The 144,179-nt window shown below is 40.0% G+C and overlaps 2 protein-coding genes across 3 annotated transcripts; one reads left to right on the top strand and one right to left on the bottom strand.

Moving 5' to 3' along the window:
* Positions 1-28,810: 28,810 nt before the first annotated feature.
* TBPL1 (TATA-box binding protein like 1) lies at positions 28,811-66,752 on the top strand. Of its 2 annotated transcripts, XM_033235406.1 has the most exons (8): positions 28,811-29,511; positions 29,971-30,211; positions 58,049-58,227; positions 60,547-60,629; positions 60,796-60,859; positions 62,371-62,474; positions 62,572-62,666; positions 64,989-66,752. In XM_033235406.1, the coding sequence occupies exons 3-8, from the start codon at positions 58,093-58,095 to the stop codon at positions 65,066-65,068; spliced, it is 561 nt and encodes a 186-aa protein (XP_033091297.1). In that variant the 5' UTR covers positions 28,811-29,511; positions 29,971-30,211; positions 58,049-58,092; the 3' UTR covers positions 65,069-66,752. The 2 variants fall into 2 exon arrangements, with proteins under 2 accessions (XP_033091297.1, XP_033091298.1); XM_033235407.1 differs by lacking the exon at positions 29,971-30,211.
* SLC2A12 (solute carrier family 2 member 12) lies at positions 65,161-130,982 on the bottom strand. Its single transcript, XM_033235405.1, has 5 exons — positions 130,680-130,982; positions 107,521-108,861; positions 85,406-85,528; positions 80,604-80,736; positions 65,161-69,320 (listed from the first exon to the last, which is right to left on the bottom strand). The coding sequence occupies exons 1-5, from the start codon at positions 130,792-130,794 to the stop codon at positions 69,170-69,172; spliced, it is 1,863 nt and encodes a 620-aa protein (XP_033091296.1). The 5' UTR covers positions 130,795-130,982; the 3' UTR covers positions 65,161-69,169.
* Positions 130,983-144,179: the final 13,197 nt, after the last annotated feature.

Genomic DNA, 144,179 nt, shown 5'->3' with positions numbered 1-144,179 from the left:
AGCATCACATCTACAGAGTAGCCTTTAGGTTCCCTTTTATGTTTAACAAAAATATATCTCAGTGCCCATTTCTGTGACACTCAAACTAGAATACAACTTATGTAACTACAGAAAGCAAAACCTATTTAAATATTGACTTCTTAAATATTTGCTTCGCTCAGCATTTTTAAATTCGATTTAATTAAATTATCTCATGTATAGAACATGACTATCGTGCCAAAGCTATCTGATGGTAAAAAAGACTGGAACACGGCTGGGCGCAGTGGCTCACGCCTGTAATCCCAGCACTTTGGGAGGCCAAGGAGGGCGGATCACGAGGTGAGGAGGTCGAGACCATCCTGGCTAACATGGTGAAAACCTGTCTCTACTAAAAATACAAAAAATTAGCCAGGCGTGATGGTGGGTGCCTGTAGTCCCAGCTACTTGGGAGGCTGAGGCAGGAGAATGGTGTCAACCTGGGAGGCGAAGGGGTTGCTGCAGTGAGCCGAGATCACGCCACTGCACTCCAGCCTGGGTGACAGTGCGAGACTCAAAAAAAAAAAAAAAAGATTGGAACACAAAAATAGAAGGTTAATAAGGTAATAACCTATAATATTGTTTTACTTAATTTAATTTTATAAACTAAAATTATCCATATGTAAGTCTATTTTCAGATTAAAAAAAATTCCTAAGGGCCTTCTATAGGCCTCTCAATCCATGGACATCTATAGACGTCTCAATCCATGGGCATCTGTCAATTATAAATTCTTCCTAAGTTTTAAGGTACCTCCATGGTTAGATCTAACGGCTGTCCAGGAGTTCCTGATATACCATAAGGAGGATTTCAGAAACCTGTAGATCTCGCCGAGTCATGACAGCAATTACAAACTGTTCTAACGAATGGACATTCACCTTTCCTTTTTTTTTTTTTTTTTTTTTTGAGACAGAGCCTTGCTCTGTCGCCGAGGTTGGAGTGCAGTGGCGCGATCTCAGTTCACTGCAAGCTCCGCCTCCCGGGTTCACGCCATTCTCCTGGCTCAGCCTCCCAAGTAGCTGGGACTACAGGCACTCACCACTACACCCGGCTACCGTATTAACCAGGATAGTCTCGATCTCCTGACCTCGTGATCCGCCCGCCTTGGCCTCCCAGAGTGCTGGGATTACAGACGTGAGCCACTGCGCCTGGTCTTGGACATTCACCTTTCCTAAGCTTCCCAATTCTCACGCTTCTCTGTATAAACCTCTCCTTCCTGTTCACCTGTTACACCACACGGTGGCAGCCTTGTCTCTCATTTCCTCTTCTGTGTGTTCACAACAGGGATCTTGACTGCTGCTGAGTAGGTATCTAGTTAGGAAAGAAAGGAAAGGAAAATCCTCAGAAACCAAGTAAGGCAGAACCACGCCCTGGAGGAAACTAGTAGAAGTGGGCAGGCTTTCGTTTCCTTATTTGTAAAACTGAATTAGATGATTTCTAAAGTTCCATCTAGCTTTAATTCATGATTCAAAGCTGAATTGATAGTAAACTTGAACCTGCTAAGATTGGGCTAACACGTAAGAAGTTGGTGGGTCAAAAACTTCATGGGCAAGCTCAGCAGGCACACTCCACAGAGTGGTAAAATAGTAAGAGAAAGTGCAGGCTGAGGATGCTTCCAGCATTTTCCAAATGAAAGGTATGAAAATAACGACCTCCTCAAAACTCTTTCAAAGTATGAAGGTCTCCAGGACAAAAAGAATTAAGAAAGATTATGATGGAATTTATGAATGAGCTAGAAAATACTGATTGTGTTTAATTTCCATACCCTAGAAAATGTGCTAAAACCAACTCTTTTGCATAAAACTGCCATCTCAGAAGAAAATTAGCATCAACTCCTAGTGTAAGCAACTCTGCTTAGAGGAGAAATACATTACCACCCCCATCCAACTAAGGCATAGTTTCAGGGGGAAAAAATACTGATAACAATATTGTTAACTCCCCTAGAGAAAAAATAAGTTAAAAGAAAGGTAGCCGTCTGCATAATGTCTAAAAAAGAGGAGATCGAGAAGAATTTTGTCTTCTGCAGTATTGTTCAGGAGAGAACGTCATGTTCACTTTGCATATAGATTTTGTCCATTTGAGATGTGTGTATTTTTAAATAAGATACTATCCTTGTTTGATAATGCTTGCCACAGAAAATATTCAAGTATTTTTCCATGGATGAATTTCCTGATCACTGATGATTTTTGTGATGGAAAAAATATCTTAGCTTCAGTATTTATTTGGAGACAATGTAACCAAATGTCTTAGAGCACAAGTTTTAGAATCAGACAAAGCAACTTCAAATTGTTGTCCTGACACTTGCCCAAGTTACTCAACCGAAAACTTTTCCTCATCTTTGTGGGGATACAAATATAACCCATAGGGTAGCTTCTGAGACAATGAATATGAAGTGCTGAGTCCAGTTTCTGGCACATGGTAGATATAGGACAAATGGCAGATAGTGATCCCGATGACCAATTGTTTCATTGAAGTTTTATTAGTTTTGATGGATATTTTTAATTGATTTCATTGGGTTTTTCAGACAATATCATCACATACTAATAAAAATCACTTGACTCTGCTTTTATTAGTTAGTAATCTATCAGGTTTTTTGTTTTTTTTCTTACTGTATTGGCTAGAACTTCTAGAACAAACAAGGAGAAATAATGGTGATCAGAGAAATCTTTGTCATAGCTTTACTTTAACTAATGTGCTGCACTGACAAATAATACAACAGGAAAGACAGCACAAATGACACAAAGTCTCACTTTTCACCTATCCCATCCCTCTGCATCACATCAAAAGAAAGCGCTATCCTGAGTTTGGTGTTTATATCTTACTTTCTGAAAATTTATTTTTCTGAGAGTTTTTATGCAATCCTTCAAAAGAGCTTTTGCATATATGTTCAGTTTTGCTTGTCTTTGAGCTAGTATCATACTCTAGTTTTTCCCAGTTACTCATGACTCTCAATATTAAATTGCTAATATTAATCCATGTAATTGCTTCCAGCCATCTGTTTATTAACTTTTACTGCTATATTATATTCCTTTGTATAAACACACCACAATTTATTCATTCTTTCAAGAGACTTTTGGATTGCTTATATTTTTTGCTGCTAACAATGTGGCTGTGAACATTTCTGTATATTGTCTCCTGGAACACGAGTTATTCTGATTATTTCGAACGACATGAAATTGAGCATGTTTCCTTACTTTTTCTTTATATGTTTGTCATATTATTGTGTTTCTCCTGTGTAATGCTTCTTAATGTTTTTTGCCCATTTTTCTACTGGGTCTTCTACCTTTTTCTTATTCATTTTTGGAAGTTTTTCATAGAAACTGGACACTACACCAACCCTTTGGCATTTATGTAAGTTACAAATACATTCTTCCAGTGTGTGGCTTGTCTGTTCACTTTATCTAAGGCGGATTTTTTTTTTCATGGATTAAGAATACTAATGTTGTATAACTGTTTTATGATTGATGCTTTTTGTATCTTATATAAGAAATAATTCCCAATCCTGAGATCATATTCTTTCATATTTTCTCTAAAAAGTTTTAAATTTTTTCACTTCTTAAGTCTTTAATTCACCTGAAATTAATTTTTCTATATGATGTGAAGTAGGTGTCCTACTTTACTTTCTATATAGATAACCAATTTTCCTAGCACTTTGTGGAATAATCTACCCTCTCTCCACTGAAATCACCATATAACCTCTGACATACATCAAGTTTTTATATGTAAGTGAGTCTGATTTTTAGCTCTTGATTCTGTTTTACTAGTCAATTTATCTAACCCTACACCCATGGCTCCTCCTGCGGTCATATAGCTTTTAATGAATTCTGCTTATTGAAAGGGCAAGTCTTACCCTTTTTTCCCAACCTTGATCTTGTTTGGGAGTGTTTGTCAAGTTCCTCTAAAAATCTTGTTGGGATCTAGACTGGAATTTGTACTGAATGTATAGATCAATTTGAGAAGAAATTACTTTTCTTTAAATATTGAGTTTTCCTATCTATTGAAATAGTATATCTCTGAATTTATCTAAATCTCCTTTAATGTAACATAATTATCTTATTACATGTGTTCCTAAGTACTTTATTTTGTGCATTCTGTCAATATCATCCATTTTGGTATTATATTCTCTCAACTATTTGTTGCTAGTTGAAGTGGACACGGTTAATTGACCCTCAGTTTTATTACCAGGCTTTTCTAGAGTCACCAGCTGATTGCCACTGTCATTCCCAGCAGAGGATGGACAGCTAAAATCTACATCTTGCAGATTCTCCTGAAGTTGGTTTTATTTTTATGAACAGTTCCACCAATTATATACATTTATGGGAGATTTAGAAGGCAAAAGTAAGACAGAGATCGGGTGGGCACAGTGGCTCACGCTTGTAATCCCAGCACTTTGGGAGGCAGAAGTGGGAGGATCATTTGAGGCCAGGAGTTCAAGACCAGCCTGGCCAACATAGTGAAACCTGTCTCTACTAAAAATAGAAGAAAATTAGCTGGGCATGGTGGTGCACACCTGTAATCCCAACTACTTGAGAGACTGAAGCATGAGAATCGCTTGAACCCAGGAGGTGGAGGTTGCAGTGAGCCAAGATTGCCACTGCACTCCAGCCTGGGCAACAGAGTGAGAGTCTGTTTAAAAAAAAAAAAAAAAGTAAGGCAGAAATCACCTTTTTGTTGCTTTGGTGGTTTTGGCAAATAGACAAGGTCACTGAGGCATGAAATTTGTCTGCAGCTCTGTTGTAGGATCCAGTCATATTTCACAGGTGCTGAGTTTGAAAGGAAACTGAAGAAGTGGTTTTCTGATTTCAGAGTCCTGAACTGCAGCTTTAGTGATTGCTAGGGTCTGAATGTTTGTGTCCTCCCTACATTAGTAAGTTGAAACCTAATCAGCAATGTGATGGTATTAGGAGATGCGGTCTTTGGGAGATGATTAGTTAATGAGGGCGGAGCCCTCACAAGTGGGATTAATGTCATTATAAAAGAGCCACCAGAGAGTTTTCCTGCCTTTTCCACCACGTGAGAATGCAGGGCCCTCACCAGGCACCAGATCTGCTGGAGCCTTGATCTTGGACTTCCCAGCCTGTGAGACAGACATTTCTGTTGTTTATAAGCAGTTTGTAGTATTTTTTTTATGGCAGCCTGAGCAGACTAAGACAGTGTTATATTCCTAAATGACAGTGGCAGTCTTCTGATTCTCTGAGTTACTTATTGTGGTCTTCTTTGAAGGGTCATTTCTGTTTTCCTGAGATTCACGCTGAAAAGCCCAGATCTCCTAATGATTTCATAAGCATCTAATCTCCTCTATTAAATCTTTTTCTATTTAAATAACTTAGAGTGGTTTCTATTTCCTGGTTGTTAACTAATATATAGGAATACAGCTGATTTTTATATTTATATATTCATTTTTTAAAATGTAACAACCTTGCTGGACTCCTTTTTTTTTTAAGTGCTAAAATTACAGGCATGTGTTACCACAACCAGCCCTCTTTTTTAAAATTTTAATTGTTTACCTATAATTCTTTTGAATTTTCTATGTACATGACCACAGCATCTGCTAGCATTGACTATTTTTTAAAATCTTTGTATCTTTAATCTATTTTTCTTGCCATACTGAACTAGCTAGTACTCCATAGAGAGCTGGTTAAAATAAAATAGAAGTTTATTTGCAAGTGTCTGTTTTAATCTCATACTTAAAAGGAAAGTTTTTGGTATTTCACCATTAGGTATGATATTTGCAGTAAAGTTTTTATTGTTATTTGAGAATAATCTTTATCAGTTTATGAAAGTTTGGTTTTATTCCTGATTTTATAAGAGTTATGTTTTAAATTATAGATGCATATTAAAATTCATTAAATGCTTTCTGTGTATCTATTGAAATATTCATCTGATTTTCTTCTTTAATCTATTCATTTAGTAGATTACAATTATTTATTTCTTATGTGAAAGCAACCTTACATTCCTGGGATAAACTCACTCAGTCATGGTGTATTAACTTGTTATATATTGGCTAATATGTTAGGAGCTTTTTTGAGGTATAATTAACATAATAAACTGCACGTTTATTATTTAAATGTGCAATTTGATAAATTTTGATGTGTGTCTACACTCATGAAACCATCATCACAAGCAAGATAATGAACACATTCATCACTCCAAAAAGCTTCCTTATGCCCCTTTATAATCTCTTTCTCCCACCCTTCTCTTTTATCCCTAGGGATGCACTAATCTGCTTTCTGTCACTATATATGGGTTTGAATTTCCTGGAATTTCCTATAAATGAAATGATACAATATGTGCTCAGTTTTGCCTTCCTTCTTTCGCTCAGCATAATTATAATTATTTACAGATTCATCTATGTTTTTACTGCCTGCATCAATAGTGCATTCCTTCTTATTTTTGAGTAGTATTCCATTTTATGGTGATACCACCATTTGTTTAGCAATTCACCTGTTGATGGATATTTGTATTGTTTCTTCATTTTGGCTGTTACAAATAAAGCTTCTTGAACATTTGTGTACAGTCTTTGAATAAACATGTTTTCTTGCATTTTCTTTTTTATGGGATATCCAGATAACATATGTATTTATTTCTAGAAGTAGAATGACTGAATCATATGGTTGGTATAGATTTAACTATTTAACATACTGCCAAATAGATTTCTTTTTATTTAATTAATTTATTTATTTATTCATTTTTTGAGACAGAGTTTCACTCTTGTTGCCCAGGCTGGAGAACAATGGCCTGATCTTGGCTCACGGCAACCTCCGCCTCCCGGGTTCAAGCAATTCTCCCGCCTCAGCCTCTCGAATAGCTGGGATTACAGGTGTGAGCCATCATGCCCGGCTAATTTTGTATTTTTAGTAGAGACGGGGGTTTCACCATGTTGGTCAGGCTGGTCTCGAACTCCTGACCTCAGGTGATCCAACCACCTTGGCCTTCCAAAGTGCTGGGATTACAGGCGTGAGCCACTGCGCCCGGCCTGCCAAACAGATTTCTAAAGTGATTTTCCTGTCACATATTCCCAACATCATTGTATAAGAGATCCAGTTCTTCCTTATCCTTGTCAACACTTGATATGATCCGTTAAAAAATTTTATCTATTCGAATAGCTATGTAGCAGTATCTCATTGTGGTTGTATTTGCATTTCTCTAATGACTAATGACAGTATCTTTTCATGTGTTTATTTGCTTTCTGTGTATCTTCTTTGGCAAAATGTGTATTAATATCTTTTGCTCGTTATATTATTGAGTCTTTCCTTATATTTGAGTTTTTAGAATTCTTTCTAAGACATATGATTTGCAAATATTTTTTCACAGTCTGTGACTCACCTTTTCATTCTCTTCACAATGCCTTCTGAAGAATAGAACATTTTAATTTTGAATAAGCTCAGTGTATTAGTCTATTCTTTAATGGATATACTTTTGATGCCATATATAAGAAATAGTTGTCTAACCAGAGGCCATAAAAGTTTTTCCCTATCCTGTCTTCTAGAAATGTCATAGTTTTCGGTGTAGGATCCGTTTTGAATTAATTTTACATATGGTACAAGGTACGGATTGGATTGAAGTTTTGTTTGTTTTTTTGCATGTGGCTACCAAATGATTCCAGTGCTATTATTGAGAAGATTATCATTTTTCCACTGTTTTATTCAAGAATTTTGCATTATGATAAAAACTAGCTGGTGGCTGGGCTCGGTGGCTCATACCTGTAATCCCCGCACTTTGGGAGGCGGAAGCGGGTGGATTACCTGAAGTCAGGAGTTAGAAACCAGCCTGGCCAGCATGGCGAAACCCCGTCTCCACTAAAAATGCAAAAATTAGCCAGTCGTAGTGGTGGGCGCCTGTAATCCCAGCTACTCCGGAGGCTGAGGCTGGAGAATCAATCAGAATTGATTCTGGCAGGCGGAGCTTGCAGTGAGCCGAGATCGCGCCAGGGCACTCCAACCTGGGCGACACAGGCAGACTCTGCCTCAAAAAAAAAAAAAAAAAAAAAAGATTGGCTGGTAACTTTGGTATCTCACATTCTCTTTGTCATGTTCTAGTAGCAAGTTGTTCTACTTTCATAAAATAAACATGGGAGCATTTCCTATTTTTATATTATTTAGAACACTTTATATAAGATTGGAACTACTTTTCTTCCTTGAATGTTTGATAGAGCTATCCACAAAAGTCATCTGAAACAGGTTTTCCTTGTGGGAAATTGTTTTCACTACTGATTTGAGTTCTTAGTTGTGGAAAAATATGTTTTCCTAGGAATTTGTCCTTATCTATTATACTTTCAAATTCATTGGTATGTAGGAATGTTTATAATATCCCTTACTGGTTTTTGGTTTGTTTTTGAGAGGGAGTTTCTCTCTTATCGCCCAAGCTAGAATGCAGTGGCTGGATCTCGGCTCACTGCAACCTCTGCCTCCCGGGTTCAAGCTATTCTCCTGCCTCAGACTCCCGCGTAGCTGCGATTAGAGGTGCCTGCCACCACGCCCAGCTAATTTTTGTATTTTTTTTAGTAGTTATGGGATTTCCCCATGTTAGCCAGGCTGGTCTCAAACTCCTGATGTCAGGTGGATCACCTGATGTCTCGGCCTCCCAAAATCCCTTACTGTTTTTTAATCACTGTAGCATCTATAATATTTCCTTTTGTATTTCTGTAGTAATTATTTTTACCTGCTCTTTTTCTCAGTTACACAGATACTCATAATTTATAATAGTTATTTCAGAGAACTAACTTTTGACCCTATTAATTTTCCCTATTTATAACTGTTTTATTTTATTAATTTACACTCCAATAGTTAATATTCTTTCTCTTTAAATTGTCTGAACTTATTTTAACTTCTTGTCGATGATTAATTAACTTCAGCCTTCCTTTTTTACTGACATATATGCATGTAAGACTAATTTTCTTTGAAGCACTGCTTGAGCTGGATCACAAAAGTTAACCAATAGCATATTTAATGAAATTCAGTTTAAAATATTTCCAAACTTCTATTATAATTTCCTTATTGATCTATGTATTACTTAAAGGGAAATTTTTAAATTTTGAAATATATACAAATTTTCATATTATATTTGTGTTATTGGGTTATAACTTTATTGGGTTGTGTTCAGGGGACATGTTTGTATGGTTTCAATACGTTTATATTTCTTGAGATTGGTTTCATGGCCCAGTGTTTTTGCATATGTTCTATGTGTGCTCCAAAAATGTTGAGTGGATTATTTCCAACTGTGTGTGTATGAGTGTGAGCGTATGTGTGCATGGTTGAAATTTTCCTTTGCACTATGTTAATCTTTCATTTATTGATTTGTTTTAAATGCTTGTTTAACCGAGCTCCAAGAGAGGTTAGTAAACATCCCCATTAGTATTATGGGTTGTAATTTTCTCATTTTGGCTTTATACATTTTGAGGCTATATTGATAGGTACATACAAATGTAAAATTGTTAAATGTTCTTGGTGAACTGATCTTTTACCATTATGAAGTGACTTTCATTGTTTTTGGTAATGTCTTCCCTTTTAAAAACTATCTTTTCTAGGTACATTAACGTTCTTTTGGTTAGTTTTTGCATGTCATATTGTTTACTTTTGCTTCGATCTTTTTATGTCTTCATATGTTAGATGTGTCTCTTTTTTATATTTTTTTATTTTATTTTTCCCTAAGTTATTAGGGTACAGGTGGTATTTGGTTACATGAGTAAGTTCTTTAGTGGTGATTTGTGAGATTTTGGTGCATCCATCACCCAAGTAGTATACACTGCACCATATTTGTTGTCTTTTATCCCTCACCCCTCTCCCACTCTTCCCCCCAAGTCCCCAAAGTCCCTTGTATCATTATTTTGCCTTTGCATCTTCATAACTTAGCTCCCACATATCAGTGAGAACATACGATGTTTGGTTTTCCATCCCTGAGTTACTTCACTTAAAATAATAGTCTCCAGTCTCATCCAGATCACTGCAAATGCTGTTAATTCTTTCCTTTTTATGGCTAAGTAGTATTCCATCATATATATATATAACTCCAGCAGACCTGCAGCAGAGGGGCCTGACTGTTAGAAGGAAAACTAACAAACAGAAAGGAATAGCATCAACATCAGCCAAAAGGATGTCCACACAGAAACTCCATCTGAAATTCACCAACATCAAAGACCAAAGGTAGATAAATCCACGAAGATGAGGAGAAACCAGTGCCAAAAGGCTGAAAATTCCAAAATCCAGAGTGTCTCTTCTCTTTCAAAGGAACCCAGGTCCTCAAGAGCAAGGGAACAAAACTGGACAGAGAATGAGTTTGATGAATTGACAGAAGTAGGCTTCAGAAGGTGGGTAATAACAAATTCCTATGAGCTAAAGAAACACATTCTAACCCAATGCAAGGAAGCTAAGAACCTTGAAAAAAAGTTATAGGAATTGCTAACTGGAATAACCAGTTCAGAGAAGAACATAAATGACCTGATGAAGCTGAAAAACACAGCATGAGAACTTCATGAAGCATACACAAGCATCAATAGCCGAATCAATCAAGTGGAAGAAAGGATATCAGAGATTGAAGATCAACTTAATGAAATAAAGCGAGAAGAAAAGACTAGAGAAAAAAGATGAAAAGGAACAAACAAAGCCTCCAAGAAATATGGGATTATGTAGAAAGACCAAACCTGTCGTTGATTGGTGTACCTGAAAGTGACGGGGAGAATGGAAACAAGTTGGAAAACACACTTCAGGCTATTATCCAAGAGAACTTCCCCAATCTAGCAAGACAGGCCAACAATCAGATTCAGGAAATACAGAGAACACTACAAAGATACTCCTTGAGAAGAGCAACCCCAAGACACATAATCATCAGATTCACCAAGGTTGAAATGAAGGAAAAAATGTTAAGGGCAGCCAGAAAGAAAGGTCGGGTTACCCACAAAGGGAAGCCCATCAGATAACAGTGGATCTCTCTGGAGAAACCCCACAAGCCAGAAAAGAGTGGGAGTCAAAATTCAACATTCTTAAAGAAAATAATTTTCAACCCAGAATTTAATATCCAGCCAAACTAAGCTTCATAAGCAAAGGAGAAATAAAATCCTTTACAGACAAGCAAATGCTGAGATATTTTGTCACCACCAGGCCTGCCTTATAAGAGCTCCTGAAGGAAGCACTAAACATGGAAAGGAACAACCGGTACCAGCTACTGCAAAAACTTACCAAATTGTAAAGACCATCAACACTATGAACAAACTGCATCAACTAACAGGCAAAATAACCAGCTAGCATCATAATGACAGGATCAAATTCACATATAACAATATTAACGTGAAATGTAAACAGGCTAAATTCCCCCAGTTAAAACACACAGACTGGCAAATTGGATAAGATTCAAGAGCCATCGCTGTGCCGTATTCAGAAGACCCATCTCATGTGCAAAGACACAAGAGGGCTCAAAATAAGCAGATGGAGGAATATTTACCAAGCAAATGGAAAGCAAGAAAAAGCAGGGTTTGCAATCCTAGTCTCTGATAAAACAGACTTTAAACCAACAAAGATCAAAAAAGACAAAGAAGGGCATTGCATAATGGTAAAGGGATCAATGCAACAAGAAGCGTTAAGTATCCTAAATATATATGCACCCAATAAAGGAGCACCCAGATTCATAAAGCAAGTTCTTAGAGACCTACAAAGAGACTTAGACCCCCACACAATAATAGTGGGAGACTTTAACACCCCACTGTCAATATTAAACAGATGAATGAGAAAAAAATTAACAAGGATATTCAGGACTTGATCTCAGCTCTGAACCAAGCAAAACTAATAGACATCTACAGAACTCTCCACCCCAAATAAACAGAACATACATTCTTCTCAGCACCACATGACATTTATTCTAAAACTGACCACATAATTAGAAGTAAAACACTCCCCAGTAAATGCAAAACAACAGAAATCATCGCAGTCTCTCAGTCCACAGTGCAATCAAATTAGAACTCAGGATTAAGAAACTCACTCAAAACCACACAACTACATGGAAACTGAACAACCTGTTCCTGAATGACTACTGGGTAAATAATGAAATTAAGGCAGAAACAGATAAGTTCTTTGAAACGAATAAGGACAAAGACACAACATACCAGAATCTCCGGGACACAACCAAAGCAGTGTTTAGAGGGAAATTTATAGCACTAAATGCCCACAGGAGAAAGCAGTAAAGATCTAAAATCAACACCCTAACATCACAATTAAAAGAATTAGAGAAGCAAGAGTAAACAAATTCAAAAGCTAGCAGAAGACAAGAAATAACTAAGATAAGAGCAGAACTGAAGGAGATAGAGACACAAAAGACCCTTTAAAAAATCAATGAGTCCAGGAGCTGGTTTTTTTGAAAGATCAACAAAATAGATAGACTGCTAGCCATACTACTAAAGAAGAAAAGAGAGAAGAATCAAATAGACACAGTAAAAAATAGTAAAGGGGATATCACCACTGACCCCACAGAAATACACACTAGTATCTGAGAATACTATAAACACCTCTATGCAAATAAACTTGAAAATCTAGAAGAAATGAGTAAATCCCTGGACACATACATCCTCCCAAGACTAAATCGGGAAGAAGTCGAATCCCTGAATAGACCAATAACAAGTTCTGAAATTGAGGCAGTAATTAATAGCCTACCAACCAAAAAAAGCCCAAGTCCAGACAGAGTCACAGCTGAATTCTACCAGAGGTACAAAGAGGTGCTGGTACCATTCCTTCTGAAACTATACCAAACAATAGAAAAAGAGGAACTCCTCCCTAACTCATTTTATGAGGCCAGCATCATCCTGATACCAAAACCTGGCAGAGACACAACAAAAAAAGAAAATTGCAGGCCAATATCCCTGATGAACATCGATGCGAAAATCTTCAATAAAATACTGGAAAACCGAATCCAGCAGCACATCAAAAAGCTTATTAAGCACGATCAAGTCGGCTTCATCTCTTGGATGCAAGACTGGTTCAACATATGCAAATCAATAAGTGTAATTCATCACATAAACAGATCCAGTGACAAAAGCCACATGATTATCTCAATAGATGCAGAAAAGACCTTTGATAAAATTCAACACCCCTTCAGGCTAAAAACTCTCAATAAACTAGGTATTGATGGAATGTATCTCAAAACAATAACAGCTATTCATGACAAACCCACAGACAATATCATACTAAATGGGCAAAACCTGGAAGCATTATCTTTGAAAACCAGCACAAGGATGCCCTCTCTCACCACTCCTATTCAGCATAATATTGGAAGTTCTGGCCAGGGCAATCAGGCAGGAAAAATAAATAAAGGATATTCAGATAGGAGGAAAGGAAGCCAAATTGTCTCTGTTTCCAGATGACATAATTGTCTATTAGAAATCCCCATCATCTCAGCCCCAAATCTCCTTAACCTGATAAGCAACTTCAGCAAAGTCTCAGGATACAAAAATCAATGTGCACAAATCACAGGCATTACTATATACCAATAATAGACAAACAGAAAGCCAAATCATGAGTGAACTCCCATTCACAATTGCTACAAAGAGAATAAAATGCCTAGGAATCCAACTTACAAAGGATGTGGAGCTTGCAGTGAGCTGAGATCCGGCCACTGCACTCCAGCCCGGGCAACAGAGCGAGACTCCGCCTCAAAAAAAAAAAAAAAAAAAAAAAAAAAAAAAAAACAACAAACAAACAAAAAAAAAAACAAAGGATGTGAAGGACTTCTTCAAGGAGAACTACAAACCACTGCTCAAGGAAATAACAGAGGACACAAACAAATGGATAAACATGCCATCCTCATGGATAGGAAGAATCAATATCATGACAATGGCCATTCTGCCCAAAGTAACTTATAGATTCAATGCTATCCCCACCAAGCTACCATTGACTTTCTTCACAGAATTAGAAAAAACTACTTTAAATTCCATATGGAACCAAGAAAGAGCCCATATAGCCAAGGCAATCCTAAGCAAAAAGAACAAAGCTGGAGGCATCACACTACCTGACTTCAAACTATACTACAAAGCTACAGTAACCAAAACAGCATGGTACTGGTACCAAAACAGATATATAGACCAATGAGACAGAACAGAGGCCTCAGAAATAACAGTACACATCTACAACCATCTGATCTTTGACAAACTTGACAAAAACAAGCAGTGAGAAAAGGATTCCCTATTTAATAAATGGTGTTGGGAAAACTGCATAGCTATATGCAGAAAACTGAAACTGAACCCCTTCCTTATACCTTATACAAAAATTAACTCAAGATGGATTAAAGACTTAAATGGAAAATCTAAAACCATAAAAACTCTAGAAGAAAACCTAAACAATACCATTCAGGACATAGGCATGAGCAAAGACTTCATGACTAAAATACCAAAAGCAATGGCAACAAAAGCCAAAATTGACAAATGGACCTAATTGAACTAAATAGCTTCTGCACAGCAAAAGAAAATGTCATCTGCATGAACAGGCAACATACAGAATGGGAGAAAAATTTTGCAATCTATCCATCCGACAAAGGGCTAATATCTAGAATCTACAAAGAACTTAAATCTACAAAGAAAAAACAACCCCATAAAAAAGTGGGCAAAGGATATGAACAGACACTTCTTAAAAGAAGACATTTATGTGGCTAACACACACAGGAAAAAAAACTCATCATCACTGGTTGTTAGAGAAATGCAAATCAAAACCACAATGAGATGCCATCTCATGCCAGTTAGAATCACCATCATTAAAAAGTCAGGAAACAACAGATACTAGAGATGATGTGGAGAAATAGGAACACTTTTACACTGTTGGTGGGAGTGTAAATTAGTTCAACCATTGTGGAAGACAGTGTGGCAACTCCCCAAGGATCTAGAACCAGAAATACCATTTGACCCAGCAATCCCATTACTGGGTATATACCCAAAGGATTATAAATCATTCTACACATATATCATTGCACATTATATGTCATTATAAATCATCATAAATCATTGCACACATATGTTTATTGCAGCACTGTTCACAATAGCAAAGACTTGGAAACCAGCCAAATGCCCATCAATGTTAGACTGGATAAAGAAAATGTGGCACATATACACCATAGAATACTATGTAGCCACAAAAAAAGGACGAGTTCTTGTCCTTTGCAGGGACATGGATGAAGCTGGAAACCATCATTCTCAGCAAACTAGCACAGGAACAGAAAACCAAGCACTGCATGTTCTCACTCATAAGTGGGAGTTGAACAAGGAGAACACATGGACGCAGGGAGGGGATCATCACACACCTCGGCCTGTCAGGGAGTGTGGGGTTAGGGGAAGGATAGCATTAGGAGAAATACCTAATGTAGATGATGGGTTGATGGGTGCAGCAAACCACCATGGCACATGTATACCTGTGTAACAAACCTGCACGTTCTGCACATGTGTCTCAGAACTAAAAGTATAGTAATTAAAAAAAAAAAAAAAAAAAGGGAAACAAAGGGCTTTAGTTCTTTCCCCATCTGTGAAGTCTGCAAGCCAGATTCTTGCTCTCTCTGAGTTCTGGCCAGGAGGCGTCTCACCTCATTCAAATTGTTACAAAGTTCAGCTAGAGAATTCCTTTTCCCTCTGGAGTTTTACCCCCTGTTCTTCTAGCCACCCTCCTGATGGATCCCTGTGGTGCCAGGCAGGAATGGGCTGCTTAGGGACCCAGCGAGCTCCCAGGGCCTTTCTGCTGCTACCTCTACCCCTGTATTTCACTCTGCTCGGCTCTATAACTTGCATCAGCTCAGGTAAAGCTGGAAACTTCTCCCGCAAACAGACCATCAGCTTCTCCAGTAGGGGTGTGTGTTTAGGAGAGGAGGGTCTCCCTTTCCCATTTCTGCAGTTGAGGCACTCACAGTATTTGGGGTATCTCCTGGGTCCTGCAGGAGCAGTCTACTTCCTTCAGACGGTCTGTGGGTCCTCTCAGGATTGCTGGTTTGTTCTTGCAGTCAGTCTGGAGCTAAAATCCATAATGCAAGCCTCTGCATGCTGTTCTGACCAGAGCTGCAATCTAGTCCTGCCTTGTGTCCACCATGATCCCAAAATGCCCTAGATGTGTCTCTCTTGTAAGCTGCCTATAGTTAGATTTTCGGTTTTTGTTTGTTTGTTTGTTTTTCTTTTTCTTTTTTTGAAATGGAATCTCACTCTGTCACCCAAGCTGGAGTGCTCTGGCATGATCTGGGCTCACTGCAACCTCCACCTCCCAGGTTCAAGTGATTCTTCTGCCTCAGCCTCCCAAGTAGCTGGGATTACAGATATGTGCCATCACATCTGGCTAATTTTTGTATTTCTAGTAGAGATGGGGTTTCACCATGTTGGCCAAGCTGGTCTTGACCTCCTGACCTCAAGTGATCCACCCACCTCGGCCTCCCAAAGTGCTGGGATTACAGGCCTGAGCCACTGTGCCTGGCCTGTTTTGTTTTTCTTAATCAGTTTTGATAAGCTTGACTTTTAACAAAGTGTTTAGTTCATATACATTTAATGTAATTGTCTACATATTTGGGTTTTAATTTACCATCTTATGGTGTGCTATTTGTCTTACCTATTCAGTATATACTTTTCTCTCTTTTCTTGCTTCTTTCAACAAATTGTTTCTTATCATCACATTTTTTCCCTTTACTGCTGGGAGATTGTGTAATTTGTTTCTATTCTTTTAGTAATTATCCTAGAATTACAACATGCATACTTAACCTTTACCCTTCATACAAGCTGCTCGATTGCATTTGACCCTCTTCAACACATGATACTTTTAATTGCATTTTTTCTATTTTTTTAGTGCTATATTGTTATTCTTTTTACTCTTTCAGTGTATATTAACTTATTTATTCACCACTTTCTTTGCTCTTTATTCCTTTTTATAGCGTACTTTTTTTTTTATCTGTCTAAAGCACTTTTTAAATAAATTTCTTTAGTATGATTCTGCTTAGGAAAAACTCCTCAGTCTTCATTAGCCTGAAACTCTGCATTTCAGCCTCACTATTAAAATATTTTTCACTAGACATTAAGACCAGATAATAATTTTCTCTCAGTAAGTGGAAGATCCCCTTCCATTGTCTTCTGATGTCTCTTGCTGCTGCTGAGCAGTCATGTCAGTTTAATATTCACTCCTTTGAAAGCAATTCATCACTTTTCACTGAATGTTTTCACTATTTTCTTTTCTTTTTCTATTTTTTTTTTTTTTAGCTTTACTCCTCTGCTATTTCATTATGACAATTTTAGATAAGTTTCTTCTTATTTATTTTCCTTGAGACTCACTGGGTTGTCTTAATCTGTACATTAGTGTCTTTCATCACTTCCGCAAAATTCTCAGCCATTATCTCTTCAGATATTACCTTTGCCCCATTTCTCTCTCCTCTCCTTCCTAGATTCTGATGAGATGTATATTAATCCATTCTCATCTGTTGTTTATTTCTCTTAATTCTTATTCTGTATTTTCTTTTTGTCTCTGTTTCACTTTTAAATTATTGTTTTTCTGACCTAGCTCCTAGTTCATCAATTCTCTTTTCAACTGTATTTAGTCTGCTGTCAAAGTCATCAACTGGCTTTCAAGGTAACGTAAAAATGCATATTTACCTCCTTACCCTTTCAAAATGCAATTAAATTGAAGAAATGTAAAAATAAAAATTATGTAAAAACATAAAAATTAATTCAGGCCAGGCATGGTGGCTTATACCTAGAATCCCAGCACTTTGGGAGGCCAAGGTGGATGGATCACCTGAGGTCAGGAGTTCGAGACCAGCCTAGCCAATATGGTGAAACTCCATCTCTACTAAAAATACAAAAAAAAAAGAAAAGAAAAGAAAAATTAGCCAGATGTGGTGGCCCGTGCCTGTAATCTCAGCTACTTGGGAGGCTGAGGCAGGAGAATTGCTTGAACCCGGGAGGTGGAGGTTGCAGTGAGCCAAAATTGTGCCATTTCACTCCAGCCTGGTGACAGAGTGAGACTCCTTTTCAAAAAAAATTAATTCTTAGCAGCACTAAAAACCAGTATGGAGTGCCACCAGAAGACTAAAACAGTGGAGAATTTCTGAACCATATAAATTCAGTTTATTCTTTGGTCCTTTTTGCAATATTTATAATGTAATTTTTCCCAAAGATATTTCAAATTTATCTTTTATTTCATTAAATAATAACTATAGTTGTTTTATTACCTGTTTTATAACCTGCTAAATCCAAATATTAAGTATTCTTGGTTCCATGCCCTTTGTTATTTCTGTTTGTTCTTGCTTATGTTGTCTTCTTTCCTCATGTGCCTGTTTAAACTTGACTACACATGTTCTGGTAATAGTGCTTTAAAATGTATTTGTGGGAACTATCCTAGCCTAACAGGAATCTACCTTCCTACAGAGAGATCTCTTTGTTTCTGCTAGGTACCTAAGGACACCATCAGTCTGAGACTACCTTAATCTAAGTTCAAAGCTTGAAATTCCCCGGACCATCACCATGAGGGAAACAACCACAAGAGGATTTGTTTATTTCAGGTATATTCTTGCCCTCAGGACACAGCCCTTTCATTCCCTACCTCACTGCCAGGAGGACTTCCTTCCTGTTCAGCTTCCTGCTTTGTGAAATCCCTGGGCAATTGCCCTACCTTTCACTCAGTGGGGACATCAAAATGAAAGTTCAAGTTGTCATTACCCCCACAAAGCATAAACACCTTCTACTGCTTATTTATCTCTCTTGGTTCTTTATTGTTCCTAATTTTGGTCTTATAGTTTCTTATTCTCTGTTCATATTTGCCTTTAAAAAAGGTTTTTAGATTTTTTTCCCCCAGCATTTTTAATAGTTTTCTTCAGGATGATTGGTCAATTACCAAAATCCAGAGGTTCATTTAGTTCTTCCTGAGTTATATTTGCTAAGCTTTTTTTTTTTTTTAAAGAAGTTATCCATTTCTTCAAAATGTTCAAATGTATTGGTATAAAGTTGTTCATAGAGTTCTCCCATTTATTGTTTTAGGCTTCACTATATCTGAAGTTAGGAATCCCTTTTTCATTCTTAATTGTTTTTATTTGGGCTTTATCTCATTTTTCTTGGCCAGACTCACCCGATGGTTATTTTATGTGTGTGTGTGTGTTTTTTTAATCAATAGAATCATCTCTGTTTTCTGTTTTTCTATTTCATGAGTTTCTGTCTTTATCTTCATCATTAATTTTTTCTTTCTTGCAGATTCTTCTGCCTTTCTTTCTAGACTCTTAGGTTGATAGCTTTCAGGCTTTCTTCCTTAAAGCAAATAACAAGCTTATTCATTGTATTAGTTAAATCTTCTATATCTCTACTTTCATCTGCCTTATTCAGAAAGGTATATTATTGGCATATTCATTGCAATATGAATTTGTCAATTTCTCATTGTGAAATCAACCCAATAGTTACATAGATAGATTTTTTGTTTTTGTGTTTATATAAACATAGAAATTGATCCTCCTGATCTTCTTAAAGCTTGAAACTTAAATTTGTATTATCTGAGTTCCTTCCTCTAGAAAGGACCCTCAGGCCTCTCAAAGAGTATCAAAGAACTGAAACTCAGCAATTGTTTGCTTCCAGACAATGACACATGAGGCCCTTCAATCATCATGTTTGATTTCTTAGGCTTCCTGAGTTCCTGTTTTTCTAGACATTGTTACATTTCTTCCCTGCTATATTAACCCCTAATTTTAGTCTGTCAGGGAGATGAATTTGAGATGGAGCTCCCATCTTCTTGACTGCACCACCCAATTAAAGCCTTCTTCATTGGGAACACTTGTCCTCTCAGTGATTGGCTTTCTGTGCAGTAAGCAGCAGGACCTAGATGAACCCCTTGGCGCTTTGGTAACAATTGTGTATTATTAATTTTTGCTTATCTCCTGGTAGATGTGATTTTTGTATAAGCAAAATATCAGCAAAACATTTGTCTGATGTTAATATGGCTACTAGATTTTCTGGTTAGTATTTTTCCGGAATCCTTTTTAGTTTTTAGCTTTCCATTCTTTAAATATAAAGAATCTTGTGGAGACAATAGAGGGGTTTTTTTGTTTACTTTTTTTAGCCCACCAGAACAATCTCTGTCTTTATTTTAGCTCAATGTATTTGTACAAAAAGTATACTTGAATTATTTTAATCCATTATTATATTGTTCCATTGTTATTATATTTCTGTCTTTTTGAGGGCAAATTTAATTCATTTACACATATTGTGGTTCCTACATTTAGAACTTGCTTCTACTCTCTTACTTTGTGCTTTCTATTTGTTCTACTTTTTCTGTTTCTTTTTTCTCCTCTCTTGAGTTTCTTTACACAGTATTTGTTTACTCACTTGTTTTCTTATTTCATTTTTGCCTTTTACTAGATGAAAATGTATATACTCTTTTTTATGCTCTATTTTGATTCTCTTGTGATAGCAATAGTCTTAGTACTCTTACTTAACACCAAGATCTGAAATTTAATCATATATTAACTCCTCTTTCAAACAATACAAGTTTTAAGGGCATTCCTCTTGCATTGACCTCCACTTTCTTCCACCAACTTAATAGAGTTGTTAAGTATGCATGATAAAGTTTCTAGAGTAGAAATAAAGTGGGTAACTTTCTCACCACTACATAGTGGAATGCATTTTATTTTGTTTTATTTTTTGAGACATGTATTTTTTAAAATGTATTTGTGGGAATCCTTGCCTAACAGGAATCTACCTTCCTATAGAGAGATCTCTTTGTTTCTGCTAGGCACCTAAGGACACTATCAGTCTGAGATTACCTAAATTTAAGCTCAAAGCTTGAAATTCCCCGGACCATCACCATGATGGAAACAATAACAAGAGGATTTGTTTATTTCAGGTATATTCTTGTCCTCAGGACACAGTTACTCTGTCACCCAGGCTGCAGTGCACTGGCATCAACAGAGTTCACTGCAGCCTTGAATTCCTGGGCTCAAGGAATCTTCCTGCCTCAGTCTCCAAGTAGCTAGGACTACTCATATTTTATAGAGATGAAGTCTTGCTATGTTGCCCAGGCTTTTCTCAAACTTCTGGCCTCAAGTGATTCTACCATCTTGACCTCCCAAAGTGCTGGGATTACAGGCATAAGCCACTGGGCCTGGTCCCTGGCAGTCTTAATGTATTTTTTTTCCAAAATTTTCTGTTCTGTTCTTGCACTTTCTTTTCCAGATGAAATTTAGAATCTGATTAATTTTATAAAAATTATCATTGGCTGTGGATTGGGATAACATTAAATTTGTAGCACTAAAAACATTAAATTTGAGGAGAACTGATATCTTCATACTACTGAGTTTTTTCATTAAGTCAGGAGGTATCCAATCTTTTGGCTTCCCTGGGCCACACTGGAATAATTGTTTTGAGCCTCATGTAAAATACACTACCACTAGTGATAGCTGATGAGCAAACAAACACAAAAAATCACAAAAAAAGTCTCATAGTGTTTTAAGAAAGTTTACAAATTATTGTTGGGCCACATTCAAAGCTGTCCTGGGCCACATGCGAACTGCAGGCCTCAAGTTGGACAAGCTTGGTGCAAGTAGTATTACACTTGCTTTTCTTTTCTCTTCACCTTTTGTCTCTGCTTCTCTCTGCATGTCAGCTTTGTTATCTGCTAGTGCGTATCATCCTCATATTCACAAAAGATATGTCAGCCCATTGCTTTCAGTTCACATCCTCCCAGTTTTACTACCAGAAAATGAAATTGCTCTTCTTCCTAGCTGCACTTCAATAAATCCTGGGTAGGACACTCTTTGGTCTGGATTGGTCATATACCTTCTTCCCACCAATCACAGTGGCCAGGAAGGTGGGGTAATGAGTCCAGTCAGGGGAGATAAACCATACCATAATTTGAATGGAGACAATAATATAAAGAATTTTAAACTATAGCGGGGGATTGGAGTATTGAGCAAATATCTAGGAAGAAGGCAAGAAAACTCTAAATGTATAAATAGTATGTATAAGGTGCACGTACTACTCCTAGGGCTGAGATGGGGCACCCAAAGAGCTTCCCGTCATGTCCTCCCACCCCTTCAACTTCCCCCCACTCCCCTTCCCCCTCGTCATGGCTGAGCTCCAGCCCTTATTGGAGAGGGCATGGCCAGGGCTCACTGAATGCCTTGGAATCTATGATGCTACACAGACCGGAAATCCACCCTCTGAGTGCTGGAAAGAAAGCAGTTCACTGGAGGCAACTGACAGGGCAGAGGTAGGGGTGTTGTTGCAGGAATTAGGCACTGGAGGAGCTGCATGTGTTGCAAGAATCAGATGCCAGAGAAGCTGCTCACTTTGCAGCAGCCACATGCACTTCAGAAACCCGCCTGACTACTCAGCTTCCTTATGCACCTTTCCCCAACAAACAATACTATCTTCTTACAAGTGAAGTTTATGCTTTCCCCAAAATGAGGAAAGATAGTCCTGGGAGTAATTGTATCCATCACTGGCTATATTAATTAATCCTTGTAATCAATTCCACCAAATATTGTTGCCTAAAGACAAATAGTGAAGTTAACTTCTGTGGAAAGTTGCATTGTGGCCTCAAAAAGATCTGAGACTACCTTAATCTAAGCTCAAAGTTTGAAATTCCCCGGACCATCACCATGATTGGTGATGGTACCTGGGACTGGAACTTTATTTGGAAACAGTCTTGGAAGATGCTATTCAATCTTGAGATCAGCCAGGCACAGTGGCTCATGTCTGTAATCCCAGAACTTTGGAAGGCTGAGGCAATGGGTGGATCACTTGAGCTCACTAGTTCGAGACCAGCCTGGGCAATATAGTGAGACTCCCATCTTTACAAAAAATACAAAAGTTAGCCAGGTATGATGGTGTGCACTTGTGGTCCCAGCTACTGTGGAGGCTGAGGTGAGAAGATAGCTTGAGCACTGGAGGCAGAGGTTGCAGTGAGCCAAGATCGTGCCATTGCACTCTAGCCCGGGCGATAGAGCCAGACATTGTCTTAAAAAAAAACAAACAAAAAAAACTTTTGAGATCATCCTGGATTTGGAGTGGGTTCTGAATTAAAATATTGGTGTCCTCATTAAAGAAAGAAGAGAGGAATATGAGACACAGAGACACTCAGAGGAGAAAATGACGTGAAAATAAGGCAGAGATCAGAGTGATGCATGAAAATCCCAAGGATGCCAAAGATTGCCAGGCAGCCACCAGGAACTAGGAAAAAAGCCTGGAACGCATTCTCCCTCGGAGCTCCCGAAAGAAACCAACCCTGCTAACGCCTTGATTTCAGACGTCTAGCCTCTAGAACTGTAAGAAAATAGATTTCTGTTTTAAGCTACAAGTTTTTGGTAACTATTGTAGCAGCTCTAGGAAAATAACACAAGTGCCAACAGTTTGTATAAAAAATTAAAACAGGGAAGCAGTAAAAAGAAAATGGTTAGAAAATACAAATCAACACATGCATATAATAAGCCAATAGAAAATATGTAAAGTTACTGTAGTCCTCATTTCTATAATTGTTCACAAGGCTGTAATTGATATCTACAACTTTCCCCCCACCTCTATTCATTCTGTATTTCCTCTGCCCTCAGCCAGAAACTCAGCTGGTCAGAATTCTTGATGGAGTGATCCAAACCTTCATTTCCAAAAAGTCTAAGTCCTCAAACACCCTACCTTTTATTTTCAGTTGCCGTGTTTTTCATTTATCTTAATATTGGACTGAGAGGATCCCTAGAGGATCCCCTGGGTTCTAGACCATACTCCTTGCTCCCATTGTCTAGAAGCTAGCCAATTTCCACTTAGTTATCAGGATCCATCACTCCAGCCAGTGGATTACCTCCTGTTTTTGCCTTTTGCTTCAGTGGTATAAGGAAATGGTCAAGTGGTAGTCTCATAGTCTATCATGGCAAAACCATTGTTGCATCTCCTGATGGAAGCACTCTCCTCTTGGAGGCTGAGGTCTCTAAACCAGCAGAAGACAAGAGTTTCCAGGTAAGGAAGGAAAAATTCTGAGACTAGGTGGTAATATAAAAAGACCTACTCTTACTGCCATAACTAGATTCAAATTATCTCGGCTATGAGAAAGACAGCAACATATAATGGTCTCTGACCCAAAACATATCATTTAAGACAGAATCTCATTTTCCAGGGTATTGTCTTCCAGCTAAGATCATAATTGAGTCTTCAGTAAGCCATTTCAACCATTCAGTTATGCCAGCTGCTTCCAGGTGATTGTATATGTGGTAAGCCTCGTTAATTCTATTGGCATGGTCCATTGCTGCACTTCCTTTGCTGTGAAATGAGTTCCCTAATCAAACGCAATGATGAGTAGAATGCACTGATGGGAGATAGGGCATTTTGTGAGTTCACAGATAGTAGTTTTGGCAGAAGCATTATAAGCAGTAAAGGCAAATTCATTTCCAAAATATGTGATTATTCCAATTAAGATGAATCTTTGCTCCCTGTACGATGGAAGAAGTCCAATGTAATCAACCTGCCACCAGATGGCTGGTTCATTACCCCTGGGAATGGTGCCATATCAGGTACTCAGTGTTGTTCTCTGTTCTTGAAAGATTAACCAGTTGGCAGTAGTGCTAGCAAGGTAAACTTTGGATAGGGGAATTCCAAGTTGTTGAGCACATGCATAGTCTCCATCCCTACCACTGTGGCTACTTTGTGCATAAGCCCACTGAGCAAGCACCTGCTGGCTGGACAAATAGATGCTGACTGACATCCACAGAGTGTGCCATTTTGTCCACCTGATTATTAGGAGTCTCCTCAGCAACGGATACATTTAATGTAGCAGATATACTTCATAGTTTGTATACATTCAGTTAAGTCCTTGCAGATATCTGTTTCCCACACTTCCTTGTTGCCTATTTTTCAATGTCATTCTTTCCAAGTCACAGACTATCTATACAAATCATGAGCCAGTCCCATTCTGGTCATCTCTTGCTCCAGACATGCTGGGTAACAAATGTATTGTTTGAATTATGCCCATCTGGAGGAGTTTCCTTCACCACTGCCCTTCCGGGCACCTAAGTAGGGCTGGGATAGCAACCTGTGCTGCAGAAGATGGATTCTAGAGAGGCCTTCCACGCGGCAGGAGCCTGTCAGGGAAGCACGCTGGAACCAGAAAGTAAACCCTTTCCTATTTCAATGCCTCTCTAGCATTCTCTATGGAGAGAACTTACCATTGTGGTAGGTAGACCTACCTACCACATAGAGAATGCTGAGAGAAGTAGTAGAAGACTATTTTAAGGGGTCAGATCCATCTATACAGAGCAAGAATGAAAAGTGAATTTGGAACTGAGAGGCAATTAATAAATTACAGCACAGGTACTATAGAGCTGGCTAGCTTAGGTCAAAAAACTACCTCTCTGTCAATCGCCATGGCTATTGCAGCTCCCATTTGGTCTCTCATTAGACTGGGGATAGGCAGAGAAGAAAAGTAGTTCTCCCAAATTAAGAGGGAGAAGCACTTTCCCCAAAAGAAGAGAGGAGTTCTGGGCTAACAAAAATGTTCCCTACACTTCACCCTTTGACTGCTCAGTTCATGCATGAACACACACACACACACACACACACACACACACACACACCCTGGTTTCTCCATATCCAATCCCTCCCTAGTGAGAGGAGAAAACTCAGTCACATCCCGATATTGAATCCAGCCTCAAATTCAGGATCTTTGAGTACTGTCAATCTTGATGAGGTCCAGATGTGGCTAAATAATGAATAATGAATTTTTCCCCAGAGCACAAATGTATGTTAAAGATGTGGGGGTTGGAGGGCACTAGATAACAAAAACTGATGAGAAAACAGAAATAGGAAAAGCAACATACAATGGTTGTGAGCATATACTATATCCTGCTGGACAAAGTAAGAAGAGTAAGAAGGACTTCACTTCTACAGCAAAGAATCAAGATCTCTGTCGGCCAAGCAAAGTGTCAAGATTTTCCTTGTCTCAAGGATCCTGCCTTAGAGGTGTAGTGAAAGGAATCCTGGCAGCCATTAGGTAGCCATCTTTCTACCAGGAATGGAGACTGGGACGTTGCCTTTAAGATAGCACAACAGTAGGTACCTTTTGCCAAGCTGAGGAGGAATTTCTGGCAATACCTTAGAACTTCACTTGGCTGCCAGTCAGTACCATTTGGGGAAATCCATTAGCTTGTTATCAGAAATTTCACTAAGACTTGAAGTTCAAATATGGACCCTGCCCTTCCTGTTTTAATCTCTTGAAAACTAGCCTGGCAGATCCATGAAGACTCCCTGGATAATGGCTTTTGTCATAGGCTCTCCAAGGGTGAGAAAGAGAACAGGCTGGGATTATGAAGCTAGGTTATTGTATTGGATGCCAGCCCTTAAGTTGTATACCACTCAACTGGTATAATGGGAGGAATTACCTTTTTCTATTGATAAGGAAGCATAGCAGAAGATATTTGGGAAGAATTCTGAGGAATGAGGCATCCATGACTCCATTGCTAATTCCTACTTAGTGTATTGACTTATGGACGGCAGAAAATTTCGTTATTTCACTTGGCAGAGTAGATATTATCTGATCCTTAGGAATATATTCCTAAGGATAACTAAACCTCTAGTGAAAGAGCTCCTCAACAATGCTTTGTAATTTACATCTCACTATTGATGGTTTCTTTCAGAAAGGCCATGCTGAGCTAGTTTATCTAACGGCACTGAAGCAAAATGTAGCCAACATATTTCAATAGCCTATTTGTTTTGTTTTTGCCAATTTCCCTAAAGTTAGAGCCTTACTGGGCATAACAAATAATCTACCAGTGTCTTTCAAAGTGTCTAGGGTGAAGAATCAATTTTTGGATGATTTTTGATTATCAACCCATTGCAGACAAATATTTTCATAAATACAAAACTGCATGCTTAGATAGCCCTCTGATGTCAAATTATTAAGTTTCCAAATCCTCCTCTCAATTTCTATATCTATTTCATTGTTGACTAGTAGAGCTTGCAGATTGGCTTTGGTCTGTACATCACATTTTTAGTAGCACCAACAAAACCAATAAAACTTGCTACTTTCCAAGCGTGGGATGGATGACTCCTCACTGTCCCCACCTCCTTTACTAAGCCAATTCTACATTTTAGGGTGTGATGGACATTACTGAGTGTCAACTCGATTGGATTGTGATACAAAGTATCGATCCTGGGTGTGTCTGTGAGGGTGTTGCCAAAGGAGATTAACATTTGAGTCAGTGGGATGGGAAAGGTAGACTCACCTTTAATTTGAGTGGGCACCATCTAATCAGCTGCCAGTATGGCCAGGATATAAAAAGCAGGCAGAAAAACCTAAAAAGGCTAGACTGTCTTATAGTCTGCATCTCCCAGCCTACATCTTTCTCCCATGCTGGATGCTTCTTGAATATCGAACTACAGGTTCTTCAGCTTTGGGACTCAGACTGGCTTCCTTGCTCCTCAGCTTGCAGACAGCCTATTGTAGGACCTTGTGATTATGTGAGTTAACTGCTACTTAATAAACTCCCATATATATTTTATTAAATAGTATATACATATATAACAGGATATATCTATCTATCCTAATAGATATATCCTATTACTTCTGTCCCTCTAGAAAACCTTAATACAAGGGTCAGCAATCACAATTCCCTATTTCTAGGTTATCAATTTCTGTACTGATCAATAGTTTTGGATAAGAACATATACTGCATATTCTAACTTTACAATGCATTGTCTCCTAGATGGCACTGGAATAATGGGTCACATTGTAAGAGTGGTGAAGCCCGTGGCCTTTGGTTAGAAGAATGGTGTACGGGATAATGTGATAGGTCTATTATTTTGTATAAATTTAGAAATACAAGTGCAGTTTTGATGCATGGATATATTGCGTAGCGGTTGAAATCTGGGCTTTTAGTGTTAACCATCACCCGAATAGTTAATAGGTCTATAATTAATAGGGAATAGTGCTTGCAGCAAAACCAAATCCAATTCCAGAATGAGGAACTAGTGTAGGGAAGCAAACTATTGGCTGATCCATGACAAAAGGGAGTCTAAAGTAATTGGCATTCCTGCTTCTAGGTATTTGGCTGGTCCCCTTGAAGGAGAATGCCTCGTAACGACCTTAGAACTGGTCGCCATTGCTGTAACGTTGACTTTTCAGCAGTGGCAGTAGCCGCTGGAATACACAGTTTCCCCTGCCGTTTCCTTGGTAAATCATGTTACTTACCAGCCTAAAACCCCACTTTCCCTAGCACTTGGAAGAAAGTCCAAACTCCTTCCACGGTCTACAGGGCACTGAAAGTTCAAGACCTTGATTTCCCTCCAATTTCAATGGCTATCATTCTTCCGTTGCTCTGTTTCCTGATGCCCTAGCCACACTAATACCCCAGCACAGCAAGTACTCAGCATATCTTGTTCCCTCTGCCTGGAACACTTTATATACATCCTTCCCACTCCCATCCCTTTTAGAAATTGGCAGAGACGTTACCTCCTAAAAGTCCTCTCCCCACCACCACACAGCCATTACTTTCTAACCCAGCCTCTTGTTCACTTTCTTCATTAAACCTGACCCAACTATAATTACTATCCCTTGAAAAATAAAGTAGTACAGAAATGAAAACAAACTCCATCATTCTACAGAGCTTTCAAATGCTCAGATGTTTCTGAACACTCAGAGGGGAAAGCAAAAAATCAAGAGGCATCCTTGGAGATCTTGTAAATAATAAAATACCCAAATGGTTGCCTACTGCCAAAACCCCAAGAATTCAGCCCACGTCTTCTCTTTTAAAAAGGCAGTGGCATTTTCATTTTTTCATCTGATTCCCACCAATCAGAGGCCAGGTACCCATGAACCCGGCTCGGCGTGGTCTTTTAATAATTAAATCAGGGCTGCCATTGACCTCAACTAACGCCAGAGGCTTCTGACTGCAGCCGAGCTCTGGTGGAGAGGCCGATGCCGGCCTGAGAGTGGGAAGCGTGGGGCTGGGAGCCAGAGGCTTCCGCGCGGCGTGCGTGGACCTCTCAGGGCCGTTACGCGATTTTCGCTCCCGCGGACAGCGCCTCTCAGGCCACCCCCGAGGGACCCTGTGGACGCACTCGGGCCCCAGCGCGACGGTTCAAACGGGCCAGTGTGCGCCCCCGGGGTCCCCCGGCCCCTGCAGCGCTACCTGGGCGCACAGCCGCGGAGGGTCTCCGTTCCTAGACGTCCTCCTACCCCGGGCGGCCTGAGTCCTCGCCAGCATCCGCCCTCTCCCACCTCCCATCCTTCCTGGATCCGCCTCTCGGTTCCCGAGGGACAGTCCCGACCGCAAACCCACGTAGAGTAAGGAATGTGGAAGGAACAGGCGACAGAAGTGGCATACGCTTCTGCGTTATCCCTCCGTCTCGCCACACATTGTGCCTCCATCTCTCCCCGTTTCCTTCCCTCTGTCTGTCATCTGTCATCCCCTGTCGCTCTAAGACCAGGATTCCAGTTCGCCTAGTGAGGAATCTCACTAGGGGAATTTATCGCGGCATCATAAATTAACGGGTTCATTTTGACTGAAAAAGCGAAGGACTTTTTTCAGGCAGAAGACAAGTCTCGTCGGTAAGGACTAGCTTTACCAATTATATAACGGGGGGGTGGGGAGAACCTCTTGTATAAATTTAATGAGCTAATGAGAAAGTTCTACGGTTTTGACAAAAAAAGTCCACCTAAATATTCGGTTGTATGCCAGAAATTACTACACATGTTCAGATATCAACTAAAAATATACAAGGGATTCATGGTGTTTTCAGAACCCTTTCAAGCGGTTCTTAAACAAAAAAGTCTAGTCCGATGCCCATTAGCACCGCCCCCATCCCACCTCTCACCCCACGCCGCGCCCAGCGCGGTGGGCAGGAGGGGCCTGATTTGGGGACCAGGAAGGAGGAAAGAAGGGTGGGGGCGGGGGACGGGGAAAGTGACGGGAGCAGTGAGAGCCGGAAATGAGTGGCTAGCGAGGCACCCAGGAGCGCCCTGTCCGGCGGCGCTCTAGCCCACGCGCGCTGTCTCTATGCTACCCAGCGTCTAGTCTATTTATTGTCGCGGGGAAGCGGCGGCCGCCTCGCACCCGGAACAACAAAGCAAGGAAGACGGAGTCCGAGCCTCGGGGGCTCCTAGCAACGGGCCGGGGCGGGAGTTCCATGGAGACTGGGGAGCGCGCCCGTCTCATCCTCATCCTTGTCCTCCAGCTTCTCCTTCGCATCCGACGCAACCGGCAGCAGCGCTGCCGCCGCGTCCTCAGCCACCGCTCCCTCTTCCCACGGTAACCCCCTAGACGACCCTGGACGCGGGGAGCGCGGGCGGCTGAGCGGCCTGAGCACCGGGTGCGGGGCGTCTTGGGCGCGGGGTGGGCATGTGCGGAGCCCGGGCCAGACTTGGGGTGGGATGTGTTGGGGGCGGGCGACTGGAGGGCAGCCGCTGAGGTGGGGGAAACCGGTCCGGTGGCCGAGGGAGGGCTCAGTTCTGAAAAGGACCGGGCGATATTTCGCGATCTTGTTAGGGATAACGGGTTGGGGGTGGGGCGTCCGTACCTGGGAGCGTTATCGAACCTAGTGTAGGATAAAAAAAGAGGGTTTATGTTTCGTTTAAGCCACCACTGGGAAAGACAGGGAGGGGAGATTCCTCATAAGTCTCTGGAGTCATCACCCAGGGGAAGAGGGACCGTGCAAAGATGCTAGGGGTCCGTTGCTTCTCAGAAAACTTCCAGCGGCCTCTCTAGTAGCTCTCCAAAAGCGGCTTCGTGGGTTTCTGGTTCTGGCAATGCCGGCAGCCCCGCTTTATTTTATTATTATTTTTGACCAAAATTAGGATTGATGGAGAAGGATCTAGAACTGAAGAACAGAAAATGAATTGTGGGTAGGGCTAAGCAGGGATGAGAGTCGGGATAAGTGATAAAAATAGCCAATAAAAGCCCTAAAAGTAAATCTAATAGGGCATGAGGGCTTAAAAAGAAAATCTCTCCTGCCGAGATGTGCATCTGCAGGCTCTGTCAATGTGCTCACTGCAATAAGACTCAAACTGCAGTCAGTCCACATCTGTGAGCTCTCTGACTGCATCTGTCACCTGCAGTTCCAAAGCGACACTGGCAGTAAGTGCATGAGCTTCTGTATGTAGGGTTTAGAACAGTGCCTTAAAACTGTGACTCAAGAAAAGGGAGTAAGCTTGGTGGTGTGTGTGTGTGTGTTTGTGCAAGCAATGTGAATTCTCTGGGAAAATTTAAAAGGAGACATATAAGAAGATTCAGCCATCCTGGCATCATTTCGCAGTCTCTTTGAGAAAATGGCAGTTCATTCCAATTGAGAAGTGACTGTTAACACTATCTGGCTGAAAGGCTTATTCACAGTTTGGTATGCCCAGTAAAATACCAGTTTATGTTATCTCTTTAGTCTTACATCACAAGCTGCTTAATGGTTTTATACTTTTCAAAATCATTTTAGGTGAGTAAATGAGGTTTTCCTGTAGCACAATGAAAAGGCCACATATACATATAAAGTTCTTTATGTAAAGTTGAAGATTAAAGATGAAAATAAAATTGATAAATCATAGGAGCAATTAGGTCAACCACAGCTTCTGTTTGTTCCCCACCCCTTTTGTTAAACCTGACTTCTCTTAAGCAAAAAGGTGTCATCCTTTCCCCAGCCTCCTCTTTACGTACCCTCTGCCCTCAAAATCAGTATCAGAAACTAGTGACCTCAAGTATACATATGTAACAAACCTGCACGTTATGCACATGTACCCTAGAACTTAAAGTATAATAATAAAAAATATAAAATATAAAAAAAGAAACTAGTGACCTACTGCTGTGTGCCCTTGATTGGATTGGCTTATTCCTGAATGAGGGCTAGCCAGAATATAGTTTTAACTCAGGCGTTTTCATCTTAAGCTTTTAATATGGAATTGAGGTCCAGTGTCTGTTAAAGGAATTTCATTCATGTGTAAAGAATTGGACAGGATGGAAAGTGTGAACACTGGGAAACTTAAGTTGCATTTTAAGACTCTAAGAAGAAAAAGATAGATTAAGGAATCAAAGACTGTTGCTTAATCTTTGTAGCAGTTCTATGAAAGATACGCTGGGATAACCATACTTGAGGCTGTGGATGTTGAGTCCTGCGATTATCTTTGTGCATATGAGACTTGACAAAGTGTCCCTCAACCTTAGGGCTGCCATCAGACTCACTTGACCTAGACCTTGTTTGCCGTTGTCTGTCTCTTCATTGTTTGAGTGAGGGTCAAGCCCTAGCTTCCACCTTTATGAGCAATCCAGTGTCTGCTTTCCCTGCCCTCCTACGCCCCAATAGTCCCAACTTTGGTGGTGGTTTAGTTACTCTCTTTTCTTAATCATGTCCCAATCAAAAATGATTTTTTATGCTGTATCATTTCTGTTTCTTATGGCATTTTCAACGTGTCTTTCGCCTGCATATGCGTTTCATTAATGGGATTTTATCTGTTGCATTTTCATTCTGTGCCCCTCCTCTTTATTTGGAAAATTGGAGTTGTCATGTTGGATGTTCTGTATTCATTCTGAATAACTGTTGGTTGTGAATACAACAGGTTAAGAGCCTGTGCTGAAACTCAAGAGCTTATATTAAAATAAGGTATATTAATTTTTTTTTTTTTTTTTTTTTTTTTTTTTTTTGAGACGGAGTCTCGCTCTGCCGCCCAGGCTGGAGTACAGTGGCCGGATCTCAGCTCACTGCAAGCTCCGCCTCCTGGGTTCACGCCATTCTCCTGCCTCAGCCTCCTGAGTAGCTGGGACTATAGGCGCCCGCCACCGCGCCCGGCTAATTTTTTGTATTTTTAGTAGAGACGGGGTTTCACTGTGGTCTCGATCTCCTGAGCTTGTGATCCGCCCGCCTCGGCCTCCCAAAGTGCTGGGATTACGGGCGTGAGCCACCGCGCCCGGCCGGTATATTAAAATTTTTGAACTTAGCAGAATGAAAGACATTAGAAGTCCAAATGGTAATACAGTAGACAGTCACTTTTAAAAAAAGTATTGCAGAGCCTGTTGTGTGTTTTAAATTGAACCTTAGATTTTCATGATTCTTATTCTAAAAAAATTATTCTTAAAATCAATCTTGACTGAAATTATATTCTGCCAAATTTGAGGGAACTACTTATACTGATTTCCCCAAGTTATTCTTAACATAGAAAATTGTCACATCAACATTTTTGTGGATGAACATATATAGAATGCAGAATTTGCTATGAAGTAGAACAAATACTTATGAAACGTATAGCTGAATGTTTTTGGAGAGAGTTAGTTCTTCTCGTGGACGTGGCACATTATTTAAAAATCAGAAAATACTGTATAATCTAGTTGAGTGAACATGAGGACTGGTTTTAGATGAAGGGGACCAGTAATAACCTAAGTGATTGATTTCCTTCTGTTTCATCATAGACCATGTGATGAAATTATTGCTATAAAATACAGACGTTGCAGCTGATTTTTAGAGGAATTTATAGTAGAATGTTTCCACATTGTCTCTGAGTTAAAATCTCTGGTGTTTTCAAATTTTAGCTGTATTGTGACATTCGAACTAATAACGATTCCCTGAAACTTACATCCATTTTGTTGCACCTTCTGTATGCCTGGTGTCGTGTCAGGTGTGCAAAGCTGGATGAAAGAGATATTTCCCTTCAGGTGCTTTTTGCGCACTTGTAGATAGCACAGAAATGTCCTATGTGTGTAACAAAACGTGACACACACAGATATGAATTTTAAATTCTTTATTACATACTGCCTGGTACTGTCGTTATTGGTGAATGGACTTCATCATACCTGCTAAATTAGAAGTTTCTTGAGGATCAGGAGTATGAGTTGCCATCATATTGTATGTTCCTGCCCTGTGTGTGTATTTTGAAGATTACCTTGTTAATAGAAGGAGATACATGTTTGTTTATTTCACTTCAAGAGCTTAGCTAGTGGATGAAGGGAACCTTTTTGAAACCTAATTCTTGATGCCTAAAATTTCAACTTTGTATTCTGGCTGTGGGCATGCAAATTATAAGCAATGACACTTTCTCAGGTATGATTAGAGCCTTCTTCTAACCAATTCAAACAATAAAGATAATGATGGACTACCTTCACTTGAGTAGACACGATATTTGCTCTTGTCACGTGGCTACCACTTTGGGAAATTTCAAAAGGATGAGAGACAGTATACATATCTAAGGTTTTTCCCGGCTACGTAGACAGATTTGATTTTTGTATTATTAACCAGTCAGTCTTTTTCTTTAGAAGACAGATGGAGTTTGTGTGTTTGTATAGTTGCAAAAAAGCAAGATTCCGCAAGTATGTCTTTAGTGGAAAGGAATCAGGTCACGTCAGAAATTCTACTCATCTATGACTAAAGGGGGATAAAGTTGAGAATTTGGTTTAAATGGCTGGTTTTGTGGGTTGAAGCATGCTGCTATGGATCCCATTAAATGTTAAAAAAAAAAAAAAAAACAAACTCAATAGGGTGATTTCTGGGGCAGTTCAGATGTGCCTTTATGTGGGAGTCAATAATGAAACTGTTTAAAATTTCACCAAAAAGTACAGCACAGAAGATTGGCTGTTGGTTACTTTTACCATCCATTAATAAAAAAATACTGAAAACCAGATTTTTGAACTGGTTTTAAGGACAGAGTTTTCCTAGGACATACGTAGATGACTTCAGCATTGAATTGCGCTTAGCACAAGATAGACATCTGTGTGTAGACATTGGCCCACGGTATGTTTTTGTTTTTTAACTCACTAGATAGGACTTAAGTCTTAAAAGCAGTAAAAAAATTTGTTACTATTAATAAAATGGTTCCAAAGAATCAGGTGTTAACATTCCGGCTCCTGATAAATTGCAAGTATTTTCATTGTGAGACGAGTTTTGATTAGAATCACTTACTTTTCCTTGAGATTGGGGTTGGTACAACACTTAAAGAGTACGGACTCTGGGTGCAGGCTGCCTGTGTTCAGCATCATGGCTGTGCTTTTAATTAATGGCATGGCCTTAAATATTAAATAGCTTTCTCACTGCCCTGAGGCCCAGTTTCCTCTTCTGTACTAGGGGGTTAGTACTACTACTACTACCTTACAGGGTTGCTGTGAGAATTAAGCGTAAAGCACTTAGAACTTTAGTTAAAAGCTTAAAAAAGTGTTAGCAGGTGCTAGTAGCAGTGGCACTGGATAGTATATTAAAGGTGAACTGTTGGACCACTTGGATGCTTTGTTTCTTTGGTTGAGAGGCTTTCTACTAGAGCATTGAAATTCTTTTTATTTCTGATCACTGACTATTGGACTCATCTCTGCTATTAGGCTTTAGGAGGGGGAAGTACTTTTTTTAAGTTTTGAATTGTCACACAGGCATCTGGTTATCACCGATGGCAGATGGACTAAGTAAAGAGAGGCATCTCTGTTTCTTGGAAAAGGAAGGCCAACAAAGCCTGGGCTGGCACCGTGTTGCAGCTATTGAAATACTGTTTCCCTGTGGACTTGACTTGGTTAGCTGTATGATACTTCTGAATAAAAGGAATAGACCCCAATGGTTTCATTTAACAGAATTAGGCTTTCTTTAGAAGGCACCATTTTTTACTTGTATAATCTTAGTTGGTGGTAAATTTGAAACTTGTTATCAGTGTAAAGCCATGTATTGTGAGCTTTCTGTGCCACTATAAATGTTCTAATAGTAGCTTTTTTTGTAATTTTAGTGGTAGCTAAAATTGCTGCTCTGCTGCAGTAATTCAAGTGGCTCAAGAATGACTTTGTAGGATTGCAAAATTGTTTGCTTATGGTAAGGCTAAAAACAAATACTGAAGCTACCTAATCAGGAAAATAATTTGATAATTATAGTTTTGTTTAGGCTGCTGCTGAAATAACTAACTTTAAAAAGTGAAGACCAAATGTTTTAGTTTAGTTGTGTGGACATTGGAAACTGCTGACTAAAAATAAATGTGTCTGCCTAAACAAAGTGAATTGCAGACTGTTCTTTCCTATTCTGGCTAATATCCAGGTCTTGATTTTTTAGTTGAAATCTATTTTTATAAAATATATACTATAGAGGTTTATATAAAATATATTATTAAAAGCATATTTTGCTTTAAATGTACAGGGTAAAGTGTTATAATTCCTTCTTCCACGTTGTGCTGGTTTTATTTGTTTCAGCTGGTTTTTATAAGCTTCCACACACTAAGGAGGTTGGCAAATATGCTTGTATTTAGAGGTGTGACTTTTGTTTTCCTGTTTAAGAGAGGAAATGATCTTGACTGTTGCACCAAATAGATAGAAATATATATTTCCTTTAGTTTTAGATACCCTGAGGACTGTGCTGGGAAATTTTTTTTTTTTTTTTTTTTTTTTCTGAGACGGAGTCTTGCTCTGCCGCCCAGGCTGGAGTGCAGTGGCCAGATCTCAGCTCACTGCAAGCTCCGCCTCCCGGGTTTTACGCCATTCTCCTGCCTCAGCCTCCCGAGTAGCTGGGACCACAGGCGCCCGCCTCGACGCCCGGCTAGTTTTTTGTATTTTTTTTTTTAAGTAGAGACAGGGTTTCACCGTATTAGCCAGGATGGTCTCGATCTCCTGACCTCATGATCCGCCCGTCTCGGCCTCCCAAAGTGCTGGGATTACAGGCTTGAGCCACCGCGCCCGGCCGCTGGGAAATTTTTTTTCGTTTGAGACAGACTCTCACTCTGTCACCCAGACTGGAGTGCAGTGGTGGCGTCTCAGCTCATTGCAACTTCCACTTCCAAGGTCCAAGTGATTCTTGTGCCTCAGCCACCCAAGTAGCTGGGATTACAGGCATGCGCCACCACGCCTCGCTAATTTTTATATTTTTAGTAGAGGTGGTGTTTCCCCACATTGACCAGGCTGGCCTCGAACTTCTGGCCTCAGTGATCTGCCCGTCTTGGCCTCCCAGAGTACTGGGATTATGGGCAATGGGCACAAGCCACCATGTCTGGCCTGTGTTAGGAAATTTTTAGGAAAACAAGTTGCCAAGGTTATCAGTACTGTAGTCCACAATAAAACTTGCTGTTTTGAGACAAAATTCTGTCTAACACATTGTTAATATTTCTCTAATGTTCTTTCTTTCTTTTGTTTTTGTTTTTGTTGTTGTTTTGTCTATTTTGGAGATGGAGTCTTGTTCTGTTGCCCAGGCTGGAGTGCAGTAGCGTGATCTCGGCTCACTGCAACCTCCATCTTCTGGGTTCAAGCGATTCTCCTGCCTCAGCCTCCTGAGTAGCTGGGATTACAGGCACACACCACCACACCTGGCCTTTTTTTTTTTTTTTTTTTTTTTTTTGTATTTTTTGTAGAGATGGGGTTTTAGCACATTGACCAGGCTGGTCTTGAACTTCTGACCTCACGTGGTCCCTCAGCCTCGCAATGTTGGAATTACAGGCGTGAGCCTCTGCACCCGACCACCTAGTGTTCTTTCTGTCACACTCTTTTTCAGGGACAGATGTTGCTGTCTTTCAGATATGAACATAATAAAAGTCAATGTGTAACCCAAAAGTGCAAATATGAAAATGGAGATTTGATTTATGACTGTGAACAGCATTTATAGAGCCTGTTACTGTTTGAAACTGAGTTAACAAACTTGAAGCTTTTGTGGAACAAGAACCACCCCATCCTTTTTAATTTGTCAGATACTTCTGGTGAGCCGCAAGTGTTTTTCCTCTCACCTACTTATGGCTGCAGTGTGTTCCTTGGGCATTTCCAGTGACTTGTGTGCATGTACAACCTAGGAAAGTTGTAATGAGCATACTTTAATTGCTTGTGGGTTGACCACATTCCAGGATCTTTGCTAGTTACAGATTAGGGTGGTTGCAGGGATCACAAACAACCATATTGAAGGCACAATGACTAATTCATTAGACCTTCCTCAACAGAAATTTGCATGCTAATCTTAAAGGTACTCTATTCTTTTTTTTTTTTTTTTTTTTTTTTGAGACGGAGTCTCGCTCTGTCGCCCAGGCTGGAGTGCAGTGGCCGGATCTCAGCTCATTGCAAGCTCCGCCTCCTGGGTTTACGCCATTCTCTCGCCTCAGCCTCCCGAGTAGCTGGGACTACAGGCGCCCGCCATCTCGCCCGGCTAATTTTTTGTATTTTTTTTTAGTAGAGACGGGGTTTCACAGTGTTAGCCAGGATGGTCTCGATCTCCTGACCTCGTGATCCACCCGTCTCGGCCTCCCAAAGTGCTGGGATTACAGGCTTGAGCCACCGCGCCCGGCCAAAGGTACTCTATTCTTTACTCTTGTTTTGTAGGGAGGTGGTGGGGGGAGGCCTTCAGTAAGGGATGCTGAGTGGCTCAACAGATTAAAAGCTATATTGCTAATGGAATCTGTAGGTCCCAGGATAGCAGAGAAAGCCTTTGGCTGACAGCTTTTTTTTTTTTTTTAATTTTAAGAAATTCAACACTACTCCTTGGCTGTGACCAGTAATCTAGAAACTTCCACTTCAGTGCGCAGTACAAAACAACTTGGATAATTATTTAATTTGTCTGTACATTTAGAATATGTGCCTCTCAATTTATTCTTTCTAGGCCTTTGGTTTTGGCCTCTTAAAATTAGAACTGAGTTTCAAATGCCTGAAACCATATTCCGAATTTGTTTGTCTTGGTTATATACTTTTGCTCTCTCTTTGGGAATAGAGGAAAAATGGCTTTATCATCACACCTTGTTTAACTGAATGGTTGATATCCTGGAAGTGACATTCTCTGATTAGCAGCTGTAGTGGAATTACCTATAGGCTCTAGAACATGGGTGAGTTAGAATCCTTGGGGATATGAAGTAAAGGAGATAGTAACTTTCAGAGGATGAGAAAAGGGAATATAAAAAATGCTGAAGGTCAGTAGGTGTGTTTCAATTAAAATAATTCTTTTCTTACATCTGGAATTTATTTTGTATTTGTAAAAGCTCCTGGAACACAGTTGCTCTTCAGGATTTGGGGGTCTGGCCTAAAATGATTAGTAACTTGTTAAGTGTAGAAGCACTAAGTATAACATACCAGAAAGTGAAATAAGGTAAGAATAGGATACTGTTGGAGAACTTGAGTTGGTTGAGGCTACTCAGATTCTTACTGCTGTAGTGAAAGATACCTACTCTTTACACTTACCTGCCCCCAACCCCAGAAACCATTTTCTCAGTTGTTCTTAAGGTATTCATTTAATTCATCAAGTTTTTATTGAGTTTAGGACCAAATGCCAGCAATTGAGCCAAGTTCTAAAGACACATATTTAAATTAAACGGTTATCTTCAAGGAACTTGGTGTCTGCAAGTTCAGTAAACACTTATAACACCAACAGTACCATTCATTTACTGTGCCCTCTGCAGGGTTGCTCTTCTCCCAGTGTTTCATATGACTGGCTACTTCTTATCCTTCTTATCCTTTAAGATCTCTTTTTAAGATTATTTAATTAATTTATTTATTTTTGAGACGGAGTCACACTGTGTCACCCATGCTAGAATGCTGTGGTGCGATCTCAGCTCACTGCAACCTCCGCCTGCAGAGTTCAAGCCCCAGGAGGGTAGCTGGGATTACAGGTGCACACCACCATGCCCGGCTAATTTTTGTGTTTAGTAGAGATGGGTTTCACCATGTTGGTCGGGCTGGTCTTGAATTCCTGACCTCGTGGTGCGTGCGCCTTGGTCTCCCAAAGTGCTGGGGTTACAGGTGTGAGCCACCGCACTCAGCCAAGAATTATTTCTTATCTCTTAAGAAAGTTGAAAGACCTTCCCTGGATCTTTCCTCCTGAAGTTGCTCTTTCGTTATCTCGTTTCCTTTATAACACAGATCACATTCTCTTGATTATTTTGTCAACCTATTTGTTGTCTTTTTCTTCCACTGAAATACAACTGCCATGAGAGTTCCTTGCCTCACCATTTTGTTCTGAGCTATATTCCCATTGTCTACCCGCAGAGCTTGGTTCACGTGAGTTGCATATGAAATATGCAATTATGCGTAAAAGTTTCCTAGTTGAAGGAGTGCCTAAAGGACAATTTAGGCAGCTATAAAACCAGGAAACGGTGTGTTACTGGAAGAGGAATGGTGTAAAGCTGAGAATGTTAAGGTGTGTTGGAAGTGGAAGGTTAGGTTATATAAGGAAGATCGGGGGTGGGAAGTCCACTGCATTCCAAGGCAAGCAGATGAGATTCTGTTTTTCATTCTAAGAGAGCCAAGAGATGCTTCTTCAGATAGGGAGACAATTAGGAAGATAATCCTGGTAGCTATTTGGTAGATGGATTACAGCATGGAGAATGCAAGCAGAGAGTTCCATTAAAAGCCTGTAGCCATAATGACATGTGAGCTGGCCTAAAGTAAAACATTGTTGCTTTGGATGCAGAAAAGAAGCTAGATTAAGTTAACTGAGCAGAGGAGAGGAATGAGAGATGAAGGATGATTCTGAAATTTCTGGTTCAGGTGAGCGAGTGTTAATTGTGACTCACTCCATTCACAAAATTACAAGGAGATAGAGCAAGATTTTTTAAGGTGCTTAATGAGTTTTGTTTGGATGTGTTGATTTTAATAGATATGCCTAATAGATGATTGGGAATATGGATTCAGATATCTGATAGGTCAGGATTGATGTAGGAGCCAGCCATAAGCTCATAGATAGCAACTGAGGCCTGGAAAGTTTAAAGAGGAAAAGGATTTCAGGCAGTGGTTTATAACCTTTAGCAATCTTAACCCCATTGGTAATATGAAAAAAACAATGGCCTGCTCAGGTACACATACAGGTTAGTGTGTATGCAATTTCAGGGGGTTCCTAACCTCTGGAACCTATTGTTGAGCTTTTCAGGGTCTGGCATGGGTTTCAGTTAAGAACTTCTGATTTGAGGAACAGACAGAGAAGTATTTGAGATGGGGAAAGAATTCAATAAAGCTTCCTCAGAAGCCAGGGATAGGACATAGCAAGGGAGCAGTTGAAGAATCAGAGGTTCCCAGTACTTTATGCTCTAGAGTAGGAGGGAGTTTCAAGTGTGCCATTGAATTCAGCAATGAGCCATTCATTTGTAACATTTTGTACTGTGTAGAGGCAGAAGACAGATTATGCTGGTTTAGAGCATGAAATGGAGTTTGGGAAACAAGGGATGGTAAACAGAGTGTAGAAGTCTTCATGTTCTCTGATAAACAGTACTGATAGAAGAATAGAGCCCTTTTTAAGGACTTACAGAAAGGGAAATTCTTTTATTTTATTTGCCTGTGATGGTGTTTCAACCCAGTGGTTCTCAACCGACTACCCATTAGAAACATCTTGGAAATGTTTTCAAAATTAGGGCCCTGTCAAGGTCAGTTAAATCTGTATCTGTGAAGTTTGAGCATCTTCATGGTTATTATCTTGTTTCTGTTGTTTTGTCTTTTTGTCTTTTTATTTATTTGTTTAAGGCATAGTCTCACTCTGTAGCCCAGACTGGAGTGCAGTGGTGTGATCATAACTCACTGCAGCCTTGACCTCCCAGGCTCAATCCTCTTGCCTCAGCCTCCTGAGTAGCTGGGCCTATAGGCACACACCACCACATCTGGCTAATTTTTGTGGTTTTTTTTGCCGAGACAGAGTATAGCCATGTTGCTCAGTCTGGTCTCTTAACTCCTGGGCTCAAGCAACCTGCCCACCTTGGCTTCCCAAAGTGCTGGGATTACAGGCATGAGTCCACCAGGCCTGGCCTTGTCTTTTTCTTAATAGTTAAGAACTAGCTGGGTGTGGTGGCTCACGCCTGTAATCCCAGCGTTTCGGGAGGCTAAGGCAGGTGGATCACAAGGTCAGGAGATCGAGACCATCCTGGCTAACATGGTGAAACCTCGTCTCTACTAAAAATACAAAAAAAAAAAAAAGCCGGACATGGTGGCGGGCGTCTGTAGTCCCAGCTACTCGGGAGGCTGAGGCAGGAGAATGGCGTGAACCCGGGAGGCGGAGATTGCACTGAGCCGAGATAGCGCCACTGTACTCCAGCCTGGGCGACAGAGCGAGACTCCGTCTCAAGAAAAAAAAAAAAAAAAAAGAACCAATGTTCCAATCAGAAAACTTCCTTATCACTCTTGTGTTCTGTGTAAGAACCCATTCTTTTACTTGTATATACCATTAAATTACTCACCCTCCTGTTGTGCTAGTGTTCTTGACTTCCTCACAGACCATAATTTCAGGTTTTAAAAATGTATAGCTTTCTTCTGATCTCTAGCCAAGTTCTCTGTGTTTATCTTTTTTGAGTGACGTACCCTTCAAGCAGTTACTCAGATCTGACAAGTTCTGAGTAAAATAAGAAATTCCTAATGGTTCTTACATGTGGAAAGAGTGTTCATTATGTAATCATGTTTGTTTTGTTTAAGTATATTTTTTACTGTTTTTTAAACCAGAAATGTTTGAACTCTGGTTTTTTTTTTTTTTTTTTTTGAGACAGAGTCTCACTCTGTCGCCCAGGCTGGAGGGCAGTACCACCATCTCGGCTCACTGCAAGCTCCGTCTCCTGGGTTCATGCCATTCTCCCGCCTCAGCCTCCCAAGTAGCTGGGACTGCAGGCGCCCGCCACCACTCCTGGCTAATTTTTTGTATTTTTAGTAGAGATGGGGTTTCACCGTGTTAGCCAGGATGGTCTCGATCTCCTGACCTCGTGATCCGCCCGCCTTGGCCTCCCAAAGTGCTGGGATTATAGACGTGAGCCACCGCGCCAGGCTGAACTCTGTTTTGTTTTCCCAAGTAGCTAATTTCATAATCTGACCTTCCTTTTCTTAAAATGGCATTTGTGTATGACATAGACCTTAAACAGGTTGTCTATGCTAGAGCATTTTATATAAGGGGTAACCCTGTAAAAACAGTTGAAACTATCAAAAGAGGAAGTTTCACCTGTGTATTTTCCCCATGCAGTGCTTTCTCTTGATTAAATTCTTGATGAGTTATCAGTGCTTCAAGTTTGAGCCCTGCATTCACACCCTTGAAATAAATCAGAATATAGAGAAGCTTGATCTTGATGCCTGCCAATTCTGACGCCAACTTATGAGAAGATTTATTCAGTCGTTTAGCTACCGTAGTGAATTAACATTTACACTTGCAAATTAAAATAATCTTTTAAAAATTAGGCTGTTTTGTTAGCATTAATTTAATGGCTACATTAGTCTTACAGATTTATAGTCACTTATAGGTAGCTTAGGACAAATATCAAACTTCTCTGTAAAGAAATGAAACTTTTTAGCTTTTGAAATTATAGTCCGTAATATGGGAAGTAGGGACACGTAAGACCTGCTGAAGAAAGCAAATACCTTACGATTTAAATTAAATGAACAGCATAAACTTGTATCACAGTTTAATATCCAAACCCATTATGCTTCTCATTTTCCTGCTTTTTTGCAGGTACCTAATGAAGTAAAATTTAGCGTAGTATCTATTTCATAACATGTAGTAGATTTGGTCAATCTTTTCCTGTTTCCTTCACCACCTTCCCTGTCCCCACTCCCCTCAGCACCACCAAAAAAGAACCCCATGATCAACAGCTATTTGCTTTGATTTGATGGTTTTGTTATTGTTGGAGTTTTGTGTGTGTGTGTGTGTGTTTTTATTCACTGTTAAATTTAGTGCTTTTTTTAGTACTCATTTCACTTAACAGATACATCGAAGTTGTATTCTTTATTTTTACCACTTGCTTTTAAACTTGAAGGAATACGATTTGTTTTTCTGTTCCAAAGCTTGAGGACTGCAGTGAGTAGCTAGAAATCCTTCCTATTTGTGAATATTTCTCTGTCCATAGAAGATGAAGAAAGGAGATATAATAATAGTAACAATAAAGCAGCTACATTTGAATGCTTATCATGTGCAAGTACTGTGCCAAGCACTTTATATGAAATTTAATTTTCACAACACTGTGATGGGTTCTGTTTATCTGCCTTATTTTACAGAGGAGGATATTGAGGCACAAAGGTGTTAACTTATCCACAGTCATATGACTAGTAAGTGGTAGAGTCTAGATTTAACCCAGGCATTCTGTTGAGCTCTTCAACTTGAGAGGGAGACAGAAAGAGAATACAGAGAGTGTGTGTGCGCCTGTGTGTGTGTGTGTGTGTGTGATGTGGGTGTGTGAGTAAACATTGCTTTTTAATAACCTCAAGCTTACAATTAAACTCCGCAGACATTTTACTGAATGTGTATGGTGCATTGGGAACTGTGCCTAGGCTGGGGTACAGAAATAAGATTTGATCATGCGTCCGAGGAGCTTATTGTCTACCAAGGAGACTACAAATAGGAAAGATTTCACTGTAGTTTGTAGTGTGGAAAATTGCTGTGATAGAAGTATGTATAGTAACATTACCATTGACCAAATGGGACTCAGAATAGGGACACTCTAGGTTAGTATTGAGGATCAGGTTTCTGAGTTCCTTTGCTTTTTAAATTTCACCAATGATGGTTTTAATTACCTTTTGTACTAGGATTTCCAAATTTTCATTTGCAGTCTTAACCTAGACATGTCCTGAGCAATGGACTTTTAGCTAATTAACTGCTCCTCCGTATCTCCTCTTGGATGTCTCCCAAGTTCCTTCAGTTCAAAATGTCCAAAACAGAATTGTTAACCCCTCCTACTTTTCTCATCTGCCCTGCAAGCCTGCCCTTTCTCCAGTGTTTACTATCTTAGTAAAGAGGCCACAAACCTGCAGTCATTCTCCATCTCCCTATCAATCACAAAATTCTGTTCACTCTATCTCCAAAAACTCTCTCTTCTGTCTACTACTTTGCATTTTTAAACAGTACTACCACTGTGTTCCTGCTGTCATCTTGCCTGGACTGCTGTGCTAGACCCCCTTACCCATTCTTCTCTTTCAGTCCATCTTCCCATTGCAGAGTGGTGGTGATAGATTTTTATAATGCAAATATGTGATGTCAGTCTTGCTTCTCTTTTAGCTAACCATTACTTTTGAGATAAACATGAAAATTCTGAACATGGCATAGAAGGCATGATTTGACCCCTCGCTGCATCTCTACCTAGTCTTATGCCACTTTCCTTTTCGCTTTTCCCACCGTAGCCATGCTGATTCTTTCTTGAGGCCTGAGCAGTTCATACTCTTAACTCAGCTGAGAACATCTGCTGTTTCCTGAACCAAGTCTATTCACTACCAGGTCCCTATCCCCTAGTATGGGTCTTAATGCTTAGATTTCCAGTTCATTGTTATAGAATTGATTGAATGAAGGTGATGCTGAGCTATCGAACAAGTGGGAGTGTATCACATGTAGAAGTGGGCATAAATTGTTTTCAGCAGAATGAATTAGATTAAGCAGGCAAAAGGTGAATATTCTTTACATATTAGAGCTTCCATAAATCCACAAGAAATCTTAGAAGGAAAATGAACAGAAGACAGGAGGCAGCTAACAAAGAAATACAAATGGTTAGTAATATAGTCATGCATCACTTAATGACAAGGATGTGTTCTGAGAAGTGAGTTTTTTGTCGTCACATGAACATCATAGAGTATGCTTATATAAACCCAGATGGTAGAATCTACACACCTAGGCAATATGGTATAGCCTATTGCTTGTAGGCAGTGAACCTATATAGCATGTTTCTTTACTGAGTACTGTAGGCAGTTGTAATATAATGGTAAGTATTGGGGTATCTAAACATAGAAAAGGTGTAGTAGAATACAATATTATAATATTATGGACCACGGTTGTATATGGGTCTGTTATTGACCAAAACATTGTTAGGCAGCACATGACTGACAGTATTTGAAAAGTTCACCCTCATTAGTATTCAGGGAAAATCAGTTAATTCAGTATTGCCGCTTTTCATATCTCAAGTTGTCCAAGATTTTTATAGAATCCTTTGGTGACTAGGTAAGACAGCGTGTGCATATGATCCCAATCATGTTGCATATGCACAGATAAATATATGGATTTAGAGCTTAGAACCATGTGCTTATATGAGCATAGGAAAAATCGGTTATCACTGTTAGGATTATGGGTGACTATTTTCTTTTTCTTTTTCTTTTTTTTTTTTTTGAGACAGAGTCTAGCTTTGTCACCAGGCTGGAGTGTAGTGACTCAATCTCAGCTCACTGCAGCCTCCGTCTCCTGGGTTCAAGTGATTCTCCTGCCTCAGCCTCCCAAGTAGTTGGCACTACAGGCGCTTGCCACCACGCCCAGCTAATTTTTGTATTTTTAGTAGAGACGGGATTTCACTGTGTTAACCAGGATGGTCTCGATCTCTTGACCTCATGATCCTCCTGGCCAGGTGACTATTTGAGTATTTCTTATGTAATCAGAAAATGACATGCTGTCTTCCTTAAATCTTGTATATTTAGACAATTTATCTGAAATATTAAGAAGTCTATCCAAAATAAAACTTGCTTTTGTATAATAAGGAATCAAATGCCAAATTTCTTATCTTTGAGTTTAAATTTCCAAATGTAAGGTCATAGTCAGTAAAATACACTTTTTTCCTTTATCCACAATAGTATATTAGTTAATATTATTGTTAGCATTGACTAATACATTACTTTAATAGAGCATATCAAAATTTGTGAGTTTTTTTTCTTCAAAACAATCATGAGAGGTAAATGGTATTGTGTTTTACAAATGAGAACAGGAGCAGTTCAGAACTAGTCCACTGTCGTGTAGCTTCCATTATAATTCATGTCTACTGTCTTAGCATCCAAGTGTTTTTTTTTGTTTTGTTTTGTTACTGTTGAGGCAGAATCTCACTCTGTCACCCAGGCTGGAGTGCAGTGGCACAATCTCTGCTCACTGCAACCTCCACCTCTTGGGTTCAAGCAATTCTCTTCCCTCAGCCTTCCCAGTAGCTGGGAGTACAGGCGCCCACCACCACGCCTGGCTAATTTTTGTATTTTTAGTAAGGTTTCACCAGGTCGGTCTCAAACTCCTGACCTCAAATGATCCACCCACTTTGACCTCCCAGAATGCTGAGATTACAGGCGTGAGCCACCGTGCCCAGCCAGCATCTAAGTTTTCTTACTTCATAGATATATTTCGGTATTCGTCGAAACAGTGAAAATATTAAGTAGGCTACTGTTTAAACATTATTAAGATGAGCTAGGTTTTCAATTATATCTTCTTATATTGCAAAATATTTCATTTTTTCGGCCAGAACTTTTGCATGAGAGTGTAAACCATTGAACTTATCTTTTCTTAAGCAGTCATTCAGAAAATCAGTATCATTTAAATCTTTCCCCATCACCTTTTAAACACCATTACAAATAATTTCATGGACTGAAGCAAAAAAATACCCATTTTATTTTTTTTTTAGTAAGTAGATGCCGGCAACCTCAGAGTTGTTGACTAATTTCCATTAAAAAAACAGTACCTTGTAGCTTTCTTAATGTAGATTTTTTTAACCATAATTCACTTTGATAAAAAATTATTCACATGAATGCTACCTGCTTAACAGTCTTCAGACTGAGTATCTTGATTGAGTCTCATAGATGGTAGGTAGACGTATGTAATGAAGATACTTTCACTTTCTGTTTAACTTAATGTAATGATGGTTTTTGTACATCAAATACTTTTGCTTTCACTTAAGCATTTGTTAATGTTTTACGGGTGGTATAGTATACAGTCTTTTTCTTTGGAAGATACAAGGTTTTTTTATGGCCAGGCAAACTGTTGGTAAAATTTTCTTCATGTGGCTAGACTACAAAAATGCCAACCCTGTGGACTGACTCCTAAAGTATAAGCTCTTGGGCCAGACACAAAAATGTCCTCATGATAGAATGTCATCCTGCCCAACAAGTTCAAGGTTTTCAACTGTTAGACCTTAGTGCATCTAACTCTCTCCCATTACTGTCCCTTTGAACACAAATGCATGCTGAAGGGAAAGTGGGGAGTTCGGAATTGATGATAATTTATCTAAACTAACAGAATAATTCTAGAATTAAAATGGAAATTTACTGTGTAATTCCTACGTTTGTCTAGAATGTATGTTCATCTAATATGTTAGACTCCTGGGATTTTAGGATTAGATGGGAATCTTAAAAACCATCAGTCTAGTCTCATCTTTCATCTAATGGAAGACTTGTTTTGTGCCACTCCTAACTGTTGGTTAATTATCTAGCTCTACCTTCCCTTTTTGGACACGTATCTTCTGGAGAGCCCAACACTTTGCAGTGTAAGTGTGTGGTTTTTTTGTGTGGCTTCATGAGATCTTTCTTGTGACCTCAATTGACTCTGTCAATTTTCTTTTTTCTTCAGTTATTTGAGAACAACTACTCTTTTTCCATTCTTATGCTAAATGTCCTAAGATTTTCTTCACACAGCTCACTGTTTTTATATCTCACACCATCATACTTTCCTTTGGATATTTGGAAATAGTATCTTTAATAATTTGATAAATTCTGGATATTGCAGATATTTTAATAGCAAAGGCTATTACTTCCTTTGGTCTGGACACTCTTATCTAACCTAGGTTTATGTGAGTATGTGTTTGTTTAAATAATACAGTACATTTTGAACCCCATGTTGTCTTAACCTTTTATTAAATAAAGTCCTAATCTTAAACAGCTGTTAGAAATTATTGTGGAAACTTGTAGGCAGAAATGTGGAGAGACTAGTGTAATAAACACTCATATATCTGTCACCAAGGTTCTTTTTTAATTATTGTTATTATTTTGCTGTATTTTTTTGAGACAGCGTCTCCCTCTGTCACCCAGGCTGGAATGCCATGGTGCCATCATAGCTTATTGCAGCCTCAACCTCCCAGATTCAATCCACCTCAGTCTCCCAAGTAGCTGGAACCACAGGCGTACACCACTATACCTGGCTAATTTTAAAATTTGTTTTAGAAATTGAGTCTCTCTGTGTTGCCCAGGCTGGTTTTTTATTTTTTAATTGACACATGATTATACATATTGTACATATTTATGAGGTACAAATTTGTTGTATAGTGATCAAATCAGGGTAGGACATCTATCACCTCATGCATTTATCATTTCTTTGTGTCAAGAACAGTCAAAAGTCTCTCTTCCAGCTATTTTATGATATACAAGACTTATTGTTCACCATAGTCACCCTACTGTGCAATAGAACAACATATCTTATTCCTCCTATCCAATTGTAAATTTATATCCATTGACCAGCCGCCCTTTATTCTCATCCTCTTCTCCTCAGTCTCTGTTAATCACTCTTCTACTTTCTGCTTCTATTAACACCTTCTTTTTTTTTTTTAAAAAAAGATTCCACATATGAGTGAGATCATGAGGAATTTGTCTTTCTGTGTCTGGCTTGGTTTATTTAACATCATGTCCTCCAGGTTCACTAATGTCACAAATGACAAGATTTCATTATTTCTTACAGCTGATTATTCACATTTTCTTTATCCATTCTTCCATTGTTGGACACTTAGATTGATTCCGTATCTTGGCTGTTAATAAGTAGTGCTGCAGTAAATAGCAAAGTGCAGAGATCTCTTCAACATCCTGATTTCATTTTCTTTGGATATGTATTCAGTAGTGGGATTGCTGGATCATGTGGTAGTTCTATTTTTAATTTTCTGAGGAACCTCTATACTGTTTTCTATAGTGGCTGTATGAGTTTACTATCCTTCCAACAGTGTGTAAAGTATTCCCTTTTCTTCACATCCTCATCAATACATAGGTGTTTTTGTTGTTGTTGTTGTTGTTGTTGTTGTTTTTTATAATAGCCATTCTACCTGGAGTGAGGTGGTATCATTGTGGTTTTGATTTGCGTTTTCCTTACGATAAGTGATGTTGAACATTTTTTCATATACCTGTTGGCCATTGGTGTATCTTCTTTTGAGAAATGTCTGTTAAGGTGTTTTGCTTATTTTTTAATCAGATTATTTGTTTCTTTTGCTGAGTTGGTTGAATTTCTTACATATATTCTGGATATAATCTCTTACCAGATATATAATTTGCACATATTTTCTCCTGTTCTGTGGGTTGGCTTTTCACCCTGCTAATAGTTTCCTGTGCTGTGCAAAAGCTTTTTAATTTGATGTAATCTCTGTCATCTTGATCTAATCATCGTTAAGAGGTGAAGCGGTAATACAGTATTTTTTGGTCCTAAAATACTATGATAACTACTATCCAAGTCTGTGCTGTATCTTAGAATAGATTATCCAAATTTGTTTGATGGCAAGATTCCAGACATCAAGAGTCTTCTGAAATTGTATCTCATTGTATTTGTTACTGAGTTCAAACAGTGAAAGATTTTAAAGTTAAATTGCAGATATGACGTTCCCCCAAGTATTTGAGTGTACATCTCTAAAAAAAAGTCTGTCTACGTAACCACTCTGTTTTCTCTTCTAAAAAATTAACAGTAATTTCATAATCTCATGTCACTCAAATCTATTCAGATCCACTCAAATCATTCAAATTTCTCTCAAATATCTTTTATACTGATTTGTTAAAACCAGGATCCAATCAAGGACCATGTTATACAGACATTTTGTCATTTTAATTAAAAATGTGAGTCTTACATTTATCAGTGATAAACTTTATTTTCTTGGTAGTACCTCTTTGGGCTTGTCCGGTAATCAGCAAACTTTTTCCTAAAGGGCCAGAGAGTAAATATTTTAGGCTTGTGGTTCATTTGGTTCTTGTCACAACTACTCAGTTGTGCTGCATAGTCATTATGGAAACACATGGGCATGGCTGTGTTCCAATAAAACTTTTGCAAAACAGGGAAAACAGGCACTGGCCCATTGGCTGTAGTGTGCTGACCCTTGCCTAACCCATTATGATCTTGGTGTTTCCCCCCACCCCCCGTAACTGTTCTCAAGTTTTGTATCAATTCATTAAATAATACAATTAATATTCAATTATTGGTGAATCTGTCTGTCAGTAATAGCCACCATTTAATGAACACATACTGTATGCTATATACTTGGAATAGATAATAATATTTAATCCTTAAAAGCACCCTGGGAGGTACAGGTGATATTTGCACCAATTTATAGGATGAGACAATGAAGATTTAGAGAGCAGTTAAGTAAGTGGCCCAGTGTCACATAACTAAATGGGAACACTAGATCAGAGCCCCCTGTTATAAGGCTTATTTTATACTATCAAACAGATACAACAGAACATCGTTCTAAAAGGCAAATGTTAGCTTTTCTTCATCTTGATCCTAGGTATGTGTTGAGAGACTGTCAAGTAATGTATTGGGATTGGGACACAAAATGTCTATTTCCTAATCTGCTATTTTGGGAGCTTTATAAAGGATATGAGGTTACTTTGTATGGTGTGTCTTTCTTTTAGAAAAGAGCTATCTCTAGGAGACCATGTGGGTTCATATTGTGTTTGCAAATTGGTCTATTATCAGTCCTTCCCTGCTTCTGCCATTTCTCAGATCATAGATGGTAATTTTGTGGTTAGAACCTTGAGGCGCATTCCTCTGTATCCTCAGCTTCAACTTGAGTCCACTTTAAGTAGCTAGATTCTTCATTTCTGTATTCTCAGGTTTATTTATTCTCTTGTCTTTCAATTAGATTTTAGATTTATTTTTGCTTTGTGTTTATGACAGGGTTTATTGTGGCCTTTCAGTTTAAATATCTTTCCTGGTGTGGAAACTTAAATGTAGTAGTCTTTGATGCAATTTGTTGTAAAAGCCAGAAGGTGGCGATGTCTTCCGGTTAAGGTTTCAATTCCTTATAGTTGCTGGAGTAATGTTTTTGAATACCACTAGAAAGAGGACCAAAAATACAGATGATGTGTTCTTGTACACAGAATCATTGAGTGGGGAAGAATGTGCTTTAAATTCTATGATGCATTTTAATAGAAGGCTAGAAATATGCCACTTCCTGAAGGGAAGACAGCTACAGTTTTGAAGTTTGCCTTTTTTATAAGAAAATATTTGATAAATCACACTAAGCCATTTCCTTAAGAAACAGGACAAAACACCTGATCAAGCTATGTCTTAATATTAGGCCTTGGGCAGTGGGCAAACAATTGGTATTTGTATTTAAATCAAAATGGGAACAACTATTTTTTTATATTAAACTATATATAATATTTATTTGTTTTTTTTTATTTTAAAAGATCCAGACCTTACCAAAAAAGAAAAAAAAAAAAAGCCACCCTGCTGTGCCAGTTCTCTGAATAGAACAGTTGTTAACATTTTGGCAGATATAACTATGTAAGTGCATATGTAGATTCATAAGCCAAAATGAACTCATAATTAGACATATAATTTTTTCTACTCTCACAAACATTATGGACCTCTGTCTACATCTCTACATCTATCTATTTTTATAATTTATAAATTCCATTTAGTAGTCTATTATATAAGACTGTACTGTACTTTATTTAACTAGTTCCTTTTCATTGGATATGCAGGTTGTTTCAGTCATAAATGAAATTGCAGTATGTCATCTTATTATACTTTGGTCAGTTCAGTTATTTCTTTTTTCTTTTTCCTTTTTTTTTTTTTTGAGATGGAGTCTCGCTCTGTCACCCAGGTTGGAGTGCAGTGGCGTGATCTCAGCTCACTGCAACCTCCGCCTCCTGGGTTCAAACAATTCTCCTTCCTCAGCCTCCTGAGCAGCTGGGATTACAGGCATGCACCACCACACCCGGCTGATTTTTGTATTTTTAGACAGAGTGTCACCATGTTGGTCAGGCTGGTCTTAAACTCCTGACCTTGTGATCCGCCCACCTTGGCCTCCCAAAGGGCCAGGATTACAGGCGTAAGCCACCGTGCCCAGCCAAGTTCAGTTATTTCTTATCGTTACTCGTTGACTGTAGTTCCACATGTATTCACATTTTAAATTATCTGAATACACACGGCCAGAGTATCTCCTATAGAAAGTCTTTGTACCAGACTATAAGAGAACACTGATTTACTCACACTTTCAACACCGTTTGATATTTGCCAATATAAGTGGTGTCTTATTCTTTTAAGTTAGCATTTCTTCAATTACTAGTAAATGCAGAGAACTGCTAAATAAATTATTCGTCTAAGAAAAAATGAATTTTAATATCATTAGAATTAAGGGATAATGAAAACACATATCCAACTTCAGTCACACCTAAGGCACTGGGTTATAATTGTCTTAAATGTTTATACAAGAAAAGACAGTTAAAAACTAAAGTGTTCGGTATTCAACTTAAATACTTTCATGTAAGAAATTAGAAAAAGAATATATTAAATTTGTAGAAGGAAGGAAACAATGGACATGGGCAAAAAATTCAATGGAGAGGATCAGCTACTGATAGTTTGTTCTGGGAAGAAACCAAAGTGGAAAAGTAAGATTGACAAGAGCAATAAAAAACAGGAATTAATGATACCGCAATGAAAAAAGGGTAAGTGGCTACAACAGAGACTTTAAAAGATTATTAAGACAACCATGAAGAATTGTATGCCCAGTAAATTTTAAAATATAGAAGGAATGGAAAATTTAATTTAGCAAAATAGACTTGAAGAAAATAGACATTAATTATTTTAACACTCTTAAAAATTTAAATTCAATCTAATTTAAAAATTAGAAATTGTCTTTAAAACTTTATCAAACAACAAACAGTTCCAGTTAATTTTCAGGTGACATCTGCTAACCTGTCTTCCAGAGAATTAAAAAAGAAAGAAAAAGGAAACCACCTTAAATTGTGTAATGAGTCTAGTATAATAACCTTGATGCTCAAACCAGATAAGGACAATACAAGAAAGGAAGAGTATAAGCTAATTCTACCCAATAACTAAATGAAGTATTAGCAAACCAGATTCATCAATAATCTTTTAAAAATCAAGAATTAGTTGGATTTAGGGATTTAACACTGTGTATGTATAATAGGTTTAAGAGAAACATGAGAATGATAAGACTGCAATTGAAAATAGAGGCTTTCTCTGGAGGGAAAGGTGAGGAGGATGTGATTTGGAAGAACTGCATGGGGAGGCATCAGTTGTATTGTAATGTTTACTTTTTAAGCGGAATGATGGGTACATAGAAGTTCATTGTGTTCTTTTTGCCTTTTTGTGTATCTTAAATATATGGTACGGCCATGGTTATCAGGCTTAATAGCCTTGTGAGTTTAAATGTTGCTTTCAAATGCTGTATTTTTGGTGGAGTTGCTTAAACACATTCCCCTTGGAATCTATACAACCAGTTAAAAAAAATCATTTGTAAACCACCATGAAATATAATGAAGTATACTGTATATGCATTTTCATGAATGTTGTGTCAAAGGGCTTGTAGGAAAAAAAAAAGATCGTTAACTCTTTTGCATTCAGTGAAAATAGGTGGCTTTGGAAATAGTTTCAGCCTTGCTAACAGTTTTTTTTTTTTTTTTCCATGCTTAGAATTAAAAGAAATAATTTGGAATTGTAGGTAGATGAGAAATTTAATATAGTTAGGAGTTTGAAATGTTGGATTTCATAGCATTCATACGTCAAATAATTGAACATTTACAATGTGTTAGATACGATGTTGAGCCATGGGAATATATAGACCGATAAAACAGTCTTTCACCTCAGGAAGCTTAGAATTTAGTAGGGGAAATAGGTGATTCTGATGTTTAAGTGTAGGTACCATCATAGTCATAAACAATTTGGAATATTTATTCCCTTCTGGGAATTAGTTTCCATCTTTCCTTTAGCTGTTTTGTTTTTCTTGTTTTAATTTAAACAAAGTGGTGTGTGTGTGTGTTTTCAAGAATAACCTAAGCCTCTGAACTACTAATATTTAGTCAGATAGACCTGTTTAACTCATCGATAAATTATGTCACTACACTTAAAGAAATACAAGGGACCTGTTAGGCAGTCAGATGCTTTGTAGAAATTGAGATTTGTCGGCCTGGTGTGGTGACTCACTCCTGTAATCCCAGCGCTTTGGGAGACCGAGACGGGTGGCTCACGAGGTCAAGAGTTCAAGAGCAACCTGGCCAAGATGGTGAAACCCTGTCTCTACTAAAAGTACAAAAATTAGCTGGGCATGGTGGAGGGCGCCTGAGGCTGAGGCAGAGAATTGCTTGAACCTGGGAGGCGGAGTTTGCAGTGAGCCAAGATTGTGTCACAGCACTCCAGCCTGGGCGACAGAATGAGACTTGGTCTCAAAAAAAAAAAAAAAAGAAAGAAATTGAGATTTGTCTGTTTCATTGGGCTGTCATTCTGATTATTCTATTGAAAAGGGATATAATATGTTTAGCTTTAAAAACTAAATCTTTATTAATATCCAGTTCTGTTCTCTTGTTCTGCAAGGCAGATGAACTGATTGCAAGTGGGCCTTTTTTCATGCTTCGAAAAATGTGGTCTCTCATGTGGGTTGACTCTTTTAAAAAAGTGTTGACTTTTTATATTGCATCTTTAATTGAAAACTTCTTATTAAAGCAGTCTTTTCTGAGCCTGCTTGTCAGGTTACTCATATTATAAAATAAGAATACTTAGTAACTTATGATGAACTATTCCCATGACCTTATTTTTAAAATTCGAGTTGCTGAAATGCTGAAAAATCATCAATTTTGAATTAATTTCAAGGCTCCTTTTTTGCATTCACACAGATTTGCTTTACCCTTTTTTTCTTGACTTAGTTTTACTTATATCGTCCTTAGTGTTGTCCCCTCAGGCAGAACTCAAAAGAGTCAATTCAGAGTAGAGTAGAACTCAAAGTAGTAAATCTGAGTCCATTTGTTTTCTCCTGTTTATATAAAAACAAGTAAAATAGTAAATTTGATAGTTGATTCGCATGAGGTTTCTTCTTAAGTAGTTGCCTTGTGGTAGCTTATCCTCAAGGGATGTGCAACAGTTAGGATTAGGTTTGGCTGTGTATCACAGAAATCCAACATGAGGGAAACTGATTTCTCTCTCATCCTCATGAGGTCTAGAATTAAGAAGAACAGGGATAATAAGGAGATTCACAGCATCAGGGGCCCAGGCTGCTTCTATCTTGTTGTTCTACCATCCTCATCCTCATTGTCTCGTGGTGCAAAATTGGCTACTTGAACTCTAGCTCTTACATCCAACCTATAGACAGCAAGAATGAAAAAGGGCAGAGAGGCAAAGGAGCCCTTGCTGGCTTAGCTGGTTGCTCCAAGTAGACTTCCCAGAAGGTACATAACGATTTTATTGTATGTCTTATTGACCAGAACATATTCAGTTGGCTATACCAGTTGTTGCCAGGGAGCTTGACGTCTATAGTATTTTGTTTCTGCCACATTGTACCCAGCTCAACATCTGAGCTCTGGTCATTATGAAGGCAGGGTGGAATGGATGTTGGGGTAAGCAGCCAGGAGCCTAGCAGAAAACCTGCTGCTGTCCAAATGGCTTAGTAACTGGGCTCTATTGTAATCATGGGAAGTAGTGCTAAGAAATCCTCTGATCTGCCTGTTGATTTGAACTTACTTCATCAATACCTACTGTCATTTACTGTTACAATGTCCTAGATATATATACTAAGTACTTTTCATACATTATATAATTTTCACAACACTGCTCTGTAGTAGGCATGATCTATTCCATGTTACATATGAGAACACTGAGACACAGGTTACATAACTTGCCCAAGTTCTGATAGCTAGTAAGTGGTGAGTCAGACATTGCGCATGCTTAAGGCCAATGGTAATAAACTGGCCCTGTGCCTCTGCTTTTTCATCTGTCTGCCTATATATCTATCCATCAGTTCCTGTTGTCACCCCTGCCTCACTCCTCATACATAAAAAATACTTGAGGTAGCTCAAACATGCACAAAAACAGAAAAACAAAAAGATACACAGATTGAAGGGAATATGGGAATATAAGAGTGAAAAAATATAATGAAGTTGAGGTACAATTGATACACAGAATTGAATGCCATATGGTCCTATAGAGGTGTCAGAAGTCTTGGTCTGGTTTGCCACTGTGTTCTATCAGAAACTGAAAGGCAGAGAAACAAGACCTTCTTTATTTAGACTCTTGGCCCCTTCACTGTTTTAGTTATATATTACGAATCCTTATTATAAAGAATACTAGTTTTTTACATTGTGGCTGCAAGGAATTTTAAAGACAACTATTGTATGTTTTTACTATTTTCTGATCTTTTTGTGAGTTAAGCCAAATTGCCATTGTTTATTTTTTGACGTGTGAAAACGCAAAGAGAGAATTTTTTTAGCTGGGTCATGGGTCACATACTTAGTAAAAACTGGGGCTTGTTTGTTTGTGTAAATCCTAAGAGTCTGGGCAAATATGTGTTGGGAGATTCTGGTCTTGATAAAAATGGTATTATGCAAATTATTTGATAGAGCTCCTCCTGTACACCCAAGTTTGCAAACTCCTTGAGGACAAAAGACTTTGCCTTAATCATTTTTTTTGCCTCCGTTATCTTCAGTCTATAGGTGTTCAGAAAGAAAATAATGAGTGAATGGTTAGTAATGAGAAAATTCTGTTAGTAAATGTTATTCATATTTTTGCTGCTTTAAACTTAAGTCAGTTACTCTGCTTGAAATAGAAGTATGTCATATTTTTTATAGTGCCAGCAAGTTGCATGAGATGGGTTATATGCCACTAAGGGTTAGACATTGGGACCAGAATCCAACCCTTGAACGTGGTGCGTTTGGGGAGTTGTCATTACTGTGGTACACCTGGAACATAGTGTTTGTACCGGGGAATAGCAGGAGATGAGTCTGGCAAGCTCCTGGCAAGTAAAAGTTACTTTTTAATTTAAGGAATGAAAGTTAGGCCTAGGTTTTGAAGTATATTAGATGTCATGTTAGCTTTTTAAAAAATGACATTTTTAGTGGGGAGAAGAAGGACATGATTTGGTTGGTTGGTTGGTTTGTTAATGTTTGTTTGTTTTGACCAAGTCTCATTCTGTCGCCCAGGCCGGAATGTAGTGGTGCGATCTTGGCTCACTGCAACCTCCACCTCCTGGTTTCAAGTGATTCTCCCGCCTCAGCCTCCCTAGTTGCTGGTATTACAGACATGCACCACCATGCCCAGCTAATTTTTGTGTTTTTAGTAGAGACCAGGTTTCACTGTATTGGCCAGTCTGGTCTCAAACTCCTGACCTCAGATGATCTAACTACCTTGGCCTCCCAAAGTGCTGGGATCACAGACGGGGGCTACTGTGCCCAGCCAGGGACATGATTTGATTCTAGTAACATCTGAAAAATAAATAATATAGATTCATTTTTTACATTTCAATTTCAATATTATTTGTGAAAAGTGAATTAACAGAACATTTAAGTTTAATGACTTTATTTTGTTTTATTTCTCAGGATGTAATCTTCGTGGTGGAAAGCTAAATTTTAAAACCACCCCAATGGATGCAGACAGTGATGTTGCATTGGACATTCTAATTACAAATGTAGTCTGTGTTTTTAGAACAAGATGCCATTTAAACTTAAGGAAGATTGCTTTGGAAGGAGCAAATGTAATTTATAAACGTGATGTTGGAGTAAGTATCTGAGTTTTCGTTTTTTGTACTACATAGCCTAATTTTATAGTTCTATGAGTGATACTAAAATGTATTCATTCTACAGATAATTTATGAGCACCTTACCATGTGCTGGTTGTCCTGGATACAGAAGTGAGCCCTGTAAAGGCAGTCCCTCTCATGGAGGTGCAAGCTTTTGTACATAGAGTGCTGGTACCTGAATCAGCAAAGAACTCATTGGTTACAGAGACATTTTATTGTTCTCTCAATTTATTTTAACTGAAGAAAGGGACCTTTATATTCTCTTTATATTATAACAGGTATATAACATGTACCTATTAAAATATAATTATATTTGAATGATGCCTTTATATATATTATAATTTTTATAGTATTTTAATTATCATATTCTTCTTTAACAAAGGTAGATGGTTTTCTTTCATAACAAACTGCTGAAAATAATATGATTTATATCTTGACCTAGACATCTTGAATTTTAGTTTTTGATAAACCTGTAATATTTTAAAGCCTGAATATTAATAAGTAATAAAACCTTAGTGTTTTGAGATTAACATTATAAAAGACATTGGACGTCATTATATACCAAAGATTGATGAGATGGATATGTATTTTATATATTTATTATGAAAATTAAGAATGTATCTCAAGGCTCTGTTTAGCTTTAAAAATTAGGTGCCAGGATACCTATGTAAATTGTAATTAATTCTTTTTTGTGTGTGTGTGAGACGGAGTCTCGCTCTTTCACCAGGCTGGAGTGCAGTGTAGTGGCACAATCATGGCTCACTGCAACGTCTGCCTCCTGGGTTCAAGCAATTCTCCTGCCTCAGCCTCCCGAGTAGCTGGGACTACAGGTGAACGCCACCACGCCCGGCTAATTTTTGTATTTTTAGTAGAGATGGGGTTTCACCATGTTGGCCAGGATGGTCTCAATCTCTTGACCTCGTGATCCACCCACCTCAGCCTCCCAAAGTGCTGGGATTATAGGCGTGAGCCACCATGCCTGGCCATTAATTCGTAGTACTAGAAACTAAGTAAAGATGAATTAAATTCAATTAAAATTTTCAGTGACCAACAAAGATTTTCAAGTTTGTCAGCAATCCCATCTTTCCTTTAGAAAAGTAATCAATATGTCTGCTCAGAAGTTTAGAGAGGAATGTGCCTAACACTGCTTTGGTACTTCACCATGACATATGGAAAGGAAATAGTTTTTTTAAGGAAGATTAATTGAAAAATCTGAGATGATAGATAAGCTGGTGGCGGTGAGAGACAATTAAATGTGGAATAAACTCAGTCAAGTGTTTCTCAGTCACTTGTATATGAAATTTTATGATGTATTTTAGTTCAAATTTTATCTTGATCTTTGGTAAATTTTAAGTCTGCCCAGATTTAATAGCTTTCTAGTTTGATAATATGGCATATAACAGAGAATGAAGAACACAAAATGTAACAAAAATTTTAAGCAGAAACATCTGATTCATTTTTATGTTAGTCAGTGAGCATTTGTGTCTTTCTTACGTAGAATGGACATCTAACAAATATTTCCATGAATGAAAAGTTGGAATGAAAATTTAAATTTGCATATTTTCTTGGCGCTTAGTCCTTGACCTATTGATACACACTCTGTAGTTATTTCATTCTAACCCATAGCTTTAAATGCCTTCCAAAGCTAATGAATTTCTAATTACATCTCCAGCTCCAACATTTCTCCTTTATTCAAGATGCCCATGTTGAACTAGAGTGTGTAATAAGCATCTCAACTCTAAGATGCAATATAAAGTAGTGATGGGTACCATGAAGCAGCAGAAAGCAGAGTCAGGAATTAGAAAGCGATGAAGTGATGGGTGTTTCAGGGAAAATGGTTAGGGAGGGCCTCTCTTCAGATGGTGACATCTGGTAAGAGACCTGAGTGAAGTGAGAATATTGAGGGGATACTATTCCAAATGAAACCAACAGCTACTGCAAAGCTTCTGAGGCATGAACAGATTTGGTGTGTGTGAGGAGCCGTGCAAGTTCCAGTTATGTGACTGGAGTGGAATGAGAGTTGAATTGTTTATGTACTTGGAGTACATTGATTTCAAGTATATAGAGTGAGAGATTTCTATACACCTTGTATTTTTAATTAATCAAATGTCTTTTTGGATTAATATGTTCTTTGTGTTCAGTATTGTACTTGATTTCAAAATGGGTGATTTGGAGAGCAGTTATTGCAGTCTTGGATAAGCTTGGAGAGTAGTATTTGGACATTAATATGACTATATAGAACAGAACCATAAGTGAAAAATAATGCTTATGAGGTAATCAGATTTTTTTTTCCCCCAGAAAGTATTAATGAAGCTTAGAAAACCTAGAATTACAGCTACAATTTGGTCCTCAGGAAAAATTATTTGCACTGGAGCAACAAGGTAAATGCTACTTGGGTTTTTTATTTTAATTTTTTACTTTTTCCCTCATGGAACGGACGTTTTCCTAGACTTAACAGCAAAATCATATGTAAAGTTCTTTGTGTTCCTCAGTATAAAATTTATTTCCTGTGTAACTGATAATCTTTTTCTTTCCTTAAAACTATAGTGAAGAAGAAGCTAAATTTGGTGCCAGACGCTTAGCCCGCAGTCTGCAGAAACTAGGTTTTCAGGTAACATTTTCAAACAGTATCTAAATTATAAATATTTAAGGATTTATTTTTGTAGAATTAAAAATTGTAATAGACTCAAGAAATCACTATACATACTATTCTTATGATTGAACTTTTTCTAGGTTTTTTAATACTGCCCTTCCGTATGAAAATTTGTAGCAAAATTTGGCCATGTGGGTATTTGTAAAGGATCCTAGCTTTTTCCCTAATTCCCTTCCCATAAAGAGACTTGTTTCCTAACAAGTTAATTTCCTTTTCAACTCTAAGTTTTTTCACCTCTGATGTACACAAACAAAATCATTTTTGGTTATCTCAAGAATGCCAGGTCAGAATGGTGAATAGAGAATGGCAGAGGCCCGTTGACATGGACACACCAGCTGGCAGGCTCTCACACTTGTAACGTGACTGTCACAGGCATGTCAGCCTCATCACTGTAACTTGATAGAGGTATACCTTTGAATAAAATGATTACATATTATGGACTTGCTAGGTCACTTGCAAATGATGAATAAATGAAAGATAAAGATGAGAATGGTCCCTGAAGATGAGGGCAAGGCTGTTTGGGATTGAGACAAGTTTGTAGAAGTGGGGATAGGAAGTTATGTTTCCCTCTGATGACTCAGTCTCTCTGAAGTAGAGGGTGATAGGAAGAGACTGAATGGCTGGTGGGGAGTGGGGGTTGGTGCTTGAGGGAGGGTGGCAGTAGAGAGAGTCTTGAGTTGTACTGTGATTTGACAGTGCTGCCACTTTGCAGTTTCCTGGCTTTGTGCAACTGCTGTGTGCAAGGCTGAGTTGAAGGATAGTTAGCTTACCCAAAATTGTGGTTTTAGGAGGAGTGTTTGAAAAGATGAGATGAAACAGTTGAAGATGTTGGTAGGAGTGACCAAAGTTATTAAGGTTAAGAGCATTATTTTCGGCGTGGAACTTCTTTTAGTGTAACATTAGAAGTGTTGAGACAAATCCCAGTTAGTTAAAAACAATTTTATCGCTCTATCCCCAGAAAGAAAATAAACATCTAACTAATATTATCACAGAAATGTCGTTTTGCCTTATTGCATATGAGAAAAACATCTGACTTTTGGAGCCCAGTGTATACTCTGTATTTACTGACTTTCTAAAGTGACATGTTTTCCATTTTTACTCTAGCAGGATGACCTGGACTTAAATTTTTTCCCTCACTATTCTCTGTCCTTTCTCAGTAGTTTTAAATATTTCACTTAAAAGTATTAAGAAGTTAAACATGTGATTAGAAAGACCCATACTGTTTTAATCATGCAAATACCTGTGGTTTTATTTTTTTTAATGAAGTTTTTGGGCTTTTTAAAAAATTGAATTAAAACTTTCAATGCTACACAACTTACAGTACTAAACATACACTTAAAATGTTTTTGTTTTATCTTGTTTGCTCTTGGTTTTAAGGATTGATGGTTATTAAGGATTGCCATGATGAGCAGATTTTTTTGTTTGTTTGTTTCAAAACAAATTTATTGAGTTTTACTTCTCTCCTAAAGGTAATATTTACAGATTTTAAGGTTGTTAATGTTCTGGCAGTGTGTAACATGCCATTTGAAATCCGTTTGCCAGAATTCACAAAGAACAATAGACCTCATGCCAGGTAAGTCTTTGAAGCAATTTATCTTGATACATTACCAAATTTGAAATTACTAGTCAGGGTGTAAATATTTATATTAATTGTGGCTTCTTTCGTATAGTTACGAACCTGAACTTCATCCTGCTGTGTGCTATCGGATAAAATCTCTAAGAGCTACGTTACAGATTTTTTCGACAGGAAGTATCACAGTAACAGGTATTCTATGATATTGAAACCAAACTTGTAAATTATGGATTGAATGATACAAGATGCTTATACCAAGATAGAAATAATGTCTGATTTGTTCCTTTCAGTTACTTCTGCCCTTTAAGAGGAACCAGTCTCCTGACTTTTAACACTGTAGATTTACTTTACCTACTTTTGTACTATTTATGAATGTTACACATACTATTTTGTGTCTTTTCTCACTCAGCATTATCTTAGTGAGTTTCATGTATATTATGTTCTGTGTAGTGGTATATATCATTCATTCTCATTGGGCATTTGAGTAGTTTCCAGTATGGAGCTTTAAAAATATTCTGGTGGGCCGGGTGCATTGGCTCACGTCTGTAATCCTAGCACTTTGGGAGGCCGAGGCGGGCTAATCACAAGGTCATGAGATCAAGACCATCCTGGCCAACGTGGTGAAACTCTGTCTCTACTAAAAATACAAAAAACTAGCTAGGCGTGGTAGTGCACACCTGTAGTCCCAGCTACTCGGGAGGCTAAGGCAGGAGAGTCGTTTGAACCCGGCAGGCAGAGGTTGCAGTGAGCTGAGATCGCACCACTGCACTCCAGACTGGCAACAGAGACTCTGTCTCAAAAAAGAAAAAAAAAAGAAAAATTTATATATATATATATATATATTATATATATATATGTATATATATTCTGGTATATGTATCCATAGTATGATTTTTTTGTAAATTTATGATACCTTATATTTAAAATTCTCATGAGAAACTCATTTTATAAATTTCAGAGAAGTTTTACATAAGCAAAATATTAAATTGGTACCTGTTATGTTTATCTTGCTGTATCTTTTGCATCTTTATTTGGAGAAAGGTGGTTTCAGAAAACTAGGCATTCATGTCAAAGGGTAGCATTAGCATACTGTGTGACATTTTAATGGTACTATGATTATAAATTGTGCAGAAGTATTGCTTGGGAGTCAGGCCCAACCTTAGGCAAAAAAGAATTAAAGAAAATGTCTTCAATGTCCTTGAGCTTTGTTTTTTCTTTATTCAGTCCATAGAGGAAAATAACAATTTAGTCTCTCAACAAATACATTTTAGTTTTGACTCATCCCATGGGTTTTTCCGTCTTCCTTGGGGACTTTCAAAGCGTATTCCCAGGATCCCACCTGAATCTTAAATATGGGACGGTAGGGGACAGGTCTGTTTGTTCCCTTCTGTCTGTTCTCTGTTTCTACACTTTGGAGGCTGGATGTCTGAGCAGCCCCAAAGCCTATTGATCTATCTTTACTAAGTATATAATAAAACAATGCATATGTAAAACTCTGTAACTGAGTTACTAGATATTAAACAAAATAATAATAAACTGAAGACAACTGACGTGGTTAAGTAGTATGCATTGTTTACTTAGATCAGGAATATCCTATGAAATGTTAGTAATATTGAATTGGTTCCGATGAGCAAAGCATAGAAGGGTGGGGGTAAAGTGAGTCAGGAAGGACCTCACCAAGGTAGGATGTGGTTAGGACCATCAGAGTGTTTACAGCGGGTGGATTTGTTAGTTTCTTGGGTCTTTCAAAAGAGGTAAGTGTGTATTAGTGAAGCCATTTTTATTCAAAATAAATTTTATGAAAATAGTTTTCATTGTCCTTTTTTATGTTTCTTTTTAGCAATTTAAATGGAAGATTACATTTTTATAAAGTTGTTCAAGAATTAAAATAATGCATGGTCACCTTGTAGCCTTGTGCTTTGTTTTCTATTGACTTGTATAAGCTCTGCGGGTGAAATGACCAGATTGGTAATAAACATGTGGATACCCAGTGGTGGTTAATCTGTGGGGATTTTTAAACCATATATTTTAAAACAGCATTCTGGTTTCCCAACATTTTGGTGGCAGCTTTGTTTCACACTGCTGTGTTCCTGCATATTCCTGAGCCTCTGTTGTAGCCTAACCAGAAGCCAGATGATAGTGATTAAAAGGATAGCTATTATCTAGTCCCATTTGTTACTCCTTCCTTTCATGTACATATTATATTACAGTACTTTTTGTATTAGTCCATGATAGTTTGTATGCAGTTTTTTATATACTTTTTTTTCGGTCTGGTGCCCTAAAACAAAATGAATAACCTCATTTTGTGTTTCATATGTCCTTTAATTGCCCAGAACAAAATCTGTATTATTTTTACTTATTATGGCTATGTGTATAATTATATGTGTAGTTTTTTTTAAACCGTTAACGTGATATTCTGTACTACTTGAATATTTTTAATTCTGGAAAATCGGTTTTTCCTAGTGCTCCCTTTTCCAACTCTTCTCACTCCTTCCTCCATTGTGTTTATTACAGGGCCCAATGTAAAGGCTGTTGCTACTGCTGTGGAACAGATTTACCCATTTGTGTTTGAAAGCAGGAAAGAAATTTTATAATTCACCACTTAATTGGTTAGAATCTCTAACTGAGCACCTTTTAAACCTGCTGCACATTGGACTCAAAAGGAAAACTGGACCAACAGTAATTGAGGAGATAGACTCTTTTATTCATTCACGGCTACAGTGTAAGCTCCAGTCCCTTTGGATTTTATTCCAAACCTTGCTGTAATATAAAAGGAAGTTTACAAGACATGACATTGCTGCTTTTACAAAAGGACATTCTATTTATTTTCGCAGTAATTCTCATGTCCCCATAAGCAGAGCTGTCACAGTGTGCACTACCTTAGATTGTTTTATTGTCATTGTTATTTTTTTCCATTTTGAGCTAATGTGTTTTATTTGTGAATAGTCTTTTACATTTTTGTATGCTGAATATGGGCACCAAAGAACCTGTAAAAGTTATCTTTTTCAATTGAATGTGCACAAATAAAAGTTTGGAAAAGATCTCTCTTCATATCCATTCTATAACTTTTATTCCCCATTTTCTATTTTAACAAAAATTGTATTCATACTTTTTTTTTAAAATCTATGCAAGCTTAAGACTTTGGCTAAAGTGTGTTGGCTTCTTTTTGAAGTGTATTTTGTGTGTGTGTGTATATATATATATATATATATATGCGCCACATGTGTTAGTATCTTTTAATGCTCTGTTACCAAATAACAAATAGGAATTTGTTTTTCTTGCAGATTAGAAATAAAAACGTGTATATAAACTCTAGAGAACCAGACTAGAAGTTTATAGATAAAGGATAATGTTTTATGTTGCTAATTTAATATGATAGAAAATGTTAAATAACTTGTAAAGGTTAAGAAATTGTAGTTCTAAGAAGAGAAACCTCTTACCCACTAGATGGCCATGAGAAAGAAGCTGTGATGAATGGTGCCTCATTTGGATCTTTGTTTTTCTGGAAAGACTCAACACCTGTAGTTGTAGAGAAGTGATTGAGGTTCTTGACTTTAATCTTGGGTTGGTGCCCGAGCCTATACTAAGAATCTTGTCAGAAGTTGGTAACATGGAGATGTTTTAACAAGAAGTGCCCACAAGCTGCCTCTGTGCCACAATGTAATTATCAAATAGCCCCACTTGAATTTGAAAGCCATTTTGTGCGATATTGTCCTTCCCCTTGCTGTATCTTATTTAATGGAGTTAAAGAGTGACTATTCAGTATATGAGATTGCTACTCTTAAAGTTATAATAAATACGCATTTATGAAACAGTGTCTCTGGCTCACCCAGGAGCCTTGATGTGGTAATACAGGATCAAGCGTAGCTGTGCCCTATCACTTAGGTGTAGGAGTTTAGTGTAACCAACAGTGATTATACCTAGAAGTAAAGCTGAGTGGAGAGTCCAATTTAGCTTCTCAGGAGAAACTTAATGGAGACAATATTCCAACACAGTGTACAAAAACCTGTATTTCCAAAATGTTTTCAAAGCTTTGTGGAAAAGTTGCAACATCCTAACCTCCATATATAGTACATTTTCCTTACCGTAGTATAAAATCTTGAAAACCTTGCTTAGGCACTGCACTGAACAACACTTATTATTTTTATTTTTATCTTTTTTCTTCTCAATGCCTTCCCTAACCTGCTTCTTACTCCAAAGTGGAAGGCAAAGGTGAACTTACATTTTTCTTTCTTACGAAAGATTTCATTGGAATTTTTAGACTTTTATTTTTCCTTTTTTTTTTAAAAAAAAAGTGTTTATTTCCTTTATTTTAAGATTCAGTAGGATAGCCAAACTCATAAATATGGAGAATAAAATTACATGAAAGAGTTACAAACTCACTGTCTTAAAGATTTGACATTTTCATTTAGTTTTAATTAACAGTAATAAGTCACCTCCTGTTTTGCAATGTGCACCAAAAAAAGAAATGTAGAATAGGGGGAAAACATGTTTATATAGCCAAGGTACAGATCCAGATGATACAACCTTTTCAGTATTCGCATGACTTGAAAACTGGGCAGATCAATAGCTAAACGAAGTGCTTTATCTGAAGGGAGAGGGTAAAGACAGTGTGACCGGGTCTGTTTTCAGGGCTGCTGAGTGAGCCTCACCTAGCAGTGTCCTTGGGTAATTCACTAACCTTAACAAAGATGGGAAGAAGTGAGTGCTCTAATGTCTTCTGCTGGCTCTCCATAAGTACTGTAAATTTTTTTTTTATAAATAAAAACTGTGAATATATATGTATAAGTTGTATCTCCCCCTTTTTATTTTTGAAAATCAAAAAGCTTGATTTGGTGTGGGGCAATGAACATTGGATACAAATTTGGAGACAAAATTGTTTAGTTACAGACTCAGGATATTAAAATAAAAATGCAAAAGAATACTCAAGATACTGAAGTCGAGGTCACTAGTAATAAACCGGCTAGGTTGATACAGTTTCCTGCCCATTTATAATGAATGGCTAAACCAAAAAATACCTAAAGTATATATAGTGTTTGAACTATAAACACGGAAGGAAACGTGGGGCAGAATACACTTCCCTTCTCTTTCCAAAAACAAACAACAATGCTTGCTCTGACTTGCATATGAAATACACTGTGATAGAATTGAGATCCCAAATCTCCTTTCCTTTTAGCTTCCCCTGCAATTTTAATACAGATAATACACTGCAGACCCAGGCCTTTTAGTCAGTCTCCTGAGTCTCTGATCTTACAGTTTTACTACTTACATAGGTTTATAGTCTCTCCACGTTGTTATAAAGGAATGTAGTAGATCATGTCGCCTTATATGACATTGGGACAGTTTATTAGGAACCAATGGGAAAATTCCAAGCTAAATAAAAAGGAGCTGGCTCTTTTCTTTAGGTTAATCATATTTGAATTCTTTTTCAAGTTAGGTTGTTCGTGCGCTTACGTTTTTTCTGTGTCTTCCATCACTTACAGTATTAGTAATTTAATATGTTACTTGGTTCAAGATTTGATTGTGGATTTTCTATCATACCCAAATTTTATTAGTGAGACCTCTTACCAAGTCTTTAAAATCAACTGGAGAAGTAGAGAACAGTTCATCATTGTGTGGGTGAAACCCACGTTGCTTGTACAGGCTGCCATCATAGAGAAGAACATATGAGGGAATTGTCCTGATGTCTGAATGTCATTTATTGTGTCTTCGGTCACTGAAAGTCATCATCGAGTGTAGCCTGTGTGCCGTAACCTGAGGTAGTGCTATTCCTGAGGAGTGTGAAGAATTGCAGGACACTGTGGATTACTATACATTGTCATGAAAGCCTTCCAAGGAGGCAGCTTTTCTAGGCTTGATTTAATAACTTCAACCTAATTGCTTAGAGATTTGGATAAATAACCTAATGGCCTGACTCCTTTTCTAATGTTTTACTTACAGCTACTTCTAAATAAATATGGTCCCAGGATTTTAAAATTGTCTTTTCTATGCACTTTTTAAAAATGGAAAAAAAATGCTCATTTTTCTCAACTATTGCAGAATTATTTTAATATTTCACAATATTAACATGAAATTCATAAAAGGATATTTTGCATTAAATTGTAGTTTATAGTTCATAAAATAAGCTCTATAATCTTTATACTTGTTGAATGTAACTAGGAATTACCACTAAAATCCTAGCCAGGACCCTCTCCTAATCCAGATGGAATACGTGGGCAGTTGTCCACACACTGTGTGTTCTGGTTCTTTTTTGCGTAAGACCCAGTGCAAGCAGTGTCTTGGTAGGCAAAACCTGTACCCTTATGTCCAGACCACTTGTGTATCTGAATAATAAAGCTGTGACTGGCCTCCGTACATACATAGCTTAAGGCAGAGGTTGATGTCTTCACTAGGACATAGTCTATTCAAAGGCTGCTCTGTGAAGGTAGAAGGTATGAAACCAGCCAGTAACTTCTTTTTTAACCTGATATCCTGCTCAGAATAAGAAAGAGATCACTTAGGACCTTGTACCTCGTCTACCTTTTGAGGTTCCTTTTGGGGAAGAGGGGATTGAAGGCTGTCTTTACCATTTCAGTGTTTCTTCAAAACCAGTTCCATGACACTGAAAAGAGCACAGGAGTCGCAACTATGCACTGGTCCAAAGATACCCTCCTAAGTGTTCTGGCACTATCCACGTTCAGAAGGTGTTGAGACCATTAGTTCTCTGGAGAAAGCTGCCTGGATTGGCCCCTACCACACAGCTTGTTACACTCCAAGAGCTGCTCCTGGGGTTTTCTTTTTTGAGGCTGTCTTGGCACTAATTCTTGGTGATGACTCATAAAACAAATGTTGTTTTTCACATAGTTCCTGAAAGAAAAAGAGGCACTAATGAAAATGTCATTCTTAGTTTACAGTACATACAAAAAAAAAAAAAGTGTAGGCTATTATTTTTTAAACCATCCTGGGGCTTTAATGTTTTAGCTATGCAAAATAAATACATATTTTTATTAGGAAGCCTGCTGCATCACGAAATTCAGTATGCCACAGACTTTGGTCAGTCTCATGCAAGGGGTAACGGTGTCTTCTCAGAACACAATCCCAGCAGTCAGCTCTGTGGGGAAGGATTCCAAGGATAGTATTACATACAGAGAACCAGTGGAGGTTTCATCCCAGACCTTATTTTTTTCCATTTCTCAAACTCCAGCAATGTGCCTATATTTATATCTCTTCTGTGTTCTACGTCATCCCTCACTCCTGCATTAACAAAATTTTCTACAGGATTTTTTCCATCAGCACAACAAGATGCTATTGTATTTTACCTTTATTAAAAAGGAAGAGCTGCCTTTGAACCTCCCTTTTCAAATACCTTTTTCTGTAATTTAACCAATGATTTGAGTGGCCACGGTATGTAGTTGGTATGGGTTGAGTAGATAAAGACTCCAGTTTTCAAGGAGCTTACTTAGATTTTAGAGGGGAGACAAGCATATAATTTGAAGTAGTAAAAGTGCTAATGAGAAATAAATGGGGAAGGAGAAAAAAGGATTTCATTGGGTGGGAGAGGACAGACTGTTACACAGGTGGCATCTCTCCAAAGCAGTGATGATCAGAAAATGGAATGAAGTTAGGGAGGGAACCCCGCAAAGACTCCCAGAGACCTGAGAAGTGGGGGCAGGGAAACGAATTGGTATCTGGAGGGAATCTGAGGAAGGTGTTTTTTCAGGATGGGAAATACTGCAGCTTTGTGAGTGTGTGCATGATGATAATCCCATAGGAGGGGGAAATGGATGCAGTCAGTGTACAAATGGAAGCATTGACCTTTGCAACAAGGCAGAATGTGTGGGCATAGATGTAAGCAGGTTAGTAGATCTTGTGGCAGGAGGATGAGGTGGTCTCAATTTACTTTCTCAGTGAACTAAAAAGCAAAATAATTAGAGTGAAGAAGTGGGAGGGGGTGCTGGAGGCTTGGGAAAAGTATTGGTGTGAAGTAATCGTCTTCGAAAGTAGGAACATCAATTCACCAGGGAAATGTGGTATATTGCACGATACTCCTCAAGAGCTACTTGAGATTGATGTTCGTAAGTTTAAAACAAGGCTGATCAGCATAGTTATGTGTTTGATTCAGCCAGGTTTAGCTCCTTGAATGCAGGGATAAAATGAACTAAGAGTTGACTTGGTCAGAGTTAGAGTTTGCCTGAGTGATGGAAGGAGAGAGAAGAGGGGAAAGGGAGAAGGTGAAATGTAAAGAAGTGGCCTGGGTGGTGGGCCATGGAAAGTAGGAAGCAGGGTAAGGAAGGAAGGGAGAGCGTGAGCCTCCAGGTTGTGATGGGGCTGAAGACTTGTTAAAGTGCCAGTACTTGAGGAAGTGGGCTGGAGAGATGAGTGGTTAGAGGGTGAGTTTAATGCTTGTGAATGAAGCAGTGATTGGAAATGAGTCTAGGGCGTGACCATTCTGCTTTTCTGCTCCCCTTCACAGCAAAACTGATGCAAGGAGTGGACTGTAGCTTCTTTACTTCACTTCCATTTTGTCCTCCAACCGTATCAGTCGGCGTCTGTCCTCTCATTCCACTGAGCCTGAGTCTGTCAAGCCTATGATTACCTCTGTCTTTGTGGCTGGTCTCTCCAGTCCCACCTTCCTACAACATTTCTGGCTTTCCTCCAGCCTCACTGCTGGCTTCTTTTCAGTCTCTTTTAACACTCTCTTCTTTGCTCAGTCTCTAAGGTTGGCACAAAACTGGGCCTAGTCCCTTCTCTCTCTGTTCTCTGACCAGATAAGCTTATCTGGCTTCATGACTTAAATACCACTTAGCTGATGGCCACTCATATTTGACTCTCTAACCCCTAGAGTCTCCAAATTTCAGACTTATATATCCAAGTGCCTACTAGTAATGTGTCTATTTGATGTCTAATGGACATCTCACAATTAATATCTCCAAATCCGAGCTCTATTCTCTCCCGAACCCTGAAACCTAGTCGTCTCTCGGGCTTCCCCATCCCACCACCTGTCCAGTTTCTCAAGTTAAAACTTGCAGTGTCATCTTGACTGCTTCATTGCCTTACTCCTATATCCATTTCGTTCACATTTTTTCATCTATTCAATGCTGAGCTTTGATTATATGCCAAGAAATTGTTCCGAGTGTTGGGAAACAACAGTGAACAAAATATACAAAATTCCCTGGCTTCATGGAATTTAAATATAGCAGGAAGAGATAGACAGTAGACCAAGTAAAATATAGTGTTTCTGCTTTGGTTAAAACTGAAGGATTGGAAAGTGGGTGCAGAGTTGGATACACAACTGGTATTTGAAATAGAGGGACAGGGAAAGTCTGAGGGAGGTGAAGCAGCCAGACAGGTGGATATCTAGGGGAAGATAATTTGAGGCAGAGGAAACAAGTGCCAAGATCCAGAGCCTTGAGCATTCCTGATGTGTCTGGGATGCAGCCTTTGGCCTGTGTGGCTGTGAGAGGAGAAGGGCAGATTAGCAGGCTGTGCAGGGCTGGAAGGGCATTGGAAGGCTTCTGCTCTTGCTGGAGAGCCACTGGAGGATTGGAGAAAAAGAATACCTTGATTGCATTTTAAGGGGTCATTCTGGCCACTATGTAGAGAACTGATGGGAGGGGACAAAGGCAGAAATGAGAACCAATAAGTGGGTATTGCAGTAATTCAGGATGGAGATCATGGTGCCTCAGACCAGGGCAGCCGTGAAGGTGTTCAGGCTCTGGATATATTTTGAAATAAGAGCCAACACAACTTCCTGATGGACTGAACGTGGAGTATGAGACAAAGAGTCAGGAAAGACTCCAAAGTTTGTGGCCAGAGCAAGTAGTAGGATAACATTGACATCCACTGAGGTGGGTAAGGCTGTGAGTAGAATAGGTTTGAGGATATCACAGGTTCAATTTAGGACATGCGAGGTATTAGGTATCTGTTAGGCGTTTGGAAAGACATGTAGAGTAAGCAGTTGAATAAACAAGCCTTGAATTCTGGAGAGAGAGCTAGAGACATAAATTTCAGACCCTGGCATATTAATGAGATACAAACTGTCATTGACTGAGATCAACTAGCCGGTGAGGGTGACAGAGAAGCGGTCAGGGGACTAAGCCCCAGGGCACACCAACTTTAAGAGAGGAAGCAGAGGAAGAGAGACCCATAGGTAAGAGACAACAGGGGGCGGGTCCCAGAAGGCTGTGAGGCAACCATTTCAGGAAGGAGGACTATCCCCAGGCAAACACACCATCTCCAGTCAAATGCTGGGGATAGTCTAAGATGAGGAGTGAGAATTGACCACAGAGTTAACCAACATGGAGGTAATTGGAACATTAAAAAGTAATTTCAGGAGCGGGATGGCCATAACAAGTCTCATTGGAGCAGGTTCTTCAGAATGGGAAGAGCAGAAGCACAAGTGATGACAGTGAATACAGACGATGCATTAGAAAAACTTGGCTATAAATAGTACCCAAGAAATAGGGCAAAAGCTGGAGAGAAAATGGCACCAAAAGACGTTTAAAAAAAAAAAAGATGGAGAAAGAATCACAGCAGGTTTCCATGCTGATGAGGAGTAGGTAAAGATGCAGGTGATGCAGCAGTGAGCCGGGACAATTGCTGGAGAATGTGCCAGAGGAGGGAGAGAGGAGAGAGGGGGTGAAAGGGCCTCTCATAGGAAGGACTGCATTCCTACATAGGCCCTGGAGGAATGGTCGTGTATGTGGAAGGTGGTGGAAGTTTCCACCTGATTATGTCCATTTTCTCAGGGAAGTCAGAAGCAAGGCCATCGGTGAGGAATGAGGATGTGAGGAGGTTTCCGGGAAGAAAGTGATCTGGAGCGTTTGTCTAGGAGAGAAGCAGAGTTAATAGACTAGGGATATGTGTGCTTGCCACATGTGATTGAAGGCCACTTAAGGTCCATGGCGTGATGGAAAAAGAGACCCAGCACTACAATTGCATGCTTTCTCAGCCTCCTACAGCTGGATGGCTGCAGACACTCACTATGGCACACTTTTAAACTGTAAGTCAGATCATGTCACTGCCCTGCTTAAAATCCTTCAGTAGCTTCCACTGCAATTAGAATGAAACCCAGCTCTTCACTCAGCCTGCAAAGCCCTGCACACTAGTCTCTGCCTACTTCCTAACTCGTCAAAGATTACAGCCTTCTTTCCATTTCTGGAACAAGTCAAGTGTGTTTCTGACTTAGCCTTTGCACTAGCTGTTTTTTCTGCCTGGATTTTCTCCCCTGTCTTTCAAGGTTGGCTTTTTATTACCCAGGTTTTATCTTAAACGGTACATCTCAGAATAACCTTCTCAGATCTGCCCAATTGAAAGCAGCCCTTTAGTCACTTACTGTCTAATCAGCATACTGGAAATCTCATGGTGATTGTACTCGCTGACAATGTTATTGTAGAACCTAGATCAGTGCCTGGCACATAGTAGATGCTCAATAAATATTTATTGAATAAATGAATTGGGCAGATGCATGAATAAAGAAATGGCCACATCAAATTAACTGCTAAAAGTGAAAAATAAGTTTGCCTCAAAACTGAAATATTTAAAAATATTAAATTGTTTTCTTTCTCCATTTGTGCCCACTTAAGCTGGGGGGAAAGTAAATCACAGCTGAAACAGCAAATATGGCAAACATCACATCCCATTTTGAGTTTGTAGCTTGCAAGGCAGAAGTTCAAAATAAAATCTTTTTAAATTACATTATTGCAGAAATCTTTTCTGACCTCTCAGCTGAGTCACTGTTTATTTTATAAGAAACTTAACATCCTTGGAAGAATATTTGTTTTTTCAGCTTTTTAGAAATAGGAGTAGAAGAACCCAACTCCAAATATAGAGGAAAATACTAGGCAATCTGTAGTATCATGGTTGAAGTTAATTTGATATTGTAGTTTACTTTCTTAGAAATAGACATTGGGATTTCTACATCTGGACTATTACCTTGGTGACAAAAGTTGATTCATTGTTTTATTCTAAATTCATGAAGACTCTCTTAACTCAGCAGTGTCCTTCCTCATTCTTCAAGTTCACCTCAGCTTCTGTGCACAAGCAGTTTCCATGGGCTTTCTAATTTAATAACTTACTGTATTTTTTTTGTCTCTGACATTTCTCTCTTGGAAACCTTGTTTAATGTATATCCTTCATAGATACTTTGGTCAATTTACATAAGCCAGGCTGCTCACATTGTCATTTTAAAAGCTTTTCTCAACCTGTTGGTTCGGCTCAGAAAAGCCTCTGGCTCACTAACATTACATGAATAGAAGTTAACCGGGAGCCCAAGGTGGGCAGATCACGAGGTCAGGAGATTGAGACCATTCTGGCTAATATGGTGAAACCCCGTCTCTACTAAAAATACAAAAAAAGTTAGCCAGACATGGCGGCGGGTGCCTGTAGTCCCATCTACTTGGGAGGCTGAGGCAGAAGAATGGTGGTGTGAACCCAGGAGGCAGAGCTTACCATGAGCTGAGATCATGCCACTGCACTCCAGGCTGGGCAACAGAGCAAGACTCCATCTCAAAAAAAAAAAAAAAAAGGCTGGGCGCAGTGGCTCACTCCTGTAATCCCAACACTTTGGGAGGCCGAGGCGGGCGGATCACGAGGTCAGGAGATCGAGACCACCCTGGCTAACATGATGAAACCCCATCTCTACTAAAAATACAAAAGATTAGCCGGGCGTGGTGGCGGGCGCCTGTAATCCCAGCTACTCGGGAGGCTGAGGCAGGAGAATGGCCTGAACCAGGGAGGCAGAGCTTGCAGTGAGCCGAGACTGCACCACTGCACTCCAGCCTGGGCGACAGAGCGAGACTCCGCCCCCCGCCCCCCCAAAAAAAGAAGTTAACCTACCATTTGATGCAGCAATCTCATTACTGAGTATATACCCAAAGGAAAATGAATTGTTTTACCAAAAAGACACATGAACCCGTACGTTCATCGCATCACTATTCATGATAGCAAACGTGGAATCAACCCAGGTGTCCATGAGCAGTGGATTGGATAAAGAAAATGTGATATATATACACCATGGAATACTGCACAGCCATCAAAAAGAACCAAATCATTTGTAGCAACATGGATGCAGCTGGAGGCCATTTTCTTAAGTGAACTAATGCAGAAACAGAAAAGCAAGTACTGTGTGTTCTCACTTATAAGTGGGAGCTAAACATTGGGTACTCATGGACATAAAGAGGCAAAAATAGACACTGAGACGATTGGAGAGGAGAGCGATGGAGGTGGGCAAGGGCTAAACAACTCCCTGTTGGGTACTATGCTCACTACCTGGGTGACAGATTCATTCATACTCCAAAGCTCAGCATCATGCAGTAAACCTTTGTAACAAACCTGCACATGTACCCCCTGATTCTAAAATAAATGTTGAAAAAAAAATTCTAAGAGCACCTTTTCCTTTTTGTCCTCAGTACTGGGCTTCCTCGTGGTTTATAGCTAGTAGGTATTACTACTGCTGTAATGACTTTAAAATGTAAAATTGTTGGCCGGGTGCGGTGGCTCAAGCCTGTAATCCCAGCACTTTGGGAGGCCGAGACGGGCGGATCACGAGGTCAGGAGATCGAGACCATCCTGGCTAACACGGTGAAACCCCGTCTCTACTAAAAAAAACTACAAAAAACTAGCCGGGCGAGGTGGCGACGCCTGTAGTCCCAGCTACCCAGGAGGCTGAGGCAGGAGAATGGCGTGAACCTGGGAGGCAGAGCTTGCAGTGAGCTGAGATCCGGCCACAGCACTCCAGCCTGGGTGACAGAGCAAGACTCCGTCTCAAAAAAAAAAAAAAAAAAAAGTAAAATTGTTTTGCCATCTCATCTTTCTTAATTGCCTGTATTTTTGTTCTTCATTACAAACCTTGCAGTTCTCCTATAGTCTGTTTAGAGGTCAACATACCTTTGACTTTTGGTCCTCTCCTAATTTGCAATTTATAACGTTCTTGGAGAGGGTCTGAATTTAAATTTGAGTAATTGCATGACTCAAAAGTAACAGAAATGTGATTCTTTCAAAAACATTTCGTAAGTCAGAATTTTAATAATTTAGACAGATTCTTTCCCCACCCCAAATTCTGAATTAATAAGTTCTGTTGGGTTTTAGATACCCACATCATATGTTCTTAAGGAATATCTTATTCTGGAAGCCTACTAGAAAGAAAGCTTAGATTTTCTTAAGTTCTGTCATTGAATTTTCATTTGGTTTGCAATTTGATACATTCTGACAACTTTATATGGAAAAAGGGATTTGAAAGTCCTTAATCTTATGCAGAACATTCTGCTTTCAAGTTAGACTTTTTTAAGAGAGTACAGTGGGTTGTGATAGTAAAGGAGGCCTATATAGTTTCATTCAATTAATTAATTGTTACTTTCTCTCTGCCTCAATTGTTTAGTTATTTTTGTTCACAAGAACTCACAAAATTTTACTCTTATTTTTCTGTGTTCTTTTGAGACAGGGTCTCATTCTGTCACCCAGGCTAGAGTGCAGTGGCACGATCACAGCTCACTGCAGCCTCAACTTCCCAGGTTCAAATGATCCTTCTACCTCAGCTTCCAGAGTAGCTGGGACTACAGGCACAAGCCACCATGCCCAGCTAATATTTTGTGTTTTTGATAGAGATGGGGTTTTGCCATGTTGTCAGGCTGGTCTCGAACTCCTGGGTTCAAGTGATCTGCCTGCCTTCACCTCCCAGAGTGCTGGGATTACAGGTATGAGCCAGTACACGCAGCCACAAAATGTTTACAGGAATTTTGCTCCCTAAGTTAGTAGATGAGTAGTTCAAAGGTGCATATACACAAAGTGGATTTACCACGAAGCCAATAAAACAAGTTATAAAATTGAACAGTGGATATTTTTTAGTCATCTACCAGAAATCAATATTAAGCTAGGTAGGCTTTGTAGGAGTTACATAAGAAAGAAAATGGACAGAGCATTCCTGGAAACTAAAACTTTATTAATTAACAAGGTGAAACCACAAGAGTTCTAGCCAACGCAGTATAGAAGAAAAGAGGGCGAGAAGATATTGAAAATCTAGGACAAAGGTTTACTCTCCAGGGCTAGAGCTACTCAGGACTTCGAGGATGAGTACTTGAGTTGAGTCTAAAAGCATAAGGATGTAGAGCTGAATCTTCAAAGCTAGATAAAACGTAGGAACAGAAGGAGAAATCAGGAGATTAGAGTCATGAGCTAGGAGGCCATCCAGGAAAGAAGATTGTTTCACATAGCTAAAAGAACTTCAAGAAAGAGTAGGTGTGGTAGATTGAATGTGGTCAGAAATTCTTCGCCCTTCATCTCATCAAGAGGTTAGGTCTCTTTCTTCACCCCTTGTATCCGGGGCTGGCCTCAGGACTTGTGCTGACAATAGAAAGTAGTCAAAGTGATGTGTGTATTCCTGATGTAAACCTCAGAGAGACTTGCAGCTTCTTTCTGCCTTCACTACCTTGAAAAGCTACCCTGAGTTTGACATGTGAGGAAGCCACTTTGCCTCCTCAAGGATGAGAAGCCACTGGGGAGAACTGAAGCTCCCCATTGACAGCTGGCACCTACTGCCACCTATGTGATCAAGTCCCGTGTGATTGTGGGCCCTCCTGCCCAGGGAGACATGTGAGTGAGCCCACGCAAAACAGGCAGAGGCACCACCCAGCCAAACCAAAGAATCACTGGAAATGGTCCATTGTTTTCAGCTGCTACATTTGGGATGCTTTTGTTATGCAGCAATGGACAACTGATGTGAAACAGGCATAAGGAAGGATGAGAAATGAAGGAAGATCAATAGATTTGGAAGTCATCAATGTCCTGGCATCTCAGTTATAGAAAAAACCTGAATCCATGAGGAATGTTGCCAGTTTACAGGTGGATACATTGAGTTTAATTAAAATCTGAGGCCACTGATGCTTTAAATCATATTTGTAATTGATAGCCATTATTCAGAGTCTAATGCACACCAAGAAATCCAATCATTTTGACCTCCACTTGGATAGAGTTAGGCAGTGCATTGGTTAGTCCAAGGATATAGCCAGCCTTCCTCACAATTTTATTTCCCATTGTAAATGAATCATTTTCATTTTATTTTTTTGAAAACAGGGCCTCATTTGTATAAAAAGAAAGTCTTATAATTTGATATTCATCTTAAGCATAAACTGGGAGAATTTTTTTCTGCTTTTTGTAAAGTAAAATATTTTTAAAATTTAGATCATCTAAAAGTGTATAAAGCACAAAGTGAAAATTTTCCACAATCCTACTTACCATACCCCCAATAAGCCAGGATTAATGGTTGGTTCAATATAAATACACATGCACACATATATCTACTAACAATTCACCTATCAGGTTTATTCTTCCTTCAAGTAAAAGCTGAAGAATTGCTATGCCCACAATATCTATAATCATACATTTCCCTCTACTGTTTTCAAAGTATTTTTAAAAGAAAATCACAAATTGTGAAAATGTAGTTTCCTCCCATTATATTAAAACCCAAGAACAAGTATCCCTGCATTTCTAAATGAAATGATGTAATCCTAGGAAGAGTAACAAGTTCTCCTTCATTCTTAGACCTTATGTCTCACCTCTTCTCCCAGGACATGGTTTTGGCAATTAGAGCTACTAAAAAAGGAAAGGGAATTTTCTGCCACCCACTTCTAAATTAAATGTTTCACTTCTAAGTTAAATTGTTTAAACAATCTCTCCTTGTGAAATTTTTTAACGAGTTTTCTAAATGCCTATTCATATAAGAAGCTTATCTTTCTTAAAATTACCTTAAATGTGCACTATTTAGAACAACTGTAGACGGTTAAGCCTGAGAGTTTTTCTGCTAATCTTAGCCTTAGCAAGTGTTTAGAGCACAGAGAAGGAGCTATAAGTCTGATAGAAATGGAAAGGCTGAGGCCCAAGGTCCTAGCCCAGGGTGAACATGGTATATCTACATTTCAAGGACACACCCCAAACCCCAAGCAAAGAAAACCTGCTGGGGGGAGCTAGAGAGACGGAAGAAGTTCTGAGATGGTTACTGAGTAGAGCTTTAAAACGTTCACCCATTGGTTGGGGACTGGGTGGGGGAAGCACTAGGGGAGCGGTGAGGGATAAAAGACTACAAATTGAGTACAGTGTATACTGCTCCGGTGATGGGTGCACCAAAATCTCACAATTACCACTAAAGAACTTAACTCTGTAACCAAATATCACCTGTTTCCCAAAAATCTATGGAAATAAAAAAAATTTTTAATGAGATAGTTTTAATCCTTAGCACAGCAGAATTATATCCTCTATACAACAAAATTAATTTCTGGAAAAAATCAAGTAAAACAACAGTAATAACAGTTTCTCTTTTAGAAAAGAAATGCAGACAGTGAAAATATTAAACTTTGTTCTAGTAAAAATTATTACATTACAAAAAAAGGAAAGTGTGGTTTAATGCTTTTTAATTACAATGACTTATTTTTGTTTTTGTTTCATGTAAAAGGTAAAAGCTTGTAACCTGGCACCTATACATCGGTTGGTCACAGTCATGAATAATAGCATTACAGTTTGATGATAATTATAAAACGCTAACATGTTAAAAACATTCCAACTGTAGACCGGGCACAGTGGCTCATGTCTGTAATCCCAGCACTTTGGGAGGCCAAGGCGGGTGGATCACAAGGTCAGGAGATCGAGACCATCCTGGCTAACACGGTGGAACCCCGTCTCTACTAAAAATACGAAAAAAAATTAGCCGGGCGAGTCTGAGGCAGGAGAATGGCGTGAACCCGGGAGGCGGAGCTTGCAGTGAGCCGAGATTGTGTCACTGCACTCCAGCCTGGGTGACAGACAAGAGTGAGACTCCGTCTCAAAAAAAAAAAAAAAAAAATCCAATTGTAAAGATTTTATTCAAATTCAGTACAATATTTCATCGATAAATGAAAATTCGCACTTGCCAATCAAATGCATTCACTTCGCAGTTTGAAAAAAAAAAAAAAGTTCACTCGTTGGGAAGAAATGGGTATTCTTCCTTAGCTGCATCACCCAAATTAAAGACAAGGCAGGGAAATTGGAATTATGCACTAAGACATAGTCTTACGCTAAAGGGAATGTCCTAAAATAATTTCAGATATTATTCCTTTGCTGCATATAAAAGCTGCACTTTTGACCAAAGAGTATTGTTCAGAAACCAATGCATGTAATACTTACACTTTTGCTAGCTCCATTGATATTTGTTCCAAAGAGCACCCCTTTGTCTCAGGTATAAACATAACAACAAAAAGCAGGGATGCTAGACTCATGATTGTATACATAAAGCACACCCATGGCAGGCCAATAAGATCTATAAAGGACAAAAGAAATTGATTATAAATGTGTTTTGTGTAGCTTTGATCCCATTTGTGAACAGCCACTTAGGGCATACATAATACCATATGTATTTTCAAACATGCCAGCAGTATCCAGGAAAATAGCAATCACAAATTTAAAATGTAGCCAGCTCTGAAAGTGTTACTTTTACAGACTACCTTAGCTTTCTCTGATGAAGTAAATAGCAGTCTTGTAACTATCACAATTTACACCCAATCTCATCTTCTTGGTGGGCATGTCTTTCTGTTTCAAAATGGCAATGTGTCTTTATTAATATAAAAAAGCACATGCAAAAAAGGAACCTCAAATAACATGGACATATGATGTAGAAGGTAAAATCTCTCTTCTCCCCCTCTTCAGTTCCCCTCTTGGGAATCGCCATGGTAGCAGTTTAGTTTCTGTTTGGTGGACAATTTTTTCCTCCTCTTACTATCATTCCCAATGGTGGACATTTTTAATGACATTTGTACAGATGGATTTTTCTTGGAATGAGCTCACCCTTCTTTGCTCTGATTTGAATAAATCATTTCATGCTGGCAATATTTCATCATTTTTAATAGCTTACAGTGTATCTGTAATGCTTCTTCCTGGGTTCAGAGAAAAAAGTGGTCATGGATCCAGTAAAAGGCATCAACTTGCCAAGATGCATCACAAGAAGCAGGATCCTCAAGATTCTGATGACTCTCATCTGCAAACCTAGTTTTTCCTCTGACCCCTTCCAGCCAAAGATACAGTCCCTTCGTAGTCATGGACCAAGTCAAGGCACCTTCAGTGGTGAGCAGTGGCCCCCAATGCATTTGAGTCTGCCATTTGCATTGTGGTGGCCCCTGACTCAGCAGCAGAAGGTCTAGTGTGGCAAGGAGTAGTCGGAAAGAAGATGGCTCTTTCTGAACATAGGCTCAAACCAACTACAAACAAGATTTTACAAATAGCATTTAACAGCTGCTGCAGCCACAAACCACAGTTGGTCAGGCAGGAAAACTAACTGAGCAGTTGTGTACTGAGGCAGTGTTTGTAAATGCAGCGTGAAAGAATCGAAGCATAGTAACCACTTGTCGGTGAGTTGTGCTGAGGTTGGGAGAAGCAGGAAGGAGGAACAGCACTGCAGTTCTTTTGGCAATTTTAATTAAACTCCTGTCTCCTCTGTGCTTTTCTAGCTGGCACAGGGTATTGCCCAAGTGATTGCTTAATAAAGTCCTTGTAGAATTGGGTTTCCTTCCTTCTCTGGAACATAAAACCAGAATATAGAAATTGTCAAAATCCCAAAGGTTGTCTCATCAAATTGTCCCCAGTTTTGTTTGAGCACTTTGAGTAACAGGGAGCTCACCATTTCACGAAGCCTCTTATTGCCCTGTGAAATAGCTGCATCTGCTAAAAAGTTATTCCTTGCTTAGATCCTAAATCTGCCTTTCAGAGGCTGTGCTTTGTCTTCTGGAAGGACACACATTGAATCAGTTCTCCCCACCCCTTCTCCATGGCAGCCATTCAAATATTTGCATGCACCTCAGCCCTTCTCTGAGAAGCCCCTTGTCCAAGTCAAACATCCTGAACTCTTCAACCATTCTTCCCACAGCATAGGCTACTGCCCTCGCCATTCAGGTCGCTCTCCTTCAGTGAACACACTGCAATTTTTAAATGGCTCTCTCAAGATATTTTACTCAGAGCTGAATGCAATACTACAATTGTGTCATGACCACTGCAGAGTACATTTATCTATCTGGAACATTCTGCTTTTATTGATACAGCTGAAATTGCATAAAAATGTTGGTATTTGAGGGCTTGCTGCCAAGTAGAACCTCACGTCTTTTAGATCCCTCTATCCCACACTTGGAAAACTGATTTTTGAAAATAAGTAGGAAATGTCAAGCATTCCAATTAAATGTCATCTAAAGGTTTTAGATCATTCTAGGCTTTTTTTGGTAAGTGGATCTGTTTTCCTAACATTTGTTCTAAAGGCCGGTACAGAACTTCTAAAGCTTCACTGGCTCCTCCAGTGTATTAGCTATCACCCTCCCAGAGATGCGTGCCGTCTTTTCCATCCCTCATTAATTCCATTTTTTCTTTTACATTTTTCTTTCTCCACATCAAATAGCAGATGGAAGGTATGTGTGTGTTGTGTACATGTGTGCACATGTGAAGGTGGAGGGCACGTGTTTGTGTATGTGATCTGAGTAGGACCAGTTTCTTTGTTTCCTTTAATCTTGAACTATTTCTCAAAAGGTAGGATAGAAACATTTGAAAATGTTATATAAAAACCCAAACCATGCTTAAATAGTAACTCCAAAGGTTAATTTCCAAAAGTGGATGTACTAAATATATATGTATGTATGGGTGTGTATATGTGTATATATGTGTTTATATATATGCACATGTTTTGAGCAAACATCCACTTTCGAAAATTGCATCTATAAAGACATTATATATGAAATGAAGAAGCTGAGTTATTTGTTTCACAGAATTTCCCACGGTCTGGATTTTCTTGATTGTAGTCATGCTGCGTGTTCCTCATCTATATATTAAATAAAGAGAAACTGACTCATTGGTCAGTTTTGGTGGATACTGGGGAACTGCCACATTATTTTGAAAACTAGAAAATAAAGTTTCAAGCACGTGTTTTACCTTTCTTATATGATCCACACTTCAGGGTAGCCAAATAGCTAATGAGAAGAAATTTCTCTTTAGAGAGGCATTTCAGATAAAACTGGAGAAGGAATGATATAATGAGTAGGTCTGGGAAATGATCATCAAAGGAGGCCAACGTGACAAACAGCAAGACATCCAGACCTCATGTGCCTCCTGTTGGCAGTTCACACGGCAGCAGCTGCCACAGAGTTCACCAACAAATGACATGTAAATCTCCTCAAGCCTCTCTCTTTTTTTAAAAAAATAAATTTAGGCTTTATTTATTTATTTTAGCTCTATCATTCTTTGTAATCCCCAAAGTGTTTCCCTTCTTACTCTGCCCATGTTTACAAGTTGGAGCTAGGAAAACAAGGCAAATGCTTCTGTTTCTGATTTGATCCCTAATATTGGGTTATTTTATTGTAATATATAAATCTAATTTATGGGGCTGCTGAATGGAACAGACAAACAGCAATGTTTTGTTTTGTTTCTAACATTTTTTTATGCCTTGCCTTATTTCCGACATAGGGATCCTCAAATTTTCTATACAACGCGGTTGAATTTCAGGCTTCAGTGAAAGTAACAATGAGCCTGACCTTATCGAATCTCCCTGCCAGGCGAAGTGGCTCACGCCTGTAATCCCAGCACTTTGGGAGGCTGAGGGGGGGGTGGATCATGAGGTCAGGAGTTCGAGACCAGCCTGGTCAACAAAGTGAAATCCTATCTCTATTAAAAATACAAAACAATTAGCCAGGCTTAGTGGCACGCACCTGTAGTCCCAGCTACTCGGGAGGCCGAAGCAGGAGAATCCCTTGAACCTGGGAGGTGGAGGTTGTGGTGAGTCAAAATCGCACCCTGCACTCCAGCCTAGGCAAGAGAGTGAGACCCTTGACTCTGTCTCAAAAACAAACAAAAAATAAAAAGGAATCTCCCTTCTGCTGCTCTCTATCATTAAATTTGATGAGATTCCCCTTGAAAATAAAAGTTCGTTATTATTACAAGCAATTCTGCCTGACACCTAAACATGATTTTTGTTATTGTGGATTGGTTTCCCTTTCTCCTCAAGCCTCTATCTAAATCTAATAGCAATTTACAAGAAACATAAACGACAGAGGAAGGCTAGGTATGGTGGCTCATGCCTGTAATCCCAGCACTTTGGGAAGCTGAGGAGGGTGGATCACTCGGAGTTTAAAACCAGCCTGGCCAACATGGTGAAACCCCTGTCTCTACTAAAAAAACAAAAATTAGCTGAGTGTGATGCTGTGCGCCTGTAATCCCAGCTGCTCCAGAGGTTGAGGCAAGAGAATCATTTGAACCCGGGGGCCGGAGGTTGCAGTGAGCTGAGATCATGCCACTGCACTCCAGCCTCGGCAACAGAGAGAGACTGTCTAAAAAAAAAAAAAAAAAAAAAAACAGAAAGGGACACGTGACATGACTATAATCAACAAAATTCAAACTGGAAAATTCTATGAAATGAATCATTTGTTTTTTAACAGATTTTTAATTTCTCTAGAAATATAAGGTACAGTTGGAGTGAGGAGATGGAGGAGATGGAGACAAAACCTACAAATTATGACACATTTCAGTGACTTGTAAGTTATGTATTTGGGTCATGATTCAAATCACGTATAAAAAACAATTATAGGACAATTAGAATGTGAACACAGACTGGGTATTTGATACTAAGGGATGATTATTTATATTTTTAAGTGTGATAATGGCATTGTAGCTATATTTTTTGAATGTCTTTTAAAGGTCTATGCTGAAATTTTACAGACAAAACAACACTACATATGGGATGTGGCTGAAAATAATTGGGTAGGGGGAAGAGCAGGTGGAGTTAAAATAGATTTAGATTGAAAACTGTGTAAATTGGGTCATGGGTACTTCAGGGTCATGGCCGTTCTCCTTCTAAGTGTGTTTGAAAATTTTCACGAAAAAGTGGTCTTTAGGTGGGTGTGATTCCTGAACATTTGTCCTATGAGGACCAAAGACATTCGAGGAAAACAAAGACTTCTTACCGGTTACAGTCAAAAATGTCAGCGAGATGAGAAGATTGATGCCCCAGTTCATGCTAGAAGTTAAAGCCATGGCTCGTCCTCTGATCCCACCAGGAAAGATCTCACTGAGCACCAGCCAGGGCACTAGAAGAAAGGGAAGAGTGGGTGGCGGACAGCACACTTAGTGAAAACCCATTGAATCTGAGTGCCGCACCCTGATCTCTCCCTGCCCTCATCCTGCCGGCATTTGTGGTTGGGAAGCAGGGCCATTTCCTACCTCAGCAGGACAGGACAGTAAAGGGACATGCTGCCTCCTCACCTCCAGCCAAGGAAGAAAGGACTCACAGAAACATTAGGAGAGCTGGACCATGGTCCCCACACATAGGGCGAGGGGCATGAAGTGCTGGTATCTGACACAGGCCCAAGAAATGCAAACCGCAGGGCAGAGGCGGGGGCCACCTGCCTGGCAGCAACAAGAGAGCCAGCTCGGGACATCTGCCAAGCACAGGAGCCTCAGTGCCAGAGCCCAGGTGTACCTGCTGTAGGACTGGGCTGTTTCCTTGTCTCTCTCCCCCTGACCTTGGAGGAGTCAGAAATCACAGCTAATGAGTGGGTAGGAAATGGAGCCAGGAGAGCAAGAGGAAGCCGGCTACTCTCCCTTCTCCGACTTGGGCGTACTGGCCTGAAGCAAGCTGGGTGGAGAGAAGTTCTAAATTAAATAGAGTTACAAGATTTGATTATTTTACCAGATTGGACATTTGCATTTCTAGAAGGAGAGTCTTATTGGCACCAAAATTCATCAGAGGACTTTTTATTATCTGAGAGTGACAGGGAACATTATGGGGCTTGGCTGATGGGATCAGACAGGGCAATAAAGGAGCAAATTAACTTGTCTTCTGCTCACAGCCTATCAAACCCAGTTTGCCTAATGAAAAACAGCCAGGAGTTCTTACTGTGGGCTTTTACAAACATTTTTACAACCTCATTTCATTTGATCCTCACAAACCCCAGCAAGGTAGGAACTATTACGTTGCCTCTTTTATTGAAGAGGAAATGGAGGCTTAGAAGAGTTAACTTGCCCAGGTCACAGAGCACGTAAGTGACAAAGGTGGCATTATCCCTAGTAGTCTCTGGAATTCATGCTTTTTTATTTTTTTTATCACTGTGCTTTCTTGATAGTGGCTCAATAAATATTTATTAATTAATAAATAAATGTAGAGTGTAAGCATCTTTGATTCAGTGGAAAGAAGGCCTTTGGCGCTACCCCAGCTCAGGCTCACTGTTGGCTGATTCACTGTGTTTTTGAAAATTAGCACTGATATATCAACCAACTGCTTAATTTTATCCCAGAAGAGGAGATGGGAAGAAGAAACGAGAAGCCACGGAGAGGCCGCTCTGGCCAGTAACCACCTGGGCTGCCTATGCCGGAATCCGCAGTCAGTCATGCCTCTAACTTAAAAATTGTCTCTCCTGACAAGATTACACCCTGTAGAAATAACATCTGCTGGGTGTAAATTTGCTGCTTTAAAGGAAGAAAAAACTAAATTTGATTGTAGAAGACTGGAAAAATCTATTTTTTCTTATCTTCCCCAAGTGAATCTATACAGGGTTACCTTTCATGCATGGAAGATAATTATAACAAAAAGTAGTATAATTATTATTGTTGTTCTTATTAATGGGGAATTCAAAACTAGGAAACCCCATGTCTGCCACACTCTTACCTCACCTCTCTTCCCCTGCCCCTATCCATGCTAAAAGACCTTCACTAGATTCTTGCAGATTATATCCTTGGTGGAATCGCTTTACTTTTAATGAGACGAGTTTAGTGCTCAGGTAACCCTATCTTGAGCTTTGCAAGACTGAAGATCCAGCTCTGAGTAGACTGATATCTGCATAATTCTGGTGAAGCCTTTGTAATGAAGACCTGTCCTTGGACAAATGCAAGATAAAATTATATAAATCCAAATTTTAAGCTAAATAATATATGCCACGGACCAACCTCCCTATACCCTTTCCTGGCATGAGTATTCGACGCTGGCCAGGTGAAGCTGAGGGTCCCTACAATCATTTGCTTTAAAAGCCATGAGGAGGAGGTGGGGTAAAGGGCACTCTCATTTTCTTTTAGTAGAGGAGATAGCTCAGGGTTTCTTGTTCCAACTTCCATCCTCACCTCATCACCTTTCAAACCTCCTTCTTCCCCTCCCCATCTGGCCATGGAATTACTTAGTGAGGTTTGGGGATAATCATTGCTAGGCTCATCAGAACCATCTTGGCCTCAAATGAAAATGAGTTGATCCTGCTGTGATAGAAAGTGGACCTCGCCAACAAGAAGATGGGACAGTTGCACAAAACACCAGTTGTATATGCTCGGTCTGAACTGCCAGGGGCTTGTCTAGAAAAACTCGAGATCCACATTGCAAGCCTGTCCTAGACATTCATTCAATGTAACAGCTAAGCCAAGTCCTCCAGTAGTTTCACCAGTCAGCAAGCAGTGAGTTGAATATTGAAACAGAGACTTCCCTCAGTCTCTGTTCAAAAGGAAACTTGTCAAGCAAGCCCTACACCTGATGCTTCCAAAAATAACTATATTGTTGCTGAAAGAGTCTACTTCTTTTTTGATTGAATGAAGGAATTAAAGAATTGATGGCTTGGTTTATCTAATATTGACAAACTGGATGTCACAAAAATTGACAAATGTTTTGACAAGGATAGTTCAACCTCCCAATGTGGAGCCTGTCAAGTTAAAAATAAGAATACTGAGCCAGGCACAGTGACTCACACCTGTAATCCCAGCACTTTGGGAGGCTGAGGTGAGAGGATTGCTTGAGCTCAGTAGTTAGAGACCAGCAACATAGCGAAACCTTGTCTCTACTTAAAATAATAAATAAAATAAAATTAAATTAAATTAAAAAGCCAGGCGTGGTGGCACAGGCCCATAGTCCCAACTACTTGGGAGGCTGAGGCAGGAGGATCATATGAGCCCAGGAGATCAAGGCTGCCCTGAGCTATGATCATACCACTGCACTCCAGCCTGAGCAGCAGAGTGAGACCTTGTCCCTCACCCCCAGAAAGAAAGAATATTATTTAAACAATGATTCCAGATTGTAGAATCACAGGTTTTCAGCTCCAGAGAGAGGAAAATATAAATCTGAAAGTATCATGTGCAGCAAGATAGACTCACTGAAAGGGTCAGAGTCTTTCCATGACCTAGAAGCAAGACAGTGCCAGAATCTCACCAGCCTTGATGTTCTCTGGAAAGATGCTGTCAATACCTAAAGCAGAAGCAGTGAAGAAACTCAGTTTCAGCTCATAAGTAAGGACTGAAACACTTATTCATTCATAGAGGTATGAATCACTACTTGGGGATTTAGTGTGTTTATGTTTATAGTAACAGGTGGGAGTTTTCTTAAAATCACGAATTCCTTTTCCCAATGAGATGGCCCAATTTCTCCCCAAGGAAAATTAAATTATTGCCACAGGGGAGGGCTCCCTTTCACTACCACAGCAAAGAAGTAGTGGCTCTCTCTGGGTATCTTCTTTATTCCCTACTCCGATGACAGGCCAAAAGGGGATGCACATTGTCCTATTTGCGCATCAGGAATCCACAGAGCACTCATAACAGAGACACAGTGAACTCTTCTACAGTGAGCGCAGTCACTGGAGTTCAGCAGACACTAAAATGATTCTCCTTGACTCCTATTACTCCACTTTCAATCCCATCGTTTCAGGACTGCCTCAGCAATTCATAACCTTATAAATGTCAAGGTCCGCACGAATCTTGAAGGTCTTGTCTATGTTGCAATGATGGAGGAAGTTTTGGATTTGTGGGGGGCGGAGGAGTGGTGATTGTTTACAAATAGGAAACTCATATTTCACATGGTATTAAATCATCAGAGCTGCCTATCAGAACTTGCCTGATCCAGATGAAATCCATAGACAGAGTGCTTATGACTACACAGAATGTCATAAAAAGATCATGAAGGGCAAGTACATTGAAGTCTCTCTGTGTCCGGTTGAGGACATGGACTTGGATTAATAAGGGTATTCAATGAAAATAGCAGCCCTGCCACTTGTGTGTTTCCCCCTCCTACCTATTTCAGGTTCCTGCCCCAGTTAATTCCCACAGAAACTGTCATTTAACCTTTTATGCCTTCAGATTTAAATTCTGCAGCTCTCCAGGCACACTTTCTGTTTGGCTTGAGTCCTTCCTAAACCACCTGGCATGCTAGCCCAGGATTTGAAAGGCTCACAGAGGTCTTGAAAGTCTTGCCAGAGAACCAACAATTTGGAGGAAGCTCTACATTCAGGCTGCAGAGTTTTCAACAACTTGATTTGCAAAGGAGCCATGCCCTATGCTTCGTAGGAGTGAAAAATCCTTGGTTTTTATTGCCTTTGTAAGTGGCACACCTACCTCTCTGACTGCAAAGGAGTAATTAAAATGTGAATTTGAGAGGGACTGTGCCCATCCCTTCTAACCAGATGTTTAAAATCTGGCCTCATAAGTTGCCGAAGTGGAAAAATTGGGTTCTTTAAAAATAAGTATACGATCGGGTGTGATGGCTCTCTCCTGTAATCCTGGCACTTTGGGAGGTTGAGGCAAGTGGATCGCTTGAGCCCAGGAGTTTGAGACCAGCCTGGGCAACATGGTGAAACCTCGTCTCTATAAAAAAATACAAAAATTAGCCAAGTGTGGTGATGCGTGCCTGTAGTCTCAGCTACCTAGGAGGCTGAGACAGGAAGATCGAGGCTGCAGTGAGTGATCTTTTAATTTTAAAATCAAATTAAAAATATGATCTTAAATTGAAATTTCTTTTTATTTAAGAGCTTCTAAGAGTTTGTCTGAATTAAGTTATTAACCAGAGATCGAGGCTGCAGTGAGCCGTGATCATGCCACTGCACTCCAGCCCAGGCGTTAGAGTGATACCCTGTCTCAAAAAAAAAAAAAAAAAAAAAAATAGGCCAGGGGAGGTGGCTCATGCTTGTAATTCCAGCACTTTGGGAGCCCGAGGTGGGCAGATCACCTAAGCTCAGGAGTTTGAGACCAGCCTGGCCAGCATTGTGAAACCCCATCTCTACTAAAAATACAAAAAATTAGACAAGCGTGGTAGACAAGCCTGTAGTCCCCACTACTGTGGAATCCCACTAAGGCAGGAGAATCACTTGAGCCCTTGAGGTGGAAGTTGCAGTGAGCCGAGATCACACCACTGTACTCCAGCCTGGGAGACAGAGCTAGGCTGTCTCCCCAAAAATAAATAAACAATAAATAAATAAATAAACCCCACTATAGGATACCATCCCCAACATTGGCAGTGATGTGGTTGCTTTAATTTCTTTTTCTATTTTGTATTCTCAGTCTCCCTGAGTCATAGCCACTCATGGCCTTTTGTAAAAGAAATACTTTTTCAAGAATATTATCTTGGATTACTTAAATTACAAACTAAAAACGGCAATTAAATAAAGGCTCAATGTTCTCTAATCTTTCTGCCTAAAGATTTCTAGTCAAAACCAACTGAAATGATTTTTCAAAAAAATATACAAAGGGAAATTGGACTAAATGGAATAACCCTCAATAATGAATGCTAGAGTCAAAAATGGAACTCTTTTGTGTGCAGGCACCAATTGGGGATAAGAGAGAACTATGGCAGTGATCTTCGGACTCTCTTGCTTGAGCGGCTTGGAATTTTAAAAACTATTTTCTTTAATTTATAAGCCAACAGCTAACATTTTTTCACCATAAATTTAAATAATAGCAAAGGATGCAATTTGTATTGTATTTAAATTCTAACATTTAACGTAGAATAGTTATATTACTCTTTTAAATGTTTCCTGTGGAATTCAAATACCATACCTATTTGATAGCCATTGTCATCCATTTAAAAAATTTTAGGAACAGGCCAGTGCAGTGGCTTACTCCTACAATTCCAGTGCTTTGGGAGGCTGAGGCAGGAGGATACCTTGAGACCAGGAGTTTGAGACAAGCCTGGGCAACATAACTAGACTCTCTCTCTACAAAAAAAATTTTAAAAATATAGCCAGGAAGAGTGGTGCATGCCTGTAGTCCTAGCTACTCAGGGGATAAAGGCAGGAGGATGGCTTGAACCCAGAAGTTTGAGGATGCAGTGAGCTGTGATCAGTCACACCATTACACTCCAGCCTAGGCAACAGAGCAAGACCCTGTCTCTTAGAAAGTAAATAAATAAATAAATAGTATAGGAACAAGGTATTTAATAGAAAGTTTACATTGTTTCTTTTTCACTTGAACTTAGTATTTTACTCTACTGTACTGCATTTTTAATCTGGAAAGTCTTTTATTGATCATCCCATCATACATCTCTCAAAAAAACTATGACCTTGGATTGGGCATAGTGGCTCACGCCTGTAATCCTAGCTACTTGGGAGGCTGAGGCACAAAAATTGCTTGAACCCGGGAGGTGGAGGTTGCAGTGAGCCGAGATTGCATCATTGCATTCCAACCTGGGTGACAAGAGTGAAACTCTGTCTCAAACAATAATATTAATAATAATAATAATTTTTAAAAATATGACCTTAAATTGAAATCTTTTTATTTACTCTAAGAGCTTCTAAAAATTTGTCTGAATTAAACTATTAACATAATGATTACTATAAATGGATCAAAATTGTAAAAATATCTTACATATTTTAGAAATGGTTATTAAACAGGAAAAATGAAAATGTATTAGAAATACCTCTCAATTAGATGGATGGGGAGTTTTTTTCTTTATTTTGTATCTGTGGTTGAATGTCACTTATTTCTAGAATAATATGATACATTTCGGCTTTTTAAATGGATGAAAATTATTGTTCTCAAGAATAATTAAGGCCGGGCGCGGTGGCTCAAGCCTGTAATCCCAGCACTTTGGGAGGCCGAGACGGGCGGATCACGAGGTCAGGAGATCGAGACCATCCTGGCTAACATGGTGAAACCCCGTCTCTACTAAAAAATACAAAAAAAAAACTAGCCGGGCGACATGGCGGGCGCCTGTAGTCCCAGCTGCTTGGGAGGCTGAGGCAGGAGAATGGCGTAAACCCAGGAGGCGGAGCTTGCAGTGAGCTGAGACCTGGCCACTGCACTCCAGCCTGGGCGGCAGAGCAAGACTCCGTCTCAAAAAAAAAAAAAAAAAAAAAAAAAAAAAAAAAAAAAAGAATAATTAAAATATGGGGAGTTGAAAATTTTTTGTAATAGGAATGTCACTTAATTCTTTAAGTAATAGAAGTTTTATGTAATAATATAGTGCTGATAACTTGATTAGATGATCCTTTATTATTTGTTGAAAGCAAATTATCATAAATATCTTGACTTATAGCATGATGATTATCTAAGCTTTAGACTCATTTTTGAACACCTACACCAATATTTCCAGTTGTCTTTTTGATTAGCATTCTCAGGTTTTTACAATTTTGAATATGTGTCAAAATAATATTTCTGATAGTAACAAGTGTGCTTTCTTTTAAGTGGGAGAACAGTTATAACTGGGGAGATGCAGAAGGAGAAATATCAAAGAACAGATTTTTTTGAACCTGAATCTCTGGAAATTGATTTGCTTTGAATTATCATGGAAGAAGTACGCTTCAGAAAGTAAACTCCCTAGAGCCGTGGTCCCCAACCTTTTTGGCACCAGGGACTGGTTTCATAGAAGACAATTTTTCCACAGACAAAGGGCAGGGGGGATGGTTTTGAGATGATTCAAGTACATGACATTTATCATTAGATTCTAATAAGGAGCATGCAACCCACATCCCTCGCATGGGCAGTTCACACTAGGGTTTGCCCTCCTATGAGACCCTAATGCTGCAGCTGATTTGACAGGAGGTAGAGCTCAGCTTCACTTGCTCACCCACAGCTCACCTCCTGCTGTGCAGCCGGGTCTCTAACAGGCCACAGACCTGTACCGGTCCAGTCCATGGTCCAGGAGTTGGGAACCCCTGCCCTGGAGCATGCATACCCCAATTTGAAGACCACTGAACTAATAGTTCAAAAGGCCAAGCCAAAAAGGAAGGCGCTGCAAGAAATTAGTCTTTTCTAGTTTGAACCATAACTTAAATGTCATGGCTTCGGAGATAATATTTGATGTACATTTTTCATTATTGATACTTTAATTAGGATAGTATTATAGTTTTAAGTGTTGCAAATTATCCTTGAAAAATTCTTAACATTGAGTCATGGCAAACAGTAAAGTAACACATGAATACTTGTGTTTATTAAGATAGTATTAAAACCTTAGCCTGACACTTTAATGTCTTTTACAGTCCAATATTTATCATTTTCAAGGTCATAGAACTATAATTAGAGTATTAGACTGAGAGGTAAGTTAAACACCGACATATCATGTGAGCAGTTGCCCATGGTGACAGGATTGATGGTGTCATTTTGCCATACTTCTAGCTGTGCTTATGCTACAAAAATGTAGTTTTAAACTCTGGTTCTATTAGGTACTACTGCTGCACCATCTAACTCCAAAAGGAAAAACAGGATTTAATTAGCTAAGTGCACATATTTCTTTAAGTTTTTCCTGGTTGTTTGGATGCAAAGTTAGTACAAAACCACATGGATGCCATTTTCCATATAATAATTCACCATTCCAGTCACTCTAAATGACCTTTGACTTAATTAGTTGAGAAAAATGAACAGTGTTTGTGTAAATATTGGTGATAACTGAAACTTAAGATTTAAAGGGAAAAATAAGATTTGAAAGATCTTAAAGGTAGATGTACAACATGAACTCATTATGTGACTATTACTGTATAATGGCTACATTTAATAACAAAACTCCCCTGTTAACACTTTTACACTGTTGGACACATGTGGGGGGTGGGGACCAACACACACACTGGGGCCTGTGGAAGGAGTGTGTGGGGGGAGGGAGAGCATCAGGAAGAATAGCAAATGGATACTGGGCTTAATACCTAGGTGATGGGGTGATCTGTGCAGCAAACCACCATGACACACGTTTACCTATGCAACAAACCTCCACATTCTGCACGTGTACCCCTGAACTTAAAATAAAAGTTGGAAATATATATTTAAAAAATAAATAATCTTCTCTTGTTCAAAAAATAACAGTGTCCGAAATCGCCTTTTCTCTAAAGATATGTAATTATCCCATAAGAATGGTGGAAGAGCAAGATGAGCAGAAAAAAAGCCTTTGACTGTGGTGGTTCTGCATATTAGGACCTGGAGCCTTGGAGAAAATCTGAAGAATACCAGAATCTTTTTTGAAACACCTGTGCTTCTGTAATGTCAGCCTCTTTGCCTTAAACCCAGTAGGTCTTGAAATGAAGCCACTAAGTAAACTTCCAAATTAGAACCTGCTGCTCCACATCCTTGGAACTGTCATAATCTTTAGCTGTGCAAATATCACATGAACAAATTTATTTTCAGAGCCAGAGTTATTTGTTTAAATCTAAGTTTAAATTTTATGGCAGATGACCATGCTTCCAACATCGATACCCACCCTCCAATAGGCTGGTTCCGCTCCATAAAACCAAACAGAACAAAAAGTTAGGCTCTATGGTCTTTGAGTTTTTCAAAATTCTAGTTTGTTGTTTCAGATAGAAAGAAAGACATCTGAGTTTTAGGATGTTTGGGTTGGGAGCCAGTTCTCCATGGGTCTTTCACATTTCTTCATGTCTTGTGGGAAAAGGCACTGACTGTCTTTGCTCTAAGCTGCCTTTCCAAGGCTGTTTGTATAATAGCCTTGTTGTAGGCTGCATAATAAATAGTCTTGGAGATAGAGATAGTGTCACCCTCTGGAACAAATGGCAAGTTTGTTGACTGTCCGCTGAAGATAACATCTGCTAGAAAAAATAACAAAGAATAAAAATAAATAAATAAATAAAATGTCTCCCTCCGGGGAAGACATCAGGGTGACTTAGTCTCTATTATAAAAAATGTGGGTTTGCTAGGCTGAGGTGTTCCCTCAAAAAAGAAAATATGTGCAGGTGTCATCTGGCCCCCTTCATGTTGACCTGTATTGCGGCTTGGAGAACCTGGGCAAGTGTTGATATTCTGGCTATTGCTTTGCTATGATAATAAACTACCCTTTGTCTCTGACCAAGGAGTCTTGTGTTTTTTGTCAACATCATTAAACTGTGGCAGGCTAACTTGTTAGCTTGCAAGTGGGGTAAAATCTCAGCCCCTTACACTTATTGACAGCTTGATTACTTGTGGCTATGGTATGATTTTTCTACAAAGATCTTTGAGTACTGTTATCAACTTTAGATTAGCCATTCACATCTGGGAGATTTAATGTGATTCTTAAGGCTGAGATGATCCATTGAAATATTTCTATAAACTCTAATGTTTAATTAGGTAAGCAAAAACACCTCCCTCCCAGATTCCAGCTTTAGATTGTCACATATTTCTCTTAGGAGAACCATGAAGGAATTTCCTCCAATCTTTTTGGTAAAGAGTCAAGTTTAAATACATTCAATTACATGAAACGAAGGTAGGAATAATTATGCTACCTTGGATGGGCTATTCTCAATCTTTTTGTCAGAGGAAGCTGGGTCTCATATTTGGAGAAAAACATGGAAAAACTTAAAATAAATTTTGTCTAACATTGTACATTTTTTAAAATGGTCTTTAGTGAATCTAAAACATGAAACTTCTTCAGTCACCAAATATTGGCGATGGCCTTGCATCCTCAATTTAGTAGCTTTACTCAGAAATAATTTTTGGCCAAATGTGTGTGAAGTTCCACACAAGCCACACTCACCTCTCATTCCCTGGATATTAGGTCGGAGTCATACCAGAGGAGATCAGGATATCCAGTCCCAGACTAACGAGCTCCACCTTAATTATGGAAGCTGAAAGAGTTCTAGAAAGAATTTTTTATTCATCCAACAAATGTTTATTGATCCCCAATTGTGGGCCGGGTGCCATGTTAGGCCTGGAGAAGCCAAGGTGAACAAGGGCAGAGTTGATGTTTGCACAGGACATATAGTCTAAATTCGTTGCACCAACTTAGAAGAGTGGACATTTAGGCCAGGCACGGTGGCTCACGCCTGTAATCCCAGCACTTTGGGAGGCCAAGGCGGGCGGATCACGAAGTCAGGAGACCGAGACCATCCTGGCTAACATGATGAAACCCCGTCTCTACTAAAAATACAAAAAATGAGTTGGGCGTGGTGGTGGGCGCCTGTAGTCCCTGCTACTCGGGAGGCTGAGGCAGAAGAATGGTGTGAACCTGGAAGGCAGAGCTTGCAGTGAGCCGAGATTGCGCCACTGCACTCCAGCCTGGGCGACAGAGCAAGACTCTGTCTCCAAAAAAAAAAAGAAGAGTGGACATTTGTCTGTTTCTCAGCCTATATCTCACCTTTCCTCTTCTTTCACCAAAGCTTCATGATTTTCTGTAAAACCTATCTGGTTTCCTAGGAAGCCCTCTGGACTGCAGGTGACCTAGGATTGAACTAGACTTCTCAAAGCCACAATCTGGTCTCTGTGGTCCTGACTCAGCTGGATTTATGTGTAAAGGGAGGGAAAGAAGACCACAACATCGTAAATCAATAAAGGGCTTGAATCACTTCCTGTGTGTCCCAGAGTGACTTAAGCAAAATGCCTGTTGAAGTCAGTGCTGGCATTATCAGAACTATTCACCTCATGTCTAGACCACAGCCAGACATTTAATAACACTAATGACTGAATGTAGTAAGTCCATGCCACACACCATGCACTGAACTAGGGGCACATTATACAGATTCCTTCATTTAACTCCACAATTAGGCTATCAAGTGGATACAACTGCCCTGTTTTCCAGATAAGAAAACTGAAAGCTAGAGAGATCAACAGACTAAGTCCTACATGGTGGTGCCAGATTCAAGGCCAGGCAGTCCAATGGCAAAGCCTGGTCCAAATTCAAACACAATGGCTTTCTTGCAGCTCTCCTCACCCTTCGAGCTCATGTCCTCAAAGCCATCTGACCTGCCATTAGCCCTGCTTCAAGACCCCCTCCTCCGAGATTGTCACATTGCTTTCTTCATCAAACCTTGGCCCAAATGTTACCACCTCAGAAATGCCTTCTGTCACTATCATATTGGAAATAACCCTCCTCCAAGCATGCCCTTTCACTTACCCTCTTGTATTTTTCTTTATCACTCTTACCTCCACCTAAATTTTAACACTTCTGTCTTCTGAAACTGTATCATAGGTGTGTTCATTTTTTTTTTTCTTTTTGCCTGTCCCCATCACTAGCTCGTGAAGATAAGATGAGGATCTCCAGCACCTGGTACTGTGCCTGCCATGTCGTGGGCGGGCAAGACACATGTGCTGGATGTGTGAGTGAATCAATGAATCCCTACCACTTCTCTCTCTATCTTTTCTTCTTGCTCACTCTAAGATGTTTTCTTCCTGGAATTTCTGCCCATTTGAGTCCTCAGAGTTGGTAGAAGAGATCAGGGGAGATTATTTGGTGTCATCTGTCACTTGAATATGTGAATACAAAGGTAGCTGAAGGATGACAGTCACAGCTTTATTACCTAACTTCATATGTGACCTTGGGAAAAATGCCTTCCATCTGCTCACTGTGAAAAATTATTCATCATGAGATGAAAGAAGAGGTCAATTAATTAATTTATGGGCATACGAAATTTTGGATAAAAAGCCCTAATAATTATCATTAAAAAAAGTCACACATATTTTTCTGAGTTCAGTGGCTATTTTAAGGAGGGCTGGGTTTCTACACAAGTATCACCTCAGATGAATTCATGAAATAATAACATTATGCCTTGGGTTTTGGCTTATCTTGACTTTACTTGTGAAGCATGAATACAAAAATCTTCGCATTGTTCTGTATCTTCACAATGTGAAGAATCTGTGATTCTATGTTGTGAAAGAACCATGTCAGAAAAATTGTTATTAAAGGGAACTAAAGTGATTATCAAGAGCACCCCAGAAACAGTGGAGAGTTGAAGTAAGATTTTGAACATATTTGAAGTGAAAGATAAGATATGGACAACAGAGTGCTTAATAAGTATATATCCTGATTTTATTTGATGTAAGAGTTTTAATGTTAGCTACAGAAAAATGGAAGGGAGGGGCTCTTAGCCTCTCTGGGGCCATGAACCTCTTCGGTAGGCTGGTGAAGCCTATGGACCTCTTCTTAGAATAATATTTTAAATGCATTCTAAAAGTACATAAGATGTTGGGTGCAATGGCTCATGCCTATAATCCCAGCACTTTGGGAAGCCAAGGCAAGTGGATCACTTGAGGTCAGGTGTTCAAGACCGGCCTGGCCAATATGGTAAAACCCCATCTCTACTAAAACTACAAAAATTAACCAAGCATGGTGGTGGTGCACAACTGTAATCCCAGCTACTCGGGAGGCTGAGGCAGGAGAATCACTTGAACTCGGGAGACAGAGGTTGCAGTGAGCCGAGATTGAGCCACCGGACTCCAGCCTGGACAACAGAGTGATTCCATCTCAAAAAAAAAAAAAAAAAAAGTATGTAGGATTACATGAGTACCCCCTCCTGAATTCTAAATTCTGGGGCAACCCCATTATTTTACAGTTAGGGGAAGAGGGGACCAGAAAGTAAAATGATGTAGGACATCCGCTTTAACCTAAGAATAGAAACACTTTCCTGGCAGAAGAAAATCATGCTGTGATCTAACACAATTAAGGAATGTTGTTCCAAGCCAGTCCATATTTAAGAAGGTCTAATAAGGATGGTTTAATCTTGCTTTCAATGTTACTTTAGAACAGCAAGTACTTTTCCCTTCATAACTCTATTTACACAAAGGATTTGTTTGTATTACAAGCAATAAACTCTCTAAATACCTGAGCACTAATCGCATCAGGTTAATAAGTTTGATAATGCATTCATGATCTGGTATGAAAAGCTTGTTCCTAATAAAAATCTTCTTTAAGCTCCAACTAGTTTATATAGTTTATACCAATGCCCTAGAATACAACTGGGGGTTGAAATGAAATTACTATGGTATATTTTCTTTAGAAAAGAAAAAGAAACTAAAATGTGAATATGGACATAAAGGATTGACTCTTGGCAAGAAAAAAAATGGAGAATTATTTGGGTCTCTTTTAAAAACATGAAGGGAATCCATAGCCTCAGGATAAGAATGTGAAATGACTGTTCTCTTTAGAAGGTGTGATTTGGATTCCTGCCTCTGACAGCATGACTCCAAGCCTCAGGTATGATTACCCAGGCCAGTCCTTGCACCTGCAATTGTAAATTGGACAGTCCATGAGATGTAAGAAGTATTTCCTTTTCCTAGATCCAAACTTCCTTCAACCTTGAGATTCTCCATCTTGCTGGCATTGCTTTTGGTCTAAGTAGTTCTCTGAAGCTCCTCTTCTCCATGTTGTAGCAAAAAGCAGAGGATCCAAAAATCATCCACAACAACTGTTAGATATTGTGTCCAAAATTCTCGAATAACTATTTATGCCTTAACAAAGAAATGCCTAAATATATCCCACCAATTGTTTCTTAACACTACTAAATCTCCTGCATCTTTTCTTACAGCCAAAATCAGAAAGAGATTTTTTTTAAATCATGTCCAAGTGATGGATTGTTCTGCAAAAAGCCTCGTGATGGTATCTGGCAGGAACAGAAGTTTTTTTGGCATCCTAGTATTTCTAGCTTACTTAGTTCCTAGCCTGCCCACTAGCCAGATCTTTACACAAGTAAAGAAGCCCAGTTTGAGATCTTTCCTATGTCTGCATCGTATTTTTAAGTCCTTTTCCTCATTCCTGCTTAAAAACACAAAGGTAAATAAACCAGCATGATTTTTAAACAGACTCATGCAGTGCTCACTTACAGGGACAGAAAGAAAATATGTGAGATGTTTCTTCCTTCAAAATGCTTACAGTCCATAACTACATTCTGGTTAATAAACCAAAATAAACATACAGAAGTAATATACTATTGCTAAGAGCTAAGATGTGTTCTCACGTTGTAACTTACATTATATCATACTCTCATACTTTAGAGCATCTAAAGCACTCTCATATACATTAGTTCATCTGATGTGCACCTGTACTCTAGGAGATAGGACAGGTATTACTATGCCCGTTTCGTAGATTAGAAATAGCTCAGAGAAGAAAAATCACATAAAGTTTCCACCATCAGTGAGTAGAAGAGCTGGGATTAGAACAGAGGTTTTCTGATTTTTAAATTTACACCCTTTGTAGCCCAGAACTGAATTACTCTAGAAACACACTAGTAGTAGTTCATATAAATAAAGACCTCTAAAAAATGGAGTGGATTCTAAGAGGAGATAAAGCTTCCATTAAACTTCAAAAAGAGGAAGAATCTGGATAGAGGAGAGGGGGAAGGAAGAGACCGCAACAAGTGCTTTGTGTGTATTGACCTGGGTGTGGAGCAGTGGGGAATAAACCCACACTGATAAAGCATTGTCTCATTGCACAGTCCCAGGAGGCGTCATTCACTTTTCTGTTACGTGGAGTCTCTGGTGACCCTGGAGCACAAGACTTAGACTACAAGTAAATCGTGGCCCTATGGTAGTGCAGACGCCCTAATAGAGCTGGGTGAGATAATGGAGGGTCTTTAAAAACCAGAGGTTTTGCCTCAAACGTAGGTGATATAGAAGCAGAAAGAACATGGATTAGCTTTCAGGTACCTAAGGTTCTAGTCCCAAATCTGTGTGTCCTCAATCTCCCAGACTTTCTTTTATTTATTTTCTATTAAATGGCTCATGCCTGTAATCCTAGCACTTTGGGAGGCCGAGGTGGATAGATCACTTGAGGTCAGGAGTTTGAGACCAGCCTGGCCAACACCGTGAAACCCCGACTCTACTAAAAATGCAAAAATTAGCCAGGCGTGGTGGCGGGTACCTGTAATCCCAGCTACTTGGGAGGCTGAGGCAGGAGAATCTCTTGAACCCCGGAGGCGGAGGTTACAGTGAGCCGAGATCACACTACTGCACTCCAGCCTAGGCGACAAGAGCAAAACTCCATCTCCAAAAAAAAAAAAAAAAGAAAAGAAAAGAAAAGAAAAATGTTGCGCCAGATCATTTCTAATCTCCTTTTCACCTTGAAAGGCATTTGACCTGTATGTCATGGAAGAAAGGAGGAAATCTTTGAAGATTCGTAAACATTGATGACATGAGGAAAATAGTATTTAAGGAATACTGATGTGAAAGTTGCCAGTACAAAAATAGAGTCACTTGTGTCAAAACACAAACAAAATGGAGTCAGGAGGACAAGAAAGAAGGAGCTCTTATCATGAGAGATTTCTGCACGTACTACACGGTTTTCCTGTAACAGTACTTATTGCAAGGAAATCCCTCAAGACTGCAGTATTCCAAATAATCTGTTTTCACAAAGACACTTGCCTAGCAAGTCTGTCTCAACCAACCAGTAAGTTGGCTAATGCCAACTCCTATAACAAACCCCTATTACCTTTGGCCTTTGTAACCTTTGGTTACAATCTATGTGGAATTCTTTTTGTCTTTAAAAGCTCCTCCTTTGCCCCAACCCCCAGATATGTCTATGAACCATCACAGCATGCATATCACAGATTTGCAACACCCCTGCTACTCCCTATTAAACTCTTTGCTTTGGAGAGTTGGTCACTCATTTTAGGTTGACAGTGGTCTGGAGGATGGATGGGTGTGAGAAGGCCTGGAATAGACAAAGACTTCTGGAAGGGTATCCCAGTAATCTGACAATGAGATGATAAGAGGTAGCATAGGATGGCAGAAATAGAAAGGAAACCATAAAAGCAAGAGCCATTGTGATGATTGACTGAACTGAGAAAAAGCCCCAGAGCATCACTCTGAGTGGCAGGAAGAGTGACTGCCCTCTGGAAAGGGAATGGAAGTGGCAAAGAATCCTGGTATATAAAAGGAAAAGGAATTCAGCTTTGGGGGTGTTGTGTTTGGCTGACAGTGAAGCATCCGGGGGAAAAGTTTAGTACTCATTGGGAAAAAAGGAACCAGAAGTCATGTGAGATGATGGAACTGGAGATAAGCGAGAGTCATCAGCTCAAGGGAGATAATTAACGTTCCTGAGAAAACAAGCATGAAAGCCTTTACAATGCATTAGCAAATGTGTTTTTCAGTTTTATAGCTAAAGAAACAGAAGGCCAGGAGACCTTAATGAAATGACCTCACCTCTTGTTTTAGATGGAATGGAAGCTAGTCATATATTTGAATAACTAACATTTTGATTTTTAAAGTCTGTCACAGCAATGGACTGAATTTAGGGCCCTTGACTTTTTGAAATTTTTTCTCCCGTAGTCACATGTATTCTCTCTTAGGCCAGAGTCTGTTACTGTGGTGATTTTGTGCTGTGTTGCTTAGCTAAGCTAGAAGGACATTTCCCAGAGTTCTCTTCCCTAGGTAGCTCTGGACTAGGGTTGGAAAGAAGAGAAATTTGCATGATTTGGAAGGCCAAAGTGACCCCACAGTGCTGTGCTGGAGGCGTTGGTGCCGGGCCCTAGCCACCACCGCAGCTCGTACACCCTGCTGCCGATCACTGGTTCCCCTGGGTGGAGTGCGGGCCCAGCGAGTTTGGCCAGATCTCCTCCTATAACTTCTCCAAGCACTAGACCGGGCTCTGGGAAAAGGCAGCAGTTTTTCCGCAGGTCGCTGGCCTCACTGGAGTGATGTGGCGGAAGACCTGCGTGCTGCAGTTTCCTCGCATGGATTCCAGGTTGTCTACCGGATTCAGTGAGTCGTCTCTGTTTCTCTCTGAGTCCAGCTTTTCCTCCGGCCTGCCCTGCTGTCAAGCAGAAGCTTCAGAAGGCCACCACCAGATGCCAAGACCGCAGCCTTCCACATGCTTCTTCACCAGCTGCCCTCCGTGCCTTGATTAATAAATTTTTCCCTTTTCCCCAATTGTCCCCTTCTAGACCTTTGTGTTCTCAGCTTCTCCTACAATTGTGTGATGCCGAATCCCTATAGGAAATTTCTTATCGTTATCACTCGCAGTGGTTCTAATTCCCTGCTGCAGTTGCTCAGGCTGTCTACAGATTACCCAGGCCCTACAATACCCAATCTCTCTTTAGTTGACTGCACTTGTGCATTTTTACTTATTCCCAAACGACCGTTAGCTCTTAGTAAATGATGATGAGATTTTTAAATGGATCTTAATATGCATGAGATTTTTAAATGCATCTTATATAAATGATCATCATGATAGACTAGAAACCAGGATTAAATAATGTACAGAAAAACTATAGACTTCAGGTGTCTGACCATGGGCACCTCCACAATCCCCAGAACTACCCAACTCCAGCTATTAAGTAAGAGAGAAAGAAACTTCTAACTTGTTTAAGCCATTGTTATTTTGGTCCTTGTTACATCTGCTGAGCTTGAATTCTACATTCAACATTTTCTTTTTTATTTTATTTTATTATTATTATTATTTTGAGACAAGAGTCTCACTCTGTCGTCCAGGCCAGAGTGCAGTGACATGATCTCGGCTCACTGCAAGCTCCACCTTCCAGGTTCATGCCATTCTCCTGCCTCAGCCTCCCGAGTAACTGGGACTACAGGCGCCCACCACCACGCCCAGCTAATTTTTTATATTTTTAGTAGAGACGGGGTTTCATCATGTTAGCCAGAATGGTCTCCATCTCCTGACCTCGTGATCCACCAGCCTCAGTCTCCCAAAGTGCTGGGATTACAGGTGTGAGCCACAGCGCCCAGCCAACATTTTCTTAATACATTCAGTTATGCAAGTAAATGCACAGCAAAAATGCTCTTCTTGTTATTACCCTTCTTCTCTTTCATCCTATAACTCAGCCTTATAAAAAGTACGTGTTCACTTACTTAGCAGAGCTTCAGAAAAGGAGAGACTATTTCTCTATTTTGCAAAAATGCACAATGATCCATTAGTATCCTGATGGATGGGCAATGATACACTATTATTTTTCATTCTTCCTTCTAGTAGACTTTCAAGAAGACGACAACTAAAACTAACATTTACTCTTAAGACCAACACAGGACTGCCTATTTCTGTCTTAGACTTCAGATTAATGTTGAATTTCAGAAGATAAAACATATTTTCATTTATTTCAGCAAGTCACTTAATTTCTCTGAGACTCAATATCTTCATTTGTAAAATGCAGTGAATATCCTTTCTTCTCAGGCTTGTTTTGAAGGTAAAATGAAGTACTCCAAAGTATGTAAAAACTGCCTAGCACAGTATTTGACATACTAGGTGTCGATAAATATTAGTGGAATCTAAAGCTTAAACTGTATTTTAAAAGAATTAGCATAGAATGTTATTGAAAGACAAACAGTTGCCAGAATGTTTTGTTTTGTTTTCTTTTCTTTTTTTGGAGACAGGATTTCACTCTGTCACCTAGGCTGGAATGCAATGCTCACTGCAACCTCTGCCTCCCCGATTCAAGAGATTCTCCTGCCTCAGCCTCCCGGGTAGCAGGGATTACAATTGTGCGCCACAATGCCTAGCTATTTTTTGTATTTTTAGTAGAGACGGGGTTTCACCATGTTGGCCAGGCTGGTCTTGAACTCCTGACTTCAAGTAATCCACCAGCCTCAGCCTCCCAAAGTGTTGGGATTACAGGCATGAGCCATCATGCCCTGCCTCTGGTAATTTTTTTTTAAATAAAATTTAGTTTCTGAAAAGGAGAACTCTTGCTCTAATACAATAAGGTATCAAATGATATGTTAGAGACTGGAAGAGTTGCTGCATTTTTCAAAATTACCCCAAAACTAAAGAGAGATGGGTAGCATGAGATTGAAAGGACTCTAACCATGAGTAGGTTGGTTCAGGAGGCCTAAGATCAATGTCTCTCATATTATGATACGTGCCATGGCATATACCCTTTCAACCCGAGAGGTTTTCTGAATTAGAAAGAAGAGGGTATCCCTTTCTTTTTTTGTGGTTTTTTCTTAGACTCTTAGCTAATCTTGACATTTCAAAAAATTGGACAAAGAAAATTGATGTAAAAAGGAAATATTTTTAGTTTTATGATGAATATGCAAGAAGAACAAGAGATGCTTGCAGAAGAAACCAATGGAACAATAACTACCACCTGAAGTTTATCAAATGAGCAAAGCTTATTGTACTTGTTAACACAGAGAAGTTTCATACCCAAATCTAAGTTGCTCCCTGGTGCACGACTGCACCTATATCTTGTTCTTCTGCTTTGAAGAGTTTCTTAAAATAAAAATGTAAATAGATAAAGTAAAAATGTAATAAAAATAAAATAAAGTAATAAAAATGTAAATAAGATGTTAGCTCAAATTTCATTAGCTTAAAGTCTCATAGTAGCCATATAAGTATCTCATAGATACACACTCAAGATAATTGAATCCCAAAATAATGATAGAAATCTGTTTCCAGGAAACTGTTCATTAATGGTAATTATCATTGTTAACTCTTAAAAAGTAGATTTAAGTTTCAGGAGCAAGTCTGAGGCATCAGAGGCTGGTGGTATTGTAATGTTTACTCTATCTGCCCAAGCAGTCTTACGGGGGAAGTATGTCTACTCACAGTGCAGAGGAAGGGCCATGTCTTGGTCTTCCATGTCTTGGACCATGATCCAATCTTGCCACAGCCCTTTAGGCCTGAACTTCCATCTCTGACTTGGCACAGCAAAGAGTAGCGTCAATCAGATTTCACCCAACCCTTCTCTCTCTCTTTGGAATTTGAACAAATCAATATCTAGAAACTGAATGCACTTAGAAGTGGGATTAGAAGCTGAAAAATGAGGAGGTAGAGTTAGAGCAGGAGAGGCCATATCACCCATGTGCAAGTCTAGTTGTTAATTGAGATTAAGCAGGCCAAACCTGCTGGTTGATGACCAGAAAGAGGCAGATACAGAGAGTATAGCTCAGTCCATTCACCTACAATCTCCCTGAAGATAGGGACAGTGTCTGTCTTGTTCATTACCCTTTCCCCAATATTTACCATAGTTCTTGGTTATGAAAAAAAATTTGTCACTCAATACATATTGCTTGAATGAATAGTTAATGAGTTAGCAGTGGATGACTAGAGCAAGCCTCTTACATGGCCTTCTTTCCAGAAACCCTGTCCAGTACCTGGAACCAGAGCCCTACATCTCCCCATGAAATTCCTTCTTCAGTACAGCCTATGTCTTCTTATTGGCCTAAGCCTCCAATGCTTCCCATTATTTGAGCCAATTTGTTTGCCTCCTTGAACCTTGTCAACAAGTTTCAAAACCAAATTTGTGATAGAGACGGAGGGACTTAGAAAGAAAGAGAAAGGAAGGAGAGGAATAAAGAGAAAAAGAGAGAGGAATGGGGTAGGAGGTGGGGTGATAGAGGCTACCTTTAAACTTTTAAGTCCTCCTTTTTTTTTTAGTGAGGTATACAAAAGACCCTTCACAGCCTCCCTACAGAGACATTCAGGCTTTAGATGTAAGGCTAATAGACAAGATAACCGCAACAAACAGCCTATTCTAGTAAATCCATCTGTAAAAGAGATTGCCCAAGAGAGGTGATTATACTTTGTCATTAGAGCAGACTAGTTACATAAAATAAAACAACTTCGTAGCCATGTCCTTGTAAATTGTTTGTATTATGTTGAATGATAGCAACTAGACTTTCATGCTTCTGTTTAATGGACAAGAGTAAAGTGCCATGGGAGGCTACTCTAGTGAATAAGATGTACTCAAAAAGTAATAATAATAATAATAATAATACATCCTCCTTCTCAACTCATAATGTCCTCCTTCTTTACTATCACTGGAATGCACCCACTATTGTGTCTTTAAGAAAATCTAAACACTTGATTTTTTTCTTCTACATAGGAAGAAACTCAGAGATGATATGGAGGAAAACGTTACACCATTTTATGAAAGCAAATTTTGCTTTCATAAAGCAATGTAATTCCCTTGGGCAATAAATAACTTTCCAGGTGTGGTTCATCCTCAATTAATGGGAATTAAAGTATCCTCATGTGACAGATAATGGGAAACTTATCTTTCAGTTGAATACTAGCCCTGTACTTTTCAGAAGCAAATATAAGCCAAGCATACCGTCTGCATTAGAAGGAACATCAGATGACCAGTGTTATCCTTGTCTTCCTTCTAGCACTTATATGCATGAGGTGCTATAGCAGTAGGATGCTCTGACTGGTCAAAAGCAATATATTAATATTCACAGGGGGAGAGAGGGAAGGAATAAAGAATAAAGTACTTACTTGGTCCTAGACCAATTGAAAAAGCAGCAACATAAACAAGCAAGCTGGCTAAGGACAGCCATTTCAAAAAAGCTGGGACGTCCCCAGGGTCTGTGACTATCTGGTATTCAGTGTGGCTTAATACAGCATTTAGCAAGGATGCTGAGGTCGTCTCCCCTCTCTTATCCACATCATTTCTCAGGGGCATGAGCGAGCTTCTGCTATGGGAAGCAATTCCTTTTAAGTGGTCTCTGAGAGTATTGTTGCTGGCTGACAGGTTTCCTGGTCCATAAATCACAGACTCATCTAAGGACTGGTTGATAGAATTGTGGCTTCTGCAGATATTGGTGAAGTTCATGTGGATGTTGAGATTTACGATGCCCATGGTCACCAATGAAGCTGCCATCACAGAGGAGCCAATGCAGAGGAATGTTTTGCTGCCGACATGGTCTACAAGAAGAGTGGCGGGGATGGTGCTAATGACTTTGACGACTCCAACCCCAGTGGAGGCGAGGCTTGCTGCCTCATTGCTTTGAAATCCAACTGACTTCAAAACGGTTGATGCATAGAACAATATGTTTGGCTGGCCAGTGATTTGTACAAAAAATACCAGTGTTAGTCCTATCATTATTCGGGTCCGCATGTTGTCTTTTGAACGAAACAGATCCCAAAAACTATACTGATATTCATCTTTCAAGGATGATTTGATCACAATGAGTTCCTCAGTTGTATCTGAGAGTGCTCTTAACCTTCCAAGAACCTTGCTAGCAGCTCCCTCTTGTCCTTTCATCACCAGAAACCGAGGGCTTGGAGGAAGAAAATACATTGCAATTGCTTGCAAAATTCCCAAGGGAATCACAAGACCAAACATGTACTTCCAGCCATGGAAAACATTGGCAAATGCGTAATTTGAAATATAAGCAGAAAGAATGCCGATGACAATCATCAGCTCATTCAGTGACACAAGAAGGCCTCTTCTGTGTTGAGGAGCAATCTCTGCGATGTAAACACAAGTGGCAATGGAGGAGAGGGAGATGGAGACCCCTATGGCAATGCGTCCCACTATAAGAACCGTGTAGGATAAACTGAGGATCAAGACTAAGCTTCCGAGTCCAAGCAGGCAGGATGACAAGATGATTGCGGTCCTTCTTCCATACCTGTCTATCAGGACCCCTCCGGTGAGTGAGGCGAGGAGGGCTCCAATGAGGAGGGAGCTCACAACCATTTCCTGCTCATGGCAGCTCAGGGTTAATAAGGTTTTGATCTGAAGAAGAGCCCCAGAGATGATTCCAAGTTCATAACCCACCAGGAGGCCACTGACAGCGGCAGTGACAGATGACAGGAAGGTAAACATGCCGCAACCTACAAGCAGAGAGAAGAGACAGGGAGGTCAGTTCTCGGTTGAGATTTTAAACATTTTGTATTGGGGAGGAGATTTAACCTTGTAGAAGTCTTTCACAGCATTGAGTTTAAACACGCACACAATTGTGATAAAATAATGCACTAACCAAAAAATGATTTGATATAGAAGGAGAAATCATTTTTCTTTCTTTTTTGGGAGGAGAGGCATGGAGACATGTAGGAAGTCCAGTTGCCTTCTATTTATGATGTTGATGTTTTTGGTTTAGAACAGACAGCGATGTTGAGGTAAGAAGTTGACACATGGTGAATTCAGACCGAACAAACAAGAATATCATTTGGTTCATGCCTTGGCAGTGGATCAGAAATTCAAAGAGCCTAACTCTTCTCGTCCCATCCCCGTTCTCTAAAGGCAAATCTTTGAGGGCAGGAGACACAGAATAGGAGCCTCTAAAAGTGCTACAGGCTCCCTGCTGGATAGCCTGGGTCAAAATGAAACACAGCCTCCAGGAAACTTGCCCTCTTATCTCCTGGGCCACAATCGTGCTGCAATGGCCTCTGCTGAACACAGGAGGGTGTTGGGGCAGAGGGTGGAGGTGGGAGTGGGCAGTGTGTGAATGCCTTAACAAAGTCAAGGTTTTGCTAAACAGAAGGAGAGAAGAAATGTATGTAGTGTAAGGAACCAACAATATCCCTTACTCATTCTGAGTAAGGAGAAAGGGGGATGGAACACAGGCGGAACAAGGAGACTTTACCTTTATATTGTTTTTGTGTTAATGTTCAAATCCAAGGAAAAATGTCAAAAAGTTAGTAACTATTGATTTTTGGTGGTAGGAACACAGATGTTTGTTACATGTTTGCAACTTGTCAAAATAGAAACAAAACAAAACAAAAAAGTAGCAGAGGGAAGAGTATTTCAGGCCCAGGAGAAAGTAATTTCCAAGGCCTTAGGACAGGAAAGTTCTCATTATGTTGTAGGAACTGTCAGATGGCCAGCACATAATATGTGGGCCACATCGTGGGCCTGGAAAGGTAGGATGCAAAGGGCTTAAAATGAATTTGAATAATTACAGAGGCAGCACTTCAAGTAGGGCCTTGTTGGTCACAGTGATGACTTTTCATTGTGTTTCAAGTATAATGGGTCCAACACCCATTGAGAAGTGTAGAGGGCATTGATGCTATCGGTTTCTTGTTTATAAAGACCACCTTCGCTGCAATGTAGAGATTAGTTCTTCAAAAGGCAAGACTGGCAAGACTGGCAGCAGGGAGGAGTTTGTTGCCTTGGTTTGGACAAGAGGTAATGGTAGCTTAGACTCGGGTGTTAAGAGTAGAACTGGAGATAAGTAGGTAGATTCCAAGACTTATTTTGGAGCTAAAAACCACTACACTTGTTCAAGGCCGGGTGTGGTGGCTCACGCCTGTAATCCCAGTACTTTGGGAGGCCGAGGTGGGTGGATCACCTGAGGTCAGGTGTTCGAGACCAGCCAACATGGCAAAACCCCATCTCTACTAAAAGTACAAAAATTAGCTGGGCATGATGGTGCATGCCTGTAGTCCCAGCTACTCGAGAGGCTGAGGCAGGAGAATTACTTGATCCCAGGAGGCAGAGGCTGCAGTGAGCTGAGATCATGCCACTGCACTTCAGCCTGGGCAACAGAGCAAGACCCTATCTCACAAAAAAACAAAAAACAAAAAAAACCATTACACTTGTTCAAGAATTGGAGATGGAGGGTAAGAAGTGGGTCAGAACCCAGGATGGCTCTGTGGCTTGAGCAGTTGGGTGGGTGATTTACAATATTCCACATACTCAATACAGTACTATATGGGGCCAACACCCATTGAGAGATGTAGAGGGCATTGTGCTATATACTGTGTAGTGCAACGTACTGACATAGGGAAGATTAGGAATAGAACTGGTTGTGAGTGGTGATAAGAGGAGGAGCAAAAATCAAAAATTTCATTTTGGACTTAGTAAAATCGTTTATTTATTTTACCTGTAAGACATTCAGATAAAAATGTTAAGTAGGGGATTGGGTATACAGATTTGGAGCTTAAAGATAGGTCAAGCCTGGACATATGTATTTGGAAACCAGCGGCACATGGTATTTAAAGCCACAGGAATGGGTGAGATCACTTAGGAAGATAAAATAGGGGAAAAGGAGAAGCAGGGTCAAGACTGGGACCTAGGCAACGCCAATATTTAGAAAAGTAGTGCCAGCAAAAGAGATGGAGAAGAATCAGAACTGAGGTGTAACTCAAATGTTAGAAATGTGCTTCGGCACACAGTTTTCATAGGCTGAGCTAAGGCTGCCTTTTGGCATTGGGGGAGAACAGAAAACCAAACACCGCATGTTCTCACTCATAGGTGGGAATTGAACAATGAGATCACTTGGTCGCAGGAGGGGGAACATCACACACCGGGGCCTATTGTGGGGAGGGGGGAGGAGGGAGGGGTAGCATTGGGAGATACGCCTAATGTAGACAAGTTGGTGGGTGCAGCACGCCAACAGGGCACATGTATACATATGTAACAAGTGTGCACGTTGTGCACATGTACCCTAGAACTTAAAGTATAATAAAAAAAATTGTATTCAGCTCTAGTGAAATAAGCAGGTCAAATAAAGGTGAGGTGATCTAAAACTCTATCACAAATACTCAAGGTATTTTTCCATCTGCAGGATCCTGGTAGGAAATGGGAATTGGCAGCCCCAAAAATAAGGGGAATAAAAGCACTGAATATTTAGATGGAGGAGCAAATAAAAGTGCGATAATCCACAAGAAATAAAGCAAATTTATGAGCATTTTGAACAAAACCTAGTAAATTGAAGTTAAATCAGCAATTTAGCTAATCAGAAAACAGAATTTTTTTTTGGCACTGTTACGTGGCAGGCATTTACCTGGGTACAGGGAGAAATATATATATATACACACAAACACACACATATATATATTTGTTCTGTTTCACTGCTATATATATATAGCATATATACCAACATGGAGTTATATGCTACAGAATTTAGCTGTGGTCTCAGTTGTCTGAATTTTAATATTTTCCCTCTTATATGCTTTAAGGGATACTGCCCCAAACTAGCTTTTCCACTTCCTTACTACGATACTTAGGACTAGTGTTTGATCCTCAGCCTGCCCATTCGGAGTTTTGAATTCTAATTCACTGTATAAGGCTAGTCCTTAGTGCTTCTGAGATTGTAGCTCTGATACCACATTTGTTCTGTTTCACTTATATATATATATATATTTATATAAATTTTTGGTGGTAGGAACACAGATGTTTGTTACATGTTTGCAACTTGTCAAAATAGAAACAAAACAAAACAAAAAAGTAGCAGAGGGAAGAGTGTTTAAGGCCCAGGAGAAAGCAATTTCCAAGGCCTTAGGACAGGAAAGTTCTCATTATGTTGTAGGAACTGTCAGATGGCCAGCATATAACATGTGGGGCACATCAGGAGCCTGGAGAGGTAGGACGGAAAGGGCTTAAAGTGAATTTGGACAAGTACAGAGGGGGCACTTCAAGTAGGGCCTTGTCGGTCACAGTGATGACTTTTCGTTGTGTTCCAAGTATAATGGAGCCAAAAAACGTAACATTCCGATGATACCTTTATTACCTATTATTTATTAATTTTATGTGACTTTTTTGGCATGCAAAATGACTTTAAAGTACTCTCTTACAGATTCATTCATGTCCACGGTTCCCATATTCTTTTTCCCATGTGATCTTAAAATCCTCAACAATGAGTGCCTCTACCACAAGGAGAATTAGGTCAAATCTCCATATTTGGATAAGAATATTGTATTATTCTTATCTCCACTTGTCATTGTTCATTTTATCTATGTTTGCTGTGTTGATTAGTGTGTGTGTTTTGGCAATTGATGATTGGTCTCTGATATTCTGATTGGAGAAATAAGTGAATTTGGAGAATGGACCACTTGGGAGGCCAGACTGAGTGAGGGACCTGGGAAGGGCATGTAGTGTGACAGTGGGCACCTGGGGCTGTGGAGTTAAGGACACAGGGAAATCAATGCTCTAACTGCTTTAATAGCAGAAGATTGTCCTTGCCACCCTGTACTTCTCCTCTTCCTTTCTTGTTTTCCTCTTTCATTAGATGGAAAATACTGTGTCCCTACAATGAGAAAGATGCCTTGAGATGCAAGAGTCCCTTCCTTTTGTGCTCCATTATCCTACCTTAGAGAGCCTGAAGTGGTTTGCTAAGTGCTAGCTTCTCTGTCTGGAGAAAAGAGCTCCTGACGGAAGAGGGAACCAACCTCTGCTGCTGCTTTCTGGACTTAGATCATTTGCCTGGTTTCTCGGGCCAGGACTCATAGCACACTGACAAATGGGAATATGTGCAAAGGGTCTGGAAGCCATCCCAGTTTGTCAGCGTTCCCCTTGAAACCCATGGAGTATAATTCTGCAGCGACATTAAAGAATTATTTTTATATGAATCATAAAAACCTTTTTCAATTTTCTATATGATAACATATATCTCTTTCTTGCTATCCATCTTTCTATTCTACCTTCCTATCTCTGGGCAATTTGGCTTTAAGAGGTTAAAACCTTGCACAAGATCATTCTAGAACCCTAGTCCCACATGGAGGGCTTACCAACATGGAGTTATGCACTATAGAATTTAGCTATGGTCTCAGTCTTCTGAATTTTAATATCTTCCCTATTGTATGCTTTAAGGGATACTGCCCCAAACTAGCTTTCCCCGTTCCCCTCCTACTGATACTTAGGACTGCTGTTTGATCCTCAGCCTGCCCATTCAGGATTTTGAATTCTAATTCACCATATAAGGCTAGTCCTTAGTGCTTCTGAGATTGTGGCTTTGATACCTCAAGACTTCCATCATAGGAAGTTTTCCTGGTGCTATTTTACCATGGAATAACACTGAAGAGAGGCATAAGGAGTGGGTTTTTCCTGTGTGTTGATTAGCGATGACAAGAAGAGCAAGATGCTGTCCTATGGATGCTGGAAAGTAGAGATACCTTTTTCTAAGAAATCTGGCAGTGAACAGGAAACAAGAGATCAGAATGTAGGTTGAAGCATTGGCAGGAAGGTAGCATTTGTGTTTGTCTACACACAGAGGTGAGAGTTTGGGCAGCCACATGGACTGAGAAGTTGCCAGTGCTGAAGGACAGAGTAAGATGAGGATTCATAATTAACGCTTTTCCAAAAAATACCCAGCCCTGAGGCCAGTCTGCCTTTAATAATGATGAAGTAGAGCATTCCCAGCCATTTTGCTCATGGCTTTGCTTCACAGGGTCCCTTCCTTTACATCCCAGGTCTCCCAGAGAGTGCCATAGGGAATTCTTGGCTTTTTGTGGACATCACAGAAGTGGAAACTACCTGGGGACTTGTAAGTGGTACTCACAGGTGGTTTGGTTATGCCTATCCTGTCTTCTTCCTACTGTTGGGGCTCGGAACAAGATACCCCAAAGTATGGCACATCGGTGTGCTGAGTACTTAGAACTAGACATAAGAACATAGGAAAGGCCTCTGGATGCCTGCCAAAACAAACAAACAACAAAAAAACCCAAAACCAACCAAACAAAAAAACCTGTGTGTGCATGCTTTTCAGCTGGCTTTAAGATTTCAGCCAGAAACAAGGTCTTTCTGACCCTCGCCCATTTTGCCCTGAAGCAAGTCATGGAAAGCAGAATTCCTTTCCCCAAGGTGGGTCACAGAAACCAGAACCACTCTGCCCCAAAGCAAATCGTAAAATCCAGAAAGGTCACTCTCTCCTTTTTCCCTTGAAAACCTTATTTCATGGGAGTCCTGCCCTCTGCCCAGGAGGAAGAAATGCCACACAGTGAGGCCCAGAATAATCTGGACAGGCCTTGCTGGGTTTCTCTTTCAGTTTATTACTATTAATTCATACCCTTTTATTCAATCACATTTCTATACGCCCATCCTTTCTTCATCAAACTTAAGCATAAAATCAGACCTTTTTCCCTGAGTCTTTAGATCTTCATTTTGAAAGCCTCCCATGTCACATCAAACTTTGATTAACTATATTTGTTATGCTTTTCTCTTGTCACTCTGTCTGCTGTGATAGGAGTGTTAGCTGTGACCCTTGATGAGTGAGGAACGGCATCACACCTTTCTGTCTCCACACTGCTTTGCTAGAAGTACAGCAGCAGCAGCAGGAGGAAGATCTCCAGTTTGCCTTTTGATGCAATGACAATTCTTTATTAAGCTGATAAAGTAAAACCATTCCTATCAAAGCTATGATTCAATCAAGCAGCTTTATGCAAACAGGTGCTGAGAGACCTGCAGCGCAAGAGCACCAAGGGCGCCACGAGACTGCAGCGCCAGCCACCACCACAATAGCTGCATTGGCTGCTGGTCACAGTGAGTCAGATGAAACCACAACTGTAGCTGGCACTCAACACAAAACAATCCATTTTTCACAATATTTGAGTTTCTGCCTGCTTTCTTCTTCTCTTTCTTCCCCATATGCCTATTTTTGCATATGGACATAATGGGCACGCAATAAACACTTGCCAGCTGACTAAATCCTACAGCCAGCTGAAAAGCATGCACACACAGGTGTTTTCTTTTTCTTTTTCTTTTTTTTGGCAGGCAGCCAGGTAACTATGTAGCTTGACCAACTGTGAATACTTCACAGATTTAAAAGACTCCCCCACCCCCACTTCATATTTTGTTCAAGAAAAACTTGCAGTTGTCCAAAAACGGCCTTGCGTCTACGGCTTGCCCTTCCTCTGCTCTTTCTCCCTGAATGCCTTTGATCCCAACTCATCTTTCAATAGTCATCTCTACTACCGCCTCACCTCACCTCTGAAGCCCACTCCTCAGTCCTCAGCGTTATTTTGCCCCCAGCCCGTGTGCACCCACTGTGCACAGAATGTGTTCAGACTCCATCTCATTTTAAGGCACTCTTTGATTGACCTGCTTGTCTTCACTATTAGACTGGAAGTTCCTTGAAGGCAAGAACCTTGCCTTGCTGAGACCTGTCCTTTCACCCCTAGCCTTCTGGCACAAAGTAAATACTCAATGAATGAATGAATGAAAACAACACTCTAGAATACTGATCCTTACACCTCTACTCCCCACAGTTGTATCAACAGACTGTGGTTAATCTGTAGTGTTATATAATGGTTAGCATCTAGAACTTTATCTTCACATAAATATTTAGCAATTGAACAGCAATCCGTTAGCATTTCTATGAAGGTTTTAGCACTATGTTTAGCTAGCTGATATAGCACCATTTCAGGAACCATAAAGTGTTTTATTGTCACAATTATATTTATATTTTATTAAACTTCAGCCCTATGCATGGAATTGTTCTCTAGTTGTTCAGACAGTGTTTAGCAGCTCTGTTTCAGTGGACCAGGTCTTCAGGTTCCACAACATTCTCCAGGTACCAACTCTCCAGCTTGTCTGCACCACTAGCTGTTTCCAGAATCTTCTGTGCTCTTTCCCAGGTTTGTGCTGAGACTCACGCTATTCCCCTCACCACAGGGTCCTTTGCCTTCCTTCACAGCCCAAGGAAACCCGAGTCAATCTTTTTTTTTTTTTTTTTTTTGAGAAAGAATCTCACTCTGTCACCCAGGCTGGAGTGTAGTGGTGTGATCTCGGCTCACTGCAACCTCTGCCTCCCAGGTTCAAGCGATTTTCCTGTCTCAGCCTCCCGAATAGCTGGGATTACAGGTGTGGGCCACCGTGCTCCCTATTTTTGTATCTTTCATAGAGACAGGGCTTCACCATGTTAGCAAGGATGGTCTTGAACACCTGGCCTCAAGGGATCCACCCGCCTCGGCCTCCCAAAGTGCTGGGATTACAGACGTGAGGCACCGCACCTGGCTTCTTTCTGCTCTTCCTTTTATCCTTTCTTCTTTTCTTTTCTTTTCTTTTTCTTGACAGATTCTTGTTCTTTCACCCAGGCTGGAGTACAGTGGCATGATCTCAGCTGACTGCAACCTCTGCCCCTGGGTTCAAGCGATTCTCCTGCCTCAGCCTTCTGAGTAGCTGGGATCACCACGCCTGGCTAATTTTCATACTTTCAGTAGAGACAGGGTTTCACCATGTTGACCAGGCTAGTCTCGAACTCCTGACCTCAGGTGATCCACCCACCTCAGCCTCATAAAGTGCTGGGATTACAGGCGTGAGCTACTGTACCCGGCCTCCTTTCTTCCCTTCTTCAATTCAAAACTTTCACCAGGATAAGTCTGGTGCATTTTCTTCTAAATTTTTCTGCTACTTGTTGAGTTCTTTTTCCATTCAGAAAAGATTTCCTCAAGTATTTTTGTTCTATTTGTTTAGGCATAATTATTTATATGTTAGTTTAATATATTCATTTCCTCTTTCATCTTTGTCTCCTCATCCTTTTTATCTGCATCCAGAGGAGCATCTCATATTCATCCTCCACATCACAGATTTCACATGATGATTCTGCTGTTGCAGTTTCATTCCCTTCCACTCTACACATCATGGATCTATTTGCATCTCAGTTCTCAGCAAGCTCTATCTTCACCTCAGTTTATTCTTATCACAAGACGTGGTTTACATCTTTTGCCACAGAGTCTATTTTAAAAAATTATATTGAGAACAGAAATCAGATGCTTTCCATAATTTATTTATGTTTCCTATAAATAGAAATATTAGAATGCACCCTTTTCCTCTGTATTTGAAACGTACTTTGCAATAACTATATTTGCTGCATTCTTTTCACCTAGCCCCCAAATCAGTTATATTTTTGACTGTGATATAGCTTTTTTTTGTTTTTTTGTTTTTGTCACAATTGATGTCCCATTCCAAGACTGTGATATTGTTTTAATGTATATTCCCACTAAATCTCATGTCGAATTCTCATCCTGGATGTTGGAGGTGGGGCCTGGTGGGAAGTGTTTCGGTCATGGGGGCCCTTATGAATGGCTTGGGCCATCTGCTTGGTGATAAGTGAGCTCTGACTCTGAATTCAGATAAGATCTGGTGGTTTAAAAGTGTGTGGCCTCTCTCCCCCCAACCCACACTCTCTCTCTCACTCCTGTTTTCACTGTGTGATGTACCTGCTCCCCGTTTGCCTTCTGCCATGATTGGAGGCTTCTCAAGGCCTCCCCAGAAGCAGATACCGCTATGCTTCCTGAATAACCTGCAGAACAGTAAGCCAGTAAGGCCTCTTTATAAAAAATAAATTACCCAGTTTCAGGTTTTGTTGTTGTTGTTGTTTTGTTTTTGTTTTTGTTTTTGAGACAGGATCTCACTCTCTCACCCAGGCTGGAGTGCGGTGGCACAATCTCAGCTCACTGCAACCTCCACACCTCCCAGGCTCAAGTGATCCTCCCACCTCAGCCTCCCAAGTAGCTGGGACTACAGGAGCACACCATCACACCCGGCCAATTTTTGTATTTTTGATAGAGATGGGGTTTCGTCATGTTGCCCAGGCTGGTCTCGAACTCCGGAGCTCAAGTGATCCTCCCACCTCAGCCTCCCAAAGTGCTGGACTTACAGGTGTGAGCCACCACGCCAGGCCTCAGGTATTTCTTTATAGCAATGTAAGAACAGGCTAATACAGACTGCAAGAACCCTAAGCCCTGAAAAACAGAAGCTTACATCATAGTGGCATTTACTGTTTAAGAAAGACCAAGTTGGATTTGATATCTCCAAGGACTCACACTGTACCCATCCTTCTGTTCCCGTTTCCTCAAAGGGTTGTCTGTTGTCCCCTGGTTTGTCACCACATGTGTAAGGTGGCTGCCGCAGCTCCGGGAGTTATGTTCCCTCACAACCACATCCACAGGCAGGAGACAATAGAAGGAGGCTTGGGACAAGAGTTTATCCTCCTGTGCCTCTCTTTTATCAGGAAGAAAACTTTCAAGAAGCACCCTGGAAGACTTACTTCATGTCTCATTGACCAGAACCAGTGGATGACTGGTCACACTTGGCTGTGAGAGAGACTGACAAGTGTGTATCTGATCTTTTAGTTAGTTAGTTTCCATGTAGGAAAAGTAGAAAATCAGAGGGGAGTTGGAATGGCTGTTGTATATTCAGTGTCTGACACACCTTATTCTAGCCACCTGGTTTCAGTTAGAAAACTGGTGGCTTAGGTCTTTCGCACTGGAGGTGCAATTGATGTGTACAGCTGCTAGCCAACTTTCTGATGTCTGTATGTTATTTTTCTGGTGTGGTTCCACTGAACCGAGAAAGGAATTTTTTATTTATTTATTTATTTATTTTGCTTCCACCTTTTGATCCCCTGATTATGAATGAGGGAGATCATTCCTGGATTATTTAAAGCAGCCTGCAGTTCTTTACTTGTCAAAAACAGTGGGTGCAAAACAAACTTCTGGAGTGCATTGTTGCAGTGGCTCTGACAGACTTTATCCCTTCTTAACGCTAGTTTCATATTTCAAAATGCCATGAGTCACTGTCTTGCCTATCCAGCCCAGAGTTATTGAAATCATGGAAATGGGAGTCCCTGAAGAGATACAGAAAGAGAAATGACCAGGCACAGTGGCTCCCACCTGTAATCCAAGTGCTTTGGGAGGCAAGGCAGGAGGATTGCTTGTGGCCGGAAGTTCAAGATTGTGGTAAGCTATGATTGAACCTCTGTCCTTCAGCTGGGGCAACAAAGCAAGCTGTCTCAAACAAAAAATAATAATAATAAATAAATAAAAGAGAGAGAGAGAGAAAGGGAAGTGATAATGACAGGATGGGGGGATGGGACTGAAGAATCAATCAGGTGTTAGGGCAAGAAATTCTGACCCTCAGAGAAAGCAGCTCTGAGGGTCTGAGGAGCTCTTTCCCTTCCTTGCCTGGTGAAAGTTCCATCACTGTCAAATGAGGAGGCACAGTGGCAGTCTATGGGAATCCAACATTTTACACCCCAATCTTATACATTAGGCTCCCCATTTTATTTACTGTTAAATCTTAACTCATTGACAAATATTCGGGCTTTCAATGGTGTGGTGATTTTGCACTACTGTCTGTATTTTTGTGGAGATTTTCGATGACAGATGGTAAAGAGGGAGGGAACCTGGAGAATAAACCCACAGCTGTCTTTCCTAGAGTCCCCTGACATCTCCAGGAAGGGGATACTCAATGTGCGTGAGCCTTGGTGAGCCATGGACATTTGAAAACTGACATCTCCGAAAGGATCCCCAGTCCACTAAACATTATTTAATCTTGAAAAAATAGTAGAAGACTTGTCTGTACTTCACAATTTCAAAAGTATATAAATGGGATGGAAAGTTGTTTTTAAAAAAATTCAATGTACTAGTGAGTACATAGCAACTTTCTGTCACTCTATATTTTCTAATCGATAAATATAAAACTGTGAAGACTCTTTTGGGAGGATTTGAAGTTGTTTTTATATTTTAAAAGGAGTTCCTGCACTCAATAATGGTTGAGAATCACCAATAGTGCTTTATAAATTATTTAATTAGGGAAATGAAATGGGAAGAATATAAATTAGATTGCGAAGCCTGTGGATGAAGGTCCTTTTAGGAAGAGCAATTTACTAAAATTAATACCTGAATGACCACCTGAACATTAAGGGTTAAGCTCACCATTATCATGTTGATCATGGACAGATGGCCTATGGGAGAGAGAGAGAGGGAGGGAGAAAAGTCTGAAGTGCTCTATCAAATACAAAGCAGGGATTTTGGTGAAAGAGAGAGTGAGACAGAAAAAGAGAAAGAGAGAATGAAAGGCTGAGAGAGCCCAGAAATAGAAAAAAAAAAAAAAAAATAGGAGAAAAGGTCAGGACAAATTGACAAGTTGTGGGGAATGGGGAGAGAGAGAGACACCAAGGGCTCAGTATGACAAGAAACCTGCGGATTTTTTACAAGTTGATTTACAAGAAACTCCTGGCCAGGTTAAGTGGCTCACACCTGTAATCCCAACAGATTACACACACATTTGGGAGGCTGAGGTGGGAGGATTGCTTCAGCCCAGGAGCCTGAGACCAGCCTGAGCAACATAGTAAGACCCTGTCTCTATTAAAAATACAAAAAGTTAGCAGAGTGTCGTGGCGTGCACTTGTAATCCCAGCTACTTGGGTGGCTGAGGCCGGAGAATCGCTTGAACCTAAAAGGTCAAGGCTGCAGTGAGCTGTGATTGTGCCACTGCACCCCAGCCTGGGCGATAGAGCAACACTCTGTCTCAAAACAAAGCAAAACAAAAACCAAACACACACACCCCCCAAAAACGAAACTCCTTATGGTGGAATTTGACAAGAGAATGTTTAGAATGGGCCTACCTAATATTCGATTGCACTACAGCCCTCTTCAAATGCTTAGTAAAAATCTACAAAGAGCATATATGAATGGGATTCGAGAATTCGAGAAGGAAAGAGGGCTGCTGTCATCTAAGAATGGACTGGAGCAAGGATAAGAGAAAAGACCAGTTGCTGGAGTGGAGGGCAAGGACCCAGAAAAAGCAGGAAGGTGGTGCAAGAGGGTGATCAGAACCACGAAACTCCTGAAGTGCACTGTGTGTGTTTGGATGGGAGGCTGGTGGGGAGAAAGGAGGCATGTGGATTTAGCCACATGGGACCTGTGGTTATTTTTATTTTAATATTAAAAGAATGGTGACCCCATAAAGCTACAGAATTTGGAGACATGTAAATGAGGATTTCTAAAACTCCCTACTTCTGTCACCACTACCATCACTTTTAGAAATTTTCTTGATTTCTCAGGCCGGGCGCGGTGGCTCACACCTGTAATCCCAGCACTTTGGGAGGCCGAGATGGGCGGATCATCAGGGCAAGAGATCAAGGCCGTCCTGGCCAACATGGTGAAACCCCGTCTCTACTAAAATACAGAAATTAGCCAGGCATGGTGGCATGTGCCTGTAGTCCTAGCTACTTGGGAGGCTGAGGCAGAAGAATCGCTTGAACCTGGGAGGCAGACGTTGCAGCGAGCCGAGATCATGCCGCTGCACTCCAGCCCAGTGACAGAGTAAGACTCTATCTCAAAAAAAAAAAAAAAAAAAAAAAAAAAAAAAAAAATATTTTCTTGATTTCTCTAAATTAATATGGTCTCCTTCCCAAGAATTCCTGCTTTCATGGTACTTAGTTCACAAAGGTTTTGTGACACCCTTTTTAAGCTAAGGAAGCTGTGCCTGCTGCCAGCTTCAGATTCCTTTGTCATTCTCTTTTCCTGCTTTGAACTCTGTGCTCCCAGAATTCCAAAATATGGGAAGCTCCCTGAATGTGCCATTCTCTCTTCTCCAAACATGTTCAAGCTATTTTCCCTCCTTAGAATGCTCTGTAAAACTACTGGCCTCAGTTATACATGCTCGGCTCAACTTAGCCATCCTGTCTTCCGGGAGTCTTCAGGGACTGGCTGAACTTCCCCCTTTGCTATCATAGTATTATCTACAATATCAAGCCATCTCCTCCATCAAAGGATTCCTGATCCCTCATCTCTCTCCGCTATTTGGCAATAAGCATCCGCGCTGTGAGGATGCCTTTCGTTTATCACCAGACTCCAGGGCCTGGCATCATATCTGATTCCTACTACCCACTCAGTATTTGCTAAATGGTTATCTCACAGTTATTTCGATTTTTATCTTTTTGATAAGTTGGTAAAACCTACAGACAAGAATAATAGGCTGGGCATGGTGGCTCACGCCTGTAATCCCAACACTTTGGGAGGCTGAGGTGGGTGGATCACTTGAGGTCACGAGTTTGAGACCAGCCTGGCCAACATGATAAAAGCCCATCTCTACTAAAAATACAAAAATTAGCAGGATGTGGTGGTAGGCATCTGTAATCCCAGCTACTCGGGAGCTGAGGCAGGAGAATCGCTTGAACCCAGGAGGAGAAGGTTGCAGCGAGCCGAGATAGCGCCACTGCACTCCAGCCTGGACAACAAGAGTGAAACTCGGTCTCAAAAAAAAAAAGAATAATGTCTTAGATACATTTTTTTTAACCCTGAAGCATCCAGCACTGTGCCTCTCATGTAGTAGGTACTCAATATGTATTTGCAGAAGTAAAATGCTCTTTAGTTCAGCAATCGCTTCTTTACTCATTGACTCCTTCAACAATTAAGCATGTACTATGTGCCAGCACTGTCTGGCAGGCAAGTTTCATCTGATGGCTACTGCAATCAGCCTTCGTGGTTGCTGGCAGCATCGTGTTGAGATGTTTCCTAGGTTACATCTGGATTTAATGGCACTAGAAGGTGGTACTTGTGCCGCATGGATGTGATCCCTCATGCGTAGGCTTGAAATACAGAGAAAAAGGCATGATTCCAGCCTATTATGAATTGCACAGAACTTTCCAAGCACTGCCAGTCAGCTCAGAGCTCTGATAGGTGCATGAAATACATATTTTATCCAGAAACATATAATCTTATAGAAAAATACAAGTTACATAAAAAATTAGGGAATTAACTAAAATAGAATGCAAACAAGTCCTGAAATGAGTGTAACTGGAACCCAAATTCACAGATCGGAAAGTAGAAACATCAGTGCTGGCTGGTAATATTGGTCAAGAGAGCAAACCTGGACTGGATTTAGGAAAGTGAGGTTTAGATCACTGTGCTGTCCTCTAATATCTGTGTTACCCAGGACAAGTCCTTTTGCTTCTTTCCAGGAGGAACCTGGGCTTAAAGGTGAAGGACAGTGTGGAATCAGAGACCTAATTAGTTACCGGCTAGACTTTGACAAGTCCCTTAAGGTTTGTGTCTCTCTGTGTCCTCATTCACAAGATAAAGATAATATTACCTCCTCCGTAGAGTTATAAGAATGAATGAGACAGAAGAGTCCCTGGTACCTGGTAATAAGTGATTGGTAAGTGTTGGCTGTCGTTCTTAGCCTCAGTTTCCTTATCTGTGAACTGAGGTGCCTCATTGGGTTGTTGTAAAGATCTGAAGGGATTACAGTAATAGAACCACTTGGCCCACAAGAATCATTCAACAAAAGCTCCTTTAATCTGAATCTAGAAGTAAAATCTTCATAATACAGAGGTAAAGCTTTGGAACAGTCTTTTACTGATAGCAACAGAAATAAAATAATACCTTATTTCCAGCGTAACAATTGTGTCTTTCATAAATTCTTGAATTCCTTTGCTTTCAAAATTGGCAGTACCTACCTAATTGGGCTTGCAGCATGAAAAATTCCTCCTGTGATTTTGCGTGAAGGTTTCTGCAGCTTAGTTTCCCAATATAAATAAAACATTTCATTAGTGTGAGGATGCGCTCTCACCACACAAATTGACCCTAATTACAACTTCAGTTTCCCCTATTCTTAAAAACTTTGCACATCTGAAGCTGAGCTGTCATGGCTTTTTAATTAGCATTACACATAACTCCCAACGCTGACTTCCATGAAGTGTGGAGATGTGTGTGGGAGCAAGACGTTTTGTATAAAATAGTAATGGACACTGCTAACAGTTCCAGAGCCCAGGGATGCCGGGCAGACCTGAGTCATGAGTTGTCTGAGAAACAGCTACTTCCAAGGCAATCACAATTTAACAGTTTAAAATTAAATTACACTTGCTTTACTTAAAAAATATATTCCTGAAAGTCAAACAAAGAATTGCATTTTTCTACGTGGAATTTTGACAAAACAGTATGAAATAAATCATTGTTCAAAAATAATGAAATCTCCTAAAACTAGAATGATGTAGTAAATTATTTTAGTCTTATTATTATTTCTACTAAGTAGTTTAGAATAATTAGGTGGGCAGCGGTGCCTCACGCCTATAATCCCAGCACTTTGGGAGGCTGAGGCGGGTGAATTGCTTGAAGCCAGGAGTTTGAGACCAGCCTGGGCAACATGGTGAAACCCTGTCTCTACTAAAAAATATATTTACAGAAATTAGCCGCGTGTGGTGGTGAGTGCCTGTAATCTCAGCTTCTTGGGTGGCTGAGGCATGAAAACTGCTTGAACCCTGGAGGCAGAGGTTGCAGTGAGCCGAGGCCGCACTCCAGCCTGGGTGACAGAGCAAAACTCTGTCTTAAATTTTAAAAAAGAATGATTAGTATATTACTGAGGCATAGTCATTTAGCAAATGAATAAGTAAGTGTGCTATAACATGGGAAGAAAAATGATACCAGTGTGCAAAGACAAAACAAAATAATACAGAAAAAAACATTTGAATTTATGATTTACTCTAATGGTAATATACTTGACTCAGTTTCAGCTGGGAATTATTTTGGGGATGTCACGTTCAGTGACGTTAACTGAGATTGAGGGCTTTCGAAGGGAAGAAGGGATGAGAAATCATCCACATTTGATATTTGGTCAAATAGCCTCTTGGGAAGGAGCCAATTCCAACTTTTCCTTTCTCATCACCATAACTTGGTATCTTTTTTTTTTTTTTTTTTTTTTTGAGACGGAGTCTCGCTCTGTCACCCAGGCTGGAGTGCTGTGGCCGGATCTCAGCTCACTGCAAGCTCCGCCTCCCAGGTTTAGGCCATTCTCCTGCCTCAGCCTCCCGAGTAGCTGGGACTACAGGCGCCTGCCACCTCACCCGGCTAATTTTTTGTATTTTTAGTAGAGATGGGGTTTCACCATGTTAGCCAGGATGGTCTCGATCTCCTGACCTCGTGATCCGCCCATCTCGGCCTCCCAAAGTGCTGGGATTACAGGCTTGAGCCACCGTGCCCGGCTAACTTGGTATCTTTTAAGTGGCTTCCATTGCATTAATTTTTTCAATAACTCATCCTTCTGGGGGAAACTGTTCATGAGAAAAAAAAAACTGAATGAAGAAGCTCTGACTCTACTCAATTTTAAAATCTTATATAACTCATTTTTGCTCATACACTGAGTAAACAGCTGTTTCAACTGTTGCATAGTGGTGGAGGGCCTTTTAGAACTCTCAGAACTTTTTTAACCCAAAGGCTAGATAGTACAGAGAAAATGCTCCCTATGAAACTATGATTCAAAGATGAACTATTCTTGAATGAATAATAAAATCCTACATACCTACAGCAATTAAAAATTGCATTTTAAAATTGGCGGATTCATCTTTTGTATACACATGCAAATCTCAGCTCCCTTCGGCTGCTCCAAGGTAGATTCAGTATATTTTGAGTTCTGTCTCTACCAACTAGTGTAAGCCCTAGACCACTAAAGACCACCCTCTTGAGAATTCACAAGGAAGATACCCTGTGGGCTCATATTCAGGTCCTATCAGCTACCATCAGGCCTATTCCTGGGCTCTCAGCTGCCTCAGCAACTGCTGGTAATCTGACAGAGAGAAAGGTGATGTTGAGAATATTTAACAACTAGAACAGAGGCACCGACCTATCAGAATGGCTGTAAAAACTGGTTCAGGCATGCTGGTGTGCACCAGCTAATCTCAGCCTGCTCGTGTGGGCCCCACCTCTTGGCCGGCTGCTCTCAGGATGGCTTGATCTGGGTCTGCCAGGCCCTGGCAGGGCAGGCTTCCTGCAGCATGTGTCTGCTGCTGCTTCAGAGCCTGGGAGGGGGTCTGTGGCAACTTCTCTGCTCTCTCTGGGTGACACGTCCTTAGAGAGGAGCAGGACCACTGCTGCGCATGACGCATAGCACCCAGAGTTTGCAGAGAAACATCTCCCGCCATGTTGACAGCCTTTTCCCTTCCCAGGAGATCCCAGAGGAGCCATTTGCCCAATGCTCAGAGTGGTGAAAAGCCTCAAATCTAGACTTTTGATGTGATTTCCAAGTGAGTTTAAATGTACAGTCACAGAGATACACTGACTGGACTGAAAGGGAGATGTTTATGTTTAAATCTGGTCTCGTGACCACACAGAAGAGCAAGTGGTCCTCCATAATGACCTCCATAAATGAACATGTCTAAAAATCCTGTCATTCCAGCCAGGCACTGTGGAGCACACCTGTAATCCCCGCACTTTGGGAGGCCAAGGTAGGAGGATCACCTGAGGTGAGGAGTTGGAGACCAGCCTGGCCAGCATGGTAACCCCATCTCTACTAAAAATACAAAAAGGAGCCAGCTACTTAAGATGCTGAGGCACGAGAATCACTTGAAACCGGGAGGCGGAGGTTGCAGTGAGCTGAGATCGCGCCACCTTACTCCAGCCTGGGTGACAGAGCGAGACTCCATCTCAGAAAAAACAAAACAACAAATATCACCTGTTATTTCCTTGGAAATGCGTATCACAGTAGACACAACCATTGTTGTCAGATACTGACTTGTTAAATACATATGTTTTTAAAGCACTATAATTTTTGTCACGGGTTTTGATGCTTGATTTTTTTTTTAATATATAGGAAGTGTGGAAAAATGGGAATGGCCCAGCATCAAAAACTCTGAGATGCCTGGGTCTGCCCAAGGTAACTGGCCTCTTACTAGAATCTGTCTTCTCACAACCAAAGCTCTGACCTCTGCTCAAGCTGGTTGGCTTGACTTTCTCTTCCCTGAGGATGAGTTTGTTTCCAAGTCTCCATCTCTTTTACAAGTTGACTTCCCCTAGAGCTGACTGACGAAGCCTGAGAAAGCCTGGCTGGATGAAATTCCAGGGGGCCCAGTTTAAGCTAAACTCGGGAGACCAGCACTCAGCAGGAACATAGTTAGAGTTACATCTTACATACTCACCACCTGCCCAGCTTCCATTTAGGAAAAAGGAGTTCACAGCTTTAAAAGTGTTTCAGAACAACTGCCTTAGAATACTCATCTGCTGAGCAGAAGTGCGTATTTCTTAAATTTCAGACTGGGGCATCTTCAGAGGGAATGAAGGACAGTCCTTTCAGCTGGGTTCATGAGGCCCGTTCTTCATGTTCTGGGTGCCACTGCCAGAGAGTTCTGCAGTGCTGACAACCTGTGCTCACATGGTAAATATTGTTCTCAGTTTCTGAACCTTTGGGCAGATGGGGGTGAAGGGAAACTTAAGAGGACTCTCTCCACAGCCAATTGTTTGGATCATGAAATAAGGGAAACCTGGGAGCTGAAGAAGTCAGTATTGAATCTCCTGGGCCAGAGGCCACCAGGGTCAGTTCTGCACCATCCTCTGTGTGACCTTGGGCCAATCACACATCCTCTGACCTCAGGTTTCCCTTGTGTGAGTTGCTCCATCCATCTAGTATCTCACTTCACTTAAATCTATTGTCAACTCTAGGCACAAGAATTTCAAACTGAGCTTAATCCTGCCCTATACTAAGATGAATTGGAACATGTCCATAAAAGCTGAAAAAATTTACTAAAAATGTAACCACTTTGAGTCATAGCTTATTGAAAATGAATTAAGTTCGTTAGCTTCTAGTCACTGGAACAAAGCATTCTTTTCAGTTAAAGAGGGTTAGTCAAGAAAGACCTGCCAAAATTTTTCACTGTGCACAGTAGCATCAAGGGAGTTCAACTACAGACCTTAGGGGGTTGGTTTTGCTTTGTTTTTCAGTATCTCACATGATTTAATTACCTTGTCCTGAGTTATATAACTCATTCCTCTTTGTGCTTTGATTTTTCCATCTAGGAAGATAGAAAAGCTTGGTACCTTCAAATGCAGACATATTATGATCATTGTTGAGCATAATTTAAATACTCTGAATTTCTTAGATGAAAGCAACTATAGAAGTTGAAAATACGAAGAAGCCAAAAGGAGTATTTGACAAATATGATCTCATTAAATCTCAACACCTTCATAAAATAGATGAAGATACCATCCCAGTATTAATGAATGGAGACTTTGAGTAACTTATGAAAACCATACAGCAAGTCTGCACTATGCATTCATTTATACATATGTGTATATAATTGCTTTCGGGTGCCAAAAGACATTTAAGACAAGTTAAGAAAATCTACAAAAGTAGGAAATAAAAGGTTTGCATTCATCTAAATGCATATTATATATAGCACAAATCGAAGTTGTATTCATCCGACATTTTAAGGAAACATTTAGGCTTTCTCTTCTACATAATGAAAGTTAATTTAAAATTAAGTTTGAAAGATAATTTATGGTACTTATTCATTTATTATTTCTTTACAACAACGAAAACAGCTGCACTTTAAGTTGAATTTTATGCATGTAACCAACTATTGCAAATGTAAATACACATTATCTTTCTTCTGGATAATTGTGAATTTGTACAATATAAGCTATTAAGAGCACATTGTACCTTCAAAGCCGTATCAAAATAAACAGTCCATTTTTAATGGCTGCTACAAAAGGACTTCCTAGGCAGTTTCTTTCCATCTTCTTTGTGACATTATCACTGACTCTATTTAGTGAGTCCTTTTGTTAACATCACCACCTCAGCTTGCTCTGCAATCTATACTGTAGCTCATGTTTCCAGGAATTTGGAGAAAAGAACTTTGCAACTCTTTCCCTTTATCTCCAAATATGTTTCCCTGCTCTGAGGGAACTTGTGGGCCAATGAGTAGCAAACACTTAGGGAAAAGGGTACCTCTGCATAAGAGACGGCAGGCCATATTGAAAGATGACCTCAGATATTCTTTTATTATTATTATTTTAGACAGAGTTTCGCTCTGTCACCCAGGCTGGAGTGCAGTGTCGTGATCTCAGCTCACTGTAACTTCCAAGCGATTCTTATACCTCAGCCTCCCGAGATTACAGGCATGTGCCACTATGCCCAGCTAATTTTTTTATTTTTCTGTATTTTTAGTAGAGATAGGGTTTCCACTCTGTTGGCCAGGCTTGTCTTGAACTCCTGGCCTTAGGTGATCTGCCCACCTCGGCCTCCCAAAGTGCTGGGATTACAGGCATGAGCCACCACGCCCAGCCTCATTCTTGACGAGAAGTGTGAAAGCAAGAGAAGACTGAGATCAGGACATGGAAGATGGAGGGCTTCTCCATGCCTGAAGAGGGCCGCTTCATGCCTTGATGTTAGAGGTCACAGGTTCACTTCCTCAGGATCAGACAAACCCACAAGGCAAACATCAGTATTAAGACCATTCCCAAGAGAAAGGCAGATGTCTTTTGTATCGTTTAATGTATTTGATTTTGCATGAAATTTCTATATGCTGCTTGGGAATGTAATATCTGATTAAGAATACAGAGCTGAGGAAAGTAGTAGGAAAGAGAAGATTATCTGTGTTTGTTGTCATTTCATATTACAATTACTTTCGATTCCTTTTAGCACAAACTAAATGAACAGGAAGAGGCAGCAAAAAGTGTACAATGTATTTGTGGGAATTGTAAATGTGGAAGTGAAGACCAGCCTCTGATTTATCAAAGATGGCTTAAATGAATTAAAACTTTTCCAAGTTTCACCTTCAGAAGGACAACACAGCAAACAAACCCCAGTTTGCAAGGCCAGTTTCAAAAGAAGGCAGAACCCAGCAAAGCAAGCGTTTCAGGCTCTGAATAACGCTCAAATTCATCACAAACGTGCTGGGAATTTAAAAAGGAAGTTTGTGTTCTCATTGATTACATAACTAATAATTTTATGAAGCCTGTTTAAAATACTGATTTTCAAAACAGTGGTTATAATGTCAACTGGTTACACGGTGTCCATTTGTGACAATAAATGAAAAAGTGTGGGCATGCGTGTGCCTGTGTGTGTTTACAAATGAGACTATCTTTGCCGGTGGACCGTTCCAATATGAAAAAGATTCATACATTGTATTATGTAAACACGATTAAGGGGACCCATCATACCAGTGGTGAATGTGTAACCTGTATTTTCTTGGCACATAAGGTTCCACCAAGACTTCGATTTTCACAACATTACAGCTCAGAGCTATCCCACGTCCCACCAGACCCTGTCCCCTTCTCTCCACGCATCCAGGGCGCCCACACGCGCGCGCGCGCGCGCACACACACACACACACACACACATACACACACACACGCAGACTCAGGAGACAGTACACTCGGGAGATGAGTACAGCTTGCTTCTCTGCGGTCACCCGAGCACCGCAGGCTCACTTTACCTCTCGCCCAGGGAGGATGCCGGCTGCCGCTGGTTCGGTAGCTGCCCTCCGTCTCCACGGCTGTCCCCTTCTGGTTCAGCAGATTGGGGCCCTCCGTGTTTTCAACAGGTACCATGGTCACGTAGAAGTTACAGCCGCTCCCCTGCCACCGAACAGCCCCGACCACCCCCGCTCCCAGGAGTGGTCACTTTCCCCATAATAGCATGCTAAAGAAGAGTGTGGGGAAAAACTTCGGGCAAAGCTAATGTGATTTGTGACCAACTTTGTTTCTATTTCCGAAGGCTTTGCCCTTTTCGGTGACACAGGCTGTTGCTATTCCAAGCAGCCTATCACAGGCAGGGGGAGGGCCGTGAGTCAGAGGATTGTTTTTGCCTTTAGATGCAGAGTTGGAAGCAAGGGGTTAAAAGAAAGGGAGCTCAGACGGAGTGTTTGGCCATTAGCTAAGGGTAGCTCTTGTACTCTAGCACCTTTGAAAAGAGGCAGAGAAAAGAAACATGCAGATTTAAATGCAAGCTGAAAGTGGGGATAGAATACTCGCAGATGGTATCAGTTAATCTTGGAGAAAGAGGAACAATTTATGCAAAGACATACCAGAAGGAAAAGTGTGTCAATTTTTCAGCAAGACTGTTATTCCAAAAGTCATGGTATTTACCAGCTTGCACAAAGCATAAAATACCTTTATTGTTTCAACCTGATTTTCATCTAGGTAAATGCCTGTATCTTTCTCTCCAAGGCCTGTCAGATAAATCACAGCCTGAGATCAAGAATACACAAACTCAGAATGCGCAGATTCTTTAGACTTTTTATATGCTGAGGTTATAGCAAAGTAATCCATTTTTTAATGCAGAATTGTCTTTAAGAGACAAATTAACACGGAATCTTCTATTAGATTTCATGTTTGCCTAGGTAGGAGGAGGATACTCCCCACTAAGAGAGACCAGACTAAGTGACCAATTGTGTGGGTGTGGTGGTGATGTAATTTCAAACAAAATCAGGGCATGACAGGGTCTTTTTCTGATTTGTGAACATATTTATTTTAAAAATCTTACAGGGTTATGACATTTACCTTCAGTTATTCATTCAACAAATCATGTTTATTAAAAAAAAAAAAACCTTATAGAGGAAATTGAGATCATCTTAAAAATCATTTGGAATAAAAACTAACATGTATGGAACACTTATGTGCCAGAAATTGTGCTAAGCGCAATAACTCAAATGATAACTTTGAGCAGGTACCAACATTATAGAAGAGGAAATGGAGGTTGGGTAACTTGCCTATAGTCTCACAGCTAATCAGTGGTAGAGCTGAGATTATGAATTCAGGAAGTCTAAAACTGTAACTCTCCTATATTCTAACTTCCCAGCCTTGTCCTTTTCTGATTTTCTTGGCTTCCTACACTTTCAGATCTACCTGACTTTAAGAAGATGCCATGAAATATGGCTTTTAGTCCTAAGCATTTCTCTGGACAGGAAGATAAATTTGTGCTTGTATAAGCAGAAGCTAAATTTTTGTTACTTCCTTTCAACATTTTAGCTGAATCACCACAAAGCTCTCAATTCACTTATTTGTGCATTTCCTTTGCTCATCACTAGATAATTATATATTTTTCTCATGTTTCAGGGAAACAGGTAGCAAATGGAAACAAACCTATAATAATTCAACTATTATTTTTTATGTACCCGTTGTATGTCTGCTGATAGAGCTGGAAAATGGAAGTCCTCCAGGCATAATCCAGGCCCCTTCTGATTAAGAGGGTAAGAAGTTCAGAATCCCACACATCAGTGTCCCCGCTAAAGAATGTGTAATGCAATGATGGTTTGAAGCAACTCATTTTATTAGTTCCCAGGGTACGTTACAATTATATAGGAGTCCCAATTTCTATCTGTGAGATACATATGCTTCCCATAAGTTCTCTATATTCTCTTGGCTTCTCACTTCTTTCTGCTCAGAACCAATGACCTCATTAGGGGTAAAATGTTCTTGCAATGGATTAGTTGTATCATTGCTTTGTTTCGTTATCCCACGACCTGTGTTTCTAGCAGCTTCTCGGCCCCATGGGAGTATTTGAGTGTTTGCTATAGTGCTTGACTAGGCAGAAGACAAACCTAATTCCAGAATACTTTACTATGGTTAAAAGCAGTCCAACAGTTCTCACTCTGTTTTGTGTAGCCAAACCGTACAGGAGATCCACAGGCATAGTAAGCCAACTAGGATTCAAAAAGAATACTCAGCAATGCAGCTGACAACATCACCTCCTGGTGCTCCTAATTCTGTTCTTTATTCCGCTGGTGATCTGACCTGGACCACTGGCTGTCTCAAGCTCTGTTTGTACTTACCTCAATCTCTTAACTCAGAGAAAAGTTTAGGGGAGAAAATTTTTTTCACCCAGACTAGAGGGGGGAAACTCTGCCTCAATTCTGTTAAGCACCCTGTACTTCTCCTTCCCAGTCTTTTGCACACTGTAGTGTATTTAATACAGTTACATGCAGTGATTCGATTAAATCTGTCTTTTCTACTAGATTGCAAACTCTGTGAGAGTATGGACTATGTTTGTTTACTTTATTATAGTATTCTGCATGTCTGGCACTCAGCAAATAGTAAGTATTTGCTGGCTAACAGACTGATTCCTGTAAATCCAATAAACTTTAGCAATACTAGAATGTATGCTCCAAGAGGGCAGGCACCTATTTCTATCTTGCACATTCATCCAGCTCCTAGCACAATGCCAGGCATGAAGTAGACACTTAATAAATATTTGTTAGATAAATGAGTGCTCACAAATAGAGCTTTTAGTGAGCTAAATAACTATTTAGTTTTTAAATGTGAAAATCTATATGAAGATTGCCTATAACATTTTGTCCTTCCTCTCTGCTTTCTGCCAATTCCTTTAGACCAAGTATAACCACAGGCTATCCTTCTTCTCTGGAGTTTGAGCCACTTCCATCATTAAAATCTGTTCCTCCACTCAAGGAATACATAATCAGCAGACAGGAGACAGTTCATTCTTCATAACCCCAATACTTTTGCTACATACCACCTTAGACTACTGCTCATAGGCAATGCTACCAAATCCAAGAACACTTATCCTAATTTATAAACTGGCACTGCAGGGAAGAAGGGATGAAAGAGAAGACAAGCAGATTCACAGGGCACGTGAACATCTACCATAGAGCATGCCTATTTTCATGGCAATTTTTAAAAATCTTCACTACAACCTTGTGAAGTAAATACTGTTACTTCCATTTTGCAGAAATTGAAACCAAGAAGCTTATGAAACATTTCCAAGATCAAAACATTTTCTAATGTTGAATTATAAAATTTTGAATCCCACAGGAAAACCTACACTCAACATTTTACCATGTTTGCTCATTCACCTCTCTATATAGTAATTCTTCCATCCACCTTTCAATCCATATTAGTTTTTATACATACCAAAGTAAGTGGAAATACTTCAGAATGCATATTATTAAATAGAGTTCAATACTTGTTTAGCTTCTTTTTCTTGAGACAAAAAAAGCTCCAGAAGCAACCAATTTTCTGATATTTTTCCACATAGATTACCTTTGCTTCTTCTAAACCTTCATTCATATAATGGAACCGTAGAGAATGCAGCCTTGTGTAAGGCGTCTTTCACTGAGCATAGTTTTGATATCCATCTGTGTTTTTATGTATATTAGTAGTTCATTTTGCTTATTGCTGAACAGTGTTATATGAGTGAATATACCGCAGCTTATTCTTTTTTCTATTGATGGACATCTGGGCTGTTGCCAATTTTTTGCTATCAAAAATAAAACTGTTATGAGCATTCTTGCACAAGTCTTTTTTTGCAGAACATGACATTTCAGAGCACAGCAGTTCAAGTCCATTTGATTCCAAAACCCACATGCTTTTCACTACATCCTATTGCTTCTCTGCAGTGCACCCTGCAGAGCACACTGATGTGGAATGCACCTTCTACAATGGTTCATTACAGTGTAAACACAAATGGGAAAATATGGTCTTTATGCAAACAAAAAAATTCCAAATACAAATTCACTTCTTGTTTAGCCTTATTCCAATAACACATTCATTTTCGTATGATTGTTTGGAAGGATATTTATTATTTCACCTGTTTACACTATCTAAATAACTTCTCTATCTGAAAGTTTTCATTATGACTTCTTTCCTTAGGTGTAGAATATTATCAGTCATAACATGTTGATTAAAGTTCCTCAAATTGCAAAGTAAGTGTGGTTAAATTAATTATGGTATGTTCGCTTTATATAACATGTGATAAGTCACTAAAAGAAAGACAATGTAGACATGCAAGAAAATAGTTTTTCAATTATTTTAAGTGGGTGAATCAAAGTGGCATACAGAAAGTTGCATACTCATTACTATTATAATGCTTTTTATAAATATATGCACCTATTGGTAGAGACTGGAAGGAAACTTGGAACAACTGAAAATACCTAATAAGTTGGGGTGGTAAGTCATGTGTAAAAAGTACTCTCTTAAAAGTTTTTTGCTTAATGCTTCTATCAGATTGTATATATAAAAAATATAAATCTGGAGAAAACTTATTCATGCTTAGGGCTGCCATATACCATTGTGCAATTTGGACACAGTACAAATTTAAGTGGGTCATTCTCATTTGCAGACAGCAGACATTTGCTTATTTATAAAGCAAATTTTCCAGAATATGACAATACCAATCTTGAAGAAAAGGCAGCTTTTTCTAATTTGCTCAAAGGTACATTGGGCAACTGATGAGGCTGTTCAAATTCTCATCTCCCTTTAAATCACACCAACGTCGCATCTATTAGTTTGGCCTATGCCTGTCTTTGAACTGCCCAGCTACATAGAATGAGCACTGTTCTTCCTTTGATTAGATATTTTCCCAAATAAAGTATTTTTTTTTTTTTTTGAGACGTAGTCTCGTTCTGTCGCCCAGGCTGGAGTGCTGTGGCCGGATCTCAGCTCACTGCAAGCTCTGCCTCCCGGGTTCACGCTATTCTCCTGCCTCAGCCTCCGGAGTAGCTGGGACTACAGGCGCCCACCACCTCGCCCGGCTCGTTTTTTTTTTTGTATTTTTTAGTAGAGACGAGGTTTCACCGTGTTAGCCAGGATGGTCTCGATCTTCTGACCTCGTGATCCGCCTGTCTCGGCCTCCCAAAGTGCTGGGATTACAGGCTTGAGCCACCGCGCCCGGCCCCAAATAAAGTATTTTTAACTTAAAAATCTCCCTCAGTCCAATTGCCCTGGCCCTTGGATGGAGGGCATTAACAAAAAGCTGTTCAATGATTAACACTTTCCTTGAGATTAACCTGCCTTTGATACCATGAAGTCAGAAAAAGTTGCTTGATCATGCATGACAACAAGTAGTAGTTATTGGGTTTGGAGCTCTGGTCCACTTTCATTACATGTCCTTTGTTTGCGAGACAATGAGGAGGGCACTGCACAGAAAATGTCTACTTTCCAAGTTTAAATAATCTGAATAACACTGGGAAACTTTGGAGCACAAAGCTTACTGAAATGTGAAACTTCGTGCTCAGCTTCTTAAGATGAACTCCTTACATTTCAGTGCAGGTGGGCATGTTAGAGCTTGTCGTGGGCTTTTATTTTCTTCTAGGCTGCCCAGGATCAGAAGACCCTTCCTGTGTTGGGAATCCCCCTCCGCAAGGAAGAACCTGTCTCCTAAACAGAAGCTGGAAAGGCCTGATACTCCCTTTTCTCACTTAGGACCAGGCTCTGCCAAGCAGTTCATACACCTTGGATTTTACATCAGAAGCTGTGGTACAAAGTAGCAGGATGTACAGGCCCCACCTTCCAGCGAGGATGGTGGCAGTGGCTCTGGCCAAAATATTTAATGTCAGAGTTGCTAGATATATGCTGTTAGGTATGTGCTCAGGGGTGGTTAGATTAGCTCAAAGCAGGATTTAGGGAGTTATTCTTGACTACAGTTTCCAAGTTGGAGTTGGTCTCTGTTGCTTTAAACTGAGAACTAGGAATGACACCGGACTCAACTAGATAAGTCCTTTTTTGTGTGTGCAGAGGCAGATTAATCAGAAAGCTAATGAAGTTTAAGCTGCAAGGCCCCTCACTCACTCCAGCCCTTCCAAGGCCCTGGGAGGCACCCAGCAATGAATTTATATAATGATATGTTTTGTAAAATTTGCTAAAATGAAATAACTGCAATCAGTTAAGACCACTAATGCTTTGCACCTGGCCAGCAACATCTCATTTCCTTTGTGTCGTGTGACATAAGGGTGGCCATGGAATATTTGGGATCTGACTTAAGATCAGTTAAGTTTGAAAAAAAATTTTTTTTTGTATTTTTTTTTTTAAGACAGAGTCTCACTCTGTCACTCAGCCTGGAGTGCAGTGGCACAATCTTGGTTCATTGCAACCTCTGCCTCCCGGGTTTGTGATTCTCCTTCCTGAGCCTCCTGAGTAGCTCAGGTGCATGCCACCACACCCAGCTAATTTTTTTTTTTTTTGTATTTTTCGTATTTTTAGTACAGATGAGGTTTCACCATGTTGGCCAGGTCATTCTCAAACTCCTGACCTCAAGTGATCCACCTGCCTCGGCCTCCCAAAGTGCTGGAATTACAAGCGTGAGCCACTGTACTGGGTCTGGTTTTGGTTTCTTACAGATGACTCACAAGCACTTAACTAATGTGCAGTTAAGCTCTCACTAGCTCTCTTGGTATAGAAAGGACTTCCAGGAATTCTTTTGCTCCTCACTATGCCATCTCATGCCATACATATCCCACATTATCACTCACGTGGCACAAAGATGGAGAAGCACAGGGCTAGAGGCTATCTCTCAGTGTGAACCTGTCCTACAGCTCCCAGGGCCATGGCAGAGGGCCATGCTAGAGGACAAACTGGGTTCTTTTATTTTCTCTATATAGAAAGTAATGTCACAAAAAAACATTGTGTTGTGAAAAAAAAGACCAAAATGTATGCAATCAAAAAATGAAGGGAAAAAAGTATTATGGAAGTGTATCAGGTAATTCCTGGATTATGCAATTTTTGTAATACTCGGCAGCTTTTTATCATTTGTAATTTACTGCCAGGCATGGTAGCTCATGCTTGTAATCCCAGCACTTTGGGAGGCCAAGACAGACAGATCACTTGAGCCCAGGAGTTTGAAACCAGCCTGGATATATGGTGAAACTTTCTCTACAAAAAAACACAAACATTAGCTGGGCATGGTGGCACATGTCTGTAGTCCCAGCTGCTTGGGAGGCTGAAGTAGCATTGCCTGATCCTGGGAGGCAGAGGTTTCAGTGAGCTGAGATCATGCCACTGAACTGAGGTCACACCACTGCACCTCAGTCTGGGTGGCAGAGCTATATAGACCCTGTCTCAATTTTTTAAAAATTGTAATTTATCAAAATAAATATTCACTTTATTTTTTTTGTATTCTTTTTTTTTTTTTTTTTTTGAGGCGGAGTCTGGCTCTGTCGCCCGGACTGGAGTGCAGTGGCCGGATCTCAGCTCACTGCAAGCTCCGCCTCCTGGGTTCACGCCATTCTCCTGCCTCAGCCTCCCTAGGTGCTGGGACTACAGACGCCCGCCACCTCACCCGGCTAGTTTTTTGTATTTTTAGTAGAGACGGGGTTTCACCGTGTTAGCCAGGATGGTCCCGATCTCCTGACCTCGTGATCCACCCATCTCGGCCTCCCAAAGTGCTGGGATTACAGGCTTGAGCCACCGCACCCGGCCTGTATTCTTATTTTTTAAAACAGAGTTCCCAAATTTTATAAACATCCGGCCCCACAAAACTTGGATCTGCCCCTATGAATATGTTGGAGAAGTATCGTTCTTTCCAGATGACCATGTTTACTAAAAACCTCGTACCTCCGTTCAGTCTTCCCCATCCCCACCGCCACTCTCTAAATCCAGGCCACCTTATAATCTCCCACTGGGAGAGCTGCAATAACTTCTAACAGGTCTTCCTGTGGGTGTTCTTGCTTTCCCAAGCCCATTTTCCATAGTGGTGCCAATATTTTTTTTCTAAAATCTAAATACTTAAATGGTTTCCAGTTGTTTTAAACTTTTCTCCAACTTCTAATTGTTCTTAGGATTGGTCTAAATTTCTTCACAAGGCTTAAAATGCCCCACAGGGTCTTGCATCGTCTGATCCCTCCAGGTCCATATCTTGCCACTTCCTGACTTGCCCTCTGCAATCTGGTCCCATCATGAACTATATGGTGGAGACGCCAATCATCGCCTCCTTAACCTGATATTCTTTTAGACACTCTTGTCTCACACCTTATTGTGGTTCCCATCTCCCCACCCACTCCTGCCCCTCACCAGCCTCCAGCAAAACTAAATTAAACAGGAGTAGATGTCTCATGCTCAGGGAGCCGATAGGACAGGCTAGGGTCCCCTCTTTCAGAAATTTTTCCTCTCTGATTAGGTTAGGGGTTGTTACATCAATCAGAGTTCGGTGCAGGAACTTTTAGCAGGAAGAAATGTAGCACAGAGAATTGGGTGCTTATATTTTCATTGGAAAGCCTGAAAGATTCCAAGCATTCAGGAATGACTCCCAGAATAATACAGAGCTGACTCATCAGCTGGGCTCCTACATCTAAGCTGCCCAATGGAGCCATGAGTTCAGGAATGCATTGTTTAAACCCAGAGATCAGACCATTTCTGCTCCCATATCTGCATTCTCTAGGAAGCTGTAGATACTGGAATGCTACCTCAGGAAAATGTCATATCTGCCTGATTCCCTAGTATAGCAGAAACTCTCCAAAGAGGAAAACAAAAAACAGAATACAAAAACACTCCCTTCATATTCATCTTCGTGCAGGTGCGTCTAACTGATATCTACAACCCTATTGCAAGGAAACCTGGGAAATGTAGCTTTCTAATCTCTCCAGTGGGAGGGAAGGCAGGATGGAAGTTGAGAGGGTCACGCTGCTGTATCCAGCATCATAGCGAATGTTTGTGTTAATAGATCATATGAACTGAGGCTTCAGGTCAGGGCCCTAGCAGGCCAAAGCTTGTGTAAGCTGAAGTTATAATAGCAGGAGCAAAAGGGACATGCATAGTAAAAGAAGGGTGAGTGCTGGACAATGGAAACTCACAGAGTGAAGCAGAAGCGAGACTCTATGGCCCCATGACAATGGTCTTGGCTTCAGGTTTTTTTGTTTTTGTTTTTGTTTTTTGTTTTTTTGACGGAGTTTCACTCTTGTCGCCCAGGCTGGAGTGCAATGGCAGAATCTCAGCTCACTGCAACCCCCACCTCCAGGGTTCAAGCGATTCTTCTGCCTCAGCTTCCCGAGTAGCTGGGATTATAGGTGCCCACCACCACACCCACGCCTGGCTAATTTTTTGTATTTTTAGTAGAGATGGGGCTTCACCATGTTGGCCAGGCTGGTCTTGAACTCCTGACCTCAGGTGATTCACCCACCTCGGCCTCCCAAAGTGCTAGGATGACAGGCATAAGCCACTGCATCTGGCCCTGGCTGTGTTTTACACTTGCCCTTCTATGCTGAGGGACTGACTGATATCCTCTTTTCTATCCCCCCTCAGTCCCTACCGATCCCCATTTGCAAGGCGCTTCAGTCTTCTCTGACCTTCCCTCCCCCAGGACTGGGCCAAGTGCTCTCCTCTCTGCTCCCAGGGCACATATTGCTCTCACGGATGGAGCATTAAACAGAGAGTGCTGTGATAATTCACAAATCTGTTTCCCCTATTAGTGTGTCAACACTGTGAGCACACCTTGTTCACACTCCTTCAGAGTTTGGCACGGTTTCTGAAACCTTGAGTTGCTCACTAAATATGTATTTAAAGAAATCCAGGAGAAAAGAGTATACACAACCAAACTTCCATTCAAATTATGTTGTTTCATTGCAGCATCCTTTTGAAGGTAGGGTCTAGGACTAGTCTTGGTTCTAATTCTGGCTGTACCACTTGCAAGCTCTAGAATCTCTTTAATGTCTCAATTTCCTTTTTTCTAATAGATAAGGACAAGCCATCTCATAACCTCCTTGTGAGGATTAAATGAATTAATATATAGAAAGTATTTAGAACAGTATCTGACCATAGTCATCTGCAATAAATGATAGCTGTTGCTGCATCCAAGGGACTCCATAGAAGTATAAACAAATAATAGAAAAAATGCTGGGACAGGGCACAGTGGCTCACATCTGTAATCCCAGCATTTTGGGAGGTTGAGGTGAGTGGATCACTTGAGCCCAGGAGTTCAAGATCAGCCTGGGCAACATGGTGAAACCCCATCTCTACAAAAGATACAAAAATTAGCCAGTTGTGGTGGTGCAAGCCTGTAGTTCCAGCTACTCAGGAGGCTGAAGTGGGAGGATCACCTGAGCCTGGGAGGCGGAGGTTGCAGTGAGCCTCGATCACACCAGTGCACTCCAGCCTGGGCAACAGAGTAAGACCCTCTGTCAAAAAAGAAAAAAAAAAAAAGGAAAAAAAGAGAAAAACTATTGGTTCAGGAGTAAGAGTATATAAATTCTAATGTTGGAACTTTGTTATCCATGACTTTGAGCAAGTCTAATAATCCCTTTAGGTTCAGTTTCATCATCTCTAAGACAGGGAGACATATACTTCCCTCATATAAAGCTGTCAATTGCTTGCCCAGAAGCCAAGCTCCCTCCTCTTGACAATATTCCTGTAATTTTTTTTTCAGGGTTGGGGCAAGGGGGGATTGCATATTGCGTACTGATTTGATGTACCTGCCAATTAATGTTTACCTCCCTCTACCTGCAATGACAATTAGATATTCTGTCCCTAAAATGAGAGTCTTGAGAGGTAGCATTAGAGTACACCTGAATAGAACAGCCATGCCCAATGGCAGAACTCAAAAAATACCATCTATTTATCAGTTTCTATGACCTGTTTCTCCTGAGTTATTCTGTTTTTTGCCCAATCTTTGTTCTTCTTATTTTTCCCTTCAGTTCTATGAACCACTCAAAGGCCAAGCAACAAATTCATTTTTAGCTAGTGTGACCCAGAGTGCAAAGATTCTCTAACATAAACTCTCTCATTGGATTTTAGTTAAGATAAAATCAGTTGAAGTATTTGAAAACATCTTAAAAACTATTAAGGTGCTATATAAATATGAACTGTTCACCAAGGCAACAGCAATACAACTGTAGAAGAGAATCAAGTTAATGCTTAGTCCATTTGTTTATGCATTCAAACCATGCTCTCCCTTTCTAAATAAGGATAGAAGCAGCATATGACAGGAGACTGGCAACTGAAACAGTGGTGAAAAACCAGAAAGGTCCAGGCATCTCCAGTTTTTACAATAGCATGGCCTGACTCAGCATTTCATAGAGGCCCATACACAACTGGAGGCCCCCGGTGAGATCTTTTAACTCCAGGTGAAAATCTGGGGGCTGCCCTTACTTCTCAGGAGTGGGGAGACAGCTACCAGGAGGAGAAAGGGCAAGTATAAAGGATTGGAGTATATTTCCATTCTTCAGGCTCCATCTTCAGAGAGTCTACTCCATGACATGGCATTTGTCAAAGTCGCGATCCTTCTCTCCCTGTTGTGAAAGAGAGCCGATATCTGAAAGCTGAGAGAATCAACTTCAGCATGAAAATAGGACAGGACTTGCTAGGACAGAGCTTCCAAATACATCTTCTGCAGAGCTTGTATGACCATTGAGATGTTAACAGATTATCTGTGGAACTAAAAAACGAGGAGGCTGTTCCATCATTCAAAAAGTTTGAGAAATTCTTCACATTATATGCTGTTCTTAGGACATAAAAAAAGTTTCATGTCTAAGAAATTTTGCATGTGTAAACAGTTTTAGTGTAGATTTCCTCACACTTTTAAATTTTGTATTCTTAATTTCCCTGCCCCCCCCCCCCCCCCCCCCACCAAAAAATGCTGCTAACGTTTAAACGAACACAGTTTGGGAAATCTGCATTAAGCCATTCATGGGAGTGGGATAGCTCTGCTCCCAGCAGGCCACAAACCTGAATTTTCTCTTGTCTGCTGCCCCCTTTTGATAGATGGAGGGAAGAGCAGACTTCCAGTGCAATGGACAGAGGAGGGAGACTTCAAGTTGGTAACAGTCTATTAGGGAAAGAGAGAGTCACTTGAATCCTCAGGACTGCTCCTGTCAACTGCTCTGTGCAGTTTTTGTGACCTATTAGCTGCTTGTTTGTGCTCTATCTACACCTGCCCAGGTGTGTTTGGGCCCTAGAGGAAAGGGGGCATAGGTGTTCGTTTAGAAACTTATCCGTCCCTCCAAATATTGGATGCTTACCATGTGCCTGGTGCAATGCAGGGAGATACAAAGAAAAAGATAAGTGAGGCATTCTTATCGAAGGACCAGACACTCTTCCAGGCTGACTGTATTCATTACACTTGTGCCTGACTTTTCTTTGACTCTAAGATTCTTCCTTTCTAAATGTTAATCTTAAAGACTGAAGTCTTTGATCTAAGATTGCTTTCTTCTTATCACATCACACCCAACAATCAAATTTTCACAGCCTCCCAGATCCCAAATTCTGTTTAGTAAGGACACTTTTTTTTTTGTTTTTAGTTATAAATGGCCTCTTCAGGCTCATATTTTCACTATGTCCAGAATTCTTATTTTATTCTGTTTTTTACTGACATGGGAGGCAGAGTCTGTGTCACAGAATACACTACTTGGGTTACCCTGGGCATGGAAGGGTATTCACTCGGGGAAGAAATTTTAATGGAATTCTTAATATCGAGAGCTGTCACTATTCTGTGATGGTTCACAAGAAATGGAACACTTAAAAATTTCTACAGAAAAAAAGGCAAATGTCATGAGGCAGTTTTTAGTACTTCCATCCCTTTCCTGGCTGCTCTAACTTTACAGCAACTTGTAAGTGGCAATTAAGGACTTTTTCCTAATTCCAGAGTCTTGCCCCACTTCAAAGCAACACAGAGTGGCCTAGACAGGCTGAGGTACTTTGCCACTTCAGTCATCATTAATACATGGTGTTTACTGATAAGTAAAGTGGTAGAAGAAAAAAAAAATCTTCTGACATCCTGGGCACTTGGAAATCTGTTCACAAAACAGCTTACTGATTCTGGGATTCTGGAAGCTGTGATGTGCAGGTGAGCCTTTCAAATTCTCACTGTTGGAGCTCCTATCTAGGACTCACTGGCTGGATGAAAACTGTTCTTTTTAATTGCTTTCTGAATGTCTGCTAGACAGGTGTAAGCAACACCTTATATCTGCCTTCTGAAAAAGATAGAAGAACTGGGACCTATCCACCTCCCTGGACAGCTCAGCAGTGACAGTGGCCTCTCCTAGACCCTGTCCCGAGTGCTCCACCAACAAACTCACCAGCAACCAGAGTCTAGCCTCTCCCCAAACTTCACCTTCATCATAATTCATTTTAAGCCCTTCCACAACCCAATCAACTCTATGGATAATTTATATTATCCATAGGATATGGATTATTCAATGAATAATAATTTGATCTCATGTGACCTGCACTTTCCTCTTCTCAAAATGATCCTTCTATCCCTTAATTAAACATTTGAG

Source organism: Trachypithecus francoisi, unplaced genomic scaffold (genome assembly GCF_009764315.1).
Source record: "Trachypithecus francoisi isolate TF-2019V2 unplaced genomic scaffold, Tfra_2.0 Lachesis_group15, whole genome shotgun sequence".
NCBI classification, from domain to species: domain Eukaryota; kingdom Metazoa; phylum Chordata; class Mammalia; order Primates; family Cercopithecidae; genus Trachypithecus; species Trachypithecus francoisi.
The sequence above is the reverse complement of the archived record's forward strand: the minus strand, read 5'-3'. Positions and strand labels throughout refer to the sequence as shown.

Excerpts from the sequence above, each read along its gene's own strand:
- TBPL1 (XM_033235407.1), top strand. The coding sequence starts at position 58,093 with ATGGATGCAGACAGTGATGTTGCATTGGACATTCTAATTACAAATGTA. Across the intron at positions 58,228-60,546 it reads TTTATAAACGTGATGTTGGA|AAAGTATTAATGAAGCTTAG; the intron begins GTAAGTATCTGA and ends TTTTTCCCCCAG. Across the intron at positions 62,667-64,988 it reads AGGAAGTATCACAGTAACAG|GGCCCAATGTAAAGGCTGTT; the intron begins GTATTCTATGAT and ends TGTTTATTACAG.
- SLC2A12 (XM_033235405.1), bottom strand. The coding sequence starts at position 130,794 with ATGGTACCTGTTGAAAACACGGAGGGCCCCAATCTGCTGAACCAGAAG. Across the intron at positions 85,529-107,520 it reads TTCAATTGGTCTAGGACCAA|TGCCCTGGCTGGTGCTCAGT; the intron begins GTAAGTACTTTA and ends CCTTTCTTCTAG. Across the intron at positions 69,321-80,603 it reads TCAATGGAGCTAGCAAAAGT|GAACTATGTGAAAAACAACA; the intron begins GTAAGTATTACA and ends TTTTTCTTTCAG.